Source organism: Festucalex cinctus, chromosome 14, assembly GCF_051991245.1.
Source record: "Festucalex cinctus isolate MCC-2025b chromosome 14, RoL_Fcin_1.0, whole genome shotgun sequence".
NCBI classification, from domain to species: domain Eukaryota; kingdom Metazoa; phylum Chordata; class Actinopteri; order Syngnathiformes; family Syngnathidae; genus Festucalex; species Festucalex cinctus.
The window spans coordinates 12,720,670-12,859,558 of record NC_135424.1 but is presented as its reverse complement, the minus strand read 5'-3'; the positions used below and the strand labels follow the sequence as shown (position 1 = coordinate 12,859,558).

Here is a 138,889-nt window from a genome sequence, read left to right as displayed (position 1 = left end):
GCGGGGAGTTCAGGGGGTCAATGTGCAACCTGTCAAATATTGGTCTTACAAATCAGCCTCTGCCTTATGTTTTAGAATTGTCTTCACTTGGTGTGAATCACGTCAATGATTTATTATTATTATTGCTGTCACTGGAGTAATTAATATTACTATCATGTTGGTTATCGGTCAGTCAAGTGACCAACAATCTTAAAACTCAAGAAGTTGCCGTCTTGTTTAAAATGCTCAATGAGGAAAAAGACAGTCCTAGCCTATTGTAAAGAGGCATAGAAGTCTTTGGCACATTTAAGCTAATAAGTATAAATCCAGAATGGATGTCTTTGGAAGAAGCTACAGCTGTCCAAAAACAATTCTTCAGGTTGGACGTTGGGCAAAAGATGGAAAAACAAATGTCAGGTTATGAGAACATTTTTCAGGAGAACTTAAGACCATCTATCTGCTAATTAGAGCGTAACCGAAGATGTTTGATGCAACAGGAAAACGTCCCAAAAGACAGAAGTCAATCAGTCAACCGAATGGCTTCAAAAGAAGGCACTGAACTTGAAGTGGTCCAGTCAGAGTCCTGACATCAACCCAAATGAAATGTTTCAGTATGACATCACGACCAGTCATCCCATGAATATTTCAGAACTGAAAGAACTTTGAAAAGGGGATGGTCCAAAATTTCTGCAGGTCTGAATATGTTTTGATTGAGGTTATTGCTGCCAAAGGAAAGCTCAACCAGCAATTAAATCCAAAGGTTGTCATACTTTTTCCAGTACAATCATAGAAACATATAATTGTTTGTGTGGTTTTAGTTGAAGAAATCAATCTATTTTTGCGACTTAGACTACGTTCACACTGCAGGGTAATTCCACCTCCCCCTGTACAGTATGTGGCAATCGGTGTGAACGGTACAATTCCGATTTTTTTAATTTTTTTTTTATTTTTTTTATTTTTTTTAAATCCGACCGACCCAAGCTTTTTCGTATGAGTATAGAAATTGGACATGTATCCCTTGTGTTTTTTCATCAGGGTTTGTTCAAGTTTGCAAAGATGTTCACCAGACACAAGCATTTTTTCTTGTCGCCATTATATTTTGAACATCGAGGGTGGCCTCGATTTAGGATCATATTCTTTTCTTTCTGAAAAAAACACTGTTTTTCACTGTATTTTACAGAAATAATTTAGGTACTACCACGGTTGAGTTGGTGGTCGAATTTGTGTTCCGATTAGTGAAACAGTCCCATGATGTGCTTGTCAGTGAGCTGAGGCTATAGATAGACAGAGGCAAACCTCAGCTGTGCGGCTATGCAGTGCAGCTCATCAGGCAGACAGTTGAACAGGTGCAAAGTACAGGGCCAGCCATTTCGTTGGTATCTCCTGATTATTGCACAAAGCATATTTCATTTAGGCAATTCACAACTTTTGTAAGTCTTTTTTTAGTTACTACACTCAGGTGATGGGTCCAATGAAGAAGAAAAAAACTACAATGGCCTTACAGTATTTAGCTGATTTGTTATTATTATTATTATTATTTATTTTTTTATTTTTTTTTATTTTTTTATTTATTTATTTTTAATAAAGGAACACAAACATTTTGGAACTACAAAGATTTTGCAGACCGTATGAAGTATGCCAAGTCAATTTTTGCTGAACAAATAAAAATGGTCCAAGCATTTTATCAGGATTTTTATCGGATAATAAAATATATAATTTAAATTGCTGTATTAAATTAGTTTTACAACAGTGATGACATAATGCGTTATGCTACTAAAGTTTAGTTTACCAAAGTTTAGTGAAGCAAATTTGTTTTAAATTTACCAAGACCCAATCTCTCTAGGTAACACAAAACTTGGGTTTGTAAGGGACTCATCAAAAGGGGGTCGTTTGATATATTTTATTAAATGGAAACGCAAACAGCCCATCCTGACTGGTCTTTTACATGCATAGTAGATAAGAAATTCCTGGCATGATGTCTATATTAAGATAATGAGCACAGTGTGCTGCGTATTAATGGCCTGCCTTTCAGGTTGAGATGACTTTGCCCTTTTCTGTTGGAGGGAAGCTCTTGATGATGGAGTATTTAGAAAATGTTTAATTACAATGGCACATTATAAGGAATACTTATGTTTGTTGGTTAATGCTCTACTGAAATGTGGCCCACGAAACCATAAAATGAACAATGATGATCATCCGATGATCTGGATGACTGTTGGTTCGATGTTCTCTACACACATCAAGATCAACTGTTTAATTTTGTAGCCCAGGCTACTACAGTAATATGTAATGTAACATTTTGATATGAGTCACTCAATCAGTTTGACTTAAGTTTATGAATAACCAGAGAGAAAATTCTCTTATGGATTTTTCCCATGGTGGCACCCTTTTAAATTATTTTTGTTTCCTCTTCAGTTTGCAATCACCAATTGCTTTCCTTTTGTGCCAGTTTATTAGTTATGATGGGTCTAGGTATTGTTTGAACTGTTTTGTTTTGTTTTTAGTTTAGTTTAGTTTTGTTTTGTTTCTTTTGCTCTACCTCTAATGCTACAGCTTTTTCTGTTTGTTTCATGAAACATATTCTAGTAATGTGTTCATAGCTTCCGAGGTATCTCAATTATTGAGTGGCTAACAAGTGCGTTCATGTTGTGTCCCACAGGCAGAGGCCAGGCTTGCAGCGAAGAGAGCCGCACGGGCAGAGGCCAGAGATATTCGAATGAGGGAACTAGAGCGTCAGCAGAAAGAGGTATAGAGATTAATTTTATAAACAATATGTAAATAACAAGTATTGTTATTATTATTATTATTATTATTATTATTACTACTACTACTACTATTATTACAGCACTGAACAACGTGGTCTGTGAGAATTAGTCAGCCTAAAAAGTCCTTTACAGTTTGCAGTATTTTACAGCCTGGGGATTCTTGAATTTGAACATAACCCATTCGGAGAAAGTAGTTGACATCAGGTTTGTTCAAATTTAGAATCCCCCCGCCCCAGTAAGAAATAGTCAGTGCAAATTTAATTAATCATTGATGTGGTCATACTCCTAAAAGAGTCTTTGATCATGTGAAGTCAAGTGTCCTAACATTAAAACGTACCGGTAAGTCTTTTTTTACATTCTTAACTGTTAAAACATTGCAATATAATATTGGTCCAGAGGTGAGTCTTTTCACATAATAATTATGTTGACAGCATGTGCACTGTGCAGTAGGATGATTTTTTTTTTTTTGTATAAAACAAGAAAATGTGTAAACGTTAAAAAAAAAAAAAAAAAAAAAAAAATCCAAAGTATTAAGACAAATAAAATTCTTTGAAGCACTATAATTACGCAAGTTCCTTTTGGATGAAACAAGATTTATTAAATTAGTTATTTTAAAATTTTAAAAAGGTACAAATTTATAAATTTAACAGCAAAAAAATTAGTATGAATAATTTTTTTTACGATTATGCTGATTTTATATCGTGGAGTGTAATAATTGAAATTGTAATTGAATTTCGATTAATTGTACAGCACTATTGTCAACTTAATGATGTTTTAAAAATAATGTCTATGATAACCTGACGTTTACCTGCTTTGATTGAGATACTTTGTTCAATGTTACATTGCAGCAGTGTCTAGGATCAACATCTGCACATTGAGTTTTTGCTTGTACATTGAAAGTACAGTATGAAGTCTGAAGCAATGATGCACGTTATTCTGCACTCACTTGGCTGTAAACTTAATGATTTTCTACATGACAACCTTTTCCCATCTGATGCAGAAGACTTGTTTAGCTTTGCTGCTCAAAATATTTATTAAAAACAAAATAAACATGCAAAAAAAAGAAGCTGTTGCATGTCCACACAAATACCGGTATTTCTATTTTTGAAACAGTTGTTGTCCACGTTTTGACATCTCAGCAGTTTTGGGTGCTGTATGATTGTATGTTTTTCCTGGCACTTCCTCCCTCTGTCCAGCTTTCTTACCGCTCGTCTAGCAGCAGTAGCAGTAAAAAATGGGGTCAAATCCACCAGTGGATGGTAGGCGAGTGGGAGTGTTGCAGAACACTAACGAAGCCTGTTGTGTGGGATTGAGCTCCAGTCGGTTTTGACCCATAATACTTTACTGTTGAGTTACTGACCATAATAATCCTCCCTGTGGAACTAGCATTATTGTATTTGCTTTGGATAATGCTCATTAATGGTGGATGCATGCAATTTAGTTTGGATACTGAGTGCCCCCCCCCAAGATTCCACTTTATTTTCAATTAATTGTCTTGCATGTTAATGAACTCTCTTTGCACTATATTATTCTATCTATTGAAGAATTGTTACAGTATGGAGTGGGAGATTAATACTGTGTTATTGTAATAATTATGTTTTTGAATGTTGGAATGAAAGCCAAATAGCTGCCACATTTTTAACAGTGAAAGACAGATATGGTATCCATTTAGTGATAAGCTGGATGATTGCTTTGCATGGTTTGGCCTTTCCATAGCAACTTTTTGGTATTATACACCCCTATAATTGTGCCTCTTGTACTTCCTAATTCTTACCAACTTTCTTTGTTGACTCCAGGCTGACTCAGAAAAAGCTAGAGCCACTAGTAGTAGTAGATCAAGCAGCCGTCATCGGGTGTGTATATTTCCCTCCTATACTTCCTTTTTTTTTTTGTTAGCATTTTCTTTTATCTCTCCTTTTTTTCTTTTTTCTTTTTTTTTCTTTTTTTTTTTTTACTTCAACATCACCAGGGTTTGGATGATGATGTCACGTCTGTCCGCAGCTACAGAGTGCGTACATTTTCGCGCACACACACAAAATTGAAAATGTATTTAGGAAATCCTTTGTTAAATAATTTTAAACAGAGGTAAAATACCTGTTTGTGTTCATGCTCATTGTGAATGTATGAGAATGTTTATGTACTGCATTTGAAGTCATCCTCATCAGCCGTGCGTGACTTGGGTTCGAACAAGAGTCGATCCAGTTCCCGTAGAAAAGACATCTTGGTGCGTTTTGCATGAATGTGTTGTTATCTTTGTGTGCTGCCTTGCGAGGACTGCGTACTGTTGAGCATGACCGTTTCTTGGTTTGCTTTTAAAATTGGTTTTAGGTCATTTAACGACAACTAGCTGGACGTGTGATTTTCAATTAACTAAGATAGCTCATGTGGTACATTGATGTTACATTGATACGACTGCTGTAGTCAAACATTTTTCATCAAATGGATTACCTTCATCAAGTAACAGCTTGTTGTGAAAATTGGTGTTCTTGAGTGTTTTGCTGGATGGTTTGACTAACTTATTGTGTTGTTGAGGCTTATGAAAGATGCTCTCCTATTTATTTCCTCCTTGCTCCTGTTCTCTCTTCAGTCTGATGGTGTGACAAATAGCTCCACTCTCAAGAGCTCGCGTTCTACTGTATGTATTTATACATGTATATCTGATTAATCAGTGATACTTATTGATATTGTTACTTTTTTCATGGGGAAAACAGAGTTCTGTATACAATGATCTACATGGCCATAAAAAGTCTTCATCTAGCTCCTCCAGAAAGGATCTGCTGGTCAGTAGTACTTCAATGTTATTATATCTGCTTTGACCTGATGGATATATAATAGCACAAGGCTGGTGGTTTAACTACTGAAATGGATGTAGACTTGATATTTTAATCTACATTACTTAGTTAAGTGGTGCCTTGATTTACCACGAGATGCATCTTTGTGAAAGCCGCTAAATCTGTTCACAAGCACCATAGAAAATTCTTGTGCCTGAAGTCTCTCCGATGCATTTGTTTTTGGTTTTGATGCTGCTGCATCAAGAGGTTGAACATTGAACTTGGCAGGCAGACAGACAGAGTAGTCAATCGATTTACATAGTTTTCAAAACTAAGTATACTTTTGGCTCTGGATCCTATCTCATCAGAAGAAATATTGATCCCTTGTTAGCAGAAACTCTATGGTGATAGATACTTATAGACCCGCACATTTAAGCGTAACGTTAGAGACAATGTATATGAGTCGTAGATGGCAGTTTAATCGTCTTTCTGTTTGTTTGTTTGTTTGTTTGTTTGTTTGTTTTTTACATTTTGGGGTGTTGTACTATGTTTACTGCCCCTCCAGACTGGACTGTACCACGATCAAAGGAAATACACCAGCCTATCGAAGACCAAACATCTGCCTTCTTCCACCATATCCTCCTATCAGCCACGGGTCTGTCCTCCTATCCAACTCATTTCTATTTCATACAGAGTACTTGGTCTAAAAATCTAATACAATAGGTTTCACACAGTATTAATGGGTCTAATTTGATGATTAACGTTGGCATTAAACCTTTGCCAACCTTTTGGCTGCAAGCTTTGTTGAAAGTTTGTAAGTTCAACAAATCATGCATCCGTTTCCGTGTACTGCTACCCTTACCATTAGCAATTCTCCTCCTCACATGAGCTGATATGCCACTGTCCCCCTCCTCTTTGACAGGCCACCACTTCCTCCTCCTCTTCCACCACTGGCACAGGGCTGTCACGTAGCTATAGCACGGTCAGTTTCTGTCCGTTGTATGGAGGCGCTCATTGCATGCGTTTACTTCAGAAGTAGAGCTCCCCCTCTCCCGTGGCCATATACATGCTCTAGGATGCCCAGGCTGGGTGACTCAGATTGTTTATTTTTAGGTCCTGGACAATCTCAGCTCTTGGCTGTGGCCGCTGGTTTATGCCATAGCAAAATTAGTGTGTGATCATATGTCTCTCTCAACAAGCATTCCCATCATAATCAAGATTTTTCTTGATTTTGAATGACGTCAGGATGTTAGCCATTCAACACCGAAAGAACATGGCCTAACCTAATAACGGAATACAGCGAGTGCCTCTGCTTACTGCACGAGTCTCTCTAAACAGCTACACAGCTCTTCACCCTATCTGATTTTGCTGAGTCCTGAATTGTCTCCGATGTGTGCCCCCAGGCCTCTATATACGACGACACCGCTCTTTACGGCTCTAATCAGGGTTCAAGAGCAGTAAGTCTTCGCTCATGTTAAAATGACCACCACAAAAACCTTTTTACTCGAGTTCTGCCCCTCTCATCTTAATCGCGTTTTCTGCCTCATCTGTCACCTCTATCCCCTTTCACACAGCCCTCTGAATATAGCTGGTACTCCTCTGGAGCCAGTTCCTCTCGCAGCAGCCCCGTGGTGAGCACTCTAATCAGCCTCCAATTGCATGCTGTGACGTCCACTAACATCACACACAAGCTGTCCCCTACTGCAGGGCTTCCTAACTTTGATTATCCATACCATCATTCTCTGGCTTAATATTAAGGGTGACATCATTAGCCTTGAAATACAAGTATGTAAATCAAGATTTGATAGCATGTCTTTTAGAATGAAATAAAAGCTTATCAATTTGAGTGTCTTGTCAACGAGTGTGGATCCTCACGGTATATGTTGAGGTGTGTGTGCTTTTGTCATTTTTTTCCATGCGTGCCCGTGTCAGTCTTCTTCAGATGATGACAATGCGAGCAGCGTGTCCCAAGAACGCTTCAGGAGAGGCCGCAGGGACAGTGCGGTGAACTTTAGGGACAAGACAGTGCGCCATCGAAATTGCTCTTCACTTGTCACAGATGCCAAACATTTTTCTTGTGTTCTCAATACCATATATTGACGTATTCTTTTTCTGTCTTCATCTTTCATCTTGTGTCTGTTGAAAGTAGTCGTCTGACTTCTCTGATATTAGTGAGTCCGCAGCTGATTATTTCAGTCGCTCCAACAGAAGGGGTAGCATTGTATCGGATCTGGATGATTTGAGCATTCCAGATTTGGATGCTGTAAGTCACCTAATTCAGTTTGCAGCACTGAGTGATGGAGTTTTGTTGCATGGTTTGAAACTAACGTTAGTTTAAGGTTTATCTCACAGTTTGTGATTTGACAATCTTTATGGCTTAGTATATTGGTCGAGGGACATTTAGCTTAGCGTGTGTTTCCGTTAGGGCTTGGGTATTGCCAACAACCTCATGATACAATGTTTATCACGATACATCTCCCAATATTACACCTTTTCATACATTTTTATAAAAACTGTCATACTGTATAGTATAGTATACCCAACTGATATTTTTATTATGTTGGATGGCAAAAATGTTTTCTTCTTCATAGAAATCTGTGCGCACCGTGTAGCAAAAACAGCTTTCATAAACGCGCCAGGAAACTTTATGAATGAATGTACAATATTGATGCAGACACCTCTGTATCAATACGTGTATTGTAAAGAGGTCCATAACGATATATTTTTTTTCCTAGCTCAACCCTAACATGCATGTTAAATGAAATGTAATAAATACTGTTTTCTTGAGTAGTGAATTGTTCAGATTAGTAGTGTTGAATATGTGATGCAGCACTTCTCCGGATTCACCAGATCTAATTTTCCCCATTTTCAGAGAGGAAGACTGTTACCAGCATGATAACTAATAATGTCTCAAATTAGTTGTCTCCTTATGTAACATATAAACAATATTTCTGCTTTTTTTCAGCTGGACGAAAAATGTGACAAACAGTATTCAGATTACAGTCGGGTAAGTCCAGCCTTCTGTTCTAAATTTTCTTTTCTTAAGATTTGGGATTATTATTTTCCCCCTTAAAAAAAAAAACAAAAAACAACAACAAAAACTGTTATTAACAGGATTTTACATTATATATAAATGAGCTTCAACCATTTTTTTCATAATCTATTATTTTGTCGATTAGTGTAAAATACCCTGATGTAATGTGATCCAAACATGGTCGTGGAAGAGTCACAGTTTATAACAGTTCCTTAATCAACAATAAACTAAAAGTGAAACCTGAATTTTATACACATGCGCGAGGAGTCTCAAAAGCCGGTTTATCAAATCAAACTCAAGCAAGTGACAGTAGCAATATCAGCCACAAAATGATTTGACACTGTTGCACTGTTAGGTAATTATTAGTGTGTGTGCTTTTTGTATGTATGATTTTTTATTTATTTATTTATTTTTATTTTTATTTTTTTATTTATAATTTTTTTTGACTGGTCACCTGTATGTTGTGTTTCCAGCCATCTTCCCGCTGTGCCACTCCAGGCCTATCAGCAGCGACCTTAGCCTCGCTGGGTGGAACCTCATCGCGACGGGGCAGCGCAGATGCCGGCAGCGCCTATGACCCAGATGCGAGTCTGAGCGAGCTAAGGGTAAGGCAAACAAACTACACTTAACTTGTGCAGTCACATAAACAATTTGGGGGGGGGGGGGGGATCAGCAATATAGCGGGGGGCCCGGGCACTAACAATGAACCACAATATAACTGGGGATAACTATGTTTTTACTCTAATCTGTGCCCATGAATCTCTGCAAAGCATTGCTTTTTTTTTTGTCCTCTTTGCTGTTCTAAGCATTGACTTGGCCAGTTTTTCTTTTATATATGCACGGGAGGCCGGGATGTGATGTGACCTTTTTGAAGCTGTTCCTTATGTGTGGGTGTGCTGCTCCAGTGTATTCCAGCCGGGTTGTTGGCAGCACGTGTGCTTTGTAATCTCTCCTTGATCATCCCTACCTTCTTTGTAGCCTCAGTTCAACCATCCCCTCCATTTGCTCCACAGGATATCTATGAACTAAAGGACCAGATTCAGGATGTAGAAGGGCGATACATGCAAGGGCTTAAAGAGCTGAAGGTAGAGGGGCTTGAGCTCACGGCATGCCTTCTCTTGTCCTCTGGGAGCCGTACGGCGTCACTAACCCCCCTCCCCCCGCCTACCCTCTCATATCCCCACCCATGTACCCCCTAACACCCCGGCCATGTTATCGGCGTGCTCCCTGCCTGAATTGCAATGACATTTCTCTTGCATGATCTCCCCACACTTCCTGTTTTGATCCAAGTTACTGTCTGTGGCCACAAATGAAGACACGCCCACATTTCTGTAGAAGAAGTAGCAGAGACATGCACCACCTGCTGACTGATGGCAGGGATGTTTTGAATTACTGTCTCTATAATTGGCTGACTGTAGGCTTGCTCTTGATACTGTTTCTTGTAGCTTACGTCCAATATTTGAAGTAGATTATGTCCTTAGTCCATTTCCTAGTTCACAGTAGTTTTTGTCTTTCAGATGCTTGCTCTGCAATTTTTTTTCAAATGGCTTTAGGAAAAAAAACAAGCGTCAAGAAAGTATAGGACAGGGGTCAGCAACCTTTACTGTCAAAGTGCCATTTTTGTCCGAATGAATAACCAAAAATCTGTCTGAAGCCACAAAACATTTGAAGATTGTGATGAAGGAAACAGTGTGATAGTGTTATTCTCATGCACTGAGGGCCCCAGAGTGTGCTAATTTGAGCTACACCATAACAGAAAAATGTGGAGCATCCGATAATTTGAGATTATTTTTTTTTCTACCGTTAATCTTCCATTTTTTGTTGTTTTTTTTCCAGACTTTGTTTTTCTTACATTTTCCGCTTTATGTCATATTTTTTACATTGTTGACAATTTTATGAACATATAATAATTTTCTGCTTCTTCTTTTTTTGGATATTTTATGCCTTTCATGCCTTTGGACCTTTTTTTGCTGTCAATTTTTGGCAATTTTGTGGACATTTTATGGTAATTTTCGGGATTCGTTCTTGTTTTTTGGACCTTTTATAGTTACTTTTTGAATGTTTTCTTTCCTGCTTTTCTGTCTTTTTTCGACAATATTGTGAACATTTTATGGTAATTTTTTGCTTTTCCTTTTTGTCCATTTTTAGGCAATTTAAAAGTTTTTCATCTACCGTTCGTCTCTTCCTGACAACTTAAAAATTTGGATGCTGACATTTTTTTGAATATTTATTTATTTATTTATTTATTTATTTATTTATCTATTTATCTTAATCATTAATTCATTCAAAGAATATTTTATCCAAAAATAAAGTTACATATGTAACAAATAAATAAATAAATAAAATATACTAGTGTTTTATTTTTAAGAATTCCAGAGGAAGCATCAGGTGAGGGACTAAAGAGCCGCATGTGGCTCCAGAACTGCAGGTTGCAGACCCCTGGTGTAAGGAGATTCCTAGGCCACAAAAAAAATGTTTTCGCTCAGATTTTACACAAAGCGGTGAACGGTGCTTCAGTCATGGTGTCGTGTTATTAACATGCTCCTTTTCATGTCAGGAATCCCTTACCGAGGTGGAGGAGAAGTATAAGAAAGCAATGGTATCGAATGCACAGCTGGACAACGACAAAGGCAACCTCATCTACCAAGTGGACACATTAAAAGACGTCATAGAGGAGATGGAGGAGCAAATGTCAGAGATGAAACGGGAGCTAGAAGAAAAATCAAAGGTGAAACTACACTAAGTGCAATTTCTGGAGAAATTGTGTGGGAATGCTGAAAGCTGAATGCTAAGATGAATGCTGATGAAGTAAATTGAAAGACAGATTATGTGAAAATTACAAAGTTTTAATTGAAGTTGAAAGATAAATTAATAAGAAGAAAAACTTAAACTGTAATCTGTCTGAGGTGGGATTTAATCATTTCAGAGAAACAATAATCCATTTCCTGAAGCGATAGTCAGTGTGTATCAAACCATCGAATTACTAAAATGTGGTCCAAGCGGGGTTTGAACCCAGCTTCTCCATGGGGGAAGAAATTGCTCTAACGACTGAGCTAGCTTGCCTTGTTCAAATTCATGCATTTTAAAAATAGCCATGTGATGAAAGCCAAATTGCATTTAATCATTCCAGTGAAATTGTAATGCATTTCCTGATTTGATAGTCAGTTGGTATACAGTTATATCACTAAACACATGCCATGGGTACATTTGCAATGTACAGTCAGAGGTGGGATTTGAATCCAGGACCTCCTGGTTACTGGGCAATGCACTTAACCAAGTGCGCCACTGAGTAGTATTAGAAAGTTGGTAATGATGATCAGTTGTATGTATGGAAGTGAGCTTGGAAAGCGGGACTTCAAAATTCAATGCCAGTCCCATTGAAACTCAATGGGCAAAAGTTGATATTTAGTGTTAAATTGTGCGAGTACTGTACGTAATGTGGCATCAGATGATATATACCCCGGAAGGCGTGAATTTATGAAGCAAGTAGTGTAGAAGTATTATATGGGAGTTGTTTCTCGGCAAATAAGTAAGGAGAATTAAAATCCGAATAACGTGGGATGCTTTCAGCATTCCCACAATAACCAATCACCTTTAGGTTCACAATTCACATGTTAAGTTTGCCTGCTGAAATTTGGTGTGTTTTAAACATCTTGTCATTTTTTTATTCAGGAACTTGAAAGGCAAAAGCACACGTGTACTGTCCTGCAGCATAAACAAGAAGAATTGAAAGAGGGAATTCGTCAGAGAGATGAACTTATTGAGGTACGTCTATGTGACCTATGTCCTCGCAACACTGTCAGCACAGTGAAAGTGCTAGAGGCTCCGTGCAGGCGCCTGGTGGAACTCACAGTGCAGTAACTTGATAAGGACTGATTGACACTGGCCTCCCTCTAATTTGTGTATATTTAGTTCAGTCGGTTATCACCACAATCCTTCCTTTTCCTTATTTTCACCCTGTTTCAATTGTGTATGTACGTCTGTGCATTTTTGCTTACTCTGTCTTCCATTGAATATTTCCTTCCTGTCTTGTACTTTGCATTCTTGTGACTGTTCATCGCATCTCCAGGAGAACCAGCGATTGCAGGCTAAGTTAGATGCTCTCACCAGAGAGGTGTTTGACCTGCAGGAAACAGTAAACTGGAAGGACAAAAAGATCGGGGTAGGAGGTCCCACATAGATGGCAGCACACTCACATGTAGCAGTTTGTGCATGTCAGATAACAAGGCGTTTAAATGCGATCCGACAAGCTTAAAAAAAAAAAAAAAAGCTTGCTGTGAACACCATGCAGTGCAAAAACTTGATGGCTAGTGTTATATAAACTCGTGCACTGAACGGAGTGTTGGTGTTTCCCTCCTTACGCACTCTGTCATTCATCCGATTATTATTATTTTTTGCCTCTGCTTTCCGACTAGCTATGTCCTTGCTCCATTTCTCACTGTTGGTTTGGCATGCATGACGCACGGTTGTGCATGAGGCGCCGCAAGCATGTGCGGGTGCATGTCTGTCCACTGTCCAACTTCACTGCCTCTTGTCCATTCTTGTCTTCTGTCGTCTGTGCGGCTAGGCCCTAGAGAGGCAGAAAGAGTACTTTGATTGCATTAGGAATGAGAGAGACGAGCTCAGACATGAGCTTGCTGACCTCAAGGGGAAGGCCAAAGCAGGAGAGGTAGGTTGTCCCGCAATTTGATAACAAATAAAGCTGAGAGATGGGTGTCTTGTCGATAATGATTTTTGGTTGTGTTAGAAATTACTGTTTTAAAAAAAAAAAAAAAAAAGCATGTGTTTTTTTTTGTACATGTTAATCTTTTATAAAGGGATCTTAAAAAGGTTTTAGATTTTCCAAGATTAAGCACGTAATTAACCTTGTTTTTAGAATTTTATTTTATTTTTTATTTTTTTTTTACAATATTGTGACCTTTTTTAAATATCGCCGACTTCCCCACAATATCGTGATAATTATCGTATCGTGAGATTCATATCGTGATAATATCATATCGTGACATTTGGATATCGTTACATCCCCAATTCATAGGTCAAGCTGGGTCATTCTTATCTTAAGGTATCACTGTATACAGCTTTTCTTTTAATGTCTACAATACACATACATACATACATACATACATACTAGCGAGTTTAACACTAGCTAAGAAACAGACCGCGCGAGCAGAATAATTCTCACACTGTTTTGAGCTCGGTCAATATTGCTGAACATTTCCCCACTCATATGTTGCAAAAGCAGTGAGTGATTTATTGACATGGAGCGAACTTTTGACCAGAAGTTGCTTTCAAGCTGTAAATATTTGCTGGGAAAGCCTTGCAACAGTACAACTACAGTATACAGCATAAGACACCATGGGAGAGCTGGCAATGGAAATTTTAATTAGGCTGAGCCATTCAGTGATGGCTTAGTTTATTTTGTGTATTAAGAAACGTATTTACAGTCATGTTTTGACAAAAGGGACTTTTTTTTTTTTTTTATAAGGGATACTTGACTCATTGAGCCATTTTAAGCAGTAAAAAGTTTATATTTTGTTTATAATTAATGTGGCAACTTAAAAGTAATTATTCTACTTGCTGTCGACTGATGAAGACGACATCACCTGTGCCGAGGATGTCGGTAACGACCAGTCATGGCTCAGTTTACTGACCAAGCCCAGAAAACAGGTGAGCCATGACTGGTCGTTATCTACTTCCTCAGAACAGGTGATGTCATCATTAGTCGACAGCAAGAAAGAAAAAAAAAAACTTTTTAAAAGGTATTCATTGTACATAAAAAATAATGAAGTTATCAAATTTATTCTGGACAAAATATTAACTTTTCACTGCTGAAAAATGCTCAATGAGTTAAGTGTCCCTTTAAGTAAGGAAAATAATAATTTTCCCATTGCCTGTGTAAAAACAAAATCTTTCAATATTAATGATAATAACCTGATCAGTTACTAACAAATACCATAGATCAGATCAGGGGCGGGCCTCGAGGGCCGAAGTCCTGCAGGTTTTGGAGGTTTCCCTCTTCCAACGCAAGCTGATTCCAATCAACAGGATCGTTATCGGGCTTATGCAGAGCTTGCTGATGAGCTGATCATATATCAAATGTGTTGGAGAAGGGAAACATCCAAAACCTGCAGGACTCCGGGCCTTAAGGACCAAGTTTGCCTAGCCCTGCCACTGATTTAAAAAAAAAATAAAAAATTATTTTTTTTTTTAAAAAAACACGATATTGTGCTTTTAAACATAACATGAATATGTTGTTATTATTATTATGTTGTTAATGCATGCACACATCGAGTTCTTCCACATATTGACTTGCTTCACAGGCGTATTACGTTCCCATTCATCTGAAAATTAGTGTAGATTTTAAACATAGAAGGGCCAAAACATCCCTAATGAAAGTTTTATTGCACTAAAAAATTAGCCACCAGAGGGTGCTACAACTGCACAAATGGAAATCAACCAGGCTTTTTTTTTTAACAGATGTGTTGCATTTAAATATCGTGAACATGACGACGACGATATTGTGGCAGTTCTAATATCACAATATCGCACTTATCGTTACATCCCTACTATGAATGCAGTCAACTCGACTCAGTTGACAGCAAGCAGCAGTTTGGACAGTTAGTGAATAATTCTTCAAAAATAGCTGTTTAGGCCACACCCAATTGAAGTTTGCTGTCAAACTACACATAAAACAAATAATCAGTTGTTAATTTTAACCAAACCCGTAACTTTGCATTAATGTCCACTAGCTTAATGCTAACATGTAATGGAAAACTCCATAGATAGGCTAATAGATAGCGTTAAAATGCGTTAAGCTGTAAATATTGGGGGGGGGTGCAGTGCAGCAAGACATGCAGACAAACAATACAACAATGCTCACAGGCATATCGCTGGTGTCAAGCAGAATCCTCCCATCTTCACTTTTCAGTTAGCCATTAACCAAATTGTCAAATGTTGCTAACCATTTTCAACACTTAAGATTGGTAACTAATTTATTTAGAAAAAAAACTCAACAATAAAATAGTGTTGGAAATGACTTATATTATTGATTTATGAAAACAAATATTACATTTTTTATTTATAAATAGGGGGTTTGTGCTTAACAGTGACGCCATCTTTATAGTCCGTGAAAAACTACTATTACTGCAGCTGTCAGTCACGTCCAGTCGTGAAACTCTTCTTCGTTTGTATCTGTGTGACTGTATCATACTGCGTCCTGGTGGCCAAGTCACCACACCCGAAGCAGCTGTAATGAATTCATCCTGAAACACAAACTGTTAAGTTTACTTCCTATTTAATAGTGCTTATTTGTACTGGATTCTTGGGGAAACACGCTCGGTTCATTTCAGTGGGAAAAGGTGATTTGAGTGTTTTGAGTTAAGACCGTGATCAGGGGTCAAATTAACCTTGTACGTGGTGTTGAGGGTGGCAGCATATAATCGATAATTGGCCTCAATCACACTCGTGTTGTCTCCTGCCAGACACACGGGCTTGTCATCATCCCAGATGGCACACCAAACGGCGACGTCAACCACGAGCCCGTGTCCTCGGGAATCACCGTAGTCTCGCAAGAAGCTGCCCACGTACTGGAATCTGCAGGAGACGGACCGCTTGGTAAGTCCTTTAAACGGCTTTTGAATGGCAGATTGGTAGTAAGTAATAAAAGAAATGTATTTATTCACGATTGCAAACCAATTGCGTTTGATAGATGTCAGGCTATGCAAGTTAGCTGAAGAGAAGGATGAGCTGCTGGCTCAGATCAGAAAGTTGAAGAATCAGTTGGAGGAGGAGCGACAGAAACATTCAAAGATGGACAGCGTGTACGTAGACGGCGAGAAGATGGAGAACGGCACCGACCTGCACTTCATTGAAATGCAGAGTAAGTTGACCGCATCATTATTGCTCTACTTTGGTCAAACTCATCATTTTTCATTAAAAAAAAAACAATCTTCTCATCTTCAGGAGATGCCAACAGACAGATTAGCGAATACAAATTCAAGCTTTCGAAGGCAGAACAAGAAATGGGTACAATGGAACAAAATGTAAGTATGGCTTGCTTGTCAAATGCTTCGGAAATGTGGAAGTAACCAAACGGTTCTGTCGTCTTCTTGATTCAGATTAACAGGTTGGAAGGACAAGTGTCCAGGTACAAAACTTCTGCAGACAATTCTGAGAAAATAGAAGACGAGCTTAAAGCAGAGAAGCGCAAACTCCAGAGAGAGGTAAGTACAAACGCTTTGACTTAATAGGGATCCGATTTCACAGAAAGGAAAGCTGGCTACAACTAGTGACAGCAGCTGAAAACAGTTTACTTAACTTGTTTGGGGAGCTAGGATCAAACTTTCTCTCTCCCCGTTTCTTGTTTGATCAAAAGCGAAGTGATTTCTCTTCCCAAGACGTTTTTCTATTAGCAAATATACACAAGCGTACACAAGGTGGTCATTTTATTTGGTGAGAATCACAAATACAGCTTGCATAATCCACTATGTTGACGCCTGACAGCTGCGCACAGCTTTGGACAAGATCGAAGAGATGGAGATGACCAACAACCACCTCATCAAGCGGCTGGAAAAGATGAAGGCCAACAGGAACGCTCTCCTCTCCCAGCAGTGAGGCAAAGGCTGCGTCACCACATTTGGCCCTTTAAAGTCGCACCGACGACTGCCATGTAGCGCCTGGAGCACGCGTGCGCTCCAAGCTCCGACACTTCAACACGTGTAGCACTAAACTGCGCAAATGGACAAAATGAGCAGAGCTGCATTTCTTTGCAAGCCAAAAGTTTTGGTTTATCCCGGCCGGCAGTTGCCAAGACTCAAATGTAAGAAAATGGGAGATCCATGTGAGGAAATTTCTCGTTTCATTTTTGTTCTGCAACATTTTATTCACATGATTTAAGTTCATTCTGGCTGGGTGCTTGGCTGTTCTTTTTGTTTTTGTTTTGACTAAGTTGCATGAATAATGCTTTTAAAGGACTGTCACAGCTGCTCTGGCCCTGCACCTTCCCTCACACAAGTCAAGTGCCTTCTCCATCAAACAATAATGGTTTTAACTGGTGGTACAATATGTATTTAAAAAGGTGCAGATGGAAAATATAGCCAGCCAACTGCTGCAGTTTCCTTCACTTTTTTGTCAAATATTTAAAAGATTTCTTGAAAATAAATGTGTAATTTACAGATTCGTGTTGCCTGTATTTTATTTCAAACAGGTCTGTTACTCTGAGTAGTTCCGAAGGATTTAGGGTGTGCGTTCATTGAAATACATCGGGGGGGGTTTATTTAGTGTTAATTCATTTTCTTGATGGTTCTGTTTTTATTAGTTTAAACATGTTTAGTTTTAGGGTTTTTTTTTGTAAGTGTATGCACAATATTTAAAAAAAAAAAAAAAAAAAAAAAAAAGGTACAATGAAAAAGTAACGTATTTCTTGGAGCCAAAATTCAAGCACGCAAAACTGTCGAGAGCGACGTCATCTGAAGGTGCTTTTCTATTGGCTCCTGCTAGATGACGTCATATACTTAAAATCACATTTAAAATCATCCCAGAGCGCTTATGCATTAAATGAAATACCAAAGACTAAAATGGACATTTTTGCTATAATTAGTGTTTTTGTTAGTATTGTACACATAAATTGGAGTTGTAGTTTTCGTTTCTTTAAAAGCATTTTTCTTTTTATTTTAACACTTTTTTTTTTTTTTTTTTTTTTAAATTTGAATTTTTTTTTAAGTTTTCGTTAACTAAAATAACCTTGGTGGGGGGAAAAAACAGGCTAATTCTACTAGTGCGCTGAATTGTCTTACTAGTAATGACAAGGAGCCCATTAGTGAAATAAACGTTGAAAAAAAAAAATGCTCTAAAAGTTTTCCATTCTATTTCCTTGAAAGTCACTTGATTCAAACACGTACAAAAGAATGCATTTAATGACAACATACAAAAAGGTACACAAAGTAAAACTGTGATTTCCAGTTATCTAACACCTTTCAAACACTTTATAGAGATCCGGCAAATTGGCGATCTGTAACACCGTGCCGTCCTCGCTCATGTGCTTGGGAGGACTGATGAGTGAACGGAAAGCCTTGCAGAGGACGTGCTCAACGTTCCATCGCCACGAGTTCAGCTCTTCATCCTGACGTGCCAAAAAAAAAAAAAAACACAAACATCAATGATGACCTTTAAGCTACACGTGTTGACAAATTTCTTGTGTCTTCTGACCTGCACATCTCCGGGCTCCGCCTCCAGGATGTATTGCTTCCTTATTGAGTAGAACGCGCTGCACTCTTTGCTGAAGTCTCGGAAGCAGTCTTTTTCGCTGTCCCAGTTCACCTGCATGACAAAGTGGAAGTCAACCATAAAGATGGTGCTGCATAGAACATATTATCAAAAACATTTTTTTGAATTGACTTCCCCATTAAGGTGCTGTCATGAGCATCCCTGAGGAGCCTTCAACTACTAGGTCATCACCTCTGTTGCCAGGCGGAGGATGAACATGGGCAGACCTTCCATGACAGGCGTGTACTTGTCAAGCAATAAGGGCAGTCCTCTTAAATTGCCCTCCTGCAGCGCACAAAAATTGTCACCGCTTGAGTACATCACAAGACGTGTCACTAAGTAAAAGAAACTCAACCTGATCGATCTCCATGGAGAAATAGTCCTCCAACATCTCTGCTTTCTTCTTCAGGAAGTCTACTATATACTGAGCCAATCCTTCTTTAGGTCCGTCCTCCTCAGTCCAGCCACTCTCCTCAGAGTCCAGAGCCAACATGGCCAGCTCGTAAATGGGAGCTGGCGTCTAGAATTCCCACAAAGGTCCATTAAAAAAAACAAAAAACATCGAACTGCAAGCACTTTCTACTTACTGATAGCCTGAGGACACCAAAGTTCCCAAAGTCGTAGATGAGGATTTGGTAGAAGAGCTCCTGGCTGCAGCAAGGACAATAACAAGTTAACTAAACGGAAGGTTTGGTAAATTGTGTGCTTGTGTGTGACTGACCTTAGTGTTGTGGTGTTGAGCAGGTAAAGTTTTGTGTGATGTTGGATCAGAGTCCACTGTGGGTTGACGCAGCCCACAAACGAGTGATTCTGCAGCATCTCCTGAAGACCTGGAGACACATAAGACCAATTTATTTATAAAAGTCAAAACAAAAATGTTCTTGAAAATTATACGTTCTATGATACGGAAGCGTTGAGTTGCCAATGTGGAGTAAACATTTTTGGCTGGCGAGTATGTTCGAACATACTCGCAAATACGTTCGAAGGTACTCGCAAATACCTTTGAACGTACTCTCAAATATGTTCGAACGTACATGCTACAAAGTTAGCATAGCTTCCCATAATGCCACGGGGTATTATTTGCGCATGCGCGAGTGAAAACAAAACCCCATTTTTTTTTAGGCATTTGGGACACAATTCCTTATAAAATTAAGTGGACAAAAAACAGTGTTCGTTCATAACTTTTACGATTTATTATGTCTGCCATGCATGATTTAGGCTCGTCATGTTTGTTTTTCATGTTTTTTGTCTACTTAATTTTCTAATGAATTGGTAATGTGGCCCAAATGCCTAAAAAATGGGGTTTTGTTTTCACTCGCGCATGCGCAAATAATACCCCGTGGGATAATGGGAAGGTATGCTAACTTTGTAGCATGTAGCCTAGATGTACGTTCAAACATATTTGCGAGTATGTCCGAACGTATTTGCGAGTACGTTTGAACATACTCGCCAGCCAAAAATGTTTATTCCACATTGGCAGCTCTACGCTTCCGTACTATGAAGCCCCACTAGTCGGTATAATATTGTGTTTGGAATGTGAATTAAGCAGCAAAATCCACCTTTTTTATCCATCTCCGGGGGAGGCCATTTTGCCACTTACTGTCAACATAAGATGACATCACAGCCACTCAGGCAACAACCAATCACGCTGCACTTGTTTTCTGAAACTGAGCCATGATTGGTTGTTACTTCAGCAAATGATGTCATTTTCAGTCGTCGGCAAGTGATGAATTGGCCGGCCACTGAGAAGGATAAAAATGGGTGGATTTTGCTGCTTCGGTCATATTCTACAAACGCAATATTAAACAGAACGCCTTGTCTAGACTGGTGGGGGCACATGCATTATTATAAAGAAAATTTTGGGGTTGACTTAGAACTCAATTACAAAAAGAAACACGACAGGTCATCACACTGAATACCAATTGGCAGTGTACAACATTTCAACAATATTTTTTACTTTGCTTACACTGCTACTACATGACTCCATAAAATAAAATAAATAGCTGATTTGCATATATATATATTTTTTTTTTAATCACGTGGAGGCGCTAGTTCAATGTAGCTAGTTTGTACCTTTTTTTTTACCTTTATGAGTGTTGTCGCTAATCTCGCCTCTCAGCTCTTTGATGCTGTTGAGTTTGATGACTCGTCTCTTAGGCGTGGCTGCAGCCGTCAAGTCCTCCTCTTGCGCCTCCTCCTCCACCTCCTGCTCTTTCCTGGGACGCTTCCTGGTAGGACACATGCATGGCCACCACTTTGTAAGTTCATTTAGGCCAGTTGGGGGCGATAGATATCCACTAATCGTAGCAAGATTCACCTTTGTACATCATGCACTTCCTCACTCCTCTCCTTCTCACTTTCATGTAACTCCGCCTCCATCTGGTCCAGAGCCTCCAGCATGTCTACATCATCCGGCTCGACGGTTTGGGGCTCGGAATCGGCGCCGCTCGGCACGGCGGGTTCGGGCTGGGGAAGCGGCTTCTCCTTTGGCTGGAGGAAGGCGTCCAGCTTCTGAGAGCGACAGTCGGTCCTCACCAGCTGATGCGCGTAGACCCGCTCGGCAGACTCGGACGCACCGCTGGATGATTTGACCTCACCTGCGCCGCACACAGAGAGCCCGGGCAATAACGTCTGTGCAAAAAACAAGGCAAGGAAAGTTTATTTCTCTGTACCTGTGGTTTGCAACCTGCAGCTCTGGAGCCAACATGTGGCTTTCTGTGGATCTCTAAAAACATTTGTAGAAATTAATCTTGTTTTTTTTGTTTGTTTGTTTGTTTGTTTTTTAGATAAAATATTCTTTCAATGAATAAATAAGAAATGAATAATTAAATATTCAAAAAATGAAAAAATGTCAGAGTCCAAATTTTTAGGTTGTCAGAAAAATAGACAAAAAGTAGATGAAAAGGTTTTAAAAATTACCTAAAAATGTCCAAAAACGTGACAATAAAATGTTCAAAAAGGAAGAATAAATAATTACAATAAAATGTCTTTCAAATTGCCAAAAAAAAATCACAAAATTGATTTTTTTAAAAAGAAAACATTACATTCAAAATGTAACTATAAAAGAAATCCTGAAAACTACCATAAACTTTACGTGTCCACAAAATTGCCAAAAATGTCAACAACTCGGTAGCAAAATAGTCATAAAAAAAAAAGTTTTAAAAATTATTAAAGACAAAAAAACAGCAATAAAATGTCCAAAATGGAAGAGAGGCAAAAAAATGACCATATTTTCATAAAAAAATAAGAAGACGAAACGTAGGAGAAAATGAATCTCCAAGGATTGGATGCTGCATATTTTTCTGTTAAGTTATAATTAGCTCTTGGGTCCTCAGTACATTAGACTTATTAACACTAGCACACTGTTTTGTTCATCACAATGTTCAAATGTTTTGTGGTTCCAGACAGATTTTTGTGGTATTTGGCCTAAAACGAGTCCTGACAAAAAAGGTTGCTGACACCTGCTCTATAGGCCTACATAGGAAAATATGTTGCAGTATTAGACTAAGCCATTTATAGCTTAAAGTCATACTATCAAAACCCAACATATTCCAAAGACTATTTTTTCCCCTGCAAAGGGGTTGCTCAATAAATTCAGTCCATAACCCTCCCACACATCCAGTAGTACCTGAGTGAAGTACGTGCGTGAGGAGTTGGAACCGAGCAGCTTGCCCTCAATGTGCTTCTGAACACTTTCGATGACGCTGTCCTCGTGCAGGAAATGCACCTCGTGCTTGGTCGGGTGCACATTCACGTCTACGTTCTGAGGAGCAATCTCTAAACTGTGGAGATCAGGTCAAACGAAAACACGTGGTAAAGGCAGTTCGGTTTGTTTTTCCAGTTGAGAGTTGTACAGGTTATTGGTCAAAAATGTTTAAATGATTTATCTGTTTATATTCTATTTGCACCGTACATTTAATGTTCTGTTTGCTTGTTGCCTTGCTCATATTTGTCCTTTTTTCCATTTTAGAAACTCGGGGCGCTAGGTAGCGGACCGCCAGGCTTCCCGTTCTGCTGTTGGTCAGTGTTACTTTTCATGTTTCTCAGATGGGTTGTGACTGTGAAGGCAAATTCCATCTTACAGTCTTTTGCCATTTTCTTTCATTTAAAATATCAAAATTCACCACAAAAATCTCAAAATTTGGCCAGAGGTGGCTATTTTGATGCGAAAATGTCAGACATTTAATTTCTTTATTATTATTGTTTTGTTTTGTTTTTTACTTTATTTTTATTTTTAAGTCTCTTGTGAACTTTTTAAACTGTGAAAGAAAATTACATACAAATCTCCTTGAACACATCATTACCTGAGATAAAGAAAAGGATGTGTGTTCTTTGGCAGATACGCAGCATAAACCGTCTCCACTGCTTTCTTCAGCGCACTCGACTCCACCAGTCGGTCTGAAAGATCGCAAGCGCCATTTGATCCCAATTGCAACACTTCCTGTAGGTTTCCCACTTACGGTTGATGAAGAGGACCATGATGCATTTCTTGACCGAGTAGTTGGCGTTGGAGATGTAACCCTTGAGCTTGAAGGCCAACTTCTGGTCCTCGCAGCCAACCTCGATAAGCTCCCTGAGGACATCGACGAAAATCAGCAGTGCGGTGATCGAGTTTTTGTGTTTCTCATCTCGACTGACTGACTAATACCTGCTGACTGCATTGCCAAAAACTCCTCGAATGTTATCCACCACTGACGCGTTAGGTAAAGTCCTCACGTCTGCTACCGTCTCTCCTTGCTAGAAAAGAATGTATTTGAAAAAATATATATATAACTGACATCAGTTATGGAGTTGTTCTCTCACCTTCTTGACAGAGAAACTTTTCCCGGAATTGTGTATGGCATACCTACAAAACAAAACCCCAAACGTTGAATACACAAAAAGTGTTGTCAGAAGTAACTTTCTGATATCAAGAACAAGTTGACACGACAGCACCTGCTCACCACCTCCACGATCCTGGAGTACTCATCGCTGGGGCTTTTTAAAGCTTTCCTCCTGGTGGACACGTTGTAGAAGAGATCCTCCGCCTGGGCACAGCAAATTATCAGCAATATTAGGTACGCCTGCGCAATCTAATGAGAGAAAAAAAAAAAAAGACTTGCATCTAAAGCCTTTCCGAAGCTAATAATGATTTAATTGACACTCATTTAACAATTTTGCTCCTCACTTAAGTTAACCAAAACATTAGAAACAGCTCTTAGCGTGATCCAGTACAACTGCAAACTACAAACACAATAATAAACAAAATAGGGCTGAATTTGAATTTGGCAGAATAAAATTCCGACAACCAATTGATTGGTGGATTACTTAAAAATATATTGCCACCCTCTCAAAATAACGGCCTAAGTCATATTTTGACAAAAATTATCCGATTTATTTTGCTTCTAAATATCTTCTCGGGATGTTGGCCACTTCTAGTCGCATTAGCTACATCAATGGTGTCCAAACTACATCCCGAGGGCCATTTGTGGCTTTTAAAACCAGGTTCAACTCACTAGTATTTGTGTCCCCTGGTTTCCAGCGCAGGGTTTCGGAGGGCCTTTTAGTTTACCATCACTGTAGGTGCCTCTGCAAGTTTTTTTGAAAAAAAAAAAAAAGCAGCAACGTCATCCATCTCCCTCATTATGAAACCTATTTCACAACGTGACCTACCTATAGGCACATTTGGCATCAGCTGTCTTTGTCGTTATGGTTACATGAGCAACATGGCTTATACTGGCCAGGGCCTGTAAACAGACAGCGGGGAGATGAGTATTTGTTTATATGTATTATTTACAAGTTACAACGCCTACCTCTCCTCTGAAGCCGTAAGTCGCAATGGCAGAGAGGTCCTCAAATGTCTGCAGCTTGCTTGTGGTAAAACGCTCGCAAACTATTTCCATGTCTTCTCTCTGTAACACAAATAAATATGTCATGGTCGGCGCCTTGTAGGGATCAGTCAGTGCTTCACATAAACAATTGGGTTAGAGTACCGTTTGGGCCTCGTGAAAGCTTAAGTGCTGTGTGACAAAAGACACTAACCAAACAACATGACAAGAGCTGGAACTGGATCTCGTGCAATTCCAAATTGATATGCTTAACTCGAGTTCTATAATTAAGATCCCTTGACTTGACTATTAGCTAAAATAGAAAATACAAACATTGGAAAATAAAGAAGCACGTAATGTGGGAGGCACGTGAAAATGTTGACTTCAATGACAGGGAAGACTACCCAGGTGTCCTACCCGAATCCCGGTGCCATTGTCCTGAATCTGGAGCAGCTTCAGTCCGCCGTCTTTCACCGTCACCTGGATGTTGGTGGACTTGGCATCCAGACTGCAACATTTCAACACACGATGCACTCACTCTTATTTATCTCGAGGGATGCACACTTTTGTTATTAGTTCTGAATGCGCGCCACTTACCAGTTTTCAATCATTTCTTTGACAGCGTTAGCAGGGCGCTGAATAACCTCTCCTGCGGCTATTCGGTTGACAACCGTCTCGTCGAGCCTCCGTATGACTCCCGCCATCATTAACGGGACTCTACAGCTTTTTAGTTGCTAATCGATTAGCTCTGGAGTCTGGACTGGACCACCATGCTGTTTACACCGGTCTGTTTACAAGTCACTAATCGAGCAGGAAAGCGGAAGTTGCGTTGCAAGGGAAAGATATCTCACTCTTGTTAAAAAAAAAAAAGGGAAAAAAAGAAAAGAAAAAAGAAAGCTTTAGTTTCACTGTCTCGATTGCTGTTGTTATAATATAAGTATTTAATTTATATTATCACGAAATACAAAATGTGCAAAAGAATATTTACAATTGTCAGGAGGCGTGGTAGTGCGTCGATGCATCTGTACATATCTTCACGATCTTTGAAGACACCAGCGCGCGCAGAAAATAGGGCGGGGTCTAGAGTCTTACCAGGAAGACGTTAGCGTGTCCTTTCTCTTCTTCTTGTAGAAATATTGTAGATTGAAGCATTAAAATATGCATAGCGCTACCAAATGCATTTATGGAATTACACTTCCCCTATAATAAAAAACAAAACAAAAAAAAACACCAAAGTAATTTGGTGTATTTATACTTCTTTTTTTTTTGTAGAAATTACTTATTGGACGCACAGTATAATTTACTCTTGTTAGTTTAGTGTTTGCTTAACTTGCTCTCTATAGAGGTCTTGGCGGACAAAAACGGCCAAAATAATAATTAAAAAAAAAATGGAATTTACAGTCCAAGCATCGTAATGACAAACTGTCTTTAAATCGATTCAATGTTGATTTTTTTTAACTCACTCCTAAATTACAATAGGTGCTAAGGATAAATTACTTTTTTAAAATAACATTTATTGAACAGGAGGAATGATTTGTTGAACTTTGTCATCAAGCAGGATGACCTCATCAGAATGAACTCTGGATCCCCTGGGAGAGGCGCTGTTGAGTAATCCGATCAGGCAGAGATTTGGGGATTTTGTGCAGACAAAATGAACTTTGGTCCAGCTTCAAGAAAGTCATTAAAAGTCACTTTTCAATCATGTCATCATATAGATAATGCAGAATTAACCTTCAAAGTGGCATTTTTAGTTTTTGTGATAGCCAATTATTAACACTGTAGTAATAGCCTGAATGGTAAATGATATTCTGTATAATGGAAAGATTATCCTGAAAGCTTTTAAGTTTGTTTACTCTTTTAAAGCATGTCAGTTTTGCAGCTATGTTGCCTTTGGAAAAAAATGGCCAACAATATAGCCATACTGGACTCATTAACATTCTCCCTCAAGTGCATTTTTCATTTAAGACCTTTCATTCCAGGTCGGCCTCGACACACGCAGGTGCTGTTTAGTAGCTTCATTTCATAGAAACAGTATAAGCATTCCAGGGGTTCACTTTGAATGCCATCTTGGCACAGGCCTCTGCTTCCGCAGCTTGTCACGTGGCTTTTTGAGCCTTAGTTTCAGTACAGTCAACAAACATGCCTCTGGCAGATGCACGGCATAACCGGAAAGGTCACTGAAAGTATGAAAGGAACCATTTTCAACTGTAACAATTCATGTCGTTCCATTGTTATGCTTGCGCAGACATGTTAACTCGTGTTGCGGTAAAAATGTGTGCCACAAGCACGGTAAGTCAATTGACTGATTCCAGAATTTTGCTGTCTTTTTGATTGGCCTGTTGACATTCCAACATGCATTTTCTTGATTTAGGTTTGTGGTATCTTTACATGGGCAGCACGGTACCCTAGTGATTTGCTCGTGTGCCTCACAGCCAGGATGTCTCGTGTTCAGAACTCAGCTCAGGTAATACTTTATGGAATTTGCATGTTCTCCATATGCTTGCATCAAGGTTATTATGGTTAATGACAACTAATGATAAAACCAAATTGGAACAAACAAACAAACAAAAACATTGTTTAATCCATTAATACAAATATAAAAATAAAACAAATAAATAATTAAATAAACAAATGAATTAATAAATTCATTAATTGAATCAAAATATTCGTATTTTTACAAAACACAAGAACTAATTGAAATTATATTTTACATTTATAAGATCTATAATTAGGGCAAAAATGTCCATTTTCATCTTTGTCAATTAATTTATATAATTTTCAGTTTATTTTAAATTTATTTATTTTGGTCGTACTGTCCAACCAGTACAGTTGAGGGAAGAAGCTTTAACAGTCATTTCGGAATTGTAATTTATTACACACAATACTTATGTTTCTCTCTTTTTTGTACAAATACAACATATATTATTAAAATAAAAACAACTAAAACTAAAACTAAAACCTATAAAAACTAAAGTAAAATTAAGCATTTTCAAAAAAATATATATATACAAACCCGCTCTGGAAAATGAATAAAACTAGCTGAATTTGAAAAACAAATAAACAAAATCAAAACTAACTGTCCCACCTTTCAAAAACCTGAAATTGTCCATAGATGTGAATGTTTGTTTGTTTATATGTGCCCCAGATTGGCTGGGGCCAGCTCACCTGTGACCCTAATGAGGACAAACAGTATAGAAAATGTATGAATAGTATCTTTTCATCAAATGTGTATTGGAAGGAAATGATGTGCATCCTGTACCTGTCATTGACGTGGTGCAGGAAGGAACATGCAGGAAGACTGTTGCATCCACAGGATGTGACTCAGGAGACATTACAATAGAACGAAATCAAGTCAAATGGAAGGAAGGCATCACGCTAAATATAATGCTATGGACTGTTTATGTTATCAGGCAGCCATTATGACGTACTGGTGAACCACTCAGTGTTTTTCCATCAGGCTACTGTTTATTTACTTTTGGAAAGGTTCGAATAAACGGTAGTCTGTGAGAGGTCACAGGTGGTTGCGTAAATCACCCTTTTTTTTTTTTTTTTCTAACACTGTTACCGCTATGTCTTTTATTTGATTCCGTTTTACAAACTGGGTGCTTGAGCTCACAGTACAACAGTACAAAAGCCGCACCTTTGACGGGTGGCCACATGTGACGACAAGCATTCACAGGCATGCAAGTTTATATCATTGCACTTGGTGAACAGGTGAACAATAAAAAGACAAACTTAGCTGGATTTGAGGTGGTATGGAAAAGGTTCACAGGATCACAAAATGTATCATTTACTTTTACTCATTTGGCTCATCACAGATTAACTCATTCACTGCCAATGACAACTATAGACGTCAAAAATCCAAGCAAACAGCCAGTGTTAATTTTGAAAAAAATAAAAAATAAATAAATAAAATTAAATTAAAATTTTAATAATAACAAAAAAAAGAAATTTTAATTTAGTTTTAGTTATAGTCTTCTGACTAAATTTCATTAAAGCCTTAGTCATAACTCAGTCACCTGATTGTATTTTAGTTTTAATCCAATTTTAGTCAACAAAAATAAAGAGCACTTTTAGTCGACGAAAATTGACTTTTAGAGGCCGGGACCCAAGTATGTGGTCCCAGTAAGACCAAGACCGATCACAAGAACGTCAACGCCCGTGTTGTAGGGTAACAGGAATCCGTTTTACGCACGATGGTAGCACTTAGCAATGAAATTGTTGTCATCGTTGTTATTAATAACAACCATGATTAATAACTATGAATGAAAACAATGAATAACTAAAACTAAATTCAAATTTCTTGTCAAAATTTGCACTGGCTGTTTGCTTGGATTTTTGACGTCTATAGTCGTCATTGGCAGTGAATGAGTTAAAAGACAGGTAAAACATACATTAACTTGGGATCATTCCACACCTTCATGCTACTGTGACTGATACATCGCTGACGCTAACAACAGCCCCCGCAGTGTGATCGGGTTTCACATATATAGTTGCCTTTTTTTTTTTTCAATGTCTTCCAGTGAGTAAGGTGATTTTAACTGGGTAAACATGTCTCAAACTCCCACTTCATTTGTGGACTGGCATTCATATCACATCCCCTGGTTATGTCTTGGAAACATCAAATATTGTGGAAATGCAGTCATGTGTGGAATTTGTTATGGCCTCAAAATACAATGAATTTAACGTTGTTGTTTTTTTTGTTTTTCCGTGATTTTGTTTTTTGTTTTATACAAGTCAACTCAGGAAAATGGGTCAAATTAAACCAAAAAGAGCAATAGACTTGATTTTCTGGGTTGTTTTATACAAAGTGACTCAAGTTCTGACTCAACGTTAAGTAAAAATAAGCCAAGTACAGAAGAGAATCTGTCCAATTTTTACCTGTAATTGGGTTATCTTTGACCCAATTGTTTTTAGGGTGTATGAAATTTATCCGGATCTGATCAACATTGTGCAGTTTAAATACGGGATAGAAAATCACATTTATGATCAGATGCATGCAGTTGTGAAATCACTTCAGCTCAAGCTGCAACTTGTTTGCCTGTGCCTAGACAGTCGTTTGTTCTCTATAATTTCACATGACAAATGTTGAGCTGTGGCGGCACTTTTGGCATGTCTGTCTCACATTTTGGGGTTTTAATCTCAGCTCTTTCAGTTTTCTTGTATGTGGTGTTTGCATGGTTTCCCCGCCCATGCTTGTATGGCTTTTCTACTTTTACACCGGCTTCCGTCCACGTTCCATAAAGTTAAATTCAGAACTCTAATTCTCATAGGTGTGAACTTGAATGTGAATGATTGTTTGTCTCTATGCCCCGCTATTGGCAGGCGACCAGTGCAGGATGTACGGCGCATCTCGCCCAAAGACAGCTGGGATAGGCTCCAGCTCATCCATGTCCCTAAGTGCTATCGAAACTGAATGGATGGACTGTTCATCATCTGAATGTCTCTCCATTTGAGCATAACCTCATTTCCTCCAGGAGACCTCCTGTGCTGCTGCATGAAAGGCTTCACCCAGTAATGAATCTTACAGCTGCTGTGCTTCCTTTTCTCTTTTGTTTTCCAAAGTCACATTTCCCACCTGAGCTGTAAAGTCATTAGAAGTCACATCACACCAATTACAACCTTCTTTCAGTACATACTACTTTCTTTAGAATGACAACTTGTCATGGTCTGGCTTGGGTTTTGGTTATTTTTTTTATTTTACTTTTGTCACGGTGCAGGTTTAGTTTGGGTTTCGTCTTTATCCTCATGTTTCTTTAAGTTTCAGCCATGATCTGTGTTTTGTTTAGTTGTCCTTGTGTGCCTTATAGTCTTCTCAAGCATTGTCATGTCCACCTGCGTTTGCCTGCCCTTCCTCATGTGTCAACCAATCAGCATCCTCTGCCACTTTTAATTGCTCTGCCTGACATCATACAATGCTGGGATATAGATGAACACAGACATATTATTAATTAATATATAGTAATTTTCTGATAAATTAGGTGTAATTGGATATTCTCCTGTGACACCCCTAATGAGTTCTCTTGCCACCCTCCGAAAGCAGCCAGCCAGGTACCTGATAGTCAGTAGCCTACCTGGAGGGAAAAAAACAGTCAATATGAACTATCTCCGTATTTAAGTAAATTCAGCTTGCGTGCTTACCAAGTGATAATGTCTTTTTTTTTTTTTTAAGCTAACAATACCGGTTACTATGCAAACACGTCAGTGTGTGTATTTAGCCAAACATTCCCAGAAAGATTTTCTGAAAGGGGGGCTCTAGCTCAGTGTTTGATGCGTCATAACCGAAGCTGTCAGTCACTAGTCATTGACTAAATACCAAATGTATGATTCTCTCTGAGCCACAGAGGTTACAAGGGTGCAGCTGTGCACTGTGGTATGTAGTGTAACAACTATCTATAAACACTTTGAACATTCATTTTAATCTGCCCCCCCATACATAACTCCTCTGTGTTTTTTGCATGGTGCTTTGAAGGAACAATAAGGGATTGTATTCAAATCACAACTTCAGCAGATCGCTTGCATCACTTCCTTTACTTAAGGTTACATCATAGCGCATCACCAGGCATGGCTATTTTTGGTCTGAGTTTGGAGCAAACCTCACGGACAATATCACAACATTTGGTTTCTCCCTCTCTCTCCTTCTATGGTTTAAACAAAACATGCAGACAAGGTCCTTAATTCCTTGGATTCCAACTTCTGAGATGTTTAATAGTCAAAGTTGACAGATCACTTTAACACCGTGTGCTGCTCCTGTATGTTGTTTATGCTAGATCATTTACACATCAACACATAGTAGCCTATGTTCATAAAACGTGACAAGTCTTAACAATAATCCTCCTTAGTCCATTGTCTGTTAGCAGGTTTAAGATCTTTGCTCTTTGGCAGGAAGTTTGAAATGTTTTGTTTTTATCCAAAGAGAAAGTTACCAGCTTTAGTTTCTTCCGTCTCTCTTACAGTATGTTCCATTTTCTTCTGACTATAAAGCCTACAGGCACTGTAAAATTCTGAAAGTGCTGCATTGCCTTCCAGTTTGTGGGTTTGATCATGCACTCTCGTTAATTAATTGCTTTTGTACGGGGGCATGCGTTTGTGTACGCTAAAGCTACCATGGTAACTGCCTATTCTCTCTATGGGAATTCACATTCTCTGGGAGAAATAAAAAACATTGGACTTAAGTAGCATGAAAACAGTAAGTGTAAGCTAGATCCTTCGTGCTAATGATAAAGAATGTTTGTAGACATGTCTCTGCTGGACATACACACAGGAGAAAGAAAACATGAATTACCATAAGTATAATAATAATAAAAAATGTATATGATTTTGAGGGACTTCAGCTGTTTAGACTAGGACTGGAAATAAATGCTGAAGGGAAAAGTATGAATGCAAATCTTCACAAATGCACACCAATACATTCATTCAATAATTTGTGTCAAAACATGTAAACTACAGTGCAGACTTGGGTTTTTCCCCCCAATTTAGGACACCCAAGCATCCATCCATCCATCCATCCATCCATCCATCCATCCATCCATCCATCCATCCATCCATCCATCCGTCAAGAAACAAGAAACTGGAGTACCCGCATAAAATCTACGCAGGAGTACAACATGCAAACTCATAGTAAAACCAAATTTAAAGATTAGCATCATGCAGAAGTGACGGCATCCTTGCAGGCATTACGCATTATGTTTTCTGAGAATGTTAAAGTAGTTTCCTAAAGTACGCACATCTTATTTACCCAGATGTGTGAGGAGCCAGCAGCTTGAGTCTTAAGCATATCAGTCGACTGATCAAAAGTTCAAAACACAAGCAGCGCTCAAGAGTCTCACAAAAGTAGAGAGACAGAGGGACATATATTTCAGTGAGAGAAAAAGAAAGAATGGGAGGGAGACAGACAGAGAGCCACGAGGGAGGGAGGAAGAGAGAGAGCGAGAGAGAGAGAGAGAGAGAGAGAGAGAGAGAGAGAGAGAGAGAGAGAGAGAGAGAGAGAGAGAGAGAGAGAGAGAACGGTGCTCGGTTGACCCCCTCCACTTCTTCTTGTCTGTGTTAGCTCTCAGTAATCGTCGACATGCCTAAAGCGTGACAGCAAACTGGTTTAGCTGGGTGACAGGAAAAGAAAAAACAAAAACGATGTGTGAGAGGACTTTCGGCAGGTCTCGCTTGTATTAGAGGCGCGACTGGAGACGCAGCGAGCGGAAACACGGCAAAATGGCCCGTTTCGAGTTCAAACGACGGGAACCGTGACGATGATTTGACATTTGTTAGCTCGGTAAGTTCACTGAATAAAGCCTAATTGTTTTGTTTTTGTGTGTGAGCGCTAATGTGTATGTATGTTGTGACATCACGCAGTGTAACATATGGCCCGGAACATTTTGGCCAAGTGTGCTACGTTTTTGGCTGTACTCGTCATTGACAGAAACATAACTTATGAACATGGAGTCTTGCGAGCGCCATTAGCTCCTCACTTTGTACAGTTTTCTGCTTTTGGCTGCCTATTTTTATGGATTTTAGACAGTGCTGTTTTTGGAGGGCAGTTGCTGAAGTGTTTTTTTTTTTTTTTGGTAAACTCACAAATGGAGACTCGTGTTTTTGGCCAGAGGGAGGAGCCGCACCCATAACTGTTCTGTACTGGAATTTTACCTCCCCTCATTCATTTGCCTTTAAACTTGTATTAAAGTAGTGTGAATACATTTACAATAAAGTTCCATAATGATGCTCTTTCTTGTGTGAAAACATGTTGGTTAACACTAGTATTGGAATATATTCCGTATTACTAAGTGTACTACTTTTGTATTATCTGTATTACCTGGAATGATTGTGACTGTACATTTGTAAAGTGTCTGAATGACACTGACAATTCATATAGGCCTACATCTATATATATTATTATTTGGGAGTGTTTGTTTTATTTGTAGTGTTGTGTTGTTCCATTTGTATTTAGATGTGAGTCATCTAATTGATTGTGCTTTCTTTTGCCCTCATCATCTCCTCAGCCAGCAGTATGGCACGTCGCTCTCAATGTTCTTCAGCGGGGGATAACCCCCTGCACCCAAATTACCTTCCTCCTCACTATCGGGAAGAGTACCGCCTGGCAATTGACGCATTAATTGAGGAAGAGCTGGAAGGATATTATGATTTTCTCCAAAAAGCAGACGTGGTGGATTTCCTGTCCACACCTGAGATCCAGTACATTCAGAGCTCAGCCCGCCTTCCTCAGCAGTCCACCTACCAAGAGCAAACTTTTCCCGAGAGTGGAGGAGACAGCTCTTCGGATACATATTGGCCAATCCACTCGGACCTGGATGCCCCCGGCCTGGATCTTGGCTGGCCCCAGCTGCATCTTTTTGGTGGTCCCACGGAGGTCACCACTCTGGTTAACCCTCCTGAGCCTGACATGCCGAGTATCAAGGAGCAGGCCCGGCGACTTATCAAGAATGCTCAGCAGGTCTGTCTTTGTTCTTTTACGACAGCAGACTACATGACGCTCACAGTATTTTCACACTTGCCTTTTGTGTTTTTTGTCTCCACAGGTGATTGCCATAGTGATGGACATGTTTACTGATGTTGACATATTTGCTGATATTTTAAATGCTGCCATGAGAAACGTTGCCGTCTATATTCTTTTAGACGAGCAGAATGTACATCATTTCATGAACATGGTGTCCAACTGCAGAATAAACCTACAGAGTATCCAAGTGAGTCATTTAAAAATATACAGTACAGTATACATTAGGGGTGTGAATTGCCTAGTACCTGACGATTCGATTCGTATCACGATTCACAGGTCACGATTCGATTCGATACCGATTAATCCCGATACGAATTTATAAGTCGATTGTTGCGATTTTTTTCATTCAAATTTAGAAAATACTAATCAGTAAGCTTGTAGAGTGTAAGATTTATATGAAAATGTATTATTTATTTATCTGAAATTTCAGTCTTATAGAGGTTGTAATCTGTTTCATGTTTGAACAGCATTAAAATAAAATATTAAGGCTTAATGTTCCGTTCATATAACATTCTTCCATGCTCAAGGTGTGAATCCTAAAAAAAAAAAAAAAAAAAAATCGATTCTGCCAATTATTGAATCGATTCGAGAATCGCGCGATGTAGTATCGCGATATATCGTCGAATCGATTATTTTTTTAACACCCCTAGTATACATTATGTCCAAGGAATTCTTGAGCCTTTCTGTCATACTAGCTAATTTACATATTTCGTCATCTCAGCTCATCGCAACACTAACTCAAAAGGTTAATGATTTCTTCGCATTAGTGCTATTCTCAGGGCCCAGGCTGTTGATACCAGTACATTTATTAATTGTGCTTACTTAAATTCTTACATGCCAAATGCTATTTTGCTTTGGGAAGGAAAGAAACAATCATTGATTCGTGAGTAGCAATTGCCATTGTGTAAGAAAAACTTCTTCAGTTCATGCAGATAAAAAATTGTGCAAATTTAAAACATGGACTTCTCCTTCTTCAACAATGTAGCAAATGTCTTCTTGTGAGAGAGCAAGGAGCATAATTAGGGTTATAACTAGAACAATAGCAAAGCAGTAGCAAGTTAGCAAAATAACTCACTGAGCCATAGTCATGTGTGGTGAGTAAGCGAGTGTATGTTCATATCCTAAGACATGCATATCTACCAAGATATGTACGTAAATAGAGGAAATTCAAGTGATGAAGCAATGCACAGAAATAAATGACCAAAAACAGATCAAATTGGCATTATTTATAACAAGTACTGTTTTGTTTTTGTTTTTGTTTTTGATAACTATGTCAAACGTTGAGCAGACATTAAAGTTCGAATGAGATAAGAAATGAAAAAAGATGAGCCTTTTCTACCATTAATTAAAGTTAACTGTACAACAAATTGAAAATAAAGTAAAAGCTGTTGGAAAGGGTAAGGAAAAATAAGCAACTAAGATAAAATGGTTACACAAGTGTGTGTATACCCTCTTATAATTGGAGACGTGGCTGTGTTCAGCATTAACATTCAAGCTCATTTAAATTCAAGTTAGCACACATCTGACACCATTTAAAGTACCTCTGGTAAACCTCAAATAAGATTCTGATGTATTAGTAGGCTTTTCCCGACATATTTTTAGTCACAGCAGAGGGATATTATTGTTTTACTATATCAGTCAGGAGAAGGGTGCAAAAGATTTTCCAAAGCATTTAATATACCATGGAACACAGTAAACATCATGGAAAATATGGCACAACAGTGACAGTGCTAAGAAGTGGACTGTATTTTCAAAATGAAAGGAAAAAAAATGTGAAGGAAGCTTGTCAGGGAGGCTGCCAAGAGGCTGACAGCAATAATATAGGAACTCCAGGAATTTCTGGATAGTATTTCTTTAGTACATGTGACAACAATCTCCCGTCTTCTTCATATGTCTGGGCTATGGGGTAGGGTAGAAAGAAAGGTAGCAAGACTGAGGCAATTCACATCTAAACAGCAGTTCTGGGAGGCTATTCTGACATCCTGGAAAGAACTTCAAGCAGAAGCTATCCAAGAACTCACAAGTTCAATAGATGTCGATAGAATAGAATAGAATAGAAGTGATAAGAAGTCCTATGTTAAACTGTAGCTTGATCTGTTAAGGCGTTTTTGATTGAAATAGCTTTTGAGTTAATCAAAATCTAGCTCCAAATGCTACAAATTCAACAAGTGGTTATTTTGAGTTCTTTACAAGCTGTGATATGTCTTAAAATTGGAAGAACAATGCAAAACTGCCACCCTTACTTTAGTTTTAACATAACAACTACAATGTTTCTCTTGCAGCTTCTACGTGTACGAACTGTATCTGGCATCACTTATCACTGCCGATCAGGGAAATCCTTCAAAGGTCAGATGATGGATCGCTTCTTGCTGACAGACTGCAGGGCCGTACTGAGTGGGAACTACAGGTAACGCTTCTACCTGCTATAGGGTAGACAATTTAGAACAACGCAATGAGATGTTTATATTACAATAAAATCAATTAGCATATGCATGTGCAATTAATTCTGAAAGACCGAAAATTTATTAATACATTTTCATTGTTTTTTGTTTAGCTTCATGTGGTCTTTTGAGAAACTGCATCGTTGTATGGCACACCTTTTCCTTGGACAGCTTGTATCGACTTTTGATGAAGAGTTTCGGATCCTCTTTGCTCAATCACAACCGTTATTGACTGATGTGCCTGCTGCAACGGAAGACATTGGCCTTTTACAAAAGAGGCAATACCCAAGTAAAAGAACTTCACTTGGGTACAGAGAGGCCAGAAAGCTGATGCCAATGGACATGTCTCATTCAGAGGATTGGAATAAACCATCATATGACGAACAAATGGAAACTGACTGGAGAATGTTGCCCTTGAAAAAGAATGAATCTTTCCATTCTATTGATATGTACAGTCGATTTCCATCACAGCAATCAGGAATGGAGCAGCAAATTCGCTCCAAGTTTCCGATGATGGAAAGCCCTTCTTTGAAACGCCACATTTATGCTGAAGGGGTTCATGGCAGGTACAATTACCCATTCCCGACACAACCTACACCAGACTTTGAGGCCCGGGGAAGGCTGTTTCACAGGGGGCAGCAGAAAAATGTGGGGCCAGGGCCTGAAGTCGATTGTAGGGGCTCTGAGAAATTCTGGAGCCAAAATTATCCATCTGCAGATCAGTATTCTGAACCAGGATTACCACAAGAGATGGAGCCATTTGATAACTTTGACCCTGTACTTAACTATTTATCATCCACCAGGAATGTGGACTTTGAGCAGGTCTCAGAGAAATTACAACCTCCTGTAGATTTACCTTTAAGTTTATCAGTGGATGACAAGTCGTTCTTCCAAGATTCAAAGACAGATCGCAAAGACCCCACTGTAAAGCGGGGTTTAAGGAACTGGAGAATTAACTCTTACCTCAGTGCATATGATAATCCAGGAGATGAAGGCCTGCCATTGATGCCATCTCAGGCAACAGATCCTTTTGAGGAGCCATCCAACCTTGTACATCCAACAGCACCCATCACAGATTCATCGCTTCCTAAAATTCCAAATGTTCGAGAGTTTAAGATTCCTGCCATTCCGAGAGTAAGTCAGTTGCCATGTTATGCCAAAGCTTTTGTACAGGAACCAGAGCAGTCCAATAAATTGCAAGAACAAAGTACAGCTGTACCAGCTGACACCAAAACAACACCAACACCCTCAGAATCATCATCAACAACTGAAGGGGACAAACCAGAAGACGCGGAACAAAAGGAACCTAATACTGCTGTTCCAAAGGATGAGTCATTTCGGAGAAAATACAACGCAGCAATGCCGAGAAGCTCGAGGTTAAGATCATCTCTGATATTTAACTCTCTAGAACAGCATACAGCAGGGCAACAAGACGAAGAAAGTGACAAAAATGCGAGCGAGCAGACAAAGCTACCCTTTGCGTCTCAAGTTTTTGGACAAAGAAGATCAGCTGCAAGGGAGTCCTTTGGATGGACTCGTTACTTAAAGTCGTTTGAGAGCTCTGCGCCAGAAGCGTCCAAACAAGGAAACAGCAAAGCAGAGGATAATGATTCATCAAAGGAAGATTCGAAGAGTTCCTCAGAAAATCTCGATATACAAGAACCATTCAAACGTCCAGATAATGAACAAGGAAAAGTTTCTCCATCACCATCCAGACTGAAGCGGTCTGAATCTGATCTGGTAAAACCCAGCCAACCTCCCAAGCCTTTGGGAAACAGTTTGTTGTCTGTCGATATGAGTGATCCTGATAAGAGACTCATGTTTTTCAAAGAGCTGGCGGCAAAACGCAAAGCTGCTAAGGCTGCAGAAGCTGAAAAAAGAACAGCGAAGACCGCCATGAAAACACCAACTGATCTTGACAGAGTGAGTGTTGAAAAGGAGGACACTGTAACAAATGATGGACGGAAAGGTGATAAGATTTCCCAAATGTCAATCTCATTATCATCAAGTGTTACTACAAAGGATTTAAGTAAAACAAAATCAGCAGAGCCACCAGTCGATGTCAGTGATGAAGCAAACAAGCGAGAGGCCCAGGTCAGTAATCTAACCGTCATTTCCCAAAGCTCAAAAAGTGAACAACCTCGACTCTCAACTGAGCTTAAGAAGGTAGAATTGGGGAACAGCCAAACGGCAGTATCTTTATCTGTTTGTGCAGAAACAGAGGCTCTTCAGTGTGAATCAGACGATGCAGAGCTTCACAAATCTGCCTTGAGTGAGTGTGGCTCTGGTCAACAACCCATTATAACTCAAGAAGCACATTCTAACCTTCCATCGCTTGAGCATAGAACCGATAAAAGTAGATCACCAGTTCTTCAATCTACCTCTGAGTCCACATTATTTACTCCCAGTATGGGGGATTCAGCATCATCTTCTGCATCAACCATGTTTACTTCTAACATCCAAACTCGAGACTCATCACAGGTCAAGACCAGTGTGGCATCTATTCCACTGGCATCACCATCTAGCATAGTACAACCAGATGCAAAAAGCTCTAACGCTGAACACTCGCTACTCATTTGTAGTCATCAAACCACATCCAGTCCTCATGACGCTAACATAAACTCACCGAGCATACAGTCCCTAACTTCTGACAGACTACACTTAGAAGAATCTGTCAGTGTCTCCCCATCATTCTCCTTCATGAAGAAAGAAGACCAACAAGCTTCTGTTTCAGTTTCAACGGCACCCGAGAGTAATCCTTTGTTATATGATTCTATTTCACGTGATCCCTACAGCTCAATAACTAAAACAACAGTAGATGAGTCTGGAGTGTCACCTATTGTCATTACACAAGACAAAGGTGACATCACAACTGCATCTTCGACTCCTGCTGTGACAGATTCATGTTCATCTGTGTTAGCTCAATCTGTTTTGCCTTCCCATACTGAAAGAACAGAAGGTACAATGCCATCATCGCATGGGTCCTCGGACACCAACCTTTTAGCCAATGGGAATCTAGCTGACACAAACAAAGTTACAATACACCCTACCTCAGTTTTCACATCTGTTAGGGCCATCTCTGATCATTCTGAAGTTTGCTCATCAGAGTTAGCCATACCTCTTGCTAGCAATACTATGAGAAATGAAAGTGATGTCAGCAAAGATTCCATATTGCCTCTTGAAAATAAAACAGAGGACAATGAAATAATAAATGAACCAGCAGGGCAAAATAAATGTTCAGGAGTGACAGTAGAGGAAGGGGTACCATCATCACAGCAATCCAAGCAGCCAAAGGCGAGCCAGTCTCGCTACCACTCATCAACCGCCGGCGTGCTCTCCAGCAGCAACCTCCGAGATGATACCAAGCTGCTGCTAGAACAAATTTCGGCAAATAGCCAAAGCAGGAACGAGTCTACCAAGGAGTCACCTGTCACTGATGATGAGAAAGAAGATGAAGCTGACAAAAATGCCAAAAGGGAAAAAGAAAGAGAGATTGGGTCACTAAGCAGCAACCTGCCAAAGTCGTCTCAGGACCGTGACAAGCTGCTGGAGAAACTCCAAAGCATGAGGAAGGAGAGGAAGGTTTACAGTCGCTTTGATGTAAGTTGAATTATTCTTACATCATTTTTTGCACGTTAAGATTTTTGTTCACCTCTCTAACAAGAAATATGTTTTCTCTTGCTTTCAGATGACTTCTTAACTGGGATCCAGAAAGAAAGCTGAGAGAAACGATTAGAGACTGAAGTACAGCAGAAACCTGACAAGCTGACTAAGATATTTACATGATCAGTAAAGACCAATAGGGTAGGATTTCTATTTGTCAATCACTATCTGTTTAGTCAGCATGGAGTGCCTTTACTGATGGTTGACAGTGCACATGTATGTGATAAAATGACGCGGATGGGTAAAGTGCAATTTGTTACAACTGTTCCTTTGAGGTGCCCTGTACAGTACTTTACTTTTTACTGCAATGGTAGCCACAATACATAAATATGATTAATGTTTGCCACGAATGAAACTGCTACAGCTTTGATGTCATGTTTAGAATAGTAATCATAAGATCCCTGGTTTTGTAACATATGGAACTTAAAAATATATGATGATGAAGTAAGACAATTAGTTTCTTACCTGTTGGCTGGATTGAACTCCAGCTTTCCAAATAGAAGTAAATTCTATCCTTGTGAGCTACTTATTCTTTGTGCAGAAACGGAACTTGTTGTAAAGTATCTTCTGCCATCTAGTGGGTCTGTTTATCACTCCAGCCCTTACGTCTACATTGTTCTCATAACTTAGGGCAAACCAACACGTTACCACATTGGTGACTTCTTGGAAGAGTGATGAAATTCGGCAGCAGTCATGGTGTTGTGTAAATGTTCCCTCGAAACAGTCCAATGCATGCCTGTCTTGATTTTCCCCTTGAATGCACAAGTAGGCATTTGGAAACGTAAGAAGAGGTTTAGAAATCTTAGGGTGAGTTCAGAAATTAAAATTACAATATCACTACTGGATGTTTACCTCCATAAATTTAGGTGTTTAATCCAATATTATAAATCATGCATTGGAAACATGAGGACTGTAAGTGTGATAGAAATAACCACATCTTAAACCTGATTTATCTTAGTAAACAGAATAGTTTTAAGTATCTTTACTTATTGTTGTTTTTTTAAAACTGACTTTAAGCTAATAATGAAGGTATTCATTAGCAGATAAGCTCCACCAATACAAACAAGTTACATAAAAAAAAAAAATGGAATATTTTCTGCGCCATGTTATTGTAAAGCAAAACTTTTTTCTTTTTTTTTGTGTTGTGTTGTGATGTCTGGACAGCTTTGTCACATTGTTGGTGAGTTTTTACAGATTTTGAGTAATCCATATTCCAATCATAACATTAAAAAATACATTTTCCTCAAGGGACCTCAAAGCCTGACCATGTAGAATTATGAAGTTCTTAGTGGGGTAAACAACAAACTGTTGTGTAAGATTTTGTAGGTTGGACAAACTGAGCTCTTGTGCCTTTGTATTCTTATGAAATTGTGCCTTACCTGTAAAACTTTAAAATGAAACAAACTAACAAAATTTTAATATCTTTAAGATACCTTTAATGGCTGTCTGGTCTTCTATAAACCAAATGATGAAAATAAAATGCCTTCAATGTGTATTTTGGATCTTTGCACTCCGCTTTGACTAAGATGATATTCTTGTTATGTGCGTGTGAAGTGGAAAATGTTATGATTTAGCAATTTCTAACTCTTAATAATCACAGTGAGTTGGCTGAAATATGGGTCTAAAATGTCAAAAGCTCAGCATTAAATGACGCTGAACTCTTTTTTTTTTTTTTTTTTTTTTTTTTTTTTAATTAAATAAAAAATTATGACATCTGGTCTAATACGTTTTGTTGAGCGCTATATTTCTGATGTGAAATAACATTATGTATAGTAGCCTGAATGCGTGACTTTGACTTTTTTAACCTACTGTACTTACGTCAGACTCTTTCAAAACTGCGTGAACGCGATTAAGCTCACCGAGAGTAAAATAGCCATCAGGTCACATGCTCCCGAGCGCCGCTTATAAAGACACACTCCTGTGCTGTACTTCATAACGAACAGTGGGCCTCTTGTGTGTGCATTGTGCTGCACATTTACACTAATCTTCTTTTCAGTTTTCACGTTTCAGCCTGGAGCTTCGGTCTTGACTTCGTACAGATTTTATTTTTATTTTTTTCTTGGAAATCAGAATTAATATAAAATGACGTCAACCTCGAAAGGTGTTTACCACATCACAGCATTCAGCTGGTATGCTTTTGTTGTAACCACTCTGGCTGCTAAGGATGGAGAAGAATTACCACCTGGGATTTTTGTGTATGGGGGACCTTGGAAATACCTCACCTTTTTGAATTTAGTAAGTACGATATTGTGCACTGCAATGTAAAATGAAGCAGAGGACATATGAAAGACATATCTTAATTGCTTTTTTTCCCCCCCAGTTACTACAAATGTTATTTTTTGGACTGGCTGCATTGAACGATCTTCAGCATGGGAAAAATTTTGATAGCATCCTGAAAAGATGTACAGATCTAATATTCTCTGTCTTTGCCTTCCCCGTGGGCATGGTGAGATACACATTTAGAATACTTTTTTTTAAAGTTACACAACAAATCAATAGAACGTACATTAAATCTTGTTTAGTTTGTTGTTGTTCTTTTTTGGGCTATCTTTGCCTATGACAGAGAGTTGGTCTACCCGGCAACAATTGACGCCTTCCTCCCTCCTTGGATAAACCATGCGATGGTCTGGAAAATATATATTTAAACGTGCATAGTAACCCATATAATTACTAATTTCTTACTTGTTTTCTTAGCATACGTTTGTCTTTCCTTTGTTACTTGGAGAATTTCTGGTGCAGCCACATGCCTACCCACAAACAAAGAATGCACTGGCCACACTGGGATTAGTGGGTGTGGGTTACCTTTTCTGGTAAGTGCCAAATCATCATAATACAGATTGAAATGATAACAAAGAACTCAACTACTGTTGTCACAACTTTAATTGTCATCCATAATATGTTCTTAATTTCCTGCTTATGAAGTTGAAGGCTGTATCTGACATCTGGACCAGTACAACTGTGTTTATTCAAAGTGAACATTAAAAAAATGTTTATACACACATCTTGAGTCAAAACACTTCGATAAACTAGCACACACTGACAGTGAAACCTATTTCCCCTTAAAATCTCTGCAGGATTCTCTGGGTGTACTTCTCAGCAGGAATTTGGGTGTATCCCCTCCTTGGGCATTTCAGTGCTGTTGGTCTGCTGGGCTTCTTTTGTTTTAACATGTCTGTGGTGACCTTGCTGTACCTTCTTGGAAACAAACTCAACAACCGTGTGTGGAAAAACTCACATTATCAACACTGACAGCGGAAAAGTCAACTGGGCTCTGATAATTCCGAGGCCTAAACGTCAGTCCTTGCTTTTGTTTCAAAGGCAACAAATCATATTCTGTCAAGAATAACATGGCCGAAGGACTAACAATTGCAATGTATAAAGAAAGTTGAAGGATTTGCGACTTTCATCACTTCCTGTTTATAAAACAAAGTTATAGCTGTAATGGTATAGTTTTGTGTCAACATGGCAGTTTTTAATTTCAGTGTGGACAAAACTACCATCAGTGGCCCCAAAGTGCAAAACGCAAAAAATAAAATCCAATCAAGTGAGTATGGTTCCTCCCCCTCCCCCACCTACCAACTACTTTCGTTAGGAAAATGTTGCGGTATTTGGTTTTATGTTTGTGATAGCCTTTTTGTTGTTTTGTTCCAGATTTTGTGTTTGTGTTTTCTAATTTGTGTTTGTGATTACCTTTTCGTTTGTGATTTTTGATTTGCCATGGTGTTTTGTTTTGTGTTTTTTGTATTTGGCTTGTTTATTTTTTGATTTGGAGTTGGCAGGTTTTTTTTGTTTTGCACTTCAGGGCCACCATAGAAAAAAAAAAAGGCCAAATAAAACAAGTTTCAGTGACAACCTGTGTCTGCCATTTTCTTATCAACTCCAATCTTTTGTATCTATAAAGTTATGGATTCAAGCGCCAGAGGGAACGTTCTCTTCCTCTGTAGGAAGGAACTCGGGTTATTCATAGCACCATTCTACATAGCCGGACGTAGTCATCGTGTCATCAATAACTTCACAAACTGCACTGTTGTTTTAAGTAGACACGCGTGTATGTCCATGTCATCCACCTCTGAGGTCTCTGTAGCCTTTAAGATGGTGGAGGTAGTTGGGATCTGCATCCACCAATCCAACTGAAAGGATCTTGGCCAATAAATGCAGATCTCCCTCACTCAGGTCCTGTTGGCGCACAAAAACATTGATTCTTGAATCTGTTATTGTAAACACCGAGAGCTTTTATCACGAGTGCTGACCTTGTTGCCGTTGGATTCCGGTGTCTGTGTTTTTTGAGGTTTGGTTCCCTGTTCAAAACAATAGTCGTATTAAAACCTCACCCACTTGAACACTTGCAGTTGGAGAAAGTGTTTCTTCATGGTGTCAGTTCTTCAGAATTGGACCATTTAAAAAACACTGGTCACAGTCAAGCTTACTTGATCTAATTGAGGGTTCGGCAACCTTTTCTGTCAAAAGAGCCATTTTAGGCCAAATAAATACCAAAAAACATTTGAAGATTGTGATGAAGGAAACTGTGTTAGTGTTGGTCTAATGTACTAGGGCCCAAGACACTAATTAGAGCTACATCATAACCGAAAAATATACAGAATCCAATACATTGAGATTCATTTTCTTCTACCTTTGATCTGTTTATTTGTTTGTTTGTTTGTTTGTGATTGTTCTGACTTTTCCGACATTTTTGACAATTTTATGGACATAGTTTCTGCCTTTCTTTTTTGGGGGGGATATTTTATGGCTGTTTTTTGACTTTTTTTTCTGCCTTTTTTTCTATCAATTTTCTTACATTTTTGGGGACAATTTTACAGAAATTTTATGGTAAGTGTTGGAATTCCTTCTTGATTTTTTACATTTTATAGTTACTTTTTGAACATTTTCTTTCCTGCCTTTCCTTAAATCAATTTTCAGACTTCTCTTTGGCAATGTTAGCGACATTTTATGGTAATTTTCTGCTTTTCCTTTTCATTTTTGAACATTTTTAGTTTATTTTTAAATGTTTTTCATCTACCTTTTTCTCTTTTTCTGACAACTTAAAAATTTGGACATTTTTTGAATATTTAATTATTCTTTTTTTTATATAAATAATTAATTCATTGAAAGCATATTTTATCTAAAACTAAATATATATATATATATATATATATATATATTAGGGGTGTTAAAAAAAATCGATTCGGCGATATATCGCGATACTACATCGCGCGATTCTCGAATCGATTCAATAATCGGCAGAATCGATTTTTTTTTTTTTTAGAATTTTTTTTTTTTTTTTTTTTTTTTTTTTTTTTTTTTTAGGATTCACACCTTGAGCATGGAAGAATGTTATATGAACGGCACATTAAGCCTTAATATTTTTATTTTAATGCTGTTCAAATGTGAAACAGATTGCAAACTGTTTGTGTACAGTGGCTCACGGTTATAAGCCTCAAGTTTTAGATAAATATATTCATACAAATCTTACAGTGTACATGTACAAATTTACTGATAGTATTTTCTAAATTTGAATGGAAAAAAATCGCAACAATCGACTTATAAATTCGTATCGGGATTAATCGGTATCGAATCGTGACCATTCGTATCGGGATTAATCGGTATCGAATCGAATCGTGACCTGTGAATCGTGATACGAATCGAATCGTCAGGTACTAGGCAATTCACACCCCTAATATATATATATATATATATATATATATATATAAAATATAAATTAACAATAGATTATATATCTACTGTGTTTTTTTTTTGTTTTTTTTGTTTTAAAGAAATCCACAGGGAGACACAGGAGAGGGACGAAAGAGCCACATGTGGTTCCAGAACCGCAGGTTGCAGACCCCTGACCTAATTAAAAAAGCAAGACTCATTTTAAAGTTTACTCGCCTCTTTGAGTCCTTTCGAGAAGCACATAATGATGACAAGAAGGCCGACCACTATCTGTGGGTTTAAACAGAAATGCCGCAGTCAACATCACGTGTCGGTTAACACAGCAATAAAGGAAATGTTTTTACTTACCCCGAGCAAGTACAGCATATTTCTTCTTAGTTGTGTGCTGATTTTTCAAGTAAAAAAGAAATGTCTCCTGCTCTCAGTGGGAAGCACTCAATACTGCTTGAACCCAAAGGGAGAACCTGTCTGACAGGAGATGCAACATTTTCGATTCTTACGTAGACAACTGCGTCAAAAAGGGTGTTGTTTTCATTCAACTCTCAACTTGTTTTCCCACTTTTATTGTTTTCCGTTTTTGCCAATAATTGGGTTGAAGAAAGGGGAAACCTGTTCAAAGATTTGAAATTTAAATGCAACTGAAACACACCTATGGTGGAACTTGCCGTATGGAGTCCACATTCTTCCTACAGACATGTTAGGAATTGAGACTCCAAAGTGTTGATAGATGTTAAAATGTTTATGCATGTAGCTTGTCACTTTAAACTCCATGTGTGCAGGCTCCAACTAATATGTGAGCAAAACGAGGCATTAAATATTTTTTTATTATCTGTACAAGTGGACCTTTAGTAGAATTATAGTTTTACGTTCAAGTAAACAGGCCTAGAGTTTACACTGATTATCTATATTTGTGAGTTAAATTAAACGAGACAAGATTTACATTATTTCAGTATACCTACTTTGTGATTTTTTTTTGATTTTTTTTTTTGGTGGGTGTTTTTTTCCTCAGCTTAATTATGTGGTTTGGCTCAATAAAGTTGGATAATTTGCCAAACGCAATATTCATCCAAATACTGTGTTTATAGAACATGTGTGAAGTTGTTGTTTTTTTTTTTTTTTTTACTTGACTTCCCCTGCGATTGGCTGGCAACCAGTCCAGGGTGTACCCCGCCTACTGTCCAAAGCCAGCTGAGATAGGCTCCAGCACCCCCGCGACCCTTTTGAGGAATAAGCGGTCAAGAAAATGGATGGACTTGACTTCCCATTCAGGTGCCAGGTTCAACACGTGAGACTAGTGTTAACAATTCCCAGTTTCATTGCCATTTGCCATGTGCAAAGCAAATCAGAAAAAAATAAGAAAATAATGCTTGAAAGTAGTTTTAAAAATACCAAATAAGTCTGGAGTACTCCCTAAAATGTCATTTTTCTCTTTTCCCATGCCCCTTACTGACCAAATTTAATCTCTCAAAGTTGAAATAAAGTTTAAATGTTTTTATTTATTTTTTATTTTGTTTCATTGCTGTCTCCATGGGAACAATTGTTTTGATAAACATACAATTATTATTCATGGGCGAATTGAAAAAGACTAAGTCATCGAACAATTAAATCATTACCCAAAGCAATGTAAAAACATTGTAGTTACCACTGTTTTCCACGGGGAGGCAGTGTATCAGATACAAAAACTGATTTTTATGAAAAAAGAAATTGACTGAAAGAATGTTCCTTGACAATAAACACGTGCCGCTTTGTGTGAGCATTTATTTTTTTTTTTTGTAAAGATGACGAATTCTAAAAGACTGTGTCTCACTGTATCGCTCAGGCTGAACTGCAGCGTCTATTCACAGGCGCGATCCCGCTACTGAGCGGTACGGGGGCTTTGACCTGCTCCGTTGCCGACCTGGGCCGGTGCACCCCTCCTTAGGCGACCTGGTGGCCCCGAGCTCCCCCGGGAGCACCATATCGACACCGAACTTAGCGCGGACACCCGCTCGACATAGTCCGCTGCAGCTCAGAACCCCTGAGCTCAAACGATCCGCCAGCCTCAGCCTCCCGGTAGCTTGGATTACAGGCACGCGCCACCGCACCCGGCGAGAGACAGCATCTTGAATACTGCTTTTGACTTAAAACGCATGTGACGTCAGTAGGTGTTATGGCGACATCTATTGGGCGCTTCAAATAGTGCTTTAGGCACGATCAGGAGCAAATGAGTCAACACCCTGAGAAAGAAATGACCTGGATAAATGAGAATATCTACTAGGACTTATTGTCTTATTGTCCTCTTATTTAAAAATAAAACAATTAAATAAATAAATAGTTGAGAGTCATTCCAGAATTAGGGGACATTGTACATCCCACCCATCAAATTTTAAATAATCCACATGTTAAATACTAAAACATGCAGTATCTGAGTACGGTAAATTTACTTTTCCTGATGTAAATGATGTGTGTGTGTAAATGTTTTTATTTTATTTCACCAACCATTAGCCTTTTTCGCTATTGTCAGCCCAGACTGGCTACACTAAGCTAAAATCTAAAAAAAAAAAAAAAAAAAAAAAAAAAAAAACTAAGACAAAAGAATGCCAAAACAAATAAGCCTGAAGTGCCTCCTAAAATGCAATTTTTCTCTAGGTTTATTTTTCAAGATATTTGAATGGGATGACCCAACTACTAGTACTAGTACTACTAGTACTAGTACTAGTACTACTACTACTACTACTACTACTACTACTACTACTACTAATAATAATAATAATAATAATAATAATAATAATAATAATAATAATAATAATAATAATAATAATAATAATGATGATGATGATGATGACGAATAGACATGTTGGGAGTAAAAGTACAGTTGTCAGAAAAATAAATACTTTGTGAAAAATCTATTTGCTCGGCTAGAATGAAGTATGAAGTATACATTATTTTGAATGTCGTCAAAATAGGGCTATGCAGTTAATCGAAATTCAATTACAATTTCAATTATTACACTCCACAATTACAAAATCAGCATAATTGTAAAAAAAAAAGAAAGAAAAAAGAAAAAGATTATTTGTACTAAATTTGAGTTGTTTACATTGTTTAAATGTATACATTTGCACCTTTTTAAAATCTTAAAAATAATTTTTTTTAATTTTTAACTATTTTTTTTTATTTATGAATTAGTGTTTCAAAGAATTTTGTTTGTCTTATTTTTTATTTTATTTTTTTTACGTTTAAACATCTTGTTTTGTACCAAAAAATAAAAAAAATAAACGACCGTCCTAATCGGGAGTTCAGTTATTACCAAAAATAATGTTGTTTTTTTTTATATATATATAATTGAGCATCCCTACGTCAAAACGTGACAACTTGTCACGTATTAGTCACGTGCTTTTGTTACGTTGGGATTTTTTGGAGTTCTAGTTTGTTGCTTACAATAACCGCTTATTTATTCTGTGACTATTAATGTGCTTCACGTTTCAATGGCGTTCACGCGCTTTTATATTTCGGAGTGCCACGGCAGTTTCACTTTCGTACAATCTGCCGTGTTGTGTACAGGTGTAAATTCAGTCAGTCGAGTGCAGTAAACAGCGCATGCGTGACTACGTTGTAGACGCTTCGCGACATTTCTTCCACATTCTGATGTAAAGATTACGTCAGTAACGGAAATACCGCGAGTTGACCTTCATTTTAAAGGTACACACGTTTGTGCCCAACTATACGAGCGCAGCAGCAAAAACTGCACGATGAGGGACAAATACGAACTTGAGTCGTTTTTATCAGTTTGACGCTTAATTATTAAGTCTATTCTTTTGTTTGGTCGATACAGAACTCGGCATGATGACTTTTGTATGCAAAGTATAATCGACAATGCTTGATAAATATGTCCAACTTGACGCGTAGTACTGCTCCACCAAGCAGTTGTTGACAGATAAGGAAAGGAAGGGTATGTGGAGTGGAGTGGAGCAACAGTGGGAATCAACGTGTCTCTGACAACGTGATCTACGCAACAATAGCGTCATCGGCGCAGTCTACATTGGTAAGATTTGCTGTGTGCTGCTTTTACCGCCTTGTCTTACGATGCAGCTTCCACTGGACAGTCTCCAAAACCGTGCGTGCCTGGGTTAGAGATATTTAAGTAGTGCTATGCCAAGCAAAAGGGACGTCCCACTAGCTGCACTGTAGTAACGGCGTTTGGCGTTTTTTTAAGCTACAAAGCCTTCAGAAACCGCTGCTGTGTCGATTTTAAAATGACAAGTTGGGTAGGTGGTAATCTTGGCTAAGGCTAACAGTTATCGCCTTCATGCTGGGGACGTCAAAGTAAGAAAGCGAAACCCGTACGTAAAGATAGCTCTAACGTTATGCTAGCTGCTAGCATGTTTTTAGCCCCATGTTGTATTTGTTCGAAATCGCCGACTCCTGTAAACGTGGCTGGCCTAATTGGTAATGACTACCAATTCAGTTCATAACAAGCTTATTACAGTATTTGGTCTGAGGCCGGGGATGAAAGTTCATATTAATTTGGAATGTAAACCGGAAGTATCGCCGTAGCCGTGGCTATTTTAACAGCTTTATAGCATAATTCCAATGGTGTCCCTGTTTGTGAAGATGTCTGGAGTAGTCACAAATTTATATTGCTACATACCACACATTTTCGTTTACCGAAATTTGCTTACATATTTGTATCAGTCTGGGTGGTTTTATAGTTTGACCTGAATTATCTCTCCATTTGTCTTTTTTTCTTGCACATAGGCTCCTGCTGGCTTATTGAGCCACAAGGAAGGACCACAATGCTGTGTTGGGGCAATGCTTCCTACGGCCAGCTCGGTTTGGGGGGCATTGATGAAGAGATAGTGTTGGAGCCAAGGAAATGTGACTTCTTCCATGCGAAGCGAGTGCGCGATGTAGGCTGTGGACGTAAGCACACAGCCTTCGTGCTGGAGGATGGCACAGTCTACACATGTGGCTGCAATGATCTAGGTCAACTGGGCCATGAGAAGTCCCGGAAGAAACCAGGTTGGTGTTTTTATTTGAGATTGAGAAGTGTTCACCATCATGCTGGTAGAGTAACTGAATTTCCCATTCAATGATTGTGTGAAACTGAGAGTGAATGTTTGTTTAAATGATTCTGCATGTATTTGGCTGGTAGAGTCCAGGGTGTCAGATCTTGTCTGTTTCCAAAAGTCAGCTGGGATAGGCTCCAGCTCACCTGCTGCGACCCTGAATTGAATAAGCGATTATAGAGAATGGATGGATGTTCAGACTTTTTTTTTTTTTTTTTTTTTTTTTTTTTTTTTTTTTTTTTAATTGGCTCATCCAGCAAACGTCTTTGTCCTCCATTAGAGCAGGTTGTGGCTCTGGATGCTCAGATCATAATAGCAGTGTCTTGTGGAGAGTCACATACACTTGCCCTGAATGACAGCGGGCAGGTTTTCTCATGGGGCCTTGGCTCAGATGGCCAGCTGGGCTTAAACAACTTTGAAGAATGTGTTCGTGTGCCTAGGTAAATTTTTGCTATTTTTTTTTTTTTTTTTATGTACCAGTAATCACAAAAAAATGACACAAAAATGCAACATTTGTATCATTTGTCCCTGACAATGGCAGAAACATCAAGACTTTGACTGATGTTCAAATCACTCAGGTAGCCTGCGGGTACTGGCACTCACTCGCACTTTCAAAAGGTGAGGATCGTTTATACGCACTATTATCACAACCGCAATCTTCCTGACATGATTATTTTGTTCCCCTCAGGGAGCCAGGTTTTCTCCTGGGGTCAGAATCGATACGGACAACTCGGGTTTGGAGTAAACGGACAAAGCATTTCTACCCCTCAAATCGTTAATTCTCTGCAGGGCGTTCCTTTTGCTCAGATATCAGCAGGTGGCGCTCACAGCTTCGCCCTCACTCTCTCGGGAGCTGTGTTCGGTTGGGGCCGGAACAAGTTTGGTCAGCTGGGCCTCAGTGACAGCAATGGTGAGAGAAGCTATTGAAAGTTCAATAATTTTTCTTTTTTTTTCTTTTTTCTTTTCCTACGATGCACAACTGAGCAACCTTAATGAGCTGGAAATGTCTGTCAAACCCAAATTTTAGACATTTTTTGACAGCTAATTCATTTAAAGAGCAGTTTTAACTTTCTCAGATTTTTCTTTTGTTCACTATGAATATTCCCTATCATTAGTCATAGACGTTTGCTTTTCTTTTTTTATTTCCCCAGACCGATGTTTTCCAGCTCTACTGAAGTCACTTAGATCGCAGAGAGTAATTTTTGTCTCCTGTGGAGAAGATCACACAGCAGCCCTGACCAAGTTAAGTTATATTCTGAAACTGGGGGGAAATTAAATTCGATATCACAATTTGGCTCTGTAGATTTTTATATTGTTTTGTTTTCATAAAGAGATTGGTTTTTTCTTTTTAAGAAAATAACAAATTAAAAATAATATATGGAAAAGTTTTTTTTTTTTTTTTTTTTTTTCCAATGTGCTTTTCTTTTCAGCATACTTTTTGGTTTGTTTATTTTTTTTTGTTTTTTACGAAGCCGTATCTCTCGAACCCTATGTCCGACCGGAGACACACTGACATCCACAGATTCGTCTCGACGAGACCTTTCCAACAGTGTATGTCCTGTCGCTCCACGACATTGAGTTCCGGAGCTAGAAAATATATACTGTGCATGCTTACTTACTGTGTAATAAGTACATTAAAAAAAAACATACTTTTAATGGAAAAAAATTACACTAAATGAAAAAATAACATAAATGATGAATGAAAAAGCATTCATCATAAAGTAAAAATCATACCAAAACAAAAAAAAAACATATAATCGATGAAATAAATATATACTGTGTTGTATAATAAGTAAAATAAACAACGTTCTTTTATTGGGAAAAAATGAATGTAAATGGAAAAAAACAACATATATGATGAATGAAAAAGATTTAATAAAGTAAAAATCATACCAAAACGAAAAAACATGTACAATAAATGGAAAATAAATAAATAAATATATATATATATATATATATATATATATATATATATATATATATATATATATATATATATATATATATATATAATGAGAACTAAAAAAAGAAATAAAAATTATGCTGATTTCTACTATATGGATTATACCTGCGATAAATGAGGGAACACTGTATTTCCATTTAGTATGAGTTATGAGTAGTCCTTCCTAAGAGTTAGACTCATTAAAGACAACTGCAGAGTTACCAAATTTAGTAAAATAGGAATTTGAAAAGGAAGATAAGTGTTGACAGCTTATAAAACTGATATAATTGCTATGCCGTTTGTCAAAGCTCAACCTGAAAGCCTCCAAAATCTTAATTTGGGTTTAAGGATCACAAAATGTACTATGAATCACAATATAATTATTGGTTGAGTCATTTCTTATCCACCTCGATGTTTGTCAATACATAATCAATGCATGAGAAAGTTGAGAATTGGTGTCACTGCTTCTACAGGAAGGGGGTGTCTTTACATTCGGAGCAGGAGGATATGGTCAGCTGGGGCATAACTCTACAAATCATGAAATCAATCCGCGGAAAGTGTTTGAGCTCATGGGAAATGTAGTCACGCAGATTGCATGTGGGAGGTAAGACTGCTCTCTCTGTTAAGAAAATCACATGGTTTTCATACATATTCAAGATTTTGTTTCCAATCATCTTGCATTTAAAGGCAACACACGCTGGCTTTCACACCCTCATGTGGAAAGATGGACTCATTTGGTCTGGGCGGCAACGGACAGCTTGGTACCCGCTCCAGCTGCAACAGGAAAAGCCCGGGCCCCGTCAAGGGTCCCTGGATACACTCTGTGGATTCAGATGATTGCGGTGAGACTCAATCAAAGTAATAACACAACTTTGAATAAAAACTGCAAGTGATCTTTGTTGATTCTTTTTGTAAACAAAAGTTTTACAGATGTTTGGCTTTTCTTCATTCTTTACTACATTATGATGGACAGCTAAGAAATTTGTAAATGTTTTTGAGGCTAACTCCGCCATACTTACCCATAACCTGTCATTAAAATTGATTCAAGTAACCTCTTGGGCATTTACCTTCACAGTCATAAATCAGAACTGTTGTATCAAGAGGATTTATGCTGGAGGAGACCAAAGCTTTGCTCACTATTGTACTTCCAATGTAAGTTTTTATTTAGTAACAACATACATGACAGTGGAATGATTCAGTGCAGCAAATGCTTGATTTTGTTTTGTTGGGGTTGTTCTTGTAGAGCCTGCAAAGCCTTGATAATGTGGCGACACCGGACCCCCAGCGAAAGGTTCTTACTTTGAATGAGGAAACCATCCAAAGATGGCTGAACCATACACCAGGAAGACTCCCGCTAGAAATCTCCAAGTAAAGTCCTCTCCTCACAACAGCGTTGGCTGACTGTGTATTACAGAACAAATTGTACATGGTTTAGTCATTTCTTCATTTAGACTTGGCAGTGAATCCAGTCACGCTCATTTGTTTCCTCCTTGTGATTCCCTCAGTGAGATTGACCTGGTGTTCTCAACTGCCAGCTGCCTCAATGGTTCCTTCTTGTCTGCGAGGTAAGTAGCCAAAGAGCAAAGCACAGTAGTAGAGTAAATCCTTTTAGATGTTCACTGAGCTTGATTTATTTTAGGTGAAACGGGTAACGTTTGATTTGCACAAGAAATTCTCCCTTTGTTTGCTTATCGAGTCAAGTAGCGTACGCGCATGGGTTTTTAAAATCTCTATTAAAGTGTGTGGTGTACTTGATGAACATTGGCGTTTACAAAAACATTAACGTTGTCATTAACAAAATTAAATAAAATAAAAATGAAACTAACAAACTTAATTTTACGCTTACAAAACTAATAACAATTATAGCAAAAATGTTCTTCATTTTGGTAATTAATTTAATACATGAGCCTTTGGGTTTATTTTAAATGTGGTTTAAGTATATTTATTTCAATATTAACTGGAATAAGGACGCTTGGAAAAACATGTCGCCCGGAAGTGACATCATATAGCAGCAGCCAATAGAAAAAAACGTTCAGATGACGTTGCTCCGAGGTGACAATTTTGCACGTTTTGACTTTTTCTTTTTTTCTCTCAAATGGCTTGCTTCGCTTGCTTTTTCATATAACTCAGCTGAAGTATAATGCTAGGTAAGAAATGCGCTACTTTTTTCATTTTACCATTGTGTCTTTTAAATCTTGTACACCAGTAATACACAACAAAAACTAAACTAAAACTCAGCATTTTTTTTAAATAACTAAAACTAATAAAAACAGAGTTGAAAAAAAAAACACCCTGAAAACTAATTCCAACTAACTAAATCTAAAAATCAAAATGAACTAATGAAAATTCCAAAACTATAATAATTTTGCCTAGTACCAAAACTGACCCGTAGGGGGCAGCATGTTGCCACAGATCATCCAGAGTTGTATGCTGACACATTGAAGAAAAAGTAGTCATAGCAGTGGAGGTTAGCTAGGCTAAGTGTTAGCATGTGTGATAACTACATCCATCCATCCATTTTCTTAACCGCTAGCTCCTCACAAGGGTCGCGGGGGGTGCTGGAGCCTATCCCGGCTGGCTTCGGGCAGTAGGCGGGGGACACCCTGAACTGGTTGCCAGCCAATCGCAGGGCACACAGAGACGAACAACCATCCACACTCACAAGCACACCTAGGGACAATTCGGAGCGCCCAATTAACCTGCCATGCATGTCTTTGGAATGTGGGAGGAGACCGGAGTACCCGGAGAAGACCCACGCGGGCACGGGGAGAACATGCAAACTCCACCCAGGAAGGTCCGAGCCTGGACTCAATCTTGCGTCCTCAGTACTGGGAGGCGAACGTGCTAACCACTCATCCCACATTGCCGCCCTTGATAACTACATTGCATTGGCAAATGCTTATGTGCGAACATGACCTCATGTTCATGCAGTTAAAAGAATGTTCTTTTTGAAACCGACTTAATCCAGTTATATATCAATTGTGCATCTCTGTCACCAGTCATCCAGATCACTATAGTACCAGCAGTAAATGTTCAGGGATCGACATGAACATGGCCCGTCTCCTGTTTCACAGACTGGTTACACCCGACTATCCTGAGATAGCCCAACAGGTCAGTCCTCAAAAAATCAATTCTGATAATTGATTGTCGCCAAGCAGACTTAAATACTTTCTTCTTCACTGTCAGATCGCTGCAAATGTGGAGAAGAATCTAATTCCCAGACTAAGCAACTCCCCTCCAGACATAGAAGCACTGAGACTCTACCTCACTCTTCCAGAATGCCCTCTCTTCAGCGATCCCAACAATTACGTGACCATCTCCATCCCGTTTGCCAAATCACTCCTCAACCTGAAAGAAGCTGCACTTAGAGTGCTAGGTAGGAGGAATGGCGACGAACATTTTGCTCCACATTTCTCATTCCTCGTTTGCTGAGTATTTTGTTTGCCTCAGGAAATTGGTGGTCCGCATTTGAGCCGCAAGTCTTCCAGCGGCTGGTGGAGGTGTACAAAGAAGTCGTGGTGTACCTGCTCCAGATGCACAAGGTCGGGATCCCATCGACAGAGCAAAGGATTTTCTCCTGTTTTCTGGACACGTCGCTCAGACTGCTGGAGATCCTTTACATAGTAAGAAATGGAGGAAAACGTCTTGTTTTTGTCCTGGTATTTGAATACATTTCAATGGGGAAACAGGAGTACATAAAATTGCGTGAGCTTGGTTTCATCATTTCTTAAATTCTGTCCAATTTTGTGTGACCTCAGGTGAATGAGAGAGGCGGACACATTATACAGTACGATAAATTCTACATTCATGAATTGGATGACTTAATAGACATTAGAAATGACTACATGACATGGATTCAGAGACAAATGTACCCAGGGGCAGTAAGTATTTTGCATGAGATGCCAATTTTGTTTGCAGTTGTAGGCTAATGTGGCTCATCCAGCGACGCGTCTGTCCTCAGGGTCATGACGGTATGGTGACTATGTGCAGGTATCCCTTTGTTTTCGATGCCCCGGCAAAGACTACTCTGCTACAGACTGATGCTGTCCTACAAATGCAGGTAAATAAGAACAAAAATTGCTCTTGTTTCAAAGAATCTAATCCATATTTTCTGTATGGACAGATGGCGGTGGATCAGGCTCAAATGCAAAACTTGAGTTCCATGTTCTTGCCTGCTGTGGAATCTGTAAACCCATGCCTCATCCTCATTGTCCGGAGAGATAATATAGTTGGAGACACTATGGAGGTTCTCAGGAAATCAAAGAACGTCGACTACAAGAAGCCGCTAAAGGTTTATTTGATAGTTATTCCGTTGCATTAAGATAAATCTGAAGATGTTTGTGAAACATGCGGTGGTGACTCCTCATGGCAGGTTATCTTTGTGGGAGAAGAGGCAGTTGACGCAGGAGGTGTGAGAAAGGAGTTCTTCCTCATGATTATGAAAGAGTTGTTGGATCCAAAGTACGGGATGTTCCGCTACCATGAGGAGTCCAGACTCCTCTGGTTTTCAAGCAAGGTATTGACGCAATGGGATGCTAGCTAATATCAAGCACACATGATGACAAAGGAATACCCCCAAGTTGAGTTGAGCATCTCCAAACACTTGTGACAGTTCATGTTTGTTCCATCCAGACATTTGAGGACCTTGAATTGTACAACCTGATCGGAGTCATATGCGGTCTGGCCATCTACAACCTCACCATCGTGGAGCTCAACTTCCCAGTGGCCCTCTACAAGAAGCTTCTGAAGAGGAATCCGACGTTAGAGGACCTGAAGGAGCTCAAGCCGGATGTGGGGAGGTAAGGTCAAGGGTCATCATCGAAGCTGTTGAAGATTAATAGTCACTCAATTCCAAAAGTATTGGAACTGCCAGCATATGTGAATACATGGTAATAAAATTGATATATTGGTCTCTTTTTGAATAATCATATTTTGATGTTAAACCCAATTGGTTTTAATGTTTCTATACTTTAGGAGGGTAGTGTAAAATCTTTGCCCCACCAATATTGTGATTTATATTAATATGTAATTATTATTTTTTTACTTATTAAAAAAAGCACCACATTGACCTGCATTACAATAAAGAATATATTTATGTAAATGTTAAAGTCTTAAATGTTTTACACTGTAATAAAGGCAAATGAACCATTCATACAAAACAGACAGCTTACCGTATGTATTTACTTCGGAGTTTCTAACACTGACTTGCAGTCTTGTAAGCATTCACTATGGCAACTTAACAAAATACTACCAAATGTAGCTTAAACTTAAGTCAAGTCAGATTACAACAATAATGCAAACTATTCTGAGGCCTTAATTCTTCATCTTTTCATGTTTTATGAAACAATATGTAAACTGCATTTCTTCTTAAGCACTGAACCTATTTCGACACTATGTATTCAGCCACAGGAAAAAATTAAGACCACTCTTGTTTCTTCAGTTTCCTGTTCATTTGAAATGACTAGTACAACTAAATGGTGCTTTTAAGCATTCCATGTTTTCTTTTGTGTCACTTAATCACTTAATGCATTTTTAGTGGCACCAGACATTAAAATGAATAAGAAATTGAATTGGTCTCTTATTTTTTTTATTTTTTCCCCATGACGGTCTAAATAAATTAAATATGAAGATATATTCAGTATTCCAAACAAACAAAACAATCTTATTGCCTGACAAAATAAAGCAAAGGTTTTGTTATCTTCCAAACTACAGCATTTACAATTTTAAATTTCAAATACAATTAAATGTTTAAACATGAGACCACACTTCCACACAATCTAATTGATAAACATTTTCATTTGCCTTGAACTAGGAGTCTCCAACACTTACTGGACTACACGGAAGACGACCTTGAGGAAACCTTCTGCTTGAACTTCACAGTAAGTAGCAGATGTAGAAATTAAGCAAAAATGTTTCCCTCAAAATGTCGCTAGCATGTTATCCTGTTTCCAACCACCAGGGATCATAACATGTTCTCTTGCTAGTATTGTTATTTTCTTGGGCATTACACTGTCAGCATTAAAACACAATTTATTATGTCAATGATGACCTTTTTTCTTTTCAGATCACAGAGGAAAACTACGGTGCCACAGAAGTGCTGGAACTCATACCCAATGGTGAAAACGTCAATGTTAATAAATCCAACAGGTAACTGCTTCAGCTTGTTTTGGCATTGCTAGTAAAACAGTGTGATAAAATCCTATCTTTACACACATGTAGTATGTCCACTCACACTGACCATGCCGTGGAACCATTTCTCCATTACAGGCAGGACTTTGTCAACGCGTACGTGGAATACACATTCAACACCTCAGTCGCTCCACTATTTGAGTGTTTCTATGCAGGCTTCCACAAAGTATGTGGAGGCAAAGTTCTGGAGCTCTTCCAGCCCAATGAACTACAAGCCATGGTGATCGGCAACACCAACTACGACTGGACTGAACTTGAAAAGGTTTTGCATCATTTGTATTGGAGTCGGTGTGTTGGCTGAAAGATTACCTCGATGGGGTAACTTGAAAAATGAAATATTTATAATAGTATTTAAGACTGGCATACCTCTGTTTGTTTATTTGTTTTTCTCAGAGCACTGAATACAAGGGAGAGTACTGGGCAGACCATCCCACCATCAAGCTCTTCTGGGAAGTGTTCCACAAACTTCCTTTAGAGAAGAAAAAAGAGTTTCTCTGTAAGTGTTTCTTTTTCTTGGAGCAAGAATTTAGTCACAAACATGAAATGGTATGGAGGACCAAAACTGCCAAAATTCAAAATAAATAAATGACGAAATATATAAATAAATAAATGACTAAATGTATAAATAAATTACTAAAAGTCTGTTTCAAAAAATAAAAACAGATATAAAAAATATACAGTAATTAAAAAAATGTGTATATATATTTTTTTTTCTTTTTTTTTTTCCTGTTTTATATTTTTGTTTTATTTCCGTTTTTATTTTCACATTTAGTCATTTATGTATTTTTAATTTTGGCAGTTTTGGTCCTAAATAAAATTGATGTTTTTTTTTTTTTTTGTCCCCTCAGTGTTCCTCACAGGAAGTGATCGCATACCCATTTTGGGCATGAAAAGCCTTAAACTAGTGATCCAGCCGACCAGTGGTGGAGAACATTACTTGCCAGTCGCCCACACGTGCTTCAACCTGTTGGACCTGCCCAAATACACAAATGCACAAACACTGCGTGAGAAACTTCTTCAAGCGATCGATCATAATCAAGGCTTCAATCTAGCCTGAGGCCACTTGGGAAGGTCCGGATGATCGTGTCCACCATATTCACAGACGTTTTGCTTTGCAGACTTTGTAGGAACTGAGCAGTGTGAACGCTGCTTGGAAAGACGCTACAAGACACACTATGGCAACTTTTTGTCTTACTTGGATTTTTTCCCCCCCCAAAGCTTGTCATAGTATTTTGGTAAGGAAAACACTTAAAGAAAGGGACTTCGCTTTGATATTGCAGTTATGTGCATTCAGTGTTAGGATATGGGAAATACAAGGAAGTTGTGTTACAGTAGGCTACAGTAACATACAATTAGCTATGGCGCTACGTTACTAACAATTGACATCTAGTTTTGCAACAATATGAGCTTGAATATGGACTAGAAATTGACAAGATTGAATAAACACTTTCCAAGTGTTCTTAACAAAACATGCTCATTTCAGTGCAGCTAGGATGATAAAAAAAAATCACATTTACAAGAGCTAACTGAAGCCTGCCCCCTTATGCATGAAATGTGTGCGATAGAAATGAGTGTACTAACCTTTGTTTCACAGCAATTCTATTGTGACGATTGATACAGAACCGTGCAAAACATTTGCTTGGAGTGCTTTGAAGACTCGAATGGTCAACAAATAAAATGCTGGTCATTGTCAGAAGACGGTATTTCAATTTAATGACAGATTTTTATCCAATAAATTGATGACAGACCTCGAAGCGGAAAAGGTGATATTAAGATTGCTTTTGGTGATATTTTAATGAGGTAACTCATGATGGACGAGCTGGTAATGAGACCCACAGGAGGGGCAGCGCTGGGCATCTCCCTCATCAAGCCAGAACCACACAATCACAATGTTGTCTTCCTCACCTGTGCAGGATTTGATTAGTCATTTTGGATTGCATGTTGAGCATCACTTAAGTTAATAAATGCAGCCCACCAGCCTCTTTTTTTTTCTTTTTTTTTCTTTCTTTTTTTTTTTCTGATACAAGGCATGATGTGGGGGTCTTATTTGGTTCCTGCATACTTCTTAGGTTTCAGCATACTGTTGGGATCCTTTAATATGCATTTAAGACTTATTACTACATAGAGTACAGTCGAAAACAATAACTACTTTCTTCAAATTAACCTACTTTTAGAACTTGCAGAACACGACGTTCGAGGCCGGTGATTTGTTCCTCATCTGTGGGTACTCCTAGAAATTGTCAATGTTTTGTGTAAGAATTCGGCATTGGAAACAGACTTAATAAAACCTGTAACTTTGTGTTCTTGAATGCCACCCTTGGCTGTCCTTGTAGCCTACTACAAGCCATAGTGATCGTTAAGCTAACTTATTTCACTTTGCAGTGTTAACACTAGAAAACAATAAAAAAATAATAATAAATAACAATTCAACGTGCCCATGGAGCACGACACCGCCATTCGACTCAAATGAAACGTTGCTGCGTAAGTTAGAAGAATTCGACCCCCCATGACGCTTCACTTTGTTTGAGGTACAGTTACGCACAATAAAATTGACCGACGGTGACTGTGGACGACGGCTGGCATTGCGACGTAAACCGGGCCAAATGGGAGCACAGTAAACGTGGTAGTTGCCATTTTCTCCACGGGGAGGCAGTGTAAGTAGATACAAAAACACTTGTTATGAACGAAGAAATACACTAAAAGAATGTTAATACATTATGTGCCACGTTGTGTTTGTGTGTTTTGTAAAGAAATACATTATGTGCCACGTTGTGTTTGTGTGTTTTGTAAAGAGGCTAAGTACAAAAAGACTGTGTCCCGTTATATCGCTCAGGCTGAACAGTAGCGGCTGAGCGGGCGCGATCCCACAACATACTGTATTGTAGGTTTGAGGGCGTTGACCTGCTTCCGTCTACTAGACTAGACGAGAGCAGGTATACCCTCCAGCACCGTACGTGGTACAGTCCCGTCTAGCTCCGGGAGCACCAAATCGATACTGGGCACCCGCTCAACATAGTCGCTAGCTCAGAACCCTGTCCTGTGTTCTGCCTGCGCAAACGGTCCGCCAGCCTCAGCCTCCCGGTAAACTTGGATTACAGGTGCGCGCCACCACACCCGGCGAGGAGTAGCAGCTCGAGTAGTGCTTTTGACTCGAATGCATGTGACGTCACGGTGTTATGGCGACATCTATAGAGCGCTTCAAATATTGCTGTCGGCACAATTATTCCAGGAGTAAATGCCCTGAGAAAATATCGACCTGGAGAAATGAGAATCCACAAGGACTTGTCTGTCTAGTTATTATTTAAAAATAAATAAATCAATAAAAAGTTGAGGGTCATTCCAGAATTGAGGGACATTTTACCTCCCACCCAACAAATTGTAATCCACATACTACAAAATACTAAAACATGCAGTTCCTAAAATGTCATTTATCTTTTGCCTCACCCCCTACTGAGAAAATGTAACTTCAAATAAATGATGTGCCGCGTTGTGTGTATTTTTTGTAAAGACGACGAATTCTAAAAGACTGTGTCTCACTGTATCGCTCAGGCTGAACTGCAGCGTCTATTCACAGGCGCGATCCTGCTACTGAGCGGTACGGGGGGTTTGACCTGCTCCGTTGCCGACCTGGGCCGGTGCACCCCTCCTTAGGCGACCTGGTGGCCCCGAGCTCCCCCGGGAACACCATATCGACACCGAACTTAGCGCGGACACCCGCTCGACATAGTCCGCTGCAGCTCAGAACCCCTGAGCTCAAACGATCCGCCAGCCTCAGCCTCCCGGTAGCTTGGGTTACAGATGCGCGCCACCACACCCGGCGAGGAACAGGAGCTCGAATACTGCTTTTGACTGAAATGCATGTGACGTCACGGTGTTATGGTGACATCTTGTGGACACTTCAAAAATTGCCGTCGGCACTGTTCGACACGAGGATAATGTTTACATTAAACCCCTTCAGGCCCATATATGGTTGCAGTTGACATGACATATTCGTGTTTAAACCAATAAGCTGCATAATTTGAAAGATGTCAACACTTTGGGTTCATGATTGGATCTTTACTAACCAATCACAATCGCATGTTGATTTGCATGATGTTCATGTTAAAAATGTTGCATATAGGCTTATAAGTTTACAACACGTTACAACCATATCCTGGCGTCCACTATAACAACTAAAAACATGAGATAACCCCTCAAAAACATTTCATGTTGTTCCGATGTGGGGGAAAAGTCAAAATCAGCAAAAATAAATACATTTTTTTACAGATGCAATGCAGGTTTAAAGGGGCTACTTTATACAAGTCAAAACTCCAAACAGTAACAAATATTTATAATTTCAGCGACCATTTAAATTATTATTATTGTTTTTTTAAATAAAATCATTCAATTATCTTTTTTTTGTTTCCAGTGGCAATTGATTCATTGCCCTGAGATAGAATTGACCTAGATAAGTGATAATATCCACAAGTACTTTTTGTCTGTGTCATTTTAAAAGAAAAGAAAGAAAAAGTTGTGCATATGTGCTGTGAGAATGAAGAAACAATAAACATCGACCAGAAATGGACACATTTTAATTACCGGTACTACATCTCTTTTGACAATACTATATGTCAAGTATGCTTACATCCATTTTCTATACCATTCGTCCTAATTAAGATCATACAGTAGGTGAGCTGGAGCCTTCCTAGATGACTGGGCAAGACACCAGTTGCAAGGCACATGTATACAAGCATTCATATTCACATAATAAGTCAAATGTAAACTATTCACATGAGCAGATTAATTTGATGTTATTCTGTCTTTTATATAACTAAAAGGGTAACAGCATCCATGCTCCTCGATAATGTTGACAATACTGAATTTTGGACTCATGACACAAAACTAGAATTAAATAGTCAGACCACATCCATATGATTTGGTAAGCATCCAGACTTAACATATCCACTTCACACACAGAATGAATGACGCTACTCGAAGTAACAGCGTGATGTGCTGTACTGAATTCAAATGTCATAATTCCGGAACTTCTGCAGCAGGCAAGATGGTGAGTCAGCAGCCCAGCGGAAACGGCGATGGCAGTAATCGCCTAGATGAAGACAGCAAAAAGTTAATATGGGGGAAATTAAAAGTGCTCTTATAACCTTTTGGGTGAAATTTCAGGATGAACTTACGGCGCATACTTTTATAGGCGAACTTAATTTGAGCACAACTTGCTGTTATCTAGCTGAAAGGTTTTAGGTTCATCCTGTAATTTCGCCTGCAAGCCGAATATCTACATGACTACCGGTAAATGGTATTGGTCTTTATCATTGTATGCATTCCATGAATGTGGTTGAACGAATAGGGATTACTTGAGGATAGTGTGGCTTCACTTGAGGGTACCCCCGGTGCTTCCTGCTGACAATCCTGAGCTTCCGAAGTGATTTGTGTTTCTGCCTTTGCAGCCTCCAGCATGGGTTCCTTCTTATTTCTCACAGCCCAATGCATTGACTGCAAACATTTTTCAAGTCAGATCATGATACGGGTTTCCCTCGCAAACATGCACAATCAAAACTTCACTCACCGTTTTGACAGAGTCATTTAAAGCTTGCCATTCATGGAATGGGATAGCAACACCACTTCTCTTCCATAGATCGTAGTTTTGTCTTTTAGTCTCACTGCATAAAACCTCTTTGGCTTCCTGCAGCTTTTGAAACTCTGCCACTGTCAGAAAGAGAATAAAGAAATCCTGGTAGAACAGAGCAACATTTTAAAACACTAACAAATATACAAATAGATTTTCCATGTTCCCTGTTATCTTTTTATTTTTTTTCCCCCCATGTTTTTTTTTTTTTTTTTACATACTTAGCCAATAAAGCTAATTCTTATATTGTTACGTTCTGAGGTTGGATCCCAAAAGCGCAGACACAAATAAGATTTTAACTCTTTATTTGCATAACATCGAAAGGCGTAGAACAAACTTGACTAGACGAGAAACAACGAGAATACATCAAGAATCACGAGACGCCAAGCCCCCTTGGGCTGTGGAGATGCACAGAGGAACCGAGGTAATAATCCCACAAACACACGCTTCTCGGTTTGGCTTAAATATACAGTCAATTGATCGGATTGGCTGTGACTAGACATGTGGGTAACAGGACTGACATGGAATTATCTGATTGGCTGTTGACCAAGTAAAGAGATTAAAGATTCTTGACATCACACAGCTCCTGACATCACATAGCGGTTTTCTAGTTGAAACCAGATGATGGTTACATCAGTTCAAAACAGACACTTGACCTCACGGTCATGACCCAAACATAACCCTGGCATGACCCAGTCATGACAAATATACTCAACAAACATATAATTACAAAAATAAATGTCACAGTATTCAACAATTGTACCTGCTTTGGGGTTGTCTTGGTGCTTATCTGGGTGGCATGCCAAGGCTCTGATCTTGTATTCATTGAGAATCTGTTCGGTCTGCAAGGGGGAAAAAAATGCCCAACAGGTGGCTGGATTTAACGAAAACCTGTTGACAAATGTGACTGCGAACTGTGAAATGCACTCAGTGCTCTACAAAGACAAAACATGGATTCTATTTTCCCAAGACATGTCAATTTAGCAGAGTCTGCAACGCCTACCACATCAATCAAGTGTTCTGTGTGTACCTTACAAGAAGCTAACACTATCTGTGCAAACTCCAGTGCAGCTCTGCTTACCTTTTGGCTATTGATGTAGTGCTTCATTGAAAGATAGTGGTGGCTTGCATGAAGCCCTCAGTAACAATACTAAAGAAAGGAAAATGTACAGACTAACTTTTTATGGTGAAAAAAAGGAGTGTAGCTTTTCTTTTGGTTGGTTTAGTGATTATATTTTCACAGAACACAATATTATGAGGAACTCGGCAGTGGATGAGTTAATAACCCCTTGATGAACATAATGTAGCCTTTTTTATGCTGACTTTCACTTCTCCTTTTCTCAAGTTTGTTTTGTGGTACACTACTCACAGTCAAACACAGACAGAACATACCGGGAAACAACTTACTGATGACAACTCATCGCATCCTAATAAACCGTAATAATCTTCCAAATCCTCAGGTTTGCAGCTCAAAACGGCCTCCATGAAATAATGTGATGATTCTTCGACAGTAGGTGCTTGAGTATCTGCAACGCCGGTTGCAGCAACTCTTGACGCTGGCCCCTCGGCCCCTTTGGATATCCTCGAATTCAACCGAATTCCAAAATGATTTTCGTCCGTTGTGATTTTCGCTCATGAACTACGGTGGAACTGAGCTGTAATTGCTGCCATGTGACGTATGATGCATTCGGGTGACTCATCCTACTCTACGACAGAAGACGAGTTTTAAAGGCACATGTCGGTAAATTACATAAACAGGAAAATATGACTCAATAGCAAAACTAATGTTGTGACACGATTTAAAAAAAAAACTAGCAGGAAACAAGCGATACATGTATAAATACTGTACATTCATAATATAAAATTCGCTGCTGAATTTCATCGAAATCTCTCATAGTACTTGAATGCAGCATTTTTTTTTGTTATGTTTCATTTCAGTGACGTAAGGGGGAGAACGTTCCTACTACTATGACTGGAGGATAGTGCGTCACGTGACCTATGCAAATGAGCCAGCTGTCCGAGGGGGAGGGTTCCGCTCTCTCCGCTCAGCGGCTCTGCGGGCTGAAGATGGCGGACGGAGAGAATACTCTGGGAACGGCCTTCTCGGGCGCATCCGAAATGGACGAGCCCGCCGTTAAAAAGTCGAAATTTACCCTGGCGACCAACTGCAACCTCAAAGTTACCGACGCTAATAAATTCCCTTTAGTTTCTGGGGTCACGGAGAGTTGGGAGGCGGTGGTGAATTGTAGTGAGCCAGCGGAGAGGGAAGCAAAGCCGGCGATGGCGGTCGAGCAGGCCCCAGGAGCGCAAGGCGGAGACAACAATGGCCTGGGACTGCTCGTCTCCGAGCCTTTTAAGTCCGCCGTGAAAGAAGACGACAGCGCCGTGCTTGGGACACTCGAGGCCGGTGCCGGTAGGTAGAGGCGGACGTTTTAAACGCATGAAGCGCGTTTCTCCGGTGGGGACACGTTTTAGCAAATTGAGCGCCAATTCGTTTTAAACGAAGGATAACTTAAAAATAATAATAAATAAACTCCAACGACAATTAAACTGCACGTTTCGGTAGCCTTTTACCGGTAAATTATGGTAAGTAAGAGCGTAGAAAAGCGTCTAATACGGGAGAAATTCAAGTTTTCATGACTGGACTTTTTCCCACGAGACACTAAACTGCGAAAGCGACGTAGCATTTGTTAGCTGGCATGATTTTAGTTCAAACACCCACTTCCAAAAAAAAAAGTTACTCACAAGGTTATTGTCATCAATATGTATAAAATGTGTCTGGTCGTGTAGTATACTGAAAATATACTGAAAGTATATTTAACAATGTCATGGCGTTTGTAGTCTGTATTATAGTTCTTCCATTTCTCCACTCAGGTCTTATTGGGTGTGTCGATCACCCCTCCAATGGTTTGGCTGTCACACCGGAGCATGTCACAGAGGAGGATGACAGATCCTCCCATGCCAGCTCCAGCGACTGGACACCTCAACCACATATAGGTGAATTTAAATGAAGCAGTGTCTGTTTTTATGATAATGCTTGCCATGCTGACATGTCGTCATCTTGGCCAGGTTCCTACAGTTTCATCCAGCAACACATCAGAGAGACCGACCCAAGGACAATTCTGAGGGAGTTGCTGCCTGAGACTGTACTCCCACCGGATTTAGATGACATGACACTGTGGCAGATCATCATCAACATCTCAGAACCTCCTAAAAGAAAAAAACGCAAGGATATCAACACTCTGGAAGATGTGGTTAGGCTACTCCATGAAAGTAAAAGGATTCTTGTGCTGACCGGTGCCGGGGTATGTATCTTACTCACACTCCTTTCCTATGCACACCGGTCATAACAGATATATTTCAAACTAAAAACTAGCTTTTCCTTTTAATGTGGGCTCAACGTGTTCTGGAAGTTTCCGTGCTGGAGCATCCTCGCGACCCACCTGACGAGGCTCTGTGATTATTATTTTTTACCAAAAGCTTAGCTATTTCACCGATAGCTACATGTTAAATTATAAATATGGTTAAGTATTGTTTTAAAACACAATTGATGTGTACTATATACAATATACTGTATTTCTATGGGGTCCAACTGACTCACTTAAATCCCGTAAATGTAATTTTAGTGTATGTGAAAGCTTGAGTGCATTTTGATTCGTTGTAATCTGTGACTCGGCCACATTGTGCAACTGCAATTAAAATATTGAATTCTTGGAAAACGAGTTGCCGAGTCTCGGCCATTCATGAAGACGTAGTTCCCATTCATTGGTGCTGTTGTAGTTGAGTTCAGTTGGGTTCCATGTTCCAACTCGGATTCAAGGTGAAAACGTATACTGTAGTTAGAATTTGAAATCTATCTTTTGGTACACCAGTCCTAAAACTTTTCTCGCTTGTACATAGGGACGTAACGATATCCAAACATCACTATACGATATATCATGATATGAAGCTCACGATACAATAATTATCACGGTATTGTGGAGAGGTTGGCGATATTTAAAAAAGGTCACAATATTGTAAAAAAAAAAAATAATAATAATAATAATAAGCTCATACTAAAAAAAAAAAGCACAATATTGTGCTTTTGTACATGACAGCAATGCATATAAACCACCTACAATCGCTAATAACGTTTGTCGGTTCACAGGCATATTATGTTCCCTTTTATCTAACAATTAGTGTGGATTTTAAACATAGAAGTGCCAAAACATCCCGAATGAAAATTAAATTGCACTAAAAATTGGCCACAAGAGGGTGCTAGAACTGCCCAAATGGAAATCAACCTGACTTTTTTTTTTTTTTTTAACAGATGTCTTGCTTTTAAATATTGTGAACATGACGACGACGACGACATGTGGCAGTTTTAATATCACAATATTCACCATATCGTAACATCCCTACTTGTACTTGTTGGGGTGTTTATACCCTTCTATATTCTATAAACATATTTTAACTAATAATCAATTGACCTGTCATTTTTTTTCAATTAATTGATGAATCGGATTAAAAACAAAAAACAAAAAAAAACTTATATCAGCATTTCCATCCCTTTTTGTTATGTGAAAACAAGACATCATTTCAAATTGACAGTGAAAAAAAATGCCCAAACATTATGATTTAGTTACTAGTTTACACTGCACCTAGGTTGATCTCTAGTTGACAGGATTATCGTTGTGATCGGCAATGAAAGGCGTTGATCGACATATGCTTGTCACCTACTTTTCCGTAGAAATCAACCGATCACGATCGGAGGCTGATTGATGGGAGCATCAATGATTAGAACCCATTTTACTCTAGTTGTCAAGAAATGGTAGATTATCATTTTACATCACATTGAGGAAACGGAAAAAACTTTTCTGACTACACATGCTAAATTTTCTGTGCTTCTTCCAGGTGTCCGTTTCGTGTGGAATACCAGATTTCCGCTCCAGAGATGGAATTTACGCCCGTCTTGCTGTTGATTTTCCTGATCTTCCAGACCCACAAGCTATGTTTGACATTGAATACTTCCAAAGAGACCCCAGGCCATTTTTCAAGTTTGCTAAGGTTTGCTTAATGTATGTTTATTCTTACGAAGCCATTGCAGGTGAGACGTGTGTCCGGTTTGCTGGTGAGTTCTCAGTGCATCCTCTTTTGTTTACAGGAGATCTACCCGGGTCAGTTCCAGCCTTCTCCCTGTCACAAGTTCATTGCTATGATGGACAAGCGGGGCAAGCTCCTGCGCAACTACACACAAAATATTGATACATTAGAACAAGTGGCTGGAGTTCAGAGAATCATCCAGTGTCACGGTAAGTGGCATCACGAGCTGACAGCTCGGGAGGGGAATATAGATCTTGAATAAGTCTAACAATGGCTGTTGTTAGGGTCATTTGCAACCGCTTCCTGTCTCATCTGTAAATACAAAGTGGATTGTGAAGCTATAAGGGAAGACATCTTTAACCAGGTTTGTATGTTGTAATTCATCTCGCCTAACTTACTAAAAATTCCACAAAAATGAATTTGACACAGATGCAACACACTATGTGAAATCCTAATATTATATTCCGAATTCTGCTTGCAGCGTGTCCCCCATTGCCCCCGCTGTCCGGATATCCCTTTAGCAATAATGAAACCAGACATCGTCTTCTTTGGGGAGAACCTTCCCGAAATGTTTCACAGAGCCATGAAGCAGGACAAGGACGAGGTGGATCTCCTGATAGTTATCGGGTCGTCGCTGAAAGTCAGACCAGTCGCCCTCATCCCAAGTATGCTCTTCCAGACTCGTGAATTGATTTGCGCGCAAATGCTTTCAGCAGCTCTTCTTGTCCTCCCATCCAGACTCCATTCCTCATGAAGTGCCTCAAGTCTTGATCAATCGGGAACAGCTGCCTCACCTCAACTTTGACGTGGAGCTGCTTGGCGACTGCGACGTCATCGTCAATGAGCTGTGCCATCGACTTGGCGGGGACTTCGAGCAGCTCTGCTACAACACGCTAAGACTCTCCGAGATCACAGAGAAACCACCCCGGTTGCCAGAGCAGCCACTGCGCGAGGCCTTGTCCGGTGACGGAACGCCGGAGGAGCCGAAGCAGCGCAGTACGGACTCTCTCCGAAAGCCTTCGCCGCAAAGTCCGAATGTCACAGAAACTGATGGTCACGTTGCGCCTCGGGAGCCTCGTCCTGACGCTCAGTGTGCTAGCCAAGAGGACTCTGAGTTGAACCAGTTACCAGTCAAAGACGCAACTAAGGAAGAGCCCACGGAAGAAAGGAGCCAATCTTCCCGCCATGAAATTCGGCGACGGTGCTGGATGAACCGGATCAGCCGAAGTCCAATCAGCAAGCGCCTTGACAGTAAGTCTCCACCCAAGTAGAGATCACTGCTATCTAAATTGAAGGGTGTATTCAGACCAGAAAATTCCTTTAGTCCCCTTGTTTGGTTTGTATGACGGCGTATTAAGGCCACGTATCTTTTTTTTTTTTTTTTTTTTTTTTTTTTTCCCAAAAAAATTTGCCACTTTAGAAAGTGGCAAATTTGCAAGTTTATAACGCAGTGGTGTCCAAACTACGGCCCGGGGTCCAATTTTCAGTGGCCCACGACATATGCCAAAAAATGGTATTTGACTCAGTTCAAATAAAATAAACAAAACAAAATGTTTGGAGATGGTCAAAGTAAAAAGGGAGAATATCAGTGCCATTAAATGATATTTTAGTTAACTACAACTAATGAAAAAACTAAAATATTTAAAAAACAAAACAATATTGTTACTGAAATAAAATAAAAACGAAAATGCTTTTTAAAAAACGAAAACTAACTGAAACTACGTTTTATGTTTACAAAACAAACTAACTAAAACTAACTATAGCAAACATGTCCTTTGTTTTAGTCTTTGCTAATTAATTTAATACATGAGCCTTTGGGGATGATTTTAAATGTGATTTTTAGTTGATTTATTTTGCTATAAAACGTAATAATGACGTTTGAAAGTATGTCACACAGAAGTGATGTCATCTAGCAGTAGCCAATAGAAAAGCACCTTCAGGTGATGTTGCTCCCATGGTGTTTTTTTTTTTAATATTGCGCACAAGTAATACACTTTTTTTTTTTTTTTTTACTAATATTAATACTGAAACTAACAAACTAAACTAAAACTAAGCATCTTTTAAAGAACTAAACTAATAAAAACTAACAGAACCACCCTGAAAACTAATAAAAACTAACTAAAATTAAAAATTCCCAAACTAGAAGTTACCTACTGCCATATTACAAATAAACTGGTTTATATACTGTAGCATTTTTCTAAATATGCAAAAGCACAAATAAATTATTTGTACAATTTTTAGGACTAGACACAATTTCTCTTCATAACATTATGCGGCCCTTGCGTCCTTCTGATTTTTTTGTATGTGGCCCTCAAATGAAAAAGTTTGGACACCCCTGTTATAACGTGTCAGATTTACTTACGAGAATACACGTAGCGTACTACTACTTGAAGAATTTGTGCCAAAACTTTTCGGGTCGGGGTTTCAAATAAGGAGATAACAGAGATTAACTGCATTCGCTCTTTGAAGCATTGGGTACAGCCAGCAACAAAGACGCCTCGCTTTGCGAAGGTCCACACCCTGAGAATCAAGCATTTAAGTTAATTTGTTGAAATGTATATTTACTTGTACATTTATGTTTCCAGAATTATAATTTACACATCCATACATTTTGTTTTTTTTGTACAAGTTTCTAAGTTGATGTGTCAAATCTGTGTCTCTCCGTCATTCACTTGCATGTACCTAAAGTATGCTAGCTTCTGATTGGTTAGTACTAGTCAGCTGATAGGGGATCAGGAAGTGTTGTCGCTCTAGCTGCCGTGTATGATGAGTAAAGTTTAAATTAAGAATGAACCCATCCTGCCTTTTCATTTTATAAACAGTCAAATTAACCACCAAATAATCCTCACATTAGACTATAGCTATGCTACGTGTATTTTCCGTAAGTTTCTGAGTTTTTTTTCTCACAAATCTGACACGTTATAAACTCGCAAATTTGCCATTTTCGAAAGTCGTAAATTTTTCACTTTAGAAAGTAGCAAATTTGCCACTTTCTAAACTCGCAAAACTAAACTCGTTTTTCATTTTAGAAAGTGGCAAATTTGCAAGTTTTTTTTCTCGAATATTACCCCCCACCCTCTAAAAAATAAAAAAATTATATGTGGCCCTAATACGCTGTGGTAGGTTCGGACCAGAAGCGGACTTTGTTTTCGTTTGGTGTGGTTGAAATTCACACTGTGCTTTTTGCAAGTGAACTATATTGTGTAATCCCGTGATGATCTGCGCTCCCATTGGAAAAAATGGCATATTTGTGGCGCTATTGGAAGCAAGATATTTCCAAGCGTCAATGGCAGCTCATTCAACGGAGGTGCCAGCATCGGAATAGCGTCATTGATTGCATGCAGTAACCAGAGGAGCCGTTGCGCGGACCAAACAGTGCAGATCTGCATACATGCTAAATCACTCAGACGTTTTGATGTTTTAAAGTGAGGTATCAGTGATGAGGATGAATGTAATTTTCTTTGACAGAATGTCAACAATTTAGGCCATGTCGTGGCTATTCAATTGTATTCTGCTTGTGACCTACAGCGGGCCAGTACCTGTTTCAAGCACCCCATCACTACATCTTCCATGGGGCCGAGGTTTACTCAGACTCTGAGGACGAGACGTCAAGCTCGTGCGAAAGCGATAGCGAAGAGGAGTCGGAATGCAGTGGCGACGAGGGAGGGGAGGTCAGCGAGCCGGAGGAAGCCGAAGGAGCGGCGTGCCTCGGAGAGCCAGTACGGGACATTTTGGCCAGCGAGGCCACATCGAGTTTGCTGACGGACAGTGCGGATGAACAAACTCACAGCACCACACACCTTTAAAGTACCTAATTGACAAAGCACTCATTGTCTTTTTAAATATGTATATGTATTTATATATATATATATATATATATATATATATATATATATATATATATATATATATATATATATATACATACATATAAACTGTATATGTTTCATATATTTTTTGACTCATCAGCCTATCGTTTTTCATAAAGTTTAAAATGTGTGACAACTTATGTGAATATGGAACAAGTTCACCCCACCCCCACTTAATCGCACGCATTGTGTCTGAAACACACTACACACTGCTTACTTCATAGAAATGTTGCCATCTCTTTTTTTGTATTCACGTTTGGAAATGCATCAGTTGATCTACTGCAACTTCTGATAAAAGACAGCGGTTTAAGCTTTAAGACATGACTTTGTCGTCATCATCAGTCCATAATGTGACATTGTGTTCTAATGTGATGTTTTGCAAAGGATTTATGTCACAGTAGCATGAACGTTTAAAGTCAAATGCCTGCTAAGACCTACAGTACCCCTCCAATGGCTTACTTGAACATTTTGGCTAGCCTGAACACGGAACGCTTCGACGCTGGTCTTTCTTGAGGGTAAAAGCAGAAGATAACAGTCCTCTTTAAGTTTAAACCAAAGAACGTTTCATCAACATGATCTGATTTCGATATAAGCTCTGTATATTTCTCATGTCAGTTGAGTCTTGGAGAGAGATTATTGAAAAGGTGGTTCCTTCAGACGTGGCAGCTACTTTTTATGGTCAAGCCTCTTATTTTTATACTCAGCTTGGAGACATACTCTGCCAAGAGTAGATGACGGTTTTTCTGTACAAAGTTGTTTTTTTGTTTTGTTATTGTTTTATTACGAAGCCTTACTATGTTCAACAGTGAAAAGAAAAAAAAAAAGCCGTCTTCATGAAACCAATTGTTGCTCTTATTTTTCATGGCATATAAGTGGTGTAATAATGGGACTATTCTCTTACTGAGAGCCTGCTGCATGTAAACATGTTCGTTGGCTGATTTACAGTATGTGAGCCTGGTGCCAACATCATTCACATGCAACTCAGTACGGTTTGCCACCATTTAAGTTATTTCTTCTGGGGTTCTCAGTAACAATAATGAAAAACAAGGGGTCACTCATCTGTTATTTTTCCATACAGTTATAACTTACGGCACCCAAAATTGCCATAACAATGTGTGATGTACATAAACTAATGATAAAGGACATACAAGACATGAATTAACTATTGTACCATCATGAAGAAAAAGGTATTTACCAAGAAATTGAATTATTGGTAAATTATCTTCACTAAAAATATTTGAAGGTAACATAAAAACGGAGCGTGATCTGGTTTGCATCCTTAACTCCTTACCCAAAACTGTTTGAGGAACTTGAAAGAAACCCCTGCCACTTTTAGGTCACATGTCGTACAAAATGAGCAGGTATATGTTGTGTGTAATCGTGTTACAGGAAAGCACTCAGTCACTGCTGTCATTATTTTTCCATTTGCTCAATATATTTATGGTGTAGATTCATACAAATATTTACTGTAATTATGACCACTTTTGCATTTGTAGGTTCAATTCTAAACAGGTTAATTATTCAGTTTTCAACTATACTTATTTAAATTACTGAATAGTGACGTCAGTCTCTAAAAGTAAAATATTACAAAAACAATTCATGAGATGCACTACTCAGAAAAAGTTCGACATTTTGGGGTTTCTGGTGAAATGTTAGAAGAAACCTTAATGCACGATAACCCCGGTAAACTTAATTTGAAACTTGAATGGACCAAAAAAAAATAAATGTCTTGGTTCGAATTAGAATCGATAGAATGTTCTCCGAGGAAGTGGACTCTTGAGTAGTGTCACGCAGCAAAAGTGTCACAGAAAGACATAAAAGTGGGTGTGCTCATGTATTGATCAACTTGCAGATGTTTCAAGTATTTATACTGTTTTTTTTTTTGTCTTATTCTACTTTTATAGCTACAGACCTGTTTAGCAACGACATGATGTAACTAGAAGGTAAAGTAAACCACAGTTGAGTTATTGATAGTTTGATTTTAAAAAGAAAAAAGAAAAAAAAAGGACAACAGCGACAATGGAGGAACATGAACCAGAGAGCAATAACGACAACGCCACTGGTAAATTTGACTGGTAAACTGTACACCTCATTTGGCAATAATATACAAATTTCCACAGGTGTGTTTACTGGTTTGTTGCTGTTCACACGCCAAGCCAGTTGGCGGTGGTAACGCGCCGTCTTGACGTTAGTCCTTTGCAGAAACGAGTCTAACGACGTTACGAAGAAGAAAATGTCACGACAGTCCTCAACGGCCAACGCAAAGCTGAAAACAGGTTCAGGTGCTATGATTAATACTCTTGTCTTTATCGATTGAACGTTTACAGCTTTAAATGCCAGGTATCCGCTCACGACGACGGTTGGAATGGAGGCTATGGAAGATGACCGTTCGGATGTAAAAGATGATCATAATCATAACTATTTTGCCGGCAGCAGCAGTAAGGTCCAGACTTGTTCAAGCAGCCAACAGCAGCCCGTCTGCATAGCGGTACCGGGAGGGGAAGGGGGTTCTGCTCGGAGTTTTGTATGCCGAAGCGCATTAGATTCCGAGTTCATGGACTCGGACACTGGCACCGAAGCCGGCTACGACACCGAATGCGCGACACCGGCGCCCGCCTCTGCCCAAGACAAACTCACTCTCGACTCCACTTCAAAGTTCCGTAAGTCGACGCGCTCCTGTGTCCAGTCACAGTCTGACTCTCCGAATAAAACTCACGTTTGATAAAATAAGGATTGCAAAACGGAAAACCCTCCTTTCCGTCCTACTTAGGTCTCAATGCCACGGACGTGGAAGACTACCGCCACAACCACTGGCCCAACCTGGAACAGGCCATTGAGCGCCTGCTAATCCAGAAACCAACGGACCAAGTCTCAGTTTCATACGCTCAGATATACAGGTAATGACTCACATGTACAAGTATGGCAAATTGTCTCTCACAAACTGTGTACAGCAAGTGCACCAGTAGACCCCCCCAAGAACCACATGCATAGCCATTTGGCCTGAAAGAGCTCTCGTGATGTGACAGCTGGACTGCTGTGTTTGTCTCATCCATGAATGCTTCACGCAACAAGGCTTGGTTAGAACAAACACGCCTGAGGCGGTGTGGAAAAAAATATCACATTAATCATGTATTAACGCAGATTAATCACACTATTAATTTTGACCACAGATTATCCTTTAATTTGGCAGCGGATGGCTACGTTAAAGGTAGCACAGGTTGTGCTTGAGCAATAAACATAACTACATGCAGCATTTAATAAATGTTTTTGTATGACATTCAGAATCTTTGTTTATGTCAATCTATTACAAAATCCAGTTTTCTGTAACGGGCCGGCAGAAGTAGCTCCCTACTTTTTATAACTGAATGTTATTTTAATGAGGCAGCTTCCACCCAACAACTTGTTTACCAACAGTTGTGTAAACGTACTCCAATCTTTTCTTGTAGTGTACAACTACAACAATACGTTTATCATAGGTGTCTGAATGATGAATGATCAATATTATTGGCAGAAATATCAGACCCTTGTGTCTTTTGTTTGTTTTCACAGTTACGTCTACAAGTGCGTTTGCCAGCAACACTCTGAGCTGCTCTACAATGACCTGAAATCCAAAATAGCAAATCATCTACAGCGCGTATCCACAGAGCTTAATGTAAGATAAGCTAAGATGAGCATTTGTATACAAATACTGTACAGTAGCTGGGTCTTTGGAGTCTCAGAATTAAAAGAAAACGCAAAAAAATGCACAAGCGTTAATAATTTTCTTGTGTTGATGTTCAGCGGAGCATCTTTGTTGGGGGTTTGATCTCAGAGGTTTAGAGTGACTTTTTCCCAATTTGGATTTTACGGCCTTTGATTTGCATCTGTTCCAATATAAATGCAAGATTGTACATGTCATTGTACAGTTTTTGTTTTCAGGCCGTCCCACTTGAAAACCTGATTGAAAGCTTCAATACAGCCCTGACACAATACATCTCATCTCTTCATTGTATCGTTCCAGTATTTTTGTATTTAGTAAGTAACTTATGCTGTTATGCTGTTACAAAAAAATAGATTACAGTTTATGCAGCTTTCTCATGAAGATTGTTTTCAGAACAAGTTCTATATCGAATCGAAGCTCAACCGTGACCTGAAACAGGATCTGATGAACCTGTTTGCCGATCACGTTGCAGAGAAATATGTCGACAGACTCATGTGTGAGTACCTTGCTCTTGTTTGCATGACTGGCAAAACGTCCCTGCATTGTGTCTGGAATGTTACGGCCTTATTCCAAAATGGAATAAATTCATTTTTGTATACAGATGCTCCCCATTCAGCCTGATGGAGCTTGTAAAGGGGAACGAGTTTAACTGCCCACAGTTACTTTAGGTTCGCCAAGCTTGTAGCTCTTATATTTAAAAAAAAAAAAGAAAGAAAGAAAGAAAAAAAAGACGAGGTTGTAATTGTGTAATACTATCATCACACAATGTGGGAAAAAAATACTTAAGTGCAGCGTAAATGATCGCCAAGAAAGATGTCATTCAAAGAAATGTATTTTGACATTTCTGATATTATAATTTGGTCATTATTTTGGCCAAACAGGACTTTTCATTTAATTTTCTTCCAGCTCTTCTCATTACAGCTCACATGGTGCCCTTCAAAGTACAGCCGTCAACCATGGCCAGTGTGGTTACAGGCCTCTACACCCTCCGACCAGGTGTGCCACTACAAAACAAAATTGTTGCAATATACTGTTTTTTTTTTTTTTTAATACACACCGGGGTTTCCACAATTTAGGTTCTGGGATCCAAAATGGGTTATGGGTCAGTTTTTATTGTACGTGTAGTAAAGGGTGAAAGCTATTTTTAACTAGACGAAGTGCAATTTCTGTAGAAATTGCGCGGGAATGCTGAAAGCTGAATGCGAAGATTTGAATGCATGTGGAATGCTTATGAAGTAAATTGAGAGATAAATTATGAAATTATGACCTCCTGGTTAGTGGACAATGCACTTTACCAACTGTGCCGCCGAGCAGTGTAAGACACCTTGGCGGAACCCTGCTTGCTATATATCAATTCCTGCATTTATCATGAAAATTTAGCATTTTAATATTTTTTTTTGTTTTTATTTTTTTGTACTTTACAGATTGGGCCCTGTTGGCGCCTGCACTCTTCTCAGACTTTATCCCTCAAATCAACCCTCCCACTGTGGAGTCTCTGCTGTTGGACTACGCTGCTCGTGACCAGAAGCTCCAGCTGGAGCTTTCAATGAGCGGCTTTCCACGGTTAGTTTACAATGATCAGCTCGTCATAATGTCCAGTAGGACCTGAAGAATACAGTTAAAAAAACTGAAATCTGTGAGAGGTGAAGTAGAAATGAACACCTTTTGTGTTTTTCAGGGGTGATCAGTCTCTCAAGAGGGCCAGCGATGAGCCCTGAGTGAAAGGTGGGCATCTGCATTCGTTCTTTGGAGTCGCCGTTGCGTGTGAAAGGTACCCACACGGGGCAGTTTGAAATTGGCCGACTTCAAAGACGTAACAAAGTCGGGACGGAGGTCGCACAAGGGAGTAGCGGAACGGCGCGGCCAGAGTTTGACACGCTTCGACGTCATGACGTGTCACGTGTGAACAAGCACGCACAGGTACACGCAGAAGCATTGCTGTGAAAGGCTCCGGTTCATAAATGCCGGTCTACTGTTATGTGTCTAATGTGCCTAACACAGGCCCATGTTGCTGTGCCTCCCTCCTGTTTATAGAATACTCGAGAAACGGATCCCTGAGCATCAGTGACACTGATGACGGATAACTGGAAACAGGAGCAAACCTGTTATGTCCATGTTTTCTGTCTTTGTCAGGGTGCCTTTATGGGTTGTCTTGTGGTTTAAATATAAAGAGGCAATAGAAGCCGTGTATCATTTGTTTAAAAAAATAAAAAATAAAAATTAAAAAAAATTAAAAATAAAATGAAATGACTGCTTTTCTCAACAGAACTTCCCCCCCAAAAATCTGATTTGTGCAGAAGAGAGCTTTCAGCTTACTCACTGGCTTAATCACTGAATTTTAAAGCAATTTTCATGCAGTTTGTTTTGTACTGGCAGATGGCTTATGTTGATAATTTTTATTTTATTTTTTCTGTTTATTGATTCTGCTTGTGTGGCATTGTTTTTATTGCGCCAATGGAGCACAGCACTGCCACATGCTGGCCGGGGCATGGTACTTTCCAGGCTCCACCATGCACTCTGAATCGCTTTTCTGGCCGACATGAATACTAAATATTTCACACGCATTCATTTGACTTTTGAACGCGAGCACGTGCAGTACATGTGTAACAAAACGTATTGTGGTTGTAAACAACCAATGTCTCTTGTGTGAATGTTCCCGCCCGCCAATTGCCTGTGTCGGCACTGTAAGTCAGTCAGTTTTTTGTTGTTGTTTTTTTTTATTTATTTTTTTTTTTAGTTTTTGTTTTGGAAAGCAAATGAACAAATGACACATGGCTTGGACAGGCTGGTAATGGTATTGCATTCCTATCATCTACCATGAAAATGTCTTTCTAACGAAGACTCGTGCTGCTAATACCCATACAGTATGTTTATAATGTATACCATACCAATCCCTTGATTTCACTCCTTGTGACTGTGAAGTCAGCAGCTTGAACGCAAGAGTGTGGCAAGAAATGGAACTAAGCTGTGATTCTCCATCCATGTTGTTGCCTTTACTGTGTTGGTATAAACCGAATTGTTTCCAGTGACACCAAAGAGGATTTGCAGCACAGTAGGCCTACTTGGTGTTGATGTGGTTTGGATGCAAGCTATCATTGTTCATTATGCATGTTTGCTCGTTATGAGTGTATAAATATATATTTTTATACTAACGTTTTTTATTTTTGTTACACAGAGCTGAAATCTGTCTTGTCGCCTTGAATGTAGGACTTTTGAGTCAATAGAGTGCCAGAGTTATTGTTTTGCCTTGTCATTTATGTAAATCTGCAAATGTGTGAATCTTCATACTTGTTTAAGAAAAGATATGCAAATATTACAGTAATGTGCAGGTCTACGTGAATAGACTAAAGTTTCATGTTCATCCATTTGTGTTGTGTGTCGGGCATTTTAGTGAACCATTCACTTGGCTTTGTGTCTTCTACACTGTTTTAAGTGTAATCTAGAAAGTCGTTTTTCAAAATGTTTAACGTCTATGTACCTTTTTTTTATGTGCGTTTCTCATTGAATATTGTAAACAAATTCACCTCTGTTAAGTTTTCTGTGTGATGTGACATAAAACCTATCCATCCATCCTCTTTGGTGTTTGTCTTTTTTCCGGGTTGGGATGGGTGAGTTGGAGGCTATTTTATTTGACTTTTGGAAACGGGGAGGGCACAGCCAGCCTGGTGACCTGTCAATCAAAAACCACACTCACATTCACACCTACGGACATCAAGAAGAACATTCAGATTCCTTGAGCAGAGATTTCAACGCTTAAATGAGAGACTACTAAATTGAAAAACAGTTGAGGGAAATTTAAACAACAAAAAAAAGCTGCAACAGCTGGTTGTAATAGTGCACACACAATGTTTTCTCTAGAATTATTTTTTTTAAGCCTTACTGGCTCGATTTGGGCTGTAACAGACATTGGCAAATGGTGTGAATACTGCAACATCATGACAAAAACTTCTTAAAGCTTAAATGCAAATAAAATTAAGTTAAATACAAATGAACTGTACTAAGACAGTGATTCTTTCACATAGCACTAGAGGGAGCCTGCATATCAGTAATCACAAGTCGAGACTAATGAAATCCCGCCCATTCTCCATATGTGGTATCATAATGGGATACTAATGCTAATGAACAACATAATAGGCTAAAACAGTAAGACGTATACATTATACATCATAATTGCTTACAAATACAGATAACGGAACTAAACACAAGTGGCCATATATTTTTGGAAAGAGAATTTTTGATAAAGGTCTTGTATTTGGATCTCATTAGAATGGGTGAGTACAGTAGGCCTATATACAAATATCCCTCTTCTTAAAAGTTGCAAACAAGACAGAATAAACCATCACTACAGTCATTCCAGATGATTGTGCAGGAACTGTTTTGACAATTGTGATTGTTAATCTGCGGTGTTGACAGTTGACGGTGTGGCTGTGTGAGAGGCTGGGTAAGGGGCTTCTAAATCGGTTGGGACGGTGGTCTCTGGCAGGGCAGCAGAAGTGGAATCCCTTTACAGCATGCTCCCGCTGGCCAATGAGCACGGACGCCTCCCAGACATATGGGCCAGGCCTCCCCAAAATAACCCGCGACCGCGGCGCTGACAAATGTTGCTACTTTTACTGCTGACAGGTTACCCTAGCTACTCGCCTTCATATTTCCCGGTAAACGCCAAGGGTAACTCTGTTGCAAGAAAAGCGGGAAAGCTGGGCAGCTGCCTGTCCCAAGGTTTTCCCAGGTGGCATCAAGTGGAAGACCGGAATCTCCCACTTTGAGCACAGGTGCACTCTGAGGATACGCCAGTCCATTCTCACAGGCCAGCTGGGCTTACTCTGAAGGTAAAAAACACGACATCCCTTAAAGTCATTATTCCTGCATGGTGTCCTTTTGGCAGCAGCGTCATGCTGCGCAGAGCCTCCGAAAATCTCTGACATGATGGACTTCAGTCTACTTTTAGATGCCGACTGCGAAAGCTGCTACTTAATTCAATTACTTGAACCCCCCCGGTTGCGTGGTCCTGCGATTGTGTAGCAGGGGCCAGGTCATGAAAACAAGCCTTTCCACCTCACTCGGCAGTCTCGATTTCCAATCATTACATTGATTTGATTGGTGATTGTTACATGACTGATCAAACTCATGATAACAAGGTCACGCAAGATGAGGGAAGCTGCTTTTCTTTGTTGATTTTCTTCATGTAAAATGAGCCCCCCAGGCTATTATTAGATATGACTTGGTGGGCTTGGAGTCTGTTTGCAAAGGATTAATGTACACAACAGCTGCACCTTCAGGTCCGCAGGAAGGGCATTGCAGTGCGCTTCATCGCGCTGATTTGAGTGTCAGTAGCATATGCGCAGCCTATCTCGTGTCTGTATTCCATAACTTGCTCATGCTTGGTGTCAGAAAATGATGCAAGGAGGAAGCTTTGTGGAAGTTGGGTAGGGGCGGGGGGTTTGAGGGTTTCTGGATCCCAACAAACATTTTCAAATATGTTTTGGTCGTATTCTGATTCGCTTAAATTGAATGCAGCAGATGGCGCTGCGTCAACAGTACTGAAGTGAAAATGTTTATTTATTAAATGTTTGAGTCAAGGAATTAATTGTAAATTATGTGTATGCTCCTGTATGATGTCGACTAAGGGGAGTAGCACCGTTTTGTTTTGTTTTACACTTAAGGCTACTGACGGAATGCCCACCTTTGTCAGTCGGTCTTTAAATAGCGATGACAGACGCGTGGGTAAAATAAAATGGCGGACAGATAATTACAGGTTGGTTTGGCTTGAAAAATAAAAAAGAATGACGGACTGACGATGACAGAAGGGGGCCGCCAGACGACGACAAGTGATGAATGACGGACCATCAAAAATATGTAAAATTCCTACCTCTAAATATCAACGTGTTTCAGTTATGTTGAGAAAATGACTGCAAGGGCCTATCGGAGGATGAGGGACATAGTTCAGGATTAAGTCATTCATACTACTGAAACGCTTCCACGAGCATATTCCAGTATGAACTAGGGCTGGATGATATAGCCAAAAAATCAAATCTCCATCTTTTTTTTTTTTCCAGTCATTCAGGACTATTACAATTTTAATCATTTTTAATTTAATAACCCAACAAACATTTATTTAAAGGTTTCTTTTAGTCAAAAATAATTCCTGTGAAAAATGTTGAGACAACAATAATGTGTACTGATTCTAAATCAGTTTGAATGTAAATATACATTCATAGTTTGTGCTTAAATGTCACAATTAAGTAGCTGGTAGTTATTGTAAACACGTCTTGTAAACTACCCATCCAGCATTTTGCCACTTGTGCAAATTTCCAACTCACAAAAACTGCTGGATGTAACAGAACATAAAAACAACAATTTTTAATAATCCAGAAGACAAAACTCAAGTTGACGATTTCGTAAATTTTTAAAAATGGAGATATATTGAATTAATTTGATTTATTGCCCATCCCTGCATGAGCTGTGAGAGCATTTTAGTCATGTGAATAGTGTTTCACCCATGTGAAAGAGGTAATCCTGATTTATGTTTGTCCCTGCCTGCCCCTCATGTAAAGGGCCATCCAATCGTACATGTCAGTTGTCAGTTCGCCAAAACAGAGCTCTATGTGTGCATCAAATGAATCATCTCATTGAGGCTTTTATGATTCTTTCCCCAGTATGCAAGAAAACGCAGCTGAACCGCCACTGTCGCTCTCTCAGCTCCTACGAGAGAGCTACCTGGCCGAGGCCCGAGCCCATCAGCGTCACAGCGAAATGAGCCGCTCCGATGCGTCATCGTCGCGCCTCCAGATTTTTGGCTCGCTCAAAGGAAAGGCCGAGGACTCGGCGGGGCTCCATGAAAGCCAATTGCCGGACCTGTCGGCGTTCCTCAACCAAGAGGAGCTGGATAAGAGCGTTAACTTGGCCCGCCAGGCTATCGGACACGAGCCCCGTGAGGAGAGGGCGGAGGTCAAAGCTGCCATCAATCCATCCGCAACTTCCTCTGTTCACCTCACAAAGCCCTCTCCGGTTCCTTACACGCCTTCCTCTTCTTTGCCTTTCACGCACCCGCTTGATTCGCCAGCAACACAGCCAAAGCTCACAGTGGACACAAAGCCACACGCAGCCTCCATACGGCTGGACAACACGATGAGGAACAGTAGCGACGGTCTAAACCACTTGAACAAGTCAGCGAGGAACTCCCCGTTCGGGGTGGAGACCCAGTCCAAGAAGGAGTTCCTCAACAAGGCGGCCGACTTCATCGAAGAGCTCTCCTCTCTCTTCAAGGCGAACGCCTCCAAACGGATACGACCGAGAGCCTGTAAAGCCCATCGGAGTCGAAACCAGAACAAGAGCCAGAACGATGGAACAATTTTCTCAGACAGCAGGGAGCGCTCGGTCATGGCCGCGGACCTTGCAGAGGATGGGACCGATCCCGTTGTTAGCCACCAGCCAGAGATCCAACTGGACTCCGGGATTGGTCATGTGGAGTTACAGGACGGTAGGATGGCTGAGGAGCAGCAGTTTGACTCCAAAGAGGTGGATGCGACAGCAAGCTACATTTTGACAAAAACTCCGTCGTGTGCAGATGAGTCAGGATGTGAGCCTCCCCATTTTATTCAAAAACTGAAAAGCAGAGAAGTTCTGGAGGGAAGCAAAGTCCAGTTAGACTGCATCGTCAGAGGACATCCGATACCTGAAGTCCGGTAAGAAGCCGAAAATCAGCAAAGATGTCCATTCTGACAGGACATCTAATATTAGTTCGTCGAGGATAGGTTATCTTGTCATATTACCAAGCTGAAAAGTTACTGTAGTTGAGGAGTATCAGAAGTGTTCAGAGTCCTTTTTGTTCAGCAATTATTTTTTGTTACGCATACCCAGGAGGAAGAAAATGTTTTGCACCCACCCCAACTTTTCCGCGAATATAAATAGCATCATTTGTCAGTACGCCTCTTCAGAGCATCACTGCCACCTACTGTAGTGGATGTGCAATTACTCCTTATTCCAGTATGGCTAAAAAAAAAAAAACCCCAAAAAACATGTTCCTTGGGATACCATGCACTTCCCTCTATTTGAGAAGGACTGATTTAGTCTGATAAAACAAAAACAAAAAAAGGGCTAAATAGGTTTTTAGTGACCCTGAAAGGTATAAAAAGTAAAAATTTATTTAATTAAACACACGGTCAATCTGGATAGTAGCGCGACTCTTTAACGGGGAAGTCAGCCATAAACATTTTTTGACAATAATGTTATATGTGACCTCACTAGTCTAAACATGACATTCTGATTGATATTACATTTGTGGAATATGAGTTATGCAGCAAAATCCAGCCGTTTTTATCCATAACAGGGTGCGGCCATTTTGCCACATGTTGTCGACTGGAGATGACATCACAGTTGCTCACCCAAGCAACTGTGATTTCATTTTCACAATAAGTGGCAAAATGGCCGCTTTCTGATATTGATAAAAACTGCTGGATTTAGCTGCTTAACTCATATTCCACTAACGCAATATTAATCAGAATAACGTATTGAGACTAGTAAGGGTGCATAGAACATATTATTGTCAAGAATTGGTTGACGGGGGTGGGGGGACTTCCCCTTTAAAGAAGCCTGATTCTTAAATTTGATTTTTATATCAACATAATAAGCTTTCAGCCTTGTGGAAATAATAACAGGAGTCTCCATTTCAAGTGCACAAAGCAAGGTCAATAAAAACATTCTTGAATGAGTTTGTTGTGGACGAACATCAAAGCGCTGACATTAGCCCTGTCAAAATCGTGCATAGCTGCAAAAGAGGGATTTTCAATTTCACATGTATATAATGTGTTTAGAATAGAATAACTTTGAGAGGGTTCATTACGAAAACAAAGACTCTAGACAAGCAAAAGGTACTTAATGTGTAAATACAGAGGAACCTCCAAGACTGGATTCGCACTGCATGGTTCAGTTGACGTAATTCCAATTTCTTGGTCTCAGGTGACACAATTCGGATATGCATCATGGCAGATAAGAGCGGAAAAATATGGATTTGGATATCTTCAGACAAAAGTCTGATTCGTATATTGGATACTTGCTTATGTGAGTGCAGTGTGCACATTAATACTCGTCTCTGTCTGATTGATGTGGGTGTAGTTATTTACGTGCACCTTGGATATGGATATGTGCCAATGTGTTGAAAATGTGCATCAAAATAATTTTTAAAACATATGATATGAGGTTTAAATCACAATTGGCCACTTGGGCCTGCAGTGAATAATTCACTCAACCTCATCTCTTTCCTTTAGCTACTACATGAAAACTTAAAGGTGGTCTTTCTTTTGGAATAACTTGTTAAAAAAATATTGGTCAAACAACAGCAGAGGTTCCACTGTACGTACGTTTTTGGTTGAAAGTTTTTACTTGGAGTAAAAATAAACTTATGTTTGGAAAACGCCACTAAAAAAATGTTTTAGTAAGAAAACAGAGGTCATTTGAAGACGTTCCATGCAGAACAGCATGGAGATGAGGTATAGGCGATGTAGAGGGGCGGGGGCATGGTCTCGTTAGTCCTACTGAGCATTGTTGAAGCACTAACGTATACTTGTGCTGGGAGAATGCAAGCGCTCTGCCATTTTTAGACGGGACTGACACTGCGAGCTGTAGTCTCGTCTGATAATGGAACCAACTGAGCTCTTGGCAGTAGCATGAACACGCGCAGCTCTTTGGTAAGATGGTTTCTTTGCTCTTGAGTGTAAACTTTACAATGTTACTTAATGTAGTTTCATATTTTGTAGAAGCTGCTTTTAAGTTTGTTTCTGCATAAGATTTTCCTCAAAACTTGTTTTCATTCTATAGACCTCATTCTTTGTACTAACTTTATGAGGACTGTTTCAATTCCTTATTTGTCATTTTTAGATGATTGTATCTATGTGTGAGAGAAGTTTAGCAAAATGTGACTTTAGCATTGTGCGTCGAAGTTCAGAGCTGTCAGGCTCCAGAGGGAATCTCCTTCCTAAGTTTTGAGCCGCTGAAGGAAAATAGCTCTGACAGGTGCAGTGAGGAGCTCACCAACCGTCCTCTTTACTACTCATGTTTTTAATTTAGACTCTTACTCATGACAAATGACTCTCTTGTAGCAGAACATCCTGCAGTGACTCTATTCCAGTGAGGCACGCAAAGGAATTCCAATGTGCCGTCACTGTGAAATCACAATTGGATATATTGAGCGTGCGACTTTGATTTTGATGACAGCACTGAATCGGATTTACCGACGTAAAGCTCTCATCATCTCGCCACAGGCACACCTCATTCCTCTTTGATTATTGGCTGGATTTTCAGCACGCTCGAGGACTCATCGACTGAAAATAGATGTTCTGAGTAGCTACTGCTCATGTTGCTTCATAGTGCATTGGAAGTCGGTTTATGCGCATGGTTTTAAAATAATAAATAGACTGTTGCCAGCTAAAAATCTGAATATCACTGATTTGAACAAACTTTCTGTTAATATTATTGTAGGCTGTTGTGAGACCAATTCTGAAGTCAATTGTTACAAAAATGTAAATTTGACTGTAGTATCCCATCTAAACTGGTCAAGCTTACTTCTGTACTTTACAGGCAAAAGGGGAAAGTGTTTGCTCATTGATGTTTATATGATAGCCAAAAAAAACCTCATGTCGCAGCTTTAAAGTGATAGGAAGAAAATTGACAGAAAAGCAAGAATGTAAGCAGAATAACTGAAATATAGTCACAGTGAAATGGAACCTGGCATCCACACAGAAATATGTATAGTTGCATTTTGTCACTGATGTACGATTTAGAAATGATCTGCTTGCTTGGCAGTCAAAATGATTTTGGACATGCAGAAAAAAAAAGTGACCTGGAAACAATTTTCAGCTGCTTCAATACTCTCAAACGAATGCTAAGATGTATTAATTTACCAATATATCCATTCTGGTGTTTGTACTTTACAATGGTGTACAATTGGATTGTATGGTACTGTGAGTTAAAGGGGAAGTCAGCCCCTCATAATTTCTTGACAACAATATGTTCTTTGCAGCCCCACTAGTCTAAATACGGTATTGTGGTAGTTATTGCGTTAGTGAAATATGAGTTAAACAGCAAAATCCAGCAGTTTTTATCCATATCAGGGGGCGGCCATTTTGCCATTCGCTGTTGAGTGAGAATGACATCACAGTCGCTCAGGTCTCAGGTAGCAACCAATCACAGCTCAGCTTCAGAAAACAGGTGAGCTGTGATTGGTCGTCGCCTGAGCCCTGAGCAACAGTGATGTCATCTTCAGTCGACAGCAAGCAGCAAAATGGCCGCCCCCTGATATAGATAAAAGACGGCTGGATTTTGCTTCATAACTGATATTCCATAAATGTAATATTAATCAGAATGTCATGTTTAGATTAGTGAGCAGGATTATTTTAGTTAACTAAAACGAAAAAAGTACAACTAAAATTCAAAAAACAATTTCGTTAATTAAATAAAATAAAAACGAAAATGCTTTTAAAAAAACGAAAACTAACTGAAACTACATTTTATGTTCAAACTAACTAGAACTAACTATAATTACAGCAAAAATGTCCTTCGTTTTAGTCTTTGGTAATTAATTTACGGTATTGCATGAGCCTTTGGGGATGATTTTAAATGTGATTTTAAGTCGATTTATTTTGATACTAACCAGAATAAGGATTTTTTTAAAGTGTGTCACACAGAAGTGATGTCATCTAGCAGCAACCCTCATTTGATAGTGTAGGTGCAAATAGTGAGCGCACATGTTGACTTTGCTGAATTGCAGGTGGTTCTGTGAGGGCAAGGAGTTGGAGAACAGCCCTGACATTCAGATCATCACCAACGGTGAGCTGCACTCTCTCATCATCACGGAGGCTTTTGAGGAGGACACCGGACGTTACTCTTGCTTCGCATCCAATTTTTACGGAACTGACTCCACCTCAGCGGAGATTTACATCGAAGGTCCTTATGTCATTCTCTTTCAATTTAAATCAGATTTATTGCATTTGCAATAAATTATTTTGTATTATTTTAAAATGCGGTCCTACAGGTGCATCCTCATCAGACTCTGAAGGGGAACTGCACTTTGAGCATGTGGCCCAGTAAGTTCTCCTACTCTTGCCATATTTTGATTTTGTTGCATTTAAAGCTCTTGTTAATAGTGAATCTTCATCTATCTTTTTTTTAAAGCCTGCAGGGAAAACACCCAAAGTCCACACCACTGTCAAGCCAAATCGCCAGAGAAATAAAAGAGTCTTCAGCAAATCAAACCACAAGAGAACCAGCAGAGGAGCTCAGCACTCTTGTGATCCAGAAGGTTCCGGTTCCAGTTCAGACGATAGCCACCTCACCTCCAGGCTCAGAACGCTCTCAAACATTGGCAGCAGAGACTGAAACGATAGTCTTACCTGCACAAGTATTTCCGGCATCACCACCAGCAGGCCTCACAGAAGGTCAACTGCTTCCCAACGCAGCTCCAGTGTCCCAACCTGAGGTAGAACAGTCGACACACTTCCTATCATTACGTTTGTCTTTCTCTTGATCACATTTATTTTTTCATTTGCCCAGAATCAAACATCCAGCCTCAACCTCCTGCCAGGCTTCAACGGGCAAGCTGTCATGGCTGCGCCCGTTTTCACAAAGGTAGAATTTGTCTTCAAAGAATGTGTACAGTTATGTTCTGAGGGGCCAGTATGTCATAACAATCCTCTTTTCACACCTCTAGAGTCTGCAGGACCTGGTGGCTTCGGAAGGGCAGTTGGTTGTGCTCGAGTGCCGTGTGAAGGGAGTGCCGTCCCCTCGAGTGGAATGGTACAAAGAGGCCAAAATCATTGAAGACTCTCCTGATTTTAGGATCCTGCAGAAAAGTAAGCACAGACAAAACACAGGACTAAATTCAAAAGAGCAATACCAGAAGATTTTTGGTCCTAATTTTAAAGAGGAACTGAACCTTAAACTTTTTTTTTTTTTACAATGTTGTATGTGACCTTACTTGTCCAAACATGACATTGTGATTAATATTACATTTGTGTGATATCAGTTATGAAGCAAAACCCAGCCATTTTTAATCCATTTCAGGGGGCGTCCATTTTGCCACTTGCTATGGGCTATATGCCACGGAAGAGGCGGGACTGTTTTTGCACATCAATTTGGTTCCGGTTCGGTTTGTGACGTGTGGGCTGCGTCAAAATACTTGTGCTTCCGACTTTGTGCCCCCCGGTTACGCATTTGAAACCCGGACCGGAACCAAACTGATGTGCATAATCACGTCCCGCCTCTTTCGTGGCATATACCCCATTGACTGAAGATGACATTATAGTTTCTCATGGCTCAGGCAATGACCAATCCCAGCTCACCTGTTTTCTGCAGCTGAGCTGTGATTGGGTGATACCTGAGACCTGAGCAACTGTGATGTCATTTTTACTGCACTTTGCAAGTGGCAAAATGGCTGCTTTCTGATATTGATAAAAAACTGCTGGATTTTGGTGCTTAACTTATATTTCACTAACACAATATTAACCAGAATACCATATTTAGACTAATGGGGCTGCATAGAATGTATTATTGTCAAAAAAAAGAAAAAAAATGGGGTTTGACTACTCCTTTAATCTTAGCTCTTCAGCAAGAACAGCAAGGAATGTCCTGCTTGCCAAAATAGTGATCGGACAATTAGTTCTACTGTTTTTTTGTAATAGTGCAAAGTAGAGATCTCACGCTCCGGTCCTCGAGATCCACGTCTCTCTCCTCCAACACACCTGAATCAAGTAATCAAGATCATTATCAGACTTTTGTGGAGCTTGCTGATGAGCTGATCATTTGATTCAGGTGTGTTGGAGGAGGGAGACATGGAAAACCGGCTGGTTGGAGGCTCTCGAGGATCGGACTTGGAGAGGTTCTCGTTTATTTATTTATTTATTTATTTATTTATTTATTTATTTATTTATTTATTTATTATTATTGTTATTATTACTATGGTACCATCAGAAAAAATAAGGCTACAAGAGTTTTTTTTTGTTTTTTTTTTTGCTTTTTTTGTTTTTGTTTTCAGAGCCCAGATCTCCTGCTGAATCAGGTAGCTCTTTTAAAATTGCTCATTTGTGGAAAAATATAATTATTGCCTTAGGTATGTAACATGCTGTTGCATTCATACTGCTCTGAAGTGTTTGGTCTTTGGTGGGGACGTCTGCTTCCCTTCTGTACACAAGCCAGGGCTGCTTCCCTGTGCCTGTGCACCTTATAAGGTAGTCTCTCATCCTGTCGAACCCCTATGGCAGATCATTTCAACCTGCCTTAGCTTCAAATAGACCCAGAGAAACTCAGCGTTACTTTGTCAAACGAGTCATTTGCCCTCTCTTTCGCAAGACGCTCAACAGCGATCACATCCACGCAATTGAATCATGATGTGAGTATCTTTTGGGGTTTTTTCCAGAGGAAATATGTACACTGGTCATCGCTGAGGTTTTTGCTGAAGATTCTGGGATGTTTACTTGCACTGCAAGCAACGCGTATGGAATAACGTCCAGTACTGCAACACTAAAGGTCAAAGGTAAAAATTCTTTTATATTGGAGAAAGGCCTCCAGCATCATATTGTCAATACGCCAAAATAATGTGCTATTTTTTTTTTTGCAGGTAATGGTGTTCACAACCACGCAATCAGGCCTTTTTGCACTTTAACTGTGGAGCCCAGTCGAGTCCAAGAGTCCTCCACAGATCTCACCATCCCTCCTGTCAAACCCCAAGCAGAGACCAATAACATCAAGCCCCACTCCAGCACCATCCGGCTGGACCCATTAGTCAACAGCACCTTACGTTTGGACCCCTTAAACACCAGCACCCTTCGTCTGCACCCCAACAACTCCAGTATGCTCCGCCCGGATACTCTACGTACCAGCCTGCACGGTCTGGACCCCAGCAGCTTGTTTAGTAGCCCCAATGTCAACCATCGCAGTGTGAGCACTCCCAACTTAGACCCTCTCAGCCTTCACCAGGAGCCTCCAGAGAACACAGGACAACTGGCTCCACCCACAAAACCTTTTACTGCTGCACCTGTGGTTGAGCAGGAAGCATCCGGAGCGATGTTGACATCACCTGACGCAAGTTCCAATCACAAGGCAGCTTCTAACCATCAGAATGGGACATCTATTTCGTTGCCCCTCCCGAATCCCCCTCCTAACTCCTGCCTAAAGTCTGGGGTCCAGACAAACCACAAAGACTCACGCAACAGCTCCAGAGTCGGTCTGCGTGTACATTTCAAACTCCCCGAGGATGAGGAGGGTGAGCAAAATGACGCATCTGCTTCACCTGATGAAGATGCTTCTGATGCATTGGTCAACAAAGGACCACCACCAGTGCTGGCAAAACCCAAACTGTAAGTCAAGCTGAATAAATAAAGTTTTCAAGCAACTATTGCGCGTTAACAATAAAGTTTAGCTTTTCCAACCTTAAACATTTCTTGTCAATAATATGTTGTATGTGACCTCTCTCTAAACATGACATTCTGATTAATATTACATTTGTGGAATGAGCTAAGCAGCAAAATCCATCTCAGGGGTTGGCCATTTTGCCGCTTGTTGTCGAATAAAGATGACATCACAGTTGGTCAGGCAACAACCAATCACAGTTCACTTGTTTTCTGAAGCTGAGTTGTGATTGGTGTTGCCTGGGACCTGAGCAACATGGATGTCATTTTCGCTCAACAGCAAGTGGCAAAATGGCCGCCTTCTGATAAGGATAAAAACTGCTGGATATTGCGGTTTAACTCATATTCCACTAACATGTAACCAGAATACCGTATTTAGATTAGTGGGGTTGAATGGAACATATTATTGTCAAGATTTTTTAATTTTTTTTGTTTTATGATGCATTCGAGGATGGTCGGAAGTCGGACATCTGAGTTGGTTTTTCCCACTTCTGACCTGAAAGCATTTGAGGTGAAAGTAACCAACCAAAATGGCGAATAGTGGTAAATTGTGTTTTATTTTGGTCCTCAAAACTCATTTTGACCTCCAGCAAACTTACCTGCTTGCAATTTTGCTTCATTTATTGTTTTTATCTTATTTCATAAGCATTTCATACAGTTCAGTAGTTCACTGTATAATTCCATGCAGGGAGATAGCGGCATACTGTCACGTATGTTGCGTTAAGTGGAGTTATGTTGAATATTTATGTATGAAGAAAGCTTTCAGTAGTAGAAGTTTCATACTTGAGTAAATTGTGTTTTGCCATTCAGAGTGACGTCACATTGTAGTCCGTCGGTGAAGTCGGGGTCCTTTTTTTTTCTTTTTTTTCCCCTGAATTCACAAGTAGAATTTGCGAGTTCAAGGGGCTTTTCCCGTACACACTTCCTGGTTTGAACTCAGAAAAGTCCGACTTCTGACCATCCTCGAATGCAGCATTACAGCATCCCTTTAACAATAAAGAGTAGCTTTTCCCAAAACTTAGATTCAGGATTCTGGTTCAGGTTGAATATAAGAAAATGTTGTAAGCTATTTCACTGACTACCAAACAAGCGCACATCTTTATATTACGTCTGTTATCATTATTTTATAGATTGATGCTATGTCAATTTAAGATATAACGTTCTCGATTTGAGTCACAGGGAGCAACCAATCTTCATATGAAAATGAACATGAAATCTTGCTACAAGTATACAGACAAAAACAAGATTTTACAACCTAAATCACATTTTTAGTTCACATAATAAGATTTGATCCTCCCCCTCCTCTTCCAGTCCAAATATAAATGCTCCTCCTTCAGCTCAACTATTAGTCACAATTCACTAATCCATGCAAGCAGACCTGAAATGTGGACCTTCAGGCTTTCCAAAACAAAGGATGGCATTTTCTACTTGTAAGTTCACTTGCGTTTCTTACATTTTATACAAGAAGTTCCTGTTTAAATTGCGGTCAGTATCATGTGGTTTCTGATTATCCTTGTGCTCACCCTGAAAAGTTTAATTACTGCTACTATTTGGATTGGAGTTTGGTCATGGACTTGTTTTCATAAAAGGCCAAGCAAAAAGGTGATTTAATCAATAGTACAGTAGTTAAATATAATGTAAACTGTGCCGATAAGACTGAATTGAGTGTGCGCATTGAAAGAGTTCCGAGGCTATCCAGAGTTGTTTTGTGGCCAACTTGTTGGTGGTCCATAAAAGGGCAGATAATCTTCATGCTGACTTTGGCTCACTTCTGTCGGGCTTTACGGGAGTTGACCGGCTGTAATTCATTGCAACACGGCACTGAGCCTCCCTCATGTTCACCATGTATAGAGTCTTTCCAGCTCATCTCTTATGTTGCTTGTACTTGATTGACAGGGACCCGGCACAGCTCCAGCTCCTTCACAACCAAGTTCTTCTGGAGCAGCAGCAGGAGAGCGAACCCCCGACCCAAATCCACAATCAGCCTTCATTCCAGGTGAAACCAGAGGCCACAAACTTTCGTGTAGGTCCATTGTGGTCCCTCAGAGAAAACCGTGATTCCCAATCGACCCAGTTGACACCCAAATCTGGATTTGGCCCCACCTTGACGCCCAGTGCACCTTCAGTGAGTTCTGCTCCTGTGATCAACACTCCGCCTCCAAGATCCTTTCCATCCACACCCCAGATTAAGACCTCCTCCCTGGTGACATCCCCTCCGCCTGTACCGCAGCTAAACACGGCTCCACCTTTGAGCGCGGCACCTTCGACCCAGATGACCACCATCCATGCCTCCCACCTGAACCTGTCCACAACAGTTCTTGCCAGAACTACACCCGCGCCGCAGTTCTCCTCTCCGCCAGCGTCAAATCTCAGTTCAAGCACGACACATCATGTCACATCCCCAGCCGCTTTCCTGAGAAGCACCCACGCCTCCCTCATGAATCTGACCGCGACCTCGCAGGCTTTCAACTACACCCGTCCGAAAGAGTTCATCACGGCTCAAACGTTCTCACCCGGCAGGAGTCCCTCCCCAACTGAGTCCCCAGTTCCGCTTCTCCAGGAACTGGCAGCTGAGTTCAACTCCTCCGCCGCCAGTTCGCCAACGCTCCCGCCGTTCTCGCCACCGACCAGGATCTTTCCCACGAGAGTAGTCCGGTCCCCGACGAGCCCCCCGTCGCTCATATCCTCACCCACGCCGGGTTCAGCGCCAACCTACAACAACGCGTTCGCCATCAGAGCCCAGTCGCCCCCGCAGGCTTCCTCTCCCACCTCCAGCAGCTCCACACCAAGTCCAATCCAAAACCCCGTGGCTTTCTTGAGCGCCATCCTGCCTTCCCTGACTCCATCTCAGCCTACCAACTCCATGGGCCTTCCCAAAGGGGCCCCTTTAGGGTACTTTACATATGACTGCTTGCGCTACTGGAGAGGTGGGTGCACTGTCACATGTTGTAAAACATTTCTTCTGTCTCTGAAGGTTCAATAAGAAAGTCCCAAAGACGCGCCTGCCATCAACCGAAATGATTCGCGAGAGCAAAGATGCTGTTCTTTATGACATTGAGAAAAAACTGCAATTTCAAGATGAGCTTCCCGTTTATGCCTATCAGCAGGTACCAAACACCCCTTTAGTTAGTTGAATGATAGAGTAGTTTGACATGTTAGTATAGTATGTTATCACTAATTTGAAACCAACTAATCTGTTGTTTAGTCTGGTTTTCCATGAGCCACATTCATTTGGAAAACTATTGTTTTCATTTTAAAGTGCATGAAATGTTAAACTGGTTAGACAAATTAACAATTTTACAAATATCAACTTTCCTCTTGTCTCTGTAGGACCTTATATTCTGACAAACCTGTTTATAGGCATTTTATACTAAAATTAAGAAATATCAGCATTGACCTTTTCACAAATCTGAAAGCCGACAAAGATGGTATCTCGGTGAACGATTGTATAAGCAAATTTAGGATTTTCATCAGGATTTCTTTTTTTACTTGTCGCAAATACGTTTCAAACATATTCAGACAAATTTTCACTCTCTGCAAAGATCTTTTGAAACCTTTTTTCCGAACCCTTATGAAAACCCCAAATTAGCTACATTTGTATGCATTTGTCACTCAGTGAGATACAGACAACTTTAATTTATAGATTTGTTTAAATTTCTACTTTATAAAAAATGTTGCTGACACTAAGAACTCCCTACATGTTTATTAAAATAATAATAATAAATAAATAAATATTACAAAATTATGTTGAAATTCTTTATTTACAGTAGAAAACAGGGAACTATTTACTTGCTTAATTTTTTATTTAGCCTAACACATGCTGATGACCCTGGAAGCTCCCTGCAATTTTTGTTATAATTCTTAAACAAAGCTCAATACTTTATACGTTTAAAATTATTTTCTCTTTTACTGCAAATGAATATCAGTTATTGGTCTTCTTGACTGCTAATTATCGGTATCGACCTTGAAAAAAAACATTGGTCGATCACTACTGCAATCACTGGACAAAAGCTCACAATTAATTATTGACTTTGTTACTCATACGCTGTAATAATAATAATAATATTATAACATTTTTTCCTTCCTACTTCTCGATCATCGGTCATTGTGTCTATGTACTGTAACCATGCACGTCTATAACATTCCTTAGCTTGTGTGTGCGCTTCTCTAGCAGCAGTTAGTGTGTCTGTGGGAGTTCATCATCCATCCCTATCCTCTCATAGAAGCGGAGTATTGAGGGGAAAACAGCGAGCAGACCCTTTGTTGGACCAAACATTCCAGCAACTGTCATTAACTATGATGAGGTACAAGGATCATCTCATTGCAAGCACTGATTCGGGAAGCTAACATGATGGCAGTTCAGTCACGTTTGGACACAATTTCTCATGCATTTCTCATGGTTTGTCCAAACTTTTGGCTGGTATTCACCACCATTCGAGCACCCATTCACTAATATATAACCTGCACGAAGAAATCTACTACACTGTGTTCATGACTCACTGTTGGTTTACTTCACAGTTCATTCAATTCCCTTTGAGCTTAGATTTCCTACGTCCTTCACACATCCTAAACATGACGTCAAATACAACTGTTTTTTCTTCTCTTTAATTTTGTAATCTGACAAGTTAGAAGTATTTTGGCCTACTCAATAAAATATAAATATCCCAGATATTCAATAGTGTTCTTTAGTTAATTTCTGTTCTCTGTTTTACCCTCTCATCTTGATGCATGAGCATTTTTTTTTTTTTTTTTTTTTGCTTTCCAGCAGGCATTTCGTCAAATAGATGCTACAGCATGTTTCCAATTGAGTGGTATTAAGTCATAACTTAATATGTAAGTTTAGGTTCACATGTTCAAGTTTTGACTTCAATACCACTACTGCTATAAATCAATACAGTATACACCCGCTTATAATGTCTGAATAATGTTTAAAAATTTGAAAGTATGAAAAGGTTTCCGGCAACTTCAGCAAGTAGAAAGACAAAAGGTGCATTAAGTTTGCTTTCATTTGCCCCCCTTTTTTAGGAGTACAAAGTGTCCAATTTTGAGCAGAGATTAATGAGCGAGATCGAGTTCCGCTTGGAGCGAACGCCAGTGGAGGAGTCCGACGATGACGTGCAGCACGACGACGTGCCCTCGGGTAAATGCATTGCACCAATCTTTGACAAGAAACTCAAGAACTACAAGGCCATGGAGGGTGTACCTGTTACTTTCTCCTGCAAGGTTGTTGGCATCCCTGTTCCAAAGGTGAGACATCGAGTGGTGAAAAAGACCACCATGGTCATATTTAATCCTGTAATCATTAACTCATTCACTGCCAATGACGACTATAGACGTCAAAAATCCAAGCAAACAGCCAGTGCAAATTTTGACAAGAAATTTGAATTTAGTTTTAGTTATTCATTGTTTTCATTCATAGTTATTAATACCCATTGTTATTAATAACAACAATGACAACAATTTCATTGCTAAGTGCTACCATCGTGCATAGTGATCGGTCTTGGTCTTACTGAGACCACAAACTGGGTCTCGACCTCCAGAATTTAGTCGACTAAAATTGCTCCTTATTTTTGTCGACTAAATGTTGGATTAAAACTCAAATACAATCAGGTGACTAAGTTATGACTAAGGCTTTAATTATATTTAGTCAGAAGACTATAACTAAAACTAAATTGAAATTTCTTCTTTTTTTTTTTATTAAAATTTTAATTTAATTTATTTTTTTTATTATTATATGCTGACAGGTTTACTGGTTCAAGGATGGGAAGCAGATCTTGAAGAAGAATACACATTATAAGAAGATAAGAGAGGGTGATGGGACATGTGCTTTACATATAGAGTGTACAACAGCTGACGATGATGGAAATTACACCATCATGGCAGCAAATCCACAGGTAACACCTTGCGCTGAGCTTCTGCTTCATCCTTCTGTACCAATTCTGATGTACCATTTGCAAATCAATAGGGACGGATGAGCTGTTCAGGTCATTTGATCATCCAAACAGGACCACCTCGATGCCGACTGACCCCAATCAACTCTCAGAGGTAAGCAGGAATGCAGATCTTGCCAGCAGTGCATATAAAAGTCTCCACACCTCTGTTCATGATTTTGTGATTAATGATTTAAAAAATGTTTCCACCATTAATGCTACCTGTACAACTCAATTGATTAAAAATAATCTTTTTGAGAGGGGAAGTCAAAATTGTTTTATGACCACATTAATATACATCTTTCAAAATGTGAAAATACTAAACCGTAAAGTGTTATTTTTACATTGTTCAAGACCAGAATTACTTTATAATACGTAGGTTCAAATTACGGTAGCTAGCCTATTTATAATTAGCATTATTTATATTTAGCCTAATTATAATTAGCACAACAAGGTCCACTAGCAAAGGATGACTTAACTCGTTTTAAACACATATTTAGACATATGCTTATTTAAATTACTCATAAACACATAACTTTACTTGAAAACACTTTATAGCCGAAGGACGTTATACGTTCTTATCACATATCGCTTATATGCTAAGTGGGGCCCAGACTCCACAGTTGTTGCTCTTCAGCCAGCTCACGTATACTACACAATTCACCACTGGAGGGTGCTAAAGGTCCATCCATCCATTTTCTGAACTGCTTGTCCTAACTAGGGTGGGTGTGCTGTGCTGTGGCTAATTTCAGGGGGGGGGGGGGAAACAAATGCAAATTTAAACACCGCTGCAACTAAACCATTACACTCTTATAACTGGGATGTGGCTATTTTCAGAGTTAACCAACGACCATCAAATGCATGTGTCAGCACACACAAGTGCCACCATTGAAAGTACTGTACATCTGATTAACCCCAAATAAGGTTTTAGAGCCTTTCTTTGACATTTTATTTTGTTTCTAACTAAAGCTTAAAGGTTTTGTGTTAACACTACACTTACATTGGTTTCATTTTTTTTTTATAAAATAAAAAAAAAAAAAGCATTTGAACATGGCTGTGTATACTTTTTATTTCCACTGTAGATCAGAATTGTCCTTGAGTGCTGAATCTTAAGTAATACATTTTTGTAATTATTCCCGCCCCCCTCGATCTCTGGTTGGTTAGAGGAAATTGCTGGAAATCTTTTTTTTTTTTTTTTTTTTTTTTTTAACTCAGTAGTTTCAGTTTTCAATTGTAAGTACAGATTCAAATGGATTTGGGACCACACATATAACGTTAACATCTCCACATTTTAGGGTACGAACTCGTGTCCAGGAAGTTGAGGGAGAGCAAACCCTTGAGCGTTTTTTCCGGCCTCACTTCATCCAGGCTCCAGGAGATATGCTAGCACATGAGGGGAGGGTGTGCAGACTAGACTGTAAGGTAGGTATCATGCTGCTGATTTCACATAGCATTTGTTGATTCAACAGTAAAAATGGTCCCCGTTTGTTTTAGGTGAGTGGTCTACCTAACCCCGAGCTCATGTGGTTGGTCAACGGTAGGCCCGTCTATGCAGATCTTTACCACAGGATGCTGGTGCGGGAAAATGGCATCCACTCTCTTGTCATTGACCCCTTGACACAGAAAGATTCTGGCACATACACCTGCATTGCAAGCAACAAAGCAGGGCAGAGCTCCTTCAGTTTAGAACTCAAAGTTGTGGGTGAGCAGATTTGCATTGGAGTGGTGAATAGCAAATGAAAATGAGAATTTTTTTTTTTCAGTATAATTTGAATTTTGAACTCTCCACTCAGAGAAAGAGATGAAACACCCTCCCCAGTTTGTGGAGAAGTTGCAGAACATGGGAATCCCTGAGGGGTCCCCTGTCAGGATGGAATGTCGGGTGGTGGGCATGCCCCACCCAGTTATATTCTGGAAGAAAGACAACGACACCATTCCCAGAACACAGAGCAGAATGAGGTCAGTGAGACTTCCAAAGAAAATACAAAAATTTTCACGAATTGTTCACACAAGAGCACCTTCACAAAGCTCCTGGAAAGTGAAAATAAATGATTTCAAAAATTTGCATACGACAGAAAATAATGCTATTAGCACTTCTGAGAGTGCATTTTCCTGAGTGAAAACGGAAGACCCCGCCTGTAATAAAGTAGTAAAATTTAGTCAAAATCTCTCCTTGCAAAATTTACTTAGAATTTCTGAGTGAAAAATATTTAACTCATTTGCTCCCAAAAACGTATAAATACGTTTTATTTTAAATATTACCATGCAGCCAAAGACTTATTTATACGTTTTTATGTTTGTTTGTTTGTTTTTTTATGCTAGAGCCCATAGAAGGCTTTGATGCAGCCTCTGAACTGAAGAGAATGCTTCAAGTAATGGTAGTTATTACAAAAACGGCCAGCAGGTGGCAGCAGAGTATAAGAGATCAATCTGGGTCATGTTTCCAAAATTTTGCTATATTCTAATGCTAATTGCTGCATCATGGAAACAAATACAAATGTACTTCTTTTTCTTGACAAAAGAAGAGATTCTAATCTTTGATTTGGTAGGTTCCACGTTTTGATAGCAATAGGACACAACATTCTGTGGGCCTTGCAAAAATCAGTCAAAATCCACTAAAACGGCGAAAAATGTGCTGGGAGTGAATGAGTTAATAGGTTTTGTCTTGTGCACGCTAAATACTCTTGAGTAAAATTTACTCTGTTCCAAGTGTAAATTTTACTCAATTTAGAGTGGGACCAAATAGACTCTGTTTTGAGTAAAATTTACTGTGCTGGTTGACGAAAACAATCTACTTGGCCATACAAGTTCCACTATTCTCCTTGCCATCAACTCAAAAACAAAACACGAAAATCCACTTTTCTTGTACTTCAGCATGCAACAGGACGCCACAGGATACGTGTGCCTCCTCATCCAGCCAACCACCAAAGAGGACGCTGGCTGGTATACGGTGTCAGCCAAAAACGAGGCCGGGATTGCGGCCTGCACCTGCAGGCTCGACATCTATGGTACGAGAGCGAGCGGTACCTAGATAAAGCGTCTGCAGCGTTACTGAACTTGATACATGTCGCCATGTATTATGACCTTCAGCGCAGTGGCATCAGAGCGTGCCGGCGCCCATGAAGAAGACGCCGCGCGCGGGCAGCCGCTACGCAGCTCTCACAGACCAAGGACTCGACATCAAATCCACCTTCGCCACATCGGAGACAAGCCCCTTCTTGTTCGCCAGCTCCCCTCCTGAGGCCACGCTGGAGAGTGAGGAGTTGTGAGGAGCGGGTGTTTACCTGCGCGGGTCGTGCCGCTTGCTAGCACAGTGTCACCATTCCGGTTTACGTAACAGAGTGTTTCACGTACAAAAAAAAAAAAAAAAAAAAAAAAGAGAACACCTTTGCTAAGTCTTAGCTAATGAGCCACAAAATGGAGTTGAATTTTGCTCTCCAACATGTTTGAATGATTAACTTTTATTTGTGCTCTTTCTTTCTTTCTTTTATACTTTTGAGGGAAAAAAACAACACTGCTCTCAAAGCCTTTTTTCCCTTGCAAATAATACATCTAATAATTTATATTTGAATTAAATGTATATGAAAGCTAAGCTAAGTTATTTGAAGGAATTTGGAAATGCACTGTTTTATTTAAGTGGTTGATTTAACGTTGGATTGTTTCAACACATTACACGTTTTCCATGTGTATGCATGTTGACGGCTAATTGTGTGTTTTTTTTCACAGTTACATAGTATGTTGTTAGTATGTGAAAGTGGGGATGTTTATGAGTGAGATTAGTGCAATTTGTTTTATGGTACAGTGCCAGATGCGAAATTGAAGCCAACGGTTACAAATGATTACCTTTCATAGACTAAAGAGAATTTTAAGTGAGTTTGGAAATATATTGATGGACGCTTCTACTTCTGTAATGTTGCACACTGTAAAATAGTTTTGAATTCAGAATAAAATTATATTTATTCAAGTAAGTTTGCCTCACTGGAAGTTTTATAAATACGTATAAAACGTGAGGAAGCCATCTTACCTAATGTGAGTTCACTGAAATTTCTGCTGATTTTTGAGGTCTTGTTTTGACTATGCTTATTATCTTGAATTCAAAACAAATAGGAGATCCCAGCAGCCAATTAAGCATAGCTAATCAGTCCAATTAGAAGGGAAGAACGTTCAAATAGGCATAAAATTACATTCACCTTACTTGACCCAATTAGACTGTGAGCCTCATTTGACCAGCTGCCAGATCGAGTTGCTAGCTGTCTGTCTGTCGCTTGTGTGTGTTGCAGTCATAAATGTATAATGAGAATATAACAGCACCTTGAAAGAGTTTATTATTGTTATTATTATTACATTTTATCATCTTCTGGTTACCTTTGAAACATTTTCAGTTGGATGACATTACAAAACAAAAGGCCTCACTAATTCAGATCAATATATGAGAACAATTATGTTTCCAGATGCTTATTTTGTAATAATCTGGAGATGATGATGAGGTACACTTTCTCCACCAGGACTAAAACATACGCTTAGTGGCCTAATCTCCATTTCTCCATAAGGGGATCTGGATTTAACGCAGCGTGTGTTTCTGTCGGGGATGACGGGTCACTCCTCAGTCGTGACATATGGCTTTTGACAACAGGCCACAGCTGAGTCTAAGGTGCTCAAATGAGCCAATCATAAGACTCGTCTCATCTCAGACGAGGCCCTCAGACAAGACAAGCAGCAGCTGGCAAACTACATCAATCTGTAATCAATGAACCAACTGGTAGATGGGATTATATGCCTAATTGCACAGCACAGCTAACCAGTCCATCCCAAAAATGACCAGACAGCATCAGCTTGTGTCCATGACCCAATAGCGGAGACGGCCATTATACTCCACCTCAACAGTGATTAATCATTCAAAACCTGCTTCTAAACCCAAGCCTGGAGTTGGTCTAACCAGACCTTGGATGAAAACAAAGAATCACTCCATAAATACAGGAGCAGCATATATATATATATATATATATATATATATATATATATATATATATATATATATATGTGTGTATGTATGTATGTATATATATATATATATATATATTTATATATATATATATATATATATATATATATATATATATATATATATATATATATGTGTGTATGTATGTATGTATATATATATATATATATATATATATATATATATATATATATATATATATATATATATATATATATATATATATATATATATATATATATATATATATGTGTGTGTGGGGGGGGGGGTATAATGTGTATAATCATGACTGGACAATTGTCTAACATTATTACTGCACAAACCTTCACAGACTTACACTAAAAATAATATAAATTAAATTTGTCTGCATAAATAAATAAGTAAATAAATAAATAAATAAATAAATAATATAACTAGCCAACAATATTTTCTAGGGAAATTTGTGATTTAGAAACAAAATATCTCATTCGTTTTTTTTCTTTTCTATATGCTTCCGCAACCAGTCCAGGGTGTAGCCCGCCTACTGCCCATAGCCAGCTGAGATAGGCTCCAGCAGCCCCCGCGACCCTTGTGAGGAATAAGCGGTTCAGAAAATGGATGGATGGATGGATGGATATATGCTTCCATATTTGTTTTTCAATTTGACATATAAAAAAGCATAATAATAATAATAATAATAATAATAATAACTGATCGTTTTTGTTAAAAAAAAAGATGAAAAAAAATCATTTGCTGTAAAAGATACCAACTAAACCTAAAAAAATCTAATATGCACATAAGAGATTGTACACTGAGCCTTGTTGAGGCTAAGATTACCTTTCACTGGCCCTTCACAAGTTCCTGATAAAACGTTTACTTGTTTCAAAGCCACTAGTTGCGAGGAAAAGTGATTAAAATAAAAATATACAGTATATATCAAAGTGTATCAAATATAGTACATTCTATGAATCCCTTGGCGGTTCAGGTTTTGTTCTTGGAACCTACCGTATGTTAAAATTCAAAAGTGCGCCATGTTCCCTTTAAGATACGTGGCTGGGCTAGTGCACTACCTAGTAACCTATCAAAATGGCAAAAAAATAAAAATAAAAATAAATAAATACAATAGAAAATAAACCATAGCGTGTAACAGAAAAACTGGAGCATACGTGGTAAACTGAATGGTGTCACTGTCTTCAGTGCGAAAAACTGATCTAGAAAATAGTATGTCACTCAATTGTTGGGGAATTTACACTAGTACTTTTTTTTTTCTACAAAAAAATTGACAAAAATAAAGTGTAACATTAAATATGTTGCATACAGCTTTCTCGACAAGAAAATACATGGTATTGTAGATTTAATAAATGAATTCCAAATTTCGTGTAACCAGATGGGAAAGATGAGACAGACAAATTATTCTGTCTGTCCCTTTTTCTTTCGGCTCAGTACACAGATCAATTATTTATTTCCCATCTCCATCTGTACTTAAGGACATGAATGCCCCACATATACTGTGGGGGGCATAACACATAATTTTACAACTCTTAATATGAATAAGAATATTAGCCCATCACTACACGATGAGCAATATCATTTCCAGGTTTTGGCGCAATAATCTGCAAACCATCTTGTCCATATTGTTCAAGATCATTAATCCCCAGATTTTCCTGTAAAATCCTCCAGGTTATTCAGTACCACTTTTGTTGCCTTGGGCTAATCTCAGATTATGCTTCTCATCCCATGGAGATACAAGTAGTGAAAGGAGATTTGAGGGCATTTCTACCATGATTACTACTTAGAAGCCATGTGGACAAAAAAGCTTTTCGAAAGCTTGCTTATATAGATTTGTATAAATAAATAAATAAATAAATTAATTAATTAATTAATTTATTTATTAAAATGACTGAATTATTAAATTACTAAATAAATAAATAAATAAATAAATTGCAATATATTGGACAATAAACAATATTTTGTCTCCTAAAATAAAATACTGATAATGAAATATTTGTTCTTTCTCATCTATCATTGTGAATCCCTCAACATGTTTTATATAAATATGAATAGATCTAATTTTGTTGTCAGCTTCATAAAAATTTGTTTGCAGCATCAGTTGTGCAAGCAGATGGCAGACTTTGGTGTTTGTGACACATGGCACCGACTAAAGCCTCGGCCCAAGATAATTGGAATTTCATTAAGGGTTTGTGTTTGTGTGCGTGTATTGAGTGTGCATATATACTTTATGCATGTGTGTGTATGTGCTGAGAGTGGGTGCTAAGGGGTCTGCTGTATGGGTGTGAGGGGGTGGTAGAGGGCAGGGACTCCACCTGCTGCCACCTGTTCATCTGCTGTGTGCCTTATAAAAGCTGCTCCCTTCTTTGGAGGACAGACACCTTGGACTCTTCAGACCGTCCACAGAGACCACCGAGGACTCATCAAAGGAGAACTGCCTGCACTTGCGTCCTTCAAAAAACATGAAACCTCGCCGGTCGAGCTGCGCGGACTCGGGATCCGAATCCTCCGAAGCGGACTCCAAGAGCCCGGAGAAATACGAGTCGGCCACGCGGCGGAGGATGGCCGCCAACGCCAGGGAGAGGAAGCGGATGCAGGGCTTGAACACGGCCTTCGACCGTTTACGGAAGGTGGTGCCGCAGTGGGGTCAAGACAAGAAGCTGTCCAAGTACGAGACCCTGCAGATGGCGCTCAGCTACATCGTGGCGCTCAACCGCATCCTGACGGACGCGAAGAGGCGCAACGCTGCGCACGTGCAGTGGGTGGACTTGCAGTTTGACTGCGTGCAGCCTGATGACTGTCAGTACCTCATGAGGTACGACTCCACGGGGCAGGACTATATCAACTCCTCTTTCTCTTATCAGTTTGATGGGCATCAGCTCAATGTATAAGATTTTTTAAAAATCTGCCAGGTGGCATGTGAAGCAGTCATGTTGTAAGCGGCAATGTGAAACTTTTTTTTCTTCAATTAAGGAGATAGTAAATACATTTGTATTGATTTATTTCTTTTGAATTATCTTTGACAATCAAATGATTTTTTTTTCAAAGAGTTGGATATATTTTTGCTAGGATTTTGAGCATGTTTGTCAATGCACAGTAAAGAAAGACATTTAGTATCATTAAAAATGATCATTAGATTCTGTATTTACAGCTGTTTTTAATATACAGCCCTGAAATTTGGTGCAATTTCAATGAGTTAAGAGAATCATAGCTAGTTACATAGTTCAAGTTTAATATGCAAGTATTGTTGACATGAAAAATGAGCTTGTTTATCCACATGATAAATTATAGTTTTCGATTCAGAATAAAGAAATTTTCTATCAAATATATTCTGCTTTTCTCCTCATTGTGTTTTATGGAGATCATTATTATTATTGTATACAATTCTAAATCTACATTTGGTAGGACATGTTTGTCTAATATTTAATATTATTTTGAAAATAATTGTTCTACAGTACTAGTACATTTTTAAAAAAAGTTTATCCTTATTTTTTAAAAAATAATTAATAATTTAGTTTGAAAAATGAATAATAAATTATTCAAAAAAATTTTTTGAGTCCAAATATTTAAGTGGTCAGAAAAAGAGACAAAAGGTAAATGAAAAACTTCAAAAAATTACCTAAAAATGCCCAAAACAGCAGAAAATTACCATAAAATGTTCACAACATTACAACAAAAAAAAAGGTCTGAAAATTGATAGAAGAAAAGGCAGGAAAGGGGAAATATAAAATGTCCCAAAACAAGAAGGAATTTAAAAAAAGAAAAATGACCATAAAATGTCCACAAAATTGTCAAAAAAATGTCAGAAAACTGACAGCAAAAAAGGCAGAAATGTAAAAAAATAGCCATAAAATGTCCATAAAAGGAAGAAGAGACAGAACATTACTATATGTCCAATAAAAGTGTCATAAATGTAAGAAATTTGACATGTATAAAACATGATGTCTGAAAATTTACAACAAAAGAATGAATGAATAAATAAATAAATAAATAAATAAATAAATAAATAAATGAGTCCAAATATTTACATTGTCAGTAAAAGAGAGACGAAAGGTAGATAAAAACTTTTTGAAATTACCTAAAAATGTTCAAAATGTTAGAGGAAAAGCAGAAAATTACCATAAAATGTCCACAACAAAAAAGATCTGAAAATTGATTTAAGAAAAGGCAAGAAAGAAAATGTTCAACAAGTCAATATAAAATGTCCAAAACAAGAAGGAATCCCCAAAAAATGACCACAAAATTGCCAAAAAATGTCAGAATATTGATCGCAAAAAACATAGGCAGAAATGCAAAAAATAAAAAATAAAAAATAGCCATAAAGTGTCCATAAAAGGAAGCAGAGGCTGAAAATTACCATATGACCAATAAAATTTTAAAAAAATATAAGAAATTTGACAAAAAGGCAGAAAAGTCAAAAAATTTAGGAAACGTGAAATCTGAAAAATTACAACAAAAATTATAAATAAACAAATAAATAAATCCAGAAATTGAAGATTAAAGGTAGAAGAAAATAAATGTCAAAGTATTGGATAATGTATATTTTTCCATTATGTTGTAGCTCAAATTAGTACTGTCTGGGGCACTCACACTGTTTCCTTCACCACAATCTTCAAATGTTTTGTGGATCTAGACAGATTATTATTTATTTATTTGGCCTAAAGTGGTTCTTTTGACAGTAAGTGTTGCCGACCTCTGACATAGCCAAACAACAACACTCATACATGTGCTATCTCTTAGTTGTGTATTACTAAAGTGTTATTGAGAAGGTAATGTCATTTATATTACAGTTTTTATTGTGCCCGTGTGACGTGTTTGCCTTACCGGTAATTGCAGGCCATGTCCACTTGCACTGCACCCTGACATGTAAATCCTCCTTTTGTTCACAGCTTCTGTGCGCGGAGATAACGGAATCTTACGTCAGCCGCAACAAAAATAAAACAAACGTACGCAGCAAAACTCAAATCACAATAGTATTTGTAGGTATTTGAAATTACGCGTATTTTTAATTTGTACTTGGCGTCCCATGCAGAGCAATACAAGATTGTTTACTGCTGGAGCAGCACGACAGATTTAAATGGCAGTCATACTCCATTGTCAAGTGATTGTCTCAGATTTGAAAAGTTTGAATGGTGGCACAAGCCAGAGCAGATTAAGGAAGCCCGTGAGCAAGATGCTGGCCTGGCTTTAGCGAGGGAGCAGAAATTAAACTCCATTGTGTGTTAATGGCTGTGTGTAATCGCTTAGTTCACAGTCACTGAAGCGTCCAGAGCTGGACCCAAACAGTATCTGCTTTCAAACTAAGATACATACAGGCAGTGACTTAACTGTAACGGCAGACTTCCACAAGAATACTGGGCTTTGCAAAATGATTTGATTTGCAGAAAACACAAGCTATATATCCAAAAAAGTCTGAGGTGCAATGCTTAATTAGGGCTCGTAATTACCCCGTAGGGAGTATCTTATTTTGAAATGGCTTGGTCAGAACCATCAAAAAGCCCAAAACGGGTCACAATATACTGCACACGGGTTTTAATTAAATGACACAACTACGACATAACATGCATGTGACATTTTTTTTCATTTCGCCAAACACAGATACAGATGGTCATAATGACTGACTGGCCACATTGAATGTTTGCATACCTAATCAACGCTTTCTGACAGTTGGCATGTCAAAAATGAATAGACGGTAGAGTCAAAAGTGCGTGTCGGTGACACTGCAATTACACTCTTCATTAATTCAGTCACCAGCAGTGAACAGTTGGCAGCAAGGAAAAAAAAATAGAATCAACTCATTGATTTCCTCACGAGGAGCGCATTATTGCATGAGTTGGTAATCAGTGGTGACAACAATGTGCTCAGCAGGACAGAAATTGAGAGGACTGGACCACAAAACAATGTTGCATTTTAAACAGATGAATTATTTCTAAGACTTTTAGGACATTTAATTGGATGACATGTTTGTTGGTGTACAATACAGTATGTCAAGGAAAAGTGGCAAAAGCCTCAGCTTTTGTGTCAAGAGATAAGTAAGAATGTTTTGGGGCTTAACCGTGTACAACATTACCACCCCCCCATTTGTTATAGTGGGCACCAGGTTAGTATGTCGGTGTAAACTTACCAAGCTTATATGTAACATTTTTAACATGAACAGCATGTAAATCACCTTACTCTTGTGATTGGGATCCAATCATAAACCAGAAGTGTTGACATCATCCAAACTATGCATTTTTATTCGTTTATCGGTCCGAAGGGGTTAAAGTAATTTTGGGATTTCTTCTTAGTTTTTGGACATGTTACAGTTATTTTTTTTTAAACATTTTATTTAATGCTTAAAAACATTTTCTGACATTTTGGGCAATATTGTATATAATATATGGTAATTTGGGGGTATTTCTTCTTATTTTTTTGGACATTTAATTGTTAGTAAATGTGTTTGTTTCTGCCTCTGTTTTTAAAATGAAGACTTATGGTAATTTTCTTTAGTTTTTGGACATTTTAGGTTTCTTTTTTTACATTCAATTCTCTGAGCTTTCAAGGAGATTTTATGTCACATTTCTGTGCTTCATCTTCCTTTTTTGTACATTTTATGGTCACGTTTTTGACATTTTTAGGTAACAAAAAAACCTTTTTCATCTTTTTCTAAAAATTTGGACTGACGTTTTTGGAATATTTAATTATGTTTTTAATCTAAATAATTAATTGATTTGTAATCATTCTGAAGCATTTGACCCCAAGGTAAGGTAACATTCAGACTGAACAAAAGGGGTCTAAGAATTGACCCTTGAGGAACCCCACATGGGCATTTGATCAGATATAACAAGCTCTAGCAACTTTGTCTTAGTTATTTTTTACATTATTATTGCTACTGAGGAGTATAATGTTTTGCCCGTGTGTAGTGTTAAGTGCTGAGGTTGGATCCCAAAAGTGCAGACACAAATAAGATTTTAACTCTTTATTCGCATAACATCGAGAGGCGTAGAACAAACTTGAGCAGACGAGAAACAATGAGAATGCATCGAGAACCACGAGACGCCAATCCCCCTTTGGGCTGTGGAGATGCACGGAGGAAGAGAGGCAATAATCCGAGAAAACACACATTTCTCAGGCAGCTTATATAGACGATGAATCGATCTGATTGGTTTTGGCTAGACATGTGGGTAAACAAGGTTGACATGGTTGGCCGTTGATCAGCTAAAGAGATAAAAGATTCTTGACATCACATAGCTCCTGACATCACATAGCGTTTTACCAGTTGAAACCAGATGCTGTTACATCAGTTCAAAACAGACACTTGACCACACGGTCATGACCCAAACATTACCCTTACATGACCTTACTTCCAAAAGCACAATTTTAGATAGTCCGCTCATTTCATCGTTGTGATTTATAAGGTATAGGTCAAGATCACTGAAACAATCCACATAAAGCCATCATCTTGTGCCATCTCAATTTCCTAGCAAGTCAAAATCTGATGACAACAAATGCCCCTGCAGAGGGACCGCCAGCTCCTCCCTCCACAACGCTTATGTCACTTACCCCTTATAACCATCACACCGAGCAGGTGTTCAAAAGCCGCCCACATCATCCTGCTTCACTTTCCTCTCTGATCCTGCACCATGAAGAGTCTGAACAACCGTGCCGACAGTCACCTGTCCAGCCAGGTCGAATGTGAGTTGGAAAACATCGGTTCATGGGTGAACCAGGGTTTCATTGGCGACTCACCGCCCTTGCCCCGAGTTGTGAGCACGGTCTACAACACGCAGCCCCTCTTCCAGGGCTCCATGGAGAGCATGTACAACGTGGACATCCCCGGCTCGTTCCCAGAGGAGCCACACTCGGCTGAGAAAAAAATCCTGGTGAAGGAACGCGGAGGCTGTTTTTCTTTCATTAAAGGTAGGAATGTTCTTCAACTTGGCTGGCTTCAACTCGAAACATTCATCTAGGAAGACACATCTTATTCATCGTCTATTAGTTTTGCGAAGACAACAGAACAATTTATTTTTTCTTCTTCTTCTTGTTCTTTTCAATATTCTTGGTAGGCTTGTGGGGTACGACCCTGACTGAGAACACCTCGGACAACCGGGAACTCTTTGTCCGCACAACTCTACGGGAGTTAGTGGTCTATCTGGTCTTTTTGGTGGATATTTGTCTTTGTAAGTAATCATCTGATCAATAGAATAAATCTGAAATGTGAAATGGTTATTAGACATGGAAAATGTGAAAATGGTATAGATGACTAACTTGATTCATACAGCATTTTGATACAATTTGATTGTTTTTTTTAACCAGATACTTTCCAAATATCAGTATAAATGATAAGTTTAGTCACATTTTATAATGAATGCATTGAAGTGTTTAGGTGTTCAAAATTTTAAACAGAGCAATAAATTGATTTTGTTTTTATAACCAAATACTTTCCAAATATTAGTAGAACTGGTAAGTTTAGTCACATTTTATAGTGAATGCTTTTAAGTGTTTAGGTGTTCAAAATTTTAAAGAGCAATAAAAACTGTGACAAGATTTGCCAAATACGCCCCAAAAATGTATAACAATTTTGGACAAATCTCATTTTTAGGGAGTGCGTTCAAATGTATCTATTATCTAAAGAGACCCCAAAACAAGAGAACAGAAAATATCAGCAAAAATTCTCCCTTTATTATGAATGAAGGTAAAGTGCCCTAAAATGGCTTGAAAATTGTCATTAAAAAAAAGTCAAGAGGGCTTGAGTGAAAGTGTATCAAAGAAATTTGGATGGATGGCTTATCATAAAAAGTCCTCCACCACCCTCCTGCTTTAATGCCAACAACAAAATGTCCTCCCCATCCCTCCCCCTGAGAGCCTTTGTCAAGCCAACCATTAGCCGTCAAAGGGACATGACCACAACCCTTTTGCCTTTTAGTGATAAGAGCATTTGGTCCCGTACATTGTTTCTTTGTCCGCGTTACATTGACATTGTTTGATGAGGCTATTTGCGTCAGGCTGCCGTGCTCTCTCCTCAAACAAATTACAGCCTCTAATCTGGACCTGTGCGATGGTTGCAACGTAAATACATCCAAAGAACAAGTGTTCCATGATGGCTTGTGTGTGTCCCGCCTTATCTCGGTAACACTGAAAGAAGCAACATTTAAGGCGAGCCTGAGCAAAGGCAGATAAGGATCGTGTTAAGGCAGTAACAATGTCATGATGTTTTGTCTTTCAGTGACATACGGTATGACAAGCTCAAGCACCTATTATTACACTAAAGCCATGACTGACTTGTTTGTGAATACAGCCGGAGAAAGTGGGGTTAAGTTTCAGTCTATAAGCACCATGGGGGATTTCTGGACTGTGAGTATTTGTCTTTATGGATTTCTTCCATTTTTCACCAGCATATATTGACGATTTCAACTTGTTTCTGTATAAACAGTTTGCTCAAGAACCATTATTAGATGGCCTCTACTGGACTAAATGGTACAATAACCAGTCGCTGGACAGTGGAGATCAGTCGTTCATCTACTACGAGAACATGTTGCTGGGAGTGCCCAGGATGAGGCAGATCAAGATCAAGAACAACTCCTGCAAAGTCCACAAAGACTTCCAGGATGAGATCGCCGGATGTTATGATGTCTACAACGAGAAGAAGGAAGATGATATCAACTTTGGGCTAATCAACGGCACAGCGTAAGTTACACCTTGGTGCTCTTCTTTATGTGGCGGCCAATATAGGGTCTTGGGTGCCCCCTCACCACTCATGATGTTACAGTACCGTGAATAAGACTACCATAAATAAAACTGAAACTACAACAAATTAATTAGTGATTATATGGGGATCTCAGAGATCTTCAACCTTGCAGCTCCTTAGTCCCTCTCTTGTGGTACCCTGTGGATCTCTTATTTAAAAATAAAATAAAATTGTAGAAATGATTTTTCTTACATATTTTTTAATTAGATATTCCTTAAATGAATTAAATTATTTAGTCCAATTTATTAATTTGTAAGAAAAAGAGAGATGAAAGTTCGAAGAAAATGTTTTTTTGTTTTAATTATTTAAAAATGTCCACAAAGGAAGAGCAAAAGCAGAAAATTACAATAAAATGTCCTTGAAATCAACAAAATGTCAGAGAATCAAATAAAAAAAAATCCAGAAAAGAAAATGTTCAAAAAGTAACCATAAAATGTTCGAAAACAAAAGAAGAAATCCCAGAAATTACCACAAAATGACTTGGAAATGCAAAAAGTAGGAACATTTATTTAAAAAAAAAAAAAAGGTAGAAAAGAAAATATTGAAAAAGTGGTTATTTTCCTGAAAATTACCATAAAAAGTCCACAAAATTGCCAAAAAGATCAGAAATTTGATTTAAGAGAAGGCTGAAAAGAAAGTAGGCATAAAATGTTCAAAAACAAAAGAAATCCGAAACATGACCATAAAATGTCCAAAAGATTTTGCCTAAAATGCCAGAAAATTTATAACAAAAAAGACAGAACAGTATGTATATAGTATATAGTCATAAAATGTCGTTGTTGTTTTTTTTTTAAAGAAAGAATAGAGTCAGAAAATGACCATAACATGTCCATAGAATGGCCAAAAATGTCAAATATTTGACAGAACCCCAGAAAATTCTAATAATGTATGAAAAACAAAGTCTGAAAAATTACCCGTTATGGTTATCGCAATGTTCAAATGTTTTGCGGCCCCAGACAGATTTTTGGTTATTTATTTGGCTTAAAATGGGTCTTTTGACAGGAAAGGTCGCTTATCCCTGTGTGCTAACTAAATGTTAATTAATGATTAAAGAAGTATATATATTTTTTTTTTTAATGCTTTACATCTATGTTGTGACACTTTCCTACTCTCGGGTGCAAACATTTTGTGACCGTCTCTTGTTTAAAGTTGTACATGCGTAATGACTACTCTTCAAATCAAGAGATAAGGACTTTTCACACTGCACTTAGTTTTCTTTTCTTTTTTTGTTGTTTTTGTTTTTTTTAACTTAGTTTTCTTGTTGTTGACCAAAGGATGACAGCGCTGCTACAGAAGCACTTCCAAATACGGGCAAGCCAGCCTGCCCATATTTGGCAGTGCTTCCTCAGCAGCCAACCGGGAGGTAAAAAGCGAGTTTTTGTTTGTTTGTTTGGTCTCTTGCTATGAGCATTCTGAAATCACTCCACCAGGCCCTCTCCCATTGGATCCAGACCCTGAAATTACTCACATTTGATAGTGTCTACCACCACCGTCTCCTTGACATATACGTGTTGCCTCATGCCTCTGCAGATGGAGCTACCACACCGAGAAAGTGATCAAGGGTTCCTCACATTGGGGTTTGCTGACCACCTACAGTGGAGCCGGATACTACCAAGACCTGGGTCGAACCAAGGAGGAAAGCACAGTTGTCCTCAAGGACCTGGAGGAGAACCTTTGGCTGGATCGAGGAACCAGGGCCATCTTCATCGACTTCTCCACTTACAACGCAAACATCAACATGTTCTGCGTCATCAGGTACAGACTGAAACCCAAATTGCTTGATTAGTATCCCAATTTGTGTTTGACGTCAGTCTGTCGACAGGTTGGTTGTGGAATTCCCGGCAACTGGCGGAGCTATCCCTTCCTACCAGATCCGAACAGTCAAACTGATTCGCTACATAAGCTACTGGGATTACTTCATCCTGGGTTGTGAGATGGTCTTCTGTTTATTCATCCTCTATTATGTTGTGGAGGAAATTCTTGAGCTTCGAATACACAAGTTCTCCTACTTCAAAAGCATCTGGAACATACTTGATATTGTAGTCATACTGGTAAGAACATGTTCAGAGGAATTGTTCCAGGTTTCACTGACTTTAAATCAATTAACATGTTACCTCCTTTCCAGCTCGCCATTGTTGCCATTATATTCAATATTTTCCGTACAGTCAAAGTGGACAAGTTGCTTGGCAAATTGTTGGACCAACCAGAAATTTATGCTGACTTTGAGTTTCTGGCATTCTGGCAAACACAATACAACAATATGAATGCGGTCAACCTGTTCTTTGCATGGATCAAGGTAAAAATTACGGAAGCATAAAGCTGCCAATGTGGAGTAAACAATTTCGGCTGGCGAAACATTTTCGAACATACTTGCAAATATTTTCGAAAATACTCGCAAATACGTTTGAACATACTTGTAGGCTACATGCTACAAAGTTAGCATACCTTCCCATAATGCCACGGGGTATTATTTGCGCATGGGTGAGTGAAAACAAAACCCAATTTTTTTAGGCATTTGGGCCACATTACCAATTAATTAGAAAATTAAGTAGACAAAAAAAAAAAGTTCAGTCGTAACTTTTATGATTTATTATTACACTGTTTTTTGTCTACTTAATTTTCTAATGAAATGTGGCCCAAATGCCTAAAAAAAATGGGTTTTGTTTTCACTCGCCCATGCTCAAATAATACCCTGTGGCATTATGCTAACTTTGTAGCATGTAGCCTACAAGTACGTTCAAACATATTTGCGAGTATGTTCGAACGTATTTGCGAGTATGTTCGAACATACTTGCCCGCCAAAACTGTTTACTCCACATTGGCAGCGCTACGCTTACGTACAAAATAAAGCCTCATTCATTCCACTTTCAACTTTGACATTTGCCCCCATTCCAAAATAATTTGCCTTCTTTTTTTCTACGTAGGTGTTCAAGTACATTAGTTTTAATAAGACTATGACCCAGCTGTCCTCCACACTGGGCCGCTGTGCCAAAGACATCGTAGGGTTTGCTATCATGTTCTTCATCGTGTTCTTCGCGTACGCTCAGCTCGGATATTTGCTGTTTGGTACAGAAGTGGAATCCTTCAGCACCTTTGTCAAGTGCATGTAAGAGATATCAGCAGCATAACTTGAAACTGTTGTGCCTAAACTAACCAGTCTTTCCATCTTTTTTTCCTGCAGCTTCACCCAGTTCAGGATTATTTTAGGAGACTTTGATTATGACGCAATCGATCGTGCAAACAGAGTCCTCGGACCAATTTATTTTGTCACCTACGTTTTCTTCGTTTTCTTCGTCCTGCTAGTAAGACATCCTGCTGTGCAAGTCATTTCAAAGTAAAATCACACTATATATATTTAGTTTACCATTTCATCTTTCTTCAGAACATGTTTCTTGCCATCATAAATGACACTTATTCGGAGGTGAAAGAGGAGCTATCGTCGCAAAAAGATGAGCTCCAGATCACTGACATCATCAAACAGGTAACAAACGTTAATGCGGTATAGAAATGTTTAACATATAAATAATATCAGCTCACATAATGTGGATTTTTTTTCCCATTCAGAGCTACATGAAAACATTCATGAAACTGAAACTTAAAAATGAGAAAATATCTGATGTCCAGAGGGCTCTACGTGCTGGATCTGGCGAAATAGAATTCAAGGATTTTAGAGAAACTTTAAAAGAGTAAGTGGGAAAGATAAAAATCTCATTTTTGTTCATCCAAATGTTTTCAACATAATCCTCACCACTCTGATGATGTTGCAGGATGGGACATGCTGATCATGAAATTACTGCAGCTTTCTCCCAATTTGACCGTGATGGGAATCACATTCTAGATGAGGATGAACAGGAAAAGATGAAAACAGAGTTGGAGGAAAAGAGGGTTTGTAGAGTAACACTATTTGAGCTAAACAACATTTTAAATATCTTGATTTGTCATGACATTTAACAGAGGGTTTTATGGACAAGTCTGATAAAGCTTCGTAATTTTTCCATTTTCTCAGGATGCCCTTGCTGCTGAACTCAACAATCTTGGAATGAACTATGGGAAAGATTTAGGGGAAAAGCCTCCAGTGATCTTAAGTGACCAGAAGAGCAACCCTGGTCACACTTTTATGGACCGAGAACAGTTCCTAAGGTCATATTTCTCAAAGAAAGAAAGAAAAAAAATGTATCCGACATTAATCAAGTCGATTCACCTTCTCTTTCTGTATATTGCAGATTGTCCAGGCAGGTTCTCCATCTTGAAAGCGCCATGTCTGGCATTACAGTGAAGATTGAGCTGATTTTGAAGAAAATTGGGATAGAGGACATAACTGAAATAAACAAAATCAATGGGAAGTTGGTGACCAATCACATTGTGAGTAGAAAGCATCCGGCACTATGTACTATATGTGGGCAAAAGTCATTATAAATTTCAAGCGAGATGGGTCAAGCACTATTACTTAGGTTAAGCAAGTCATTAGACAAGTCATGCAATCTTGCACAGTGAATGTTTTAATTTTTTTTTTAACTCAAAAAGTACATTTACACCTGTACAAGTTAAATAAGCAAAAACGTATATAGAAGTAAATACATTCTAATCAGATTAAACAAAAAAATAGTTGTCAGTTACTGTGGCTTTCCCCAAATATATTAGTGTGTATGTGTGTGGCTTAAAAGCTATTAACTTTGTAGGCTTTTGCTTTTTTTTAAGTTTAGTCTGTTGCCCTATTACATTACAGGCAGATCTGCCACATCAAATATGGGGGCGGCGTTGACATAACGCGCCAACGTATCACATTATATCATGCATACAATAGTTCACCTAGCCCGCATGAGCGTGTATCTGTAAGGCACCAAACAATCAAATGATATGGCACCAAAGTACTGCATAACAAAATATGACAAAAAAAAAAACAGTCTTTGTCTTCTTTTCCAAGCTTCAGAAATAAAGTTGGAAATTACAAAACATAAATAAATAAATAAATAAATAATGCATTCTATCTTTTCCTTATTTAGCCAACAAAACATGTCAAGTTTGTGTTGAATAATACACGTATGGTCTTGGATAAACATAAAGTGTAGAGCACAATATAAAATAAAGTGAAATTCACTTTCCACTTAGCAGGCATGTTGGGTTAAGTCTCAAAAATCTAAATTATTAAACTGTGCATTGTGACGGGCTCGCAACCAGTCCAGGGTGTACCCCGACTCTCGGCCTAAATCAACTGGGATAGACACCATCACACCAGTGACCCTGAGGTTAAGATAGTAGTTTTAATATAATTACATGTTGAAGGGTTGTTTTTTTTCGGTTTGTGGCGCCCTCTGGAGGCCATGGTGCGTACCTATACTGTATGGCCTCGTTGTGCAAGTCACGAATTTTTATTATTTTTTTCAGACGAAATTTAAATGAAAACTAAAATAGAAGCCATTTGTTGAGACAACATAACTAAAATTGACTGACAATTTTGTCAATGACTAAAACGAAAATTAAAACAACACAGTGACAAAAATTCACACAATCCAATCAGAAGGAATGCAAAACCGTCCAGAGAAAAGAACCACTTAGAAACTGTTCAGTGTTCACCGCACTTTATTTAATGATCAAACATGTTTACATTCATTGTGCAGCTGTAAGATTAATCTCAAGCAATTATGCACTTTTTTTTTTTATTTAGGTGAAAACTAAGTTATATTATTGTCAGTTCAACATGTTTCATTGAAACAATCAATACGGTTTTAAACATGTCTTGTGTGTTAAAACTACAAATAGGTTTGTTATAATTTTCTGTATAAAAATTGAAATGTATGCTGAAGGAAAATAGACTAAACTGTCAAATTAGTCGACTAAAATTGCTCTTCATTTTCATTGACTAAAATTGGATTAAAACTAAATTACAATCAGATGACTAAATTATGACTGTATCCATCCATCCATTTTCTGAACAGCTTGCTCCTCACAAGGGTCGCGGGGGGTGCTGGAGCCTATCCCAGCTGGCTATGGGGAGTAGGCGGGGTACACCCTGAACTGGTTGCCAGCCAATCGCAGGAAATTATGACTAAAACTAATTAATTTTAGTCAAAAGACTAACTAAAACTAAATTGAAATTTCTTGTCAAAATTAACACTGCTTAATACTACTCCTTTGTTTCCTGTCTTTCATGAGTGGACAAACTGATTAATCCAGGTGTGTCTGGCCATTGTCGTCGTAGTTACTGAGGTCAGGTACTTCTTTTTCTAATTACTCCATGCAGGTGGATAAAACTGCCTCAGACGGGAGCATCCTGGTTTGCGTGGACCGAGGGACAAAAGCTGCACTGCCATCAGGAAAAATTTGCACCATCCCCACATATGACTGTCATATGTGATTATATCCTTGAAACGTGACAATGGAATATGTTCCATTTGGGATGAAGAACTAGTTACAGATCAAATATTTTAATGCTTTAAAAGTCATATATCTTTACTGAAAATCCTCCAAGATTAACACTCTCATTCAACACACAAATCTTCAACACGTTGGGTGCATTTGAGCTTTGACAGGTCAAGTTTCACTGACATATATGTAAATAATGTATGCATTTTAATTTTATTTACTTTCTAGATAGCATTAGAGTCAAGGTAAAAATGTTTCAGCTCAAATATTTAGACAACTACAATGTAAAGTGTTGTAGATTCCAACTAACTACATATTTGAAGTGTTGTGTAAAGCATATCTAAATAGACTGTTGTGCAACACAGTATAACTTTTTAATAAATGCCTAAAATCTGGCTAAGTTATAGTTGCTAAATGGTTTATGAACACATGTAGTTATTTTACCATTTACTCAAAGGTTGTCAACTTCTTTGCGCAGTATGGTAAAGTGTGGTAAATGGTTTTAAACGGTATACAAGACTTGTGAAAAACTAACCGGCTATTGCGTGAAATGGTTCATTTCAACTCTTCCCTGAAAAAAGTCAATTTATGTGGAGAAATTATGATTTTATAGCACTTTTCATGAATATTTTTGCATCAAGTACAGTATCGGCCATTTTGGACGGTCACGTGATCATCGTGACGTATCGCGTACGTAAAATACGTACACATTGAATGACATGCCTGTCAGACAAAAAGACTCGAGGAATTATTGCGTCACACGGGGGACATAAAAGGTGGAATTAACATCAAGTGTTGTATATTCCAATCTAATATATAACTACATATTTGAAGTGTTGTGTCAGGCATATCTAAATAGACATGTGCAACACAGTACTTTTTAAATAAATGCCTAAAATCTGTTATAGTCGCTAAATGGTTTTATGAACACATTGTTATTTTTACCATTTACTCAAAGGCTGTCAACTTCTTTGTGCAGTATGGTAAAGTGTGGCAAATGGCTTTAAATGTTAATGTGCAATAAAGGGTTTCATAACTATTCACGTCTATCGAGGTCTTGGGCTGCAAATGCTCATAACAGGTGAGCAAAGTGTGTTGGTTAGATGCATGTAAAGTAAAGCAGTCAAATACGTGTCTAATAAACATACTCAATGAACTGGTTTGAAAGTGTCTTTATTTCAAATGACTACATGTGTTTTCTACTTTCTAATGAAAACCATTTCCAGCTTTTATTAATCAACATCACTTATTTTTCACGGAAGCAAGTTATCATTACATTCAATATTATGCAACAAATATATATGCACGTCACAATCGTGCAGTTCAAGCTAAAACGTCATCTGCTTCCTGCTACTTCAACTAAATGGCTAAATCCTCAGCAGACAATTTAAAATTGGCCAAATCAATTAAGGGGCACCCCTATTTGACATTGCTAATATTTACCGATGACGTTTTTCATAACATCCAGCCCTTTTGTCAATTGTTATTCCAACCAGCTCAAAACGACCTCCTCTTCCACCCCAAAAAATAAATGATCAAGTATGTCTATTACATGTGATAAAACAAATGGCACATCGTTTCAAACCAAATGGAAGGGTGCCTATGATTAACCTTTACTTCAGAGTGCACACCAACGGTCAAGAAGTAGGGCTTCTTTTCTTTAAAAAAAAAAAAAAATGCCATATTTACAAATCCTTCCAGTAACATGCAATAACCTTAAGATAAATTAGGCAATCACATTTTAAAGGAAGAAGCTAAACTCTATTTTCCATAACAAAGGTGGTTGATTAGAAAATGCTCTCGAGGGAAACAGTGATTGAGCAGCTAAGAATAATGAAAGGAAGAAGACTATATTCCTCTAGGAAACCAGCCCAGAATCAGCAAAAATGTATCTGTGAACAAGGGGATTATTTTTTTTTTTTTTTAATTTACAACTTGAAATCAATGCACCAGTGAGCCTCTCTGAATTTTTCCTTTACGATGAGACAGGTGCACCAACAGAAAATACCAAAAGCTTACAAAGAACATGCTGTTGATCACTCAGGAAAAAAAAAAAAAAAAAAAAGTAGGAACAATGAAAGTAATGTTATCTTTGTTTCTCAAAGTAAACCAAGAAATACCTCCATTGTTGCAATTATTTGAAAGCCACAGCACTCTATAGAAATTGTTGTGCGCTGCAAACTATTTCAGGAGTTCTATTTACAAAGCACTTTTCATTCATATCAAAAATGCAGTGACTGTATGGCTGTTGGCTGAACACAGACCGATGCTGTAATGTTGTCGTGGCTCATTGCAATGGGAGTTCGATGAGACAATCTGGATTTGCACACTTAAATTAAAAATATCAACTCACACTTGTGGCGCTTTCTTACCTATTGTATCAAAGAATCGAAAACGCGCCGCACACGAGCAGTACATAAACATTCTGACAAGACCATAACTAACAAACTGAAAATATCAAATGTATTTTATATTTGTCTCAGAAGTGTGACGAACATTGTTGATGTATTGCTGTAGTTTGAGGTTTCAAATGAACAAAACTATTTGTGTTAGATTCCAACAAAAGAAACAAATGTAGTTTTGGATGCACAGGGTGATGTGATTTTTATCTTGTTTATTTTTTAAAGCTTTTGCTCAAATTTGAAACGTTATAATTTAATGTTATGTTTAATGACATTGGTAAAAACAGGCAGATTCCCTTCCTGTGCATTACAAGATGGATTGATGTCACATTTCAGAATGCAGGCAAATACTGTACAAGTTTATGTGTACCATGATGATCATACAAGGGTAATTATTACTGTTTAATCCCTGTTAAAAGGAATTAGAGGCCAGTGTATGGCACAGGAGTGAGAACAACAACGGTTGATTCATTTGATGTTTGTGGAAGCGTGTTCATATACTGAAATCTTCATTTGAAAAATAATTAAACATATGGGCACTATCATTTAAAAATGTTATTTGTCCAATGAGGCAAATCAATGCTTTTGATGATGGTTCTTTTCAGTAAGTGGCTGGCGTTAGGACCAGCTCATTGTGTCTGGTAACCAGTCATGTTGAAGTTGGGCAGGTTGGACACGACTGAACTTCCAGAGGCTGAAGCCTGAGCCGATTGAGAGCCAAATCCTCCCACCCAGCCGGGTGACTGGGATTGCCTGTGAAATCCAAAAACCATTATGAAGCAAGCTTATTGCATTAATGGGGTATTCAGTAGGGATTAGGGCCCAACCGATATTTTTGAGGCCGATGGCGATACCGATTTTTGGCTGAAAAAAAAATACCGATTACTGATTAGTCTGCTGATTATTAAAAATATATATATATATATAGAAGAAAGTGAAATAAGAATATAATAATTTCTAATAATAGCAACTAAAAAAAAAATAGCAAGAACAAATACTGACTGTTCGTGTGCATTTTGGCCCTCTTGGGGGCAGTGTGGTGCCATGCATCCATGGCCATGGTCTTAAGATTACTACAGAAGAAAGTTGCGATTGAATTCTATTAAAACAAGTCGTTTTTCACACATTGGGAAAATGTTGTGCCTTTGCGTAGTGTTATCTTCGGGTATGTGTTCCCACAAGATTTGTGTGTGGATATTCGTTATTTGAAGGAAAAACACTCCCGAAGTCGGTGCTAACTTCCTGTTAGCATTTACTAACTTCCTGTTAGCATTTACTAACTTCCTGTTAGCATTAGGCTAGCAATGTTTTAAAAACGAAGCAAGTTTTGTATTAAATATGCAGTGGATGTGATTCTGAACGTTATGTATTTAGTTTTACTCCAACTGCAGTTGTCATTAAACAGCTTAAAGGACACTTAGGGACAACAGAATAACCAGAATAACATACGCTACATACTTGCTAGTTGCTAATGCTACGCAAGCAAAATGGTGCATTCAGGGTACTTTCACAGCGTTGGAAACTTCGGTTTTCTTCGATAATGATAATAAATCGGCCATTTGGCCCAATTGACCGATGTTTGAAGGCCAATAATCGGCCAATTAATCGGTCGGGCCCTAGTAGTGATAGACCGATATGTTTTTTTTTTAAAGGGCGATAGTGAAACCGATTATTAGTAGTCAAGGAAGCCAATAACCGGTATTTCAAGCTGATACACATTTGAAGTTAAAGAGTAAATATTTAATTAAAACAAATAAATAAATAAAAACAAAACTTATTATTTTAATTTTAAAACATAAAAAAATTGACAGATTTGTTTAAAAACTATTAACAAAAATTGCAGGGGCACTTCGAGGGTCATCAGCATGTATAAAGTTAATTTAAAACTATGCAAGTAAACAGTTCCTTGAAGTTTTCTACTGTAAATAAAGTTTTCTAAAATCTCAATTATTTCCTACTTTTATTTTTTAAATTGCCAAATATCGGCACCGATAACTGGCCCGGCCAATAATGGGTCTATCCCTAATCAGCAATTTTGTTCTAATTTTAAGGAAGTATCATGTCAGTCTAAGGCTCGAATGAAACGTTGCATGAGTTTGATACATACTCTACTCCAAAGCTTTGTTGGTTCCATGACTGGCCATACATGCTGTAGGAGGGAACTTGCCATCCATTAGTCACATACTGCTGCCCATATTGCTGTTGTGGACTTCCATAGAGCTGATTCCACTGCCCCCACTGACCATATTCAACCTGTGACAAAAAAAAAAAAAAAAAAAAAAAGTCAACAGACTCCAAACATAACCAAATACGTCATTTATGAGATTCACTCTACCTGCTGTGAACTTTTCGTCATATCAGGTGATTCTTTGCCCCAGTAGCACTTCACAATGTGTCCTTCAATGCCCGTGCCATTAACTGACACAATGGCATGGGCAGCACTGTCATGGGAGGAAAACCTTTCAAGGAGAAGAGCACATCAGGCAATTTCATTCAAACAAAATCTTGGTGGACATCTAGAGGCCAAACGCTGCCATTACCTGATGAAAGAATAGCCTTTCTCTGGGAAGACACGGATTTCCATGATCTGACCAAATGGTGAGAAGGTCTGCCGCATTAATGTATCTGAGATCATTTGAGAGGAAGAGGTCATCTTTTGTGCATTGGTCGAACGTGAGAGATCCAGCGGAACACTAAATGAGAACTACTTGCCAGACAGTCCTGACTGGATCCCTCCGCAGTACACGGTGGAGTTCTGTGGACTGGATTGGCTTACAACATCATCGAACCTCAGTTGTTTTGAGCTATCTAAAATAAAAAAAATAAAATAAAATAAATGTGACAAAATAATTTCACACCCCACTTCCATCGAATCAGAAAAGCATAATCATTCCAAACTTACTGTCCTGAGAGTTTTTTGGAGCAGGTGGCTTCCGCGTTGCCCAGTTGGTCCTGATTTGGCGCCCACCGAGCCACTGCCCGCCCATGTGAACAATGGCGTTCTCCGCATCCTATAGCAACAAATCAGGAAGTTCAAACTGGTTGTTTACTGAATCCATTACTGTGTACTGATTAGTAGCATTAGTGGTCAATAATTGAAAAGGCTGAATTTCCAGAAATAGTGGCCAGATTACTTTAACTGCAGAACGGGGGAGATTCGTTTTATAACCACATTTTTAGAGTATTATCATAAAATGGGCCATAACGGAAAATGCAGAATAACAGCAAGAAAACATGAATCAAACAGTATATTATAATTTTTAACTAATTTATGATTATTACAATATGTACCTGTGGCTAGAAAGCACAGTGTAAGACGTCTCTCAAAATATCAACTCTCTCATTCTCTGTTCTCGCCTGTTTCCTCTCTCTGTGGCAATCCATTTTTTTTTTTATTGACAATCATGCCACGTTTTTAAGGTTTAATTAAAAATAATACCGTACAGTCTTATATATAAAAGGGTCACATTTGTTCCACAGAAGCATTTGCGTCGCAGTCGGCCACATCTCTCGGTATGCAGCGGCTTATATAATTGACACGTCCAGTGACAAATTGGGGCATGGCCACTATTTGAGTAAATTCAGTAATCACAATTGGGCTACTAATCTACAAATTATTCTGTGCATGTTATTCTCAATAACGTTATAGTACACAGTACATTCTGTAGGGCACATTTGATTTTAAAAAGAGCATTTAGTCTCACTCTAAAAAACAGAGTAAAATTTACTCTGAATATTTTACTCCTCTTTCAAGTGTAAATTTTACTCAAAGTATTTTGTGTGCACGAGAATGTTTTTGGTCTTCTTTATGATATTAGCAAACAGTAGGAGTGGCATATCATAGCACGTCGCGAGTTTGTTCTTCATCACCCCTTGTGTAACGTGTGTGGTTTTTTTTCATTCAGAAATTCTAAGTAAATTTTAGAAGCAGAGGTGGTAAATCCAGGTCCAGTAAGTAAAAACCCTGCCACTGTTTGGCTTTAGCCCCTGATGCCAGCTAGCTAAACGAGCACCATGTGAGCTAGCTAGCCAGCACCTGAAAGTAAAAACCGTGCCACAGTTTAGCTTTAGCCCCCAATGCTAGCTAGCTAACTAGCAGGTAAACAAGCACCATAGAAGCTAACTAGGGCGATATCTAGCTAGCATCTGGGGCTAAAGCCAAACTGTGGCAGGGTTTTTACTTTCTGGACTTGGATTTGCCACCTCTGCTTCTAAAATTTACTTAGAATTTCTGAGTGAAAAATCATCACTAGGTTTTTGTCATGGGATAGGCCAATTCACAGTAAAATTTACTCTGAAATATTTAGTCCAAGTGTAATTACTACTTCTGTTTAGAGTGGGATCAAATAGACTAAAGTAAAATGTACTCCACAAAATATACTGGTAAGAAATTATCTACTAATGACTGTGTTTGTGTGTGTTTAACTATGCCCTTCTACTTATATTTGCCAAAAAAAGTAGAATAATAAACAGGAAAAGAAATAACCTTTCATCTGTGATGCGGCACTGGAGCCTTACCAGTTTGTTGTAGAAGGACACAAATCCATACCCCTTTGATTTGCCTGTCGCCAAGTCCTTCACAACACGAGCATCTCTGGAGCAAAATGTGAAAACATTTTCAGTGAGTATTCCAGTCAAATTGCATGATATTAAAAAAAGGAGCCACGCAAGACACTGAACTGCGAGTCCACTACACTGTCCTATATTACTGGTAGCTATCAGGACCCTGGACTGAGTGCTGACTCACTGACTCAAAAGCAGGAATGAAGTAAGATGTACATGCAGTCTACAAATTTACACAACTTTATATGTCTTAATTTATTGCCACAAAAGCACCAATTTATCTACTACTTTTAATCTCATGAAATAAGACGTACACTACCATGCATTCTCAACGTAGTCTTCTGTTTTATAAATTACAAATGTATAGAATGAATAATAGAAAAAAATGAATTAAATGGCATACATGGCTAGATTTCTTTATATTCCTGGGTCAATGCTTTACCACCAATATGGAGTATGGCATTTGGGGAGCTGCGAATTTTGAGAAATTGACAATTTTCTGAAATTTTGGAAGACCTTAATGTGACAAAATTTACAATATACAATTGAAAATGAAACACTTTTAAATATAGATTTAGAGGAATACATTTACAGTAATATTGATTGTGATAATCTATGCTGTATCACGTAAAGACAGAGCATCTACAAATAAAGACAGAGGAAAAATGGAATAAATAGAGAAAAAACTACATCTGAGTCTCCAGAGTGCACAGTTCCTTGCTGTTAGCCTTCAAGCTCCTGTCCAATCCTATGAGCATTTCTGTAAAATAACCAAAATGCTATTACTTCAATGAGACCCACAACTAAAAGCTGTTCAGGTTCATATACACAGCTTACATTGCGCTGACACTTACCACATACTAAAAATGCAAAGAAGAGCAACACTAGCTGACACAATGCAGAAAACACAAGTTAACAACGGTAAGAGAGCACTTCATTCGGTGACTGGTAATCAACAACTCCAAACTGGCTTTCAGACACTTTACATGGTTACAGGTTCAGATGATGTGATAGCTCAAGTTATGTTGGCAGATCTATTTTTTTTTTTAAACATACAAGGTTGGATGTATAGTAACTATTACAACATTAACAGAAGACAGCATCTTAAAAACAAAAAAACAAAAAAAACCTTTATTAACCACCACAATGGATTTGAAACCGAATCAGATCTATTGGTAAATGAGACGTAATTAAAACCAACTAGGTGTTCAGGAATTATAGACACTTAAATCAGCATCATAATAATAAAAGCTCAAAATTATTTAAAAAACAAAACAAAAAAACAAAAAACACTACTGGTCACCTACTTGGCCTTCCATTATAACTAAAATTTTTACAGGCAACTAAAATCAATATTTTTTGGCCTTTCCGCGCAAGTATTGAAGACAATGTCTCTACTTACAGTTATGTCATATAAGACCATGGAAATCTGCATAAAATAAGTTGACGTTATTTCTAAAATGGTAAGTGCCATATTTGTGGGAATCTTGAAGAAAACAATCTAGACTTCAATCACATCTTTACGGTTTGTTTCTTTCCGATAAAGGCAAATACCAAAATGTCATTCTGAATGAAAACTCAATTTAAAGTGACTAGACAACATTGTAAAAAACCTACAAAGGCATGCATTTGTTTTACTTCCAACTCATCTTTTTAAAAGATACTTTACTGATTTTAGCAGGGGACCATTATGTGTAAATGTTTTTGTTTTCCTAATAATCTTTTATAACTTGACAAAAGCTATCAATGTCATTCTTCCGTCTTCTTAATGAAGTGGTACATAAAATTTTGAGAACTGTGTTCTATAAATGTTATTGCTGAAGTAATTCAAGTTCTTGAGAACAGGTGACAAAACTCAGTTCTTACAGGAAATCATTTATATTAAGGCTGTAATAATGAAAAATAAACAGAATAAAATAACAACACAAGAAACTTACGAGATATTCCCAAAAGGTGCAAATGCAGATCTCACATCTTCAGTGGTAATCTCAGGACTTAGATCACCCACAAACACATGGAAATGATCTACAATAGAAAAAAACTAGATGAAAAAGATCTTACCTTTTCAGTGTCAGTACACAATTGGTCATTACACTTACTGGATGTGTCTTTCTTTTGGCTACTGGGAGTGGTTGCCCAATTTACTTTGACTTCCTGAAAATAAAGGCAGAAAACATTTAATTTCTAACAGCCAGTCAGGCACTTTCTATGTAAGAAGCAATAGTAAAACAATTTCAAAAACACTATAAACGTGTAACAAGAATGTCTCCCACCTTTCCAAGAATTTTTCTTCCATTCATAGCTGCAAGGGCTGCTGCAGCATCTCTGTGCTCAAAGAATTCCACAAAGCAATAGGGGTCGTTGGTTGTATGCTGCAAGAGAAAAAGTCAGACCAAATAGTTAATTCGGCTTTCACTTATGTTGTATAAATCAAACACCGAACTAAAATTCTAGACATTTTTTTTTCATTAGTAAGAGTAAAGATTAGATCACTGACAAATTTAAAGTTGCAAAGTAGTATTTTATTTTCACGCATCCAGATATACAGTAAATCTGTAATCATTTTTTAGCATTTATGTGTACATAATTTTGTATTTCTACCCCATTATCATAATATATCACCAAAAATGCTGATAAGTGATCACTTACCTCAGTGATCATTTTACAACTTTTACAGGGCCCTATTTGAGTGAAGAGTTGTAGAATCAGAATTTCAGTCACATCCCTGGAGAGATTTCCCACGTACCTGGAAGGGAAAAAAAACCCATCTGTAAATATACTCCAACAATTCAACAACACAAATGTCGATATGGAAATGTTTGTGCGCAATTAACCTAAAAATGTCAACGTGTGTAACTTAACTTGGTTCGAATCGCTCGACAGTCACACAACCCGCCAGGCTAACGTTGCTAATTTAGCCGCTCGTGATATTTACGGTAGTTTGACGCCACTCAGTGTTACGGAACATTCTACGAGCAACAGCAAAAGTTCTTTTGCTAACACTGTTGTTTTCATATTCACTGTTAGCTGAAACATAAACCAAAAAACACCTGATTTCATGTTGGCAGCGTAAATTAAGTTAGCAACTGCTTTTCGAAATTAGCGGAGCAAATGTTTCGGAGATTGGTAAAGGCAACTTACAGCGTTCTGGGGTACGAATCGTCGTCCATTATCGATGTCGACAGTCACCAAAACAATGAAAAATAAATCTTTTCGCTGGTAAGATGAAGTTTCTTGGCTCCTCGTTATGCTATTTCATCAACTTGCTAACTAGCCAGAAGCTAGCTAACCGGACACCAGGCTTACGTCATGCTACAACGCCACGAGTATCAAGAGCGCATGCGTATTCTGTGACGGCATGAGTGACGGATTTGTTATTTGGAAAAAAACAAAATTTGTATTCGCAATTTAAAGACGTCGAACGGAGTAAGGCATGGTTGTACCCCGGGTGCAAAGAAATTAATTTCAAAATTTTCCATAATATATTAACCTTGTAATTTCACAATCTCAAATTTTGCTTATATTGATGTGAATTGTTCGTTTTGCAACAATGAACCTGAGACCATTAACCATTTATTTTGTCAATGTTCTGTTTCATCTACGTTTTGGAAAGACGTTGAGGAGTTTATTTTTATTTTTTTTTGCAATACTTAAATATGATCAGTTGTTTCCCCTTCACCTCATTCAGACTAGCCCCCAGTTTGTTTATGCAACCCAATACCTCGCCTCTTGCTCAAAGTCAGCTGGAATAGACTCCAACACCTACAACCTGAGGATAAGAAGCACATAGAATGGATGGATAATTTTATTTGTGCACAGTATTGTACTGTATTGCAGATTAAAATCCAACCATCCATCCTTTTCAGCTATTTAACCAAGGTCGGGTCATGGGGGCAACAGCTTTAGCAGGGAACCCCTAGACTTCATCTAGCTCGTCTGGGGGGATCCCAAGACGTTCCCAGGCCAAGAGACTCTCCAGTGCGGAAGAAACTCGTTTGGGCCGCTTGTATACGGATATCGGTCACAACAGGGGGAACAAACAAACCTAACAGACGGATGGATGCTGTTCTCACAGAATTACTCACCGTTTCCTTGTTTAATTTGAACTGCGAGAGGTGCTTCATGCATTTTTATCTGGTAAAGATGTCCGTGCTACCCCCCTTCCCTAAAAGATGAGATGGACTACCACATTTTAATCCGTTGCCTTGATTGGTCAAAACAAACGTGCAAAAGATGCCAGATCGTCCAATCAGTTCGAAGCAAGTCATAAGAAACCCCTTGTGTGGCTTGTGAGGTGAGCAAGTCCCTAAGGTACTTCAACTCCTCCACTTGAGGCAGGATCTCATAACCTTGCTCTCGCGACATAAATTCTCGGTATTTGTGAGTTCACAAACTCCAGAGTGTTATGTGTTGGGGTTGGATCCCAAAATGCAGACAAAAATAAGAGTTTTAACACTTTATTTGCATAACATCAAGAGGCGTGGAAGTAACTTGACTGACCAGAAACAACGGGAAGGCATCATGGATCCAAAGGCATGGAACAAGGCGAGCAGAGGAGCAGGTGGCCACATGGACAGGTGAACAGATTAATAATTCGGCACCAACACACTTCTCTTTCAGACTTATATAGACAGCGAATGGATCAGATTGGCTGTGGCCAAACATGTGGGTAACAGAGCTGACATGGATTTCTCTGATTCGCTTCGGACCAGATAAAGACATTAAAGCTTCCTGACATCATATAGCTTCTGACTTCACATAGCTTCTTACCAGTTGAAACTAGATGCTGGTTACATCAGTTCAAAACAGACACTTGACCACACAGTCATGACCCGAATATAACCCTTCCCCCAAATAAAACACAGACAAAACACAGTCATGACACAGAGAATACATCTTGTTCCACTCCAGTTGATTTCCACCAATCCGAACCACTGGTGGTTCGGACCAATCACGGAGTGACATTGTGTTTGGGGGGCGGGATATGCAACTGTGACGAAAACAGGAAGCCATGTATGCCATGGCCGACACCGGAGCTAACAAACAAACCTAACATGGACGAACGGATGCTACAGTTAATTCTGTTGTTGCAGAATTATTCACCGTTTCCTTGCGTTTCGTGCATTTCTAGCTGGTAAGATTTTCGTGTTTCCCGTTCCACAAGAACAAAGACAACATTTTCACCCGTGGCCGTGATTGGTTAAAACAAACGTGTACAATGCCGCATCGTCCAATATGCTCGAATTATTGTACAGAATGTCCCGCCTTTCCTGAGCAAATTCCGTGGACAGATGCTCGATGGATATTGCAGAGAACAACTTTGAGTGAAGCGCAATATCAATCTGGCTATTGCCAGGTTAAGGATCTCATCCCCGAAAGGTTAAAAGAACACTGCAAATCTAACTGTGTTTTAAAACTTTTATAGACAGAGTAATTTGCAGCTGTGTTAATTCTGAGAAATAATTTCTCTTTTGTTATCTGTGGAACCACACACACACGCGCACACACACCACCCCATATAAAACCATAGTTACTTCCTTAATATTCTTAAAGGAAACTTTTCAAAGAGATCCCTGTTGAATACTGGAAATCCGTATATATATATATATATATATATATATATATATATATATATATATATATATATATATATATATATATATATATATATATATATATATAAATATATATATATAAATATAAATATATATATATATATATATATAATATTATTGGTGTCGGATAATAATGGAAACTAATGAGAAAAACATGATTGTGGCAATAGGTAGGCCTAATTCTGAAATGATGAAACGTGTTTACTGCGTGTGTGTTTGCGTGGTCTGGGGGTGTGCTGCGCGACATTGGTTAGCGAAGCCATGCCTCTGTATCCAGCGCTGTCCGCCCCCAACATTAACCCAGCTATTTCGAGAAACTTCCAGCCCACTTTTCCACGTCACTTGAAGGAATCTTTAAAGCGTCCGTCGCCGGTATTAAATGCCTCAGTGCTGGGCAGCCAGAAGCATGAACGGCATGAAGACACAGTCGCCGACAACGACGATGGCGAATAACGACAACGACCCCTTGCCTCTCGGATGGGAAGTCAAAATTGACCCCCAGACCGGCTGGCCCTTCTTCGTGGATCACAACAACCGCACCACAACCTGGAATGACCCGCGACACGACACGAAAAAGGTAACGGCGGCGCGATAAAGTTGATGTATTGGGGAGCGTGTGTTATATCATGTGCATGTTCCGATCCGTGAAATGTTCCGAGGTGCGCAGTTAGCTAGTGTGTATGTCACGAACGGTGTTGACTATAGGCCATGTTTGCCCCCTTAACTCCCCCTCACGCACACCTCACGAGCCATTTCGAACGCCTCACCAACCCTGTTTTGTCCCCGAGTGCTGACCTAACTACATAATTACTCGGTGACTCATCCTGCAGTATATGTAAAGACCACCTTTGACTTCTAATATCAGTTCGTTTATGACGACAAACCGCGATGTCCTCATATTAAACTTTTCCCTTACAAGGCTTGACGCAGGACCACCGTGGTCAGGGTGGCGTCTATATGTTAGGATTACTGCGTATTATATCATATCTATTGAAGCATGGAGAGTAGAGATGGAATGACGAGGGACGGAAAGGGGGGCTCGCATGCTGCCACTTGTTAATCTTCAGTCAGACGTCGCTGTGGAAGGCAGAAGCTGCTAGAAAGAGGACAGCTGTCCGTGCCTTGGATAAAATGGGTGCAATGCTGTTGCCTGTGTGCAGCGACCCATACTCAAATGGCAGAGGGCAAAGGGTCACTCCCAGAAATTTCACAACTTTTGTTTTAGATAGAAAACAAAAACAAAAAAAGTGGAAAAAAAAGTGCCTATATCATATTAATGGTAGTGGCTTTGAAATGCAGTTATTGTGTTGACGTCTGAGATTTGTTGTCAATGGTTACCAAGGCAGAAATCAATGAACTATGAATAAACCTGTTGCTTGTGTTCCGCCTTGACTATTGCTGGCAGTTGCCTTTGTGTTGACAATCCAAAAGGTTTTTATTAATCACAAATCTACACAAATAGCATTTGTCCGCAGCAATATTTTTATTGTTTCTTCGTGTGATTGATTATATTAGTTCTGCATATAAATTCATTTTTTGATAAGCCATGTTTTATTTTATAGCAAGAATAATTAATGATTCAACACAATCTGTTGGACAACTAAGTGCAGAAATCGTTGACAGTGCCTTCCGTAAATCCATCTATCCATTTCCACAACCACAAATAATACATTAAACAATTTGCGTAGTTTCTAGGGTCACAAATAATAACACATGCATCTTCCTGAAAGGACATCTAAACTTGTAGAATACAAACACCTGTGTATCTTAGGTAATATTTGCCCTGAAATGTTAAACTAAACCTATATAATCATTTATGTCTGGACAGACGTACCCCTCATTTTTAAGCTTAGATTTTCTAGAGAGCTATTTACATGGGGGTGGGGGGTTATTAAATTGTTTTTCTGGAGAAGGCACAGTGAGCGAGTGGTTAGCACATCTGCCTCACAATTGTGAGTTTGTGGGCTTTGAATCCAGGTTCCTGTGTAGAGCTTGTTTGTTCTCTCCCTGCATTCACGGGTGTGAAGGGTTTGTTTGTTTATATGTGCCATGCGACTTGACTGGTGACGAGTTGAGGGCGCACTCCGCATTTCGCCCAAAGTCAGCTGGGGTAGGCTCAAGCTCACCCGAGACCTCACTGAGGAAGTGGTACAGAAAATGAATGGATCTTCATTTGCATTGTATTTTGGACTGACTCAGTGTAAATGTAAATATCTTTATGGAGGAGTAGGAACTTGAATAATTTATGAGGTCCAAATATTAATACTGCCTCTGCTCTTACATAAGCAAACATTTGCTTTTGTTTTTTCAAGTGTTGGAGCATAATTACTTAAAATTCTAAACACCTGATAAATAAAATATTTATGGGTATAGTTACGGTTCAGGGATAGCTGCTATTTAATTTGTGTGATTTACAACTGCTGCATGCAATACATTTTACTGCTGTCAGTTTTGTTATCACATTTCAATTCATGTCTACATACTACAGGTTAGGGAAGTGTCCCCAAATGGACCCAGCTCCCCACCAGAACCAAGCCCAGAGGAGACGCAGAAGACCTTTGTGAAAGAGATGAAGCACCCCATCCTTCGTCCAGGTTATGTCCCAATCCCAGTCTTCCACGAGGGTGCAGATCTCAAACAGCAACAGCACCCGTGCTATTCGTACATCCACCCAACCGCTACACAGAATATCAGGACAGAGGGGCGGATACCTTCGCCCACACCAGGCTTTCATTGTAGGCCTAGATCACCTCTACATGGACCTGGTGACAGTTGCTCCACAGGAAAATCCAGCTCACCTGTATCCCAAACAGCAGAGGTTGGTCAATAACTAAGACTAAATGTACTGTGCTCTATGGTTGCAATTCAGTAGTATTAATGGGTATTAAACCTTCACAATTTCCTATTGAATTGTTTTCAAGGTTTATACTGGCCCACATAACCAACTCCCACGGCCCAGCAGCACTGGTCTTCAAGCAGGCTACATCCCAATCCCAGTCATTCATGAGGGTGGAGGAGGCCAAACACAAGCACAGCCGCAGATAAATCCATCCGTCCACTGTCAGCGCGTCCCCTATTCAGAGCATCAGCAACCCTTCCACCGAGTTCAGCAGGACGAATGGCCCAGCTATTCTGCAGCAATGCAGCCTCCTCGAGAAAGGGCTTCTCCCGTATTGTATCCCCAGCATCGAGATACTGCTGCCATTCACCTGCCACATAATATCAGAAGTCAGTCGCCTGTTGTAACACAAGTGCTGGGCGAAAGACCACAGGTAAGTACATAAGACTTACACACAGATTTGTCCTTCACAGTTAGGGCTGGACGATTAATTGGAATTTTATCGTCATTTCGATTTTGGCTTCTCTCGATCTTTAAAATTATATAATCGAAGTAAAACGATTAATGTGAAGAACGCCGTGGTGCATTTACAGGTTCACTGCGTTGTGAATGTACCCTGAATGCACCACCACCATGTTTCTTGTACCAACTAATTTAGGCCAGAGTGAATCAATGTGATTCTGCCGTCCCTAAGCGTCATTTAAGCTATTTAATGACACCCTAGTTGGTGTTAACTGTAAAACTAAACCCACGACAACAAGAATTACATCCAGTTTATATTTAAATACAAGACATGCTTTGTTTTTAAAACATCGCTAGCCGAACACTAATGCTAAAGTTAATGGAGGAGCCCATTCAAATGCTAATAGGAAATTAGCATTGACGGGAGTGGTATTCCTTTACATAACTGATATTCACACACAAAGGCTCTGGAAACACATATACACAGGTAAGATAACACTACTTGAAGAAATAAGAAGAAAAATAGTTATATTGATAGAATTCACAAGCAAATTTCTTCTGTTATCATTGTATGTACACCATGGATGAACAGCACCACACTGCCCACAAGAAGGTGCCCATAACAGGCCAAGACACGCAGGAAGACCCAGTATTTGTTTTTAATTGCTATTTTAGTATACTTACGAAAGTTACAGCATTTTACTATCAATTAAATTTCTCGCTGTGCTTTTCAGTCATATTTTCAAGCAAACGAGGACTATTTTTTCTTGCCTCAAAATTCAAGGATAGAAATAAGGAATTTTCTGTCCTAAATAGTACAAAATACAATCCCTAAGGTCCCAGGTTAACCCACTAAGTCCCCAGACTTGTGAAAATAACACAAGATAAAATAAATACAATCCTGAATGCTTAAGTTTGAAAATAAAGAATGAAAATGCAAGGGGCTTGGATTTCATATGATATTTACAAGGTTATTTTATAACTTGACAAAAAGAATAGTGTTCAAGAATAAATTGTTCAACGATGAATGTGCGTAAGCCGGCAATGATCGTAGTTTTGAGTAGTAAAAAAAATATACATTTTAAAATAAAATTTCAATCAAAATAATCGTGACTGGTATTTTTTCCATAATCGTCCAGCCCCACTTCACATTGGTCCAGATATCCAAGTATTTAAACCTCTGATTGTCCACAGCATATCATCATGAGAGAGCCACCTCAGAAAGTGGAGCAGGAACAAACGAGCCCTCTGCAAAAAACCGAGAACATCCAGATTTCTCAGCCTTTACGCACAGACGCTGATGGCCAAAAGCCTAATTTTCAACAGCCTCCACCTCAGCAACATCAACACTTCCAACAGCCTCCACCTCAGCAACATCAACACCCTCCGCCTCAGCAACCACAGCAAGTCGAGCAGGCGTCGCCTCGGGCGTCTCCGCAGTCCGAGCAATTACCACAACACTTCCCACAGCCCCACCAAGCGGAGCAAAACACCAGCGACGTCAGTGAGCCAGACGCACCTGAAGCAGCGGCTGTTGCTACAGAAGTTCCGCCTGTCAAGATAGAGGCTGAACAAACGCCCCAGTGTCCCGTCCACCCAGGTTTGGCGAAAGTACAGAAGATAGTTGAGCGGGTTGCTCAACTGGAAGCAGAGGTGAAAAGCTTTGAAGGGAAAAAGAACGATAAGAAATATTTGTTGCTGGAGGAACTGCTGACCAAAGAGCTTTTAGCATTAGACTCAGTTGATCCCGAAGGTCGTGCGGATGTACGGCAGGCGAGAAGGGACGGAGTCCGTCGCGTTCAGACCATACTAGAGGAGCTGGAGCAACTGGAGGAACCGTCCACAAGACCTGCGAGTGAGAATTTGGCGGAGGGAGAGAGCCTGACACAAAAAGGAGAACCCAGCATGATCACCAAGGAGAATGTTGAGATGGCTAAGGAGATATCCTAACTAGAAGCGTGAAGCGTTTATTTGATAGTGAACAAGATCACACACTGCACAGTATTTGTGAAACTTGCATGCATTCATTAACCGTGTTGGTATTTTTTGCCATTCACCACGTAATTGATGGGAGTTTTGTGCAGTCACGCTTTTCAAAACAACGTTGTTGCCTTCAGTATTGTGCCAGTGTCTTCATAATAAGATACCTTTCATGAGCAACATGAAGTTTTAGTCAAATTCGAGTTTGATGAAGAGGCCTTTATTTATCATACGATAAAGACAAGTATTTTCTTAATGAATGTTACGTGTAGATGCCTTTTGTCTTTATTCAATATTGTATGGAGCGTTCCTCAATCCAGTCGGCACATTTGTTTGTAAACAGTGCATGAAGAGTGCAAACATTTGGGGCTTTACAGCTGAACTCTCTGCAAAACGCTGTCAACACAAAAGCATTTCCCCTTTATTACAATGTTGGAGCTGCTTTGTGGCAAAAACAATGATTTTGTCATTTAGGATGCTGCTTTTTGGTACGTGAGTTACTTTGTCATCTTTGCACTTCATCATGGAAATGTATCACACTGAATGATCAGCATCATTTTTGAAATATTTGTTACACCAATTTTGATGTGTTTTGAGTGTTTGTATAGACATGGTTAATGTAATTTCAATGCAATCTATCAAGTATTTATATTTCACTATATAGTATTTTACTATATTTATGAATGTGTAACACAAATGGACCTGTGATGTGAGACAATCAGCACTCGGTGCTAGTAAGGAATCAATTACAGATTGTTAGAATGTTCTTTGCAGAAACACCAAAGCCACAATCTGTAATATCACAGACAAAATCTGCCTTATAAGTGCAATACAACACCAAGCTATCACTTGAAAAGTGTAAAATTAGTTTTATAATTAGCCTCGCACAATTTGTGTAATGATTTGTCACCAAAGTAAGCCCTCTGTAATGCCTTATAACCCTCACAAATTACGGATTGTGGCTTAAGTATCAATCACGGGTGATGAGTCGCAGACAAATGCATTATTGAAAGCAAGTCATATTGGTATCATTGAAATAAATTGTATTTGACAGTATTTCTGACTAATATTTTATAATATTCTGACTTATATCTCCCCAAGATTTCAATCAATTGATCTCATTGGGTTGACTTGACCTCTACACATTTTATTTTTACGTTTTGACATCATTTGCGGAGGTTGAAAAGGCAACAGGCTTGGTGTTGACAAATTAAGCAAGGTGTGGAAAGTACCTGTTTTCAAATGTAGGGAGTAAAATTATGAAGTTAT

The 138,889-nt window shown here is 38.9% G+C and overlaps 15 protein-coding genes and 1 long non-coding RNA gene across 35 annotated transcripts in view; 11 read left to right on the top strand and 5 right to left on the bottom strand.

The window, feature by feature from the left end:
* lrrfip2 (leucine rich repeat (in FLII) interacting protein 2) overlaps positions 1-17,724 on the top strand; it is a 20,285-nt gene extending 2,561 nt beyond the window's left edge. The window contains exons 3-15 of one of the 6 annotated variants that reach the window (XM_077495397.1): positions 2,639-2,725; positions 8,481-8,522; positions 9,023-9,154; positions 9,563-9,634; positions 11,107-11,277; positions 12,222-12,314; positions 12,619-12,711; positions 13,117-13,218; positions 16,031-16,163; positions 16,258-16,428; positions 16,512-16,591; positions 16,667-16,771; positions 17,052-17,724. In XM_077495397.1, the coding sequence (XP_077351523.1) occupies positions 2,639-2,725; positions 8,481-8,522; positions 9,023-9,154; positions 9,563-9,634; positions 11,107-11,277; positions 12,222-12,314; positions 12,619-12,711; positions 13,117-13,218; positions 16,031-16,163; positions 16,258-16,428; positions 16,512-16,591; positions 16,667-16,771; positions 17,052-17,162 (1,392 nt within the window). In that variant the 3' untranslated portion in view covers positions 17,163-17,724. The remainder of the gene's footprint in view (positions 1-2,638; positions 2,726-8,480; positions 8,523-9,022; positions 9,155-9,562; positions 9,635-11,106; positions 11,278-12,221; positions 12,315-12,618; positions 12,712-13,116; positions 13,219-16,030; positions 16,164-16,257; positions 16,429-16,511; positions 16,592-16,666; positions 16,772-17,051) is intronic. The other 5 variants (XM_077495398.1, XM_077495399.1, XM_077495400.1 and 2 more) reach the window with 5 other exon arrangements.
* Positions 4,716-7,615, top strand: LOC144001579 (leucine-rich repeat flightless-interacting protein 2-like). The gene is made up of 8 exons (XM_077496040.1): positions 4,716-4,968; positions 5,332-5,379; positions 5,456-5,524; positions 6,081-6,170; positions 6,438-6,497; positions 6,919-6,972; positions 7,090-7,146; positions 7,448-7,615. The coding sequence occupies exons 1-8, from the start codon at positions 4,864-4,866 to the stop codon at positions 7,613-7,615; spliced, it is 651 nt and encodes a 216-aa protein (XP_077352166.1). The 5' UTR covers positions 4,716-4,863.
* A 721-nt stretch (positions 17,725-18,445) lies between the features above and the next one.
* On the bottom strand, positions 18,446-25,817 carry mlh1 (mutL homolog 1, colon cancer, nonpolyposis type 2 (E. coli)). 2 transcript variants are annotated; one of them, XM_077496022.1, is made up of 19 exons: positions 25,217-25,817; positions 25,037-25,127; positions 24,605-24,703; positions 24,465-24,538; positions 24,308-24,380; positions 23,748-23,884; positions 23,616-23,658; positions 23,461-23,549; positions 23,273-23,385; positions 23,117-23,210; positions 22,441-22,594; positions 21,130-21,443; positions 20,898-21,040; positions 19,534-19,642; positions 19,400-19,463; positions 19,168-19,332; positions 19,005-19,097; positions 18,756-18,866; positions 18,446-18,669 (listed from the first exon to the last, which is right to left on the bottom strand). In XM_077496022.1, exons 1-19 carry the CDS (start codon positions 25,324-25,326, stop codon positions 18,514-18,516), a joined length of 2,232 nt encoding a protein of 743 aa, XP_077352148.1. In that variant the 5' UTR covers positions 25,327-25,817; the 3' UTR covers positions 18,446-18,513. The 2 variants fall into 2 exon arrangements, with proteins under 2 accessions (XP_077352148.1, XP_077352149.1); XM_077496023.1 differs by having other exon boundaries at positions 23,748-23,839; positions 25,217-25,815.
* Positions 25,818-32,630: 6,813 nt separating this feature from the next.
* On the top strand, positions 32,631-41,726 carry fam83ha (family with sequence similarity 83 member Ha). Of its 3 annotated transcripts, none has more exons than XM_077494958.1 (6): positions 32,631-32,888; positions 33,613-34,064; positions 34,150-34,314; positions 36,410-36,534; positions 36,682-40,168; positions 40,257-41,726. In XM_077494958.1, exons 2-6 carry the CDS (start codon positions 33,621-33,623, stop codon positions 40,266-40,268), a joined length of 4,233 nt encoding a protein of 1,410 aa, XP_077351084.1. In that variant the 5' UTR covers positions 32,631-32,888; positions 33,613-33,620; the 3' UTR covers positions 40,269-41,726. The 3 variants fall into 3 exon arrangements, with proteins under 3 accessions (XP_077351084.1, XP_077351085.1, XP_077351086.1); XM_077494959.1 differs by lacking the exon at positions 40,257-41,726 and having other exon boundaries at positions 36,682-38,662; positions 38,784-38,983; XM_077494960.1 differs by lacking the exon at positions 40,257-41,726 and having other exon boundaries at positions 36,682-38,308; positions 38,400-38,614.
* On the top strand, positions 40,288-43,766 carry LOC144001032 (androgen-dependent TFPI-regulating protein). The gene is made up of 6 exons (XM_077494961.1): positions 40,288-40,372; positions 42,228-42,466; positions 42,552-42,677; positions 42,754-42,855; positions 42,926-43,041; positions 43,306-43,766. The coding sequence occupies exons 2-6, from the start codon at positions 42,314-42,316 to the stop codon at positions 43,478-43,480; spliced, it is 672 nt and encodes a 223-aa protein (XP_077351087.1). The 5' UTR covers positions 40,288-40,372; positions 42,228-42,313; the 3' UTR covers positions 43,481-43,766.
* LOC144001033 (uncharacterized) lies at positions 43,094-46,377 on the bottom strand. Its single transcript, XR_013278358.1, has 4 exons — positions 46,250-46,377; positions 46,118-46,171; positions 44,482-44,529; positions 43,094-44,407 (listed from the first exon to the last, which is right to left on the bottom strand). It is a non-coding gene; the product is annotated as an uncharacterized LOC144001033 (long non-coding RNA).
* A 3,215-nt stretch (positions 46,378-49,592) lies between these two features.
* Positions 49,593-61,059, top strand: herc4 (HECT and RLD domain containing E3 ubiquitin protein ligase 4). 5 transcript variants are annotated; one of them, XM_077495257.1, is made up of 24 exons: positions 49,593-49,922; positions 50,636-50,899; positions 51,227-51,386; positions 51,488-51,564; positions 51,635-51,856; positions 52,098-52,189; positions 53,362-53,492; positions 53,576-53,730; positions 53,964-54,040; positions 54,132-54,256; positions 54,394-54,453; positions 55,888-55,999; positions 56,075-56,264; positions 56,339-56,511; positions 56,647-56,769; positions 56,850-56,948; positions 57,012-57,179; positions 57,261-57,404; positions 57,521-57,687; positions 58,701-58,767; positions 58,953-59,035; positions 59,156-59,339; positions 59,471-59,573; positions 59,926-61,059. In XM_077495257.1, the coding sequence occupies exons 2-24, from the start codon at positions 50,674-50,676 to the stop codon at positions 60,132-60,134; spliced, it is 3,147 nt and encodes a 1,048-aa protein (XP_077351383.1). In that variant the 5' UTR covers positions 49,593-49,922; positions 50,636-50,673; the 3' UTR covers positions 60,135-61,059. The 5 variants fall into 5 exon arrangements, with proteins under 5 accessions (XP_077351383.1, XP_077351381.1, XP_077351382.1 ...); XM_077495255.1 differs by lacking the exon at positions 49,593-49,922 and adding an exon at positions 49,925-50,006; XM_077495256.1 differs by lacking the exon at positions 49,593-49,922 and adding an exon at positions 49,928-49,994.
* cox5b2 (cytochrome c oxidase subunit 5B2) lies at positions 59,915-62,765 on the bottom strand. The gene is given in 4 exon segments (XM_077496106.1): positions 59,915-60,999; positions 61,086-61,172; positions 61,241-61,307; positions 62,705-62,765. Coding segments are annotated over 4 exon segments (345 nt in total). The 3' UTR covers positions 59,915-60,869.
* An 857-nt stretch (positions 62,766-63,622) lies between these two features.
* On the bottom strand, positions 63,623-66,592 carry dnajc12 (DnaJ (Hsp40) homolog, subfamily C, member 12). Its single transcript, XM_077494730.1, has 5 exons — positions 66,108-66,592; positions 65,464-65,542; positions 64,641-64,780; positions 64,429-64,567; positions 63,623-64,163 (listed from the first exon to the last, which is right to left on the bottom strand). The coding sequence occupies exons 1-5, from the start codon at positions 66,183-66,185 to the stop codon at positions 64,081-64,083; spliced, it is 519 nt and encodes a 172-aa protein (XP_077350856.1). The 5' UTR covers positions 66,186-66,592; the 3' UTR covers positions 63,623-64,080.
* Positions 66,593-66,657: 65 nt separating this feature from the next.
* Positions 66,658-74,494, top strand: sirt1 (sirtuin 1). Of its 2 annotated transcripts, XM_077494724.1 has the most exons (10): positions 66,658-67,113; positions 67,575-67,697; positions 67,770-68,005; positions 69,594-69,746; positions 69,844-69,991; positions 70,067-70,146; positions 70,264-70,447; positions 70,521-71,033; positions 73,311-73,628; positions 73,695-74,494. In XM_077494724.1, the coding sequence occupies exons 1-9, from the start codon at positions 66,699-66,701 to the stop codon at positions 73,586-73,588; spliced, it is 2,130 nt and encodes a 709-aa protein (XP_077350850.1). In that variant the 5' UTR covers positions 66,658-66,698; the 3' UTR covers positions 73,589-73,628; positions 73,695-74,494. The 2 variants fall into 2 exon arrangements, with proteins under 2 accessions (XP_077350850.1, XP_077350849.1); XM_077494723.1 differs by having other exon boundaries at positions 73,311-74,494.
* Positions 74,027-80,921, top strand: cacul1 (CDK2 associated cullin domain 1). Of its 6 annotated transcripts, none has more exons than XR_013278332.1 (11): positions 74,067-74,166; positions 75,556-75,713; positions 75,772-76,311; positions 76,422-76,548; positions 77,201-77,303; positions 77,570-77,665; positions 77,745-77,847; positions 78,258-78,347; positions 78,776-78,914; positions 79,030-79,271; positions 79,386-80,921. XR_013278332.1 is itself a non-coding variant. In XM_077494727.1 (11 exons), the coding sequence occupies exons 4-11, from the start codon at positions 76,206-76,208 to the stop codon at positions 79,067-79,069; spliced, it is 804 nt and encodes a 267-aa protein (XP_077350853.1). In that variant the 5' UTR covers positions 74,067-74,166; positions 75,556-75,713; positions 75,772-75,933; positions 76,088-76,205; the 3' UTR covers positions 79,070-80,921. The 6 variants fall into 6 exon arrangements, 5 of the variants coding, with proteins under 5 accessions (XP_077350855.1, XP_077350854.1, XP_077350853.1 ...); XM_077494727.1 differs by having other exon boundaries at positions 75,772-75,933; positions 76,088-76,311; positions 79,030-80,921; XM_077494726.1 differs by having other exon boundaries at positions 78,273-78,347; positions 79,030-80,921.
* A 3,087-nt stretch (positions 80,922-84,008) lies between these two features.
* Positions 84,009-102,647, top strand: mypn (myopalladin). Its single transcript, XM_077494721.1, has 19 exons — positions 84,009-85,036; positions 89,116-89,291; positions 89,380-89,431; positions 89,520-89,823; positions 89,898-89,972; positions 90,055-90,196; positions 91,759-91,875; positions 91,960-92,698; positions 94,646-95,641; positions 95,724-95,856; positions 96,973-97,053; positions 97,775-97,996; positions 98,494-98,643; positions 98,715-98,794; positions 99,975-100,101; positions 100,174-100,381; positions 100,473-100,638; positions 101,554-101,687; positions 101,770-102,647. Exons 1-19 carry the CDS (start codon positions 84,009-84,011, stop codon positions 101,946-101,948), a joined length of 5,109 nt encoding a protein of 1,702 aa, XP_077350847.1. The 3' UTR covers positions 101,949-102,647.
* Positions 102,648-106,131: 3,484 nt separating this feature from the next.
* atoh7 (atonal bHLH transcription factor 7) lies at positions 106,132-106,560 on the top strand. Its single transcript, XM_077496379.1, has one exon. It carries the CDS (start codon positions 106,132-106,134, stop codon positions 106,558-106,560), a length of 429 nt encoding a protein of 142 aa, XP_077352505.1.
* Positions 106,561-111,291: 4,731 nt separating this feature from the next.
* Positions 111,292-120,874, top strand: pkd2l1 (polycystic kidney disease 2-like 1). Its single transcript, XM_077495405.1, has 15 exons — positions 111,292-111,568; positions 111,715-111,828; positions 112,875-113,002; positions 113,082-113,335; positions 114,927-115,151; positions 115,219-115,447; positions 115,522-115,692; positions 116,321-116,502; positions 116,578-116,698; positions 116,779-116,877; positions 116,961-117,082; positions 117,164-117,281; positions 117,403-117,536; positions 117,620-117,758; positions 119,638-120,874. The coding sequence occupies exons 1-15, from the start codon at positions 111,292-111,294 to the stop codon at positions 119,749-119,751; spliced, it is 2,427 nt and encodes an 808-aa protein (XP_077351531.1). The 3' UTR covers positions 119,752-120,874.
* A 42-nt stretch (positions 120,875-120,916) lies between these two features.
* tial1 (TIA1 cytotoxic granule-associated RNA binding protein-like 1) lies at positions 120,917-132,196 on the bottom strand. Of its 2 annotated transcripts, XM_077494704.1 has the most exons (12): positions 129,866-132,196; positions 129,374-129,470; positions 128,998-129,096; positions 128,824-128,878; positions 128,662-128,749; positions 126,680-126,755; positions 125,064-125,172; positions 124,874-124,969; positions 124,702-124,786; positions 124,497-124,620; positions 124,269-124,414; positions 120,917-122,914 (listed from the first exon to the last, which is right to left on the bottom strand). In XM_077494704.1, exons 1-12 carry the CDS (start codon positions 129,892-129,894, stop codon positions 122,791-122,793), a joined length of 1,128 nt encoding a protein of 375 aa, XP_077350830.1. In that variant the 5' UTR covers positions 129,895-132,196; the 3' UTR covers positions 120,917-122,790. The 2 variants fall into 2 exon arrangements, with proteins under 2 accessions (XP_077350830.1, XP_077350831.1); XM_077494705.1 differs by lacking the exons at positions 128,998-129,096; positions 129,374-129,470; positions 129,866-132,196 and adding an exon at positions 127,415-127,484.
* Positions 132,197-132,538: 342 nt separating this feature from the next.
* bag3 (BCL2 associated athanogene 3) lies at positions 132,539-138,676 on the top strand. Its single transcript, XM_077494702.1, has 4 exons — positions 132,539-132,916; positions 134,828-135,157; positions 135,261-135,611; positions 136,835-138,676. The coding sequence occupies exons 1-4, from the start codon at positions 132,719-132,721 to the stop codon at positions 137,588-137,590; spliced, it is 1,635 nt and encodes a 544-aa protein (XP_077350828.1). The 5' UTR covers positions 132,539-132,718; the 3' UTR covers positions 137,591-138,676.
* Positions 138,677-138,889: the final 213 nt, after the last annotated feature.

Bases quoted from the DNA above. Each gene is read 5' to 3' on its own strand.
- bag3 (XM_077494702.1), top strand. From the start codon at position 132,719: ATGCCTCAGTGCTGGGCAGCCAGAAGCATGAACGGCATGAAGACACAG. The intron at 135,158-135,260 runs GTTGGTCAATAA...ATTGTTTTCAAG, and splicing joins CTGTATCCCAAACAGCAGAG to GTTTATACTGGCCCACATAA. The intron at 135,612-136,834 runs GTAAGTACATAA...GATTGTCCACAG, and splicing joins TGCTGGGCGAAAGACCACAG to CATATCATCATGAGAGAGCC.
- LOC144001032 (XM_077494961.1), top strand. From the start codon at position 42,314: ATGACGTCAACCTCGAAAGGTGTTTACCACATCACAGCATTCAGCTGG. The intron at 42,678-42,753 runs GTGAGATACACA...AATCTTGTTTAG, and splicing joins TTGCCTTCCCCGTGGGCATG to TTTGTTGTTGTTCTTTTTTG. The intron at 42,856-42,925 runs GTCTGGAAAATA...TTGTTTTCTTAG, and splicing joins CTTGGATAAACCATGCGATG to CATACGTTTGTCTTTCCTTT.
- cacul1 (XM_077494725.1), top strand. From the start codon at position 76,017: ATGGAGGCTATGGAAGATGACCGTTCGGATGTAAAAGATGATCATAAT. The intron at 77,848-78,257 runs GTGAGTACCTTG...ATTTTCTTCCAG, and splicing joins ATATGTCGACAGACTCATGT to CTCTTCTCATTACAGCTCAC. The intron at 78,348-78,775 runs GTGTGCCACTAC...TGTACTTTACAG, and splicing joins CCTCTACACCCTCCGACCAG to ATTGGGCCCTGTTGGCGCCT.
- atoh7 (XM_077496379.1), top strand. From the start codon at position 106,132: ATGAAACCTCGCCGGTCGAGCTGCGCGGACTCGGGATCCGAATCCTCC.
- fam83ha (XM_077494958.1), top strand. From the start codon at position 33,621: ATGGCACGTCGCTCTCAATGTTCTTCAGCGGGGGATAACCCCCTGCAC. The intron at 34,065-34,149 runs GTCTGTCTTTGT...TTGTCTCCACAG, and splicing joins TTATCAAGAATGCTCAGCAG to GTGATTGCCATAGTGATGGA. The intron at 36,535-36,681 runs GTAACGCTTCTA...TTTTTTGTTTAG, and splicing joins GTACTGAGTGGGAACTACAG to CTTCATGTGGTCTTTTGAGA.
- tial1 (XM_077494704.1), bottom strand. From the start codon at position 129,894: ATGGACGACGATTCGTACCCCAGAACGCT. The intron at 129,097-129,373 runs GTAAGTGATCAC...TTTCTCTTGCAG, and splicing joins GTTGTAAAATGATCACTGAG to CATACAACCAACGACCCCTA. The intron at 122,915-124,268 runs GTATGTATCAAA...TGGATTTCACAG, and splicing joins CAACAAAGCTTTGGAGTAGA to GCAATCCCAGTCACCCGGCT.
- pkd2l1 (XM_077495405.1), top strand. From the start codon at position 111,292: ATGAAGAGTCTGAACAACCGTGCCGACAGTCACCTGTCCAGCCAGGTC. The intron at 115,152-115,218 runs GTACAGACTGAA...GTCTGTCGACAG, and splicing joins AACATGTTCTGCGTCATCAG to GTTGGTTGTGGAATTCCCGG. The intron at 117,282-117,402 runs GTTTGTAGAGTA...CCATTTTCTCAG, and splicing joins CAGAGTTGGAGGAAAAGAGG to GATGCCCTTGCTGCTGAACT.
- LOC144001579 (XM_077496040.1), top strand. From the start codon at position 4,864: ATGTATGAGAATGTTTATGTACTGCATTTGAAGTCATCCTCATCAGCC. The intron at 4,969-5,331 runs GTGCGTTTTGCA...TTCTCTCTTCAG, and splicing joins CCCGTAGAAAAGACATCTTG to TCTGATGGTGTGACAAATAG. The intron at 6,973-7,089 runs GTAAGTCTTCGC...CCTTTCACACAG, and splicing joins CTAATCAGGGTTCAAGAGCA to CCCTCTGAATATAGCTGGTA.
- sirt1 (XM_077494724.1), top strand. From the start codon at position 66,699: ATGCAAATGAGCCAGCTGTCCGAGGGGGAGGGTTCCGCTCTCTCCGCT. The intron at 69,747-69,843 runs GTTTGCTTAATG...TTTTGTTTACAG, and splicing joins CATTTTTCAAGTTTGCTAAG to GAGATCTACCCGGGTCAGTT. The intron at 70,147-70,263 runs GTTTGTATGTTG...TTCTGCTTGCAG, and splicing joins GGGAAGACATCTTTAACCAG to CGTGTCCCCCATTGCCCCCG.
- dnajc12 (XM_077494730.1), bottom strand. From the start codon at position 66,185: ATGGAGGCCGTTTTGAGCTGCAAACCTGAGGATTTGGAAGATTATTAC. The intron at 65,543-66,107 runs GTAAGTTGTTTC...TCCCCCTTGCAG, and splicing joins GATGCGATGAGTTGTCATCA to ACCGAACAGATTCTCAATGA. The intron at 64,568-64,640 runs GTGAGTGAAGTT...AAATGTTTGCAG, and splicing joins TAAATGACTCTGTCAAAACG to TCAATGCATTGGGCTGTGAG.
- mlh1 (XM_077496022.1), bottom strand. From the start codon at position 25,326: ATGATGGCGGGAGTCATACGGAGGCTCGACGAGACGGTTGTCAACCGA. The intron at 23,885-24,307 runs GTGAGTTGAACC...TTCTCTCATTAG, and splicing joins ACCAGGGGACACAAATACTA to ATTGCGCAGGCGTACCTAAT. The intron at 21,444-22,440 runs GTACTACTGGAT...TTTTTTGCACAG, and splicing joins CACGCACGTACTTCACTCAG to ACGTTATTGCCCGGGCTCTC.
- herc4 (XM_077495255.1), top strand. From the start codon at position 49,964: ATGCAGCTTCCACTGGACAGTCTCCAAAACCGTGCGTGCCTGG. The intron at 51,857-52,097 runs GTGAGAGAAGCT...TTATTTCCCCAG, and splicing joins GGGCCTCAGTGACAGCAATG to ACCGATGTTTTCCAGCTCTA. The intron at 54,041-54,131 runs GTAAGTTTTTAT...TTGTTCTTGTAG, and splicing joins CTCACTATTGTACTTCCAAT to AGCCTGCAAAGCCTTGATAA.
- mypn (XM_077494721.1), top strand. From the start codon at position 84,009: ATGCAAGAAAACGCAGCTGAACCGCCACTGTCGCTCTCTCAGCTCCTA. The intron at 97,997-98,493 runs GTGAGACATCGA...ATATGCTGACAG, and splicing joins TTGGCATCCCTGTTCCAAAG to GTTTACTGGTTCAAGGATGG. The intron at 101,688-101,769 runs GTACGAGAGCGA...TATGACCTTCAG, and splicing joins CTGCAGGCTCGACATCTATG to CGCAGTGGCATCAGAGCGTG.